The 144,179-nt window shown below is 37.6% G+C and overlaps 1 protein-coding gene across 1 annotated transcript; it reads left to right on the top strand.

The window, feature by feature from the left end:
* Positions 1-50,215: 50,215 nt before the first annotated feature.
* LOC139736712 (core-binding factor subunit beta-like) lies at positions 50,216-124,472 on the top strand. The gene is made up of 6 exons (XM_071647457.1): positions 50,216-50,498; positions 54,952-55,038; positions 58,206-58,322; positions 72,327-72,443; positions 73,388-73,501; positions 123,481-124,472. The coding sequence occupies exons 1-6, from the start codon at positions 50,412-50,414 to the stop codon at positions 123,550-123,552; spliced, it is 594 nt and encodes a 197-aa protein (XP_071503558.1). The 5' UTR covers positions 50,216-50,411; the 3' UTR covers positions 123,553-124,472.
* The last annotated feature ends 19,707 nt before the right edge of the window (positions 124,473-144,179 follow it).

The following is a 144,179-nucleotide window of genomic DNA, read 5'->3' as shown; positions in this document are numbered from 1 at the left end:
AGGGAAAGGTGGTGGGAGGGGGTAGCTTAAGAGTTTCTATGACAGAGTGAGCTGTGGTATTGAATTGGTCTCAATCACACCCTCTTCCTCAATAATCGGGACCTGATACTCATTCACCAAAAAAAAAGTGAGTTGTTTGGTGGGCGTGTATTTGATGTGTATCTTAATTGAGAATATAACCCCTTTTTGTGCAACTGAAGGAAATTGATCAAATCCGCAGGCCCTGCGCTGGATTGGCTTGCCAACAAGCGGCGGAAACGAAAAGAGGGCGGGGGTAAGGGACGAGAGGGAGGGGGAGGGGTGGTTGGAGGGGTGGAGGATAACACCGCCAGTAAACGATATCCTGAGGGTTTTATGACAATGTTGTCAAACATGTGTTGTCAATGAACTGAATGAAATGTTCGTTGATTTGCTTTCCTCACACAGACTGTATCAATTAAACCAACCCATTCCTCATCATTTTAGAAAAAAGATATTACCCTCTCCGTCTTTCCTTCTTTCCCTCTTCATCTACTCTCTCTCTCTCTCTCTCTCTCTCTCCCCCCTAATTTTCAAATTCTCTTTCTCCTACATTCCCTTTTCACCTTGGAATAGATTTGGGATACGGGACATAATCATGATGATATTAATCTGCACAAATAGGATAAATCCGATGACTTTAATAGAGGTAATGATAAGTATACACGAATAATCTGTTTGGATTCAAAAATGTCAAAATATATACCTTAAAGGGATATAGTTTCAGATGGTATGATACTTACAGCTTTCAAACGTTGTTTTGAAGATCATTTTTTTAGATACTGAGAAACCTATTATGAATTATGGAAGAGCATATAATTGTGAGAGGAATTCAAAGTTTATTTGATAGAAATTGGATTTGAAATGGCTGAGCTATCCCAAACAAACTGATCCTATAAAAAAAAAGTGGGACCCACCTGTTATTAGGATCGCTTTGGTTTACTTTGTTTGTTTGTTTTTGATATCTCAGTCATTTCAAAACCGATTTTCATCAAATGAAATTTGAATTCCTCACAGAAATGTATGCCCTTTAACAGTTTATAAAGTTGTTTCTAAGTATCTATCACAAAATTAAAAGCTGAATCCTCATCTCAACCAATACCATACCATCCCTTTAACGCATGTGAGGACATTTCTTGCTAATTTCTTTTAAATTCTTTATATCGGAAAGGTGGATTCGTTTATCTATGAATATATCTATCATCAGTGTTATTGTTGTAATTATAATCATTGCTATTGGTAATAAGTGCTTGGAGAAATATAAAGATGCGTAATACTTTCAAAAAATGATTAAAACCTGCAAATTTTCTAACAATGCCCTCGACCACATGTTACAATTATTTTGGTTATGTTTTTCTATCTAAATACGAATCCAAAACATTAATTTTCTTTCATTGTACATAATTGATTTCCATTCTAACAACTGTCAAATGAAATCGACCTCTTGATTTCTCTTGTTCATGCGCTATTTAAGATCATGAAGTTTAGAAAAGATGCTCCTCAAAAAATAACTATGATTTTTTTTAAATGATTATGAAACCGTGTTTTATTCTATTTTCATCGAGATTTACCATTGATATCCCATTCTGTGTCAAGGCTCATAATCAAATCGGATCCAAAGTTCATGAACTTTCACTGCAGCCACTTCATTTAAGTAGAAGTGTTGTCCGTACAAATGGAGAAATGAATTGCATTAAGAATAATGGCAACATTTTAATTATCATATTCATTATATAAATTTCATGTGCACTAAAAATATCATTTTCAATGAAAATTGAGATGTACTTATCTCGCCCTAACAAATCAACCAATGAATATTATCCTTTGCTTTGCTTTCTATTCTGGGTTGTATCTTTTCCTTTCCGTTTTGTCTTGTTTGTTGGTGTTGTTTCAGCTGACGTTTTTATGTAATCATCTATAGTCTACGTTCAGTAAGTACTCATCATGGTTGCTAAGGCAAGAAAGGTTCAGTGTCACTGGTGAACAATCATTTTTAGTGGACCTCTCAATTATTTTTTTTTTCTCGAAACATAAATTTGTATTATGCCGGTATGCAAGTAGGCCCTATATCTTTATTTGTCAACTATCCTTTGCACTGCTGAATATGTTGAAAGTAAGTGCCTGCTATATAATTCCAGATTTATTCTGTACTATGTTTTGTTTGAAAAAAAAAGGAATGAAAATAAATGAATTGAAATTGAAATTGAACAAAGAACTCAGTAGCGAGAGCACAGCATCCCGCAGCAAGCAAGACATTGCAGGAGGAGTAATACGGGGGGAAGACTATCATGACAGGCCGGGGTGCAATGCCGGGGACATGATGGGCGGATATCAACAATCTAAGAAGTTGATGGTACTGGCGACAATAGGGGTCCGCTTGGCATGAGAAATGGGCACGGTTTAGGCATCCAGTTGGTAAGAAAATGTGACTTTGATTTAGTGATCTCTATCACCATCCATTCTTTCCCTTTGTCTTTTCGGAGATTATCTGTACAAGTTGAAGCCGGATTGTCATATCCTGCTCACATATACAGTCGCCACATCGTCAATTTTCTCAAATATCTTCCAATTAGGGGATGTTCTCCCACGAGTCCTGGAGGTTTCGTTGCAATTTGAAGTGGCTTGTTAGAAACCGTGCTATTCTGCATCGAGTGACGACCAAGGGTCTTGGTCGACGTGGTACTACAAACAGAAAAGTTGAAACTAGGAGACAGAGAAAAACGATCGAACGGTGAAATTAAAAGGTGACGGACAGAAATGAATGAATAAATAAATAAATGAATAAACAAATATATATATATATATATATATATATATATATATATATATGTATATATATATATATATATATATATATATATATATATATATATATATATATATATATATATATATATATATATATATATGCCTACAGAGCTCAACATTAGAGGTGACGCGGTGCCCCGGGGAGACTAAAAATTGATGTCGGGCCACAAACTTTTTTTTTTTTTCATTCTGGACCACTACATTTTCTTGTTAAATTTCAAATTCAAAGAGTTAAGTGGCCCAAACGGGTCACTAGAGAAAAAAGTTAGTGTTGAGCCCTGCATATATTGTAGTTCAATATTCTTCTTCATATATCGACAAACAATATAACATGGGAAGCCTAGGTTGCCTCCTGGATTAAGCAGGAGGCACAAGGCACAGACCAAAAAATAGATAAGCATAACGGACTCATGAAATAATATATTGAAAAGATAATACATAAAAACATCAAAATATACCTTTACGTAGAATAAAATGTATAGGAGCTACTCAATAATTACAGATTCATAACCACAATATATAACATATGTAAAAAAAGATACGTCCACACACACACAAAAATAAAATCTCTTATATTTGAATCTAACCATACATTTCCATCTTAATGATATGATTTTGTCTCATTCTTCTATTTTTGTTATATATGTAGGGCCCTATATATATATATACATATTACATATAAATATATATAACATGAACCTGTATTTGATAGAAATATTTTGGTCGTTTTCATTTTACATATTGGGATATAATATATATATATATATATATATATATATATATATATATATATACATACATACATATTACATATATATATATATATATATATATATATATATATAACATGAACCTATATTTGACAAAATGTTTTGGTCGTTTTCATTTTACATATTGGGATATAATATATATATATAAAGCTATAATTGACAAAGTTTTTAGTGTTTTCATTTTGCAGTAAGTTGCTGTTATCTGATTACATTATCAATCATGACGTTGTTTACCGGCAATCAGTCTTTTGTATTTAGTATTTTGTAGACTCTCATTCAGCATTCCTTTCTCGATCCTTTCCCCTCTTTTCCTCTCTTTCCCTAATACTCCCTCCCTATCTTGTCATTTCAGCTTTGCTCAAGTTGTTGAATTTATCAGCCTAATTGTCGATTATCACGCGACGGACATTGAGGCGGGAAAAGCGAAGCGACAACGATCACTTCTCGGGTTATTCCCGACTTCCTCATGGGGCCTAAAGACATTGGCATGTATTTGACATAACACGGCCGCCGCATCGCACAGCGAAACAAAATGATTAACAAAACTTTGTGCCTAATGAAATTTCCGATGTTTTTTACGTCAGACGCAGAAGATAGCAATAGGCCACGCCCCATTTTTCTTAGAACTCGACGACACAATGCGATCGTTGACGGCGTCAAAACAAAGAACTCCGAGTATTCATGTATAAGTTATAGGACGATGATTTTTGTTCCTTTTTTTAATCGTACTATATACTTGTTGGCTTCAGTCTCATCTGTTCTCCTTAGTTTGTTGAACTCTCAAATTTATCTTCTTTCTATTACTCTCTCTCTCTCTCTCTCTCTTATTTATTTTCTATTTTTTTCCTTCTCCCTCCTGAATATATCTTTTTAGATAAGATTTAGTATGATTATGTTCATGGAGGCCAGTATATCTTATTGTGGATGATAGGGTTCTTGATTATCGGGTATTCCTAAGCTAAGCAGATTTTATGATAATAAACATGTTTAATCTTTTTCTAGTATGTAATGTAATTATTGACGAGTAAATTATTGTGTGTGTGTGTTTAAAATGACAAGTATAGTTTTAAGGGTACTGCATGATTAGCAGTTGTGCTAATATTAGTTTCCCTATGACTTGCCGATTGTCAATTAAACATGTTTGTATATCATTTTATGTATTTGATGTAATAAATGTTTCTCTACAGTTATACATGACTCGTAATTTCGAGTTGGTAAGTATTAAGTTCATCTAATTCGTGAAGTAATCAATTGATAATTCATTCATTCATTCATTCATTCATTCATTCATTCACTCACTCATTCGTTCTTTCGTTCATTCTCTTGCTGAACGCGATGCATGTCATTCTTGGTTACAAATAAAATCACAACGCAAGTGAGAGTGAAAATAATATCATGATGTGGTTTAGTTATTACTCTAAGTTGCTAACAGTCGATTGTTAACCACTGAAGAAACCAACAGCACTTGCAGCAATTTGATCTTCGAGTATTCAGCACTGGAGTATCGCGGCATGAGAACAAAATCCCTGCTTGATCAAAAATCATCCTGTGTTGTCTATAGCCTGGCTCGTACAGTCTTTATTGTGATTGCTCATTGTTTGATTCTTCGATTAAAGTTCAAAAGAATTCACTAAAGAATATTATTCTGTTTCTTTTTTTTAATCTTTCCAACATTTTGTTCTATGCCTGGGCAGTTTGAAGTTACGAAATGACTTCCCTCGACTTTGTGTACCGTTGGATTTTTTTTTTTTTTTTTTTTTTTGGATTTGAGAAGAATTGGGTTACAGTTGATGAATATGATATTTGCTGTGCTAGATTTTCCTAGAATTTTATGTCAGAAAATGTCATACATAAATACATATGTCTCTCCCTCTCTCTCTCTCTCTCTCTCTCTCTCTCATTATGTATATGTATAGTATATACATAAATTTACATATAATATACATAGAAAGAGAGAGAGAGAGAGAGAGAGAGAGATAAATACAGTGTAGATGTGTGTATGTCTGTTTTTTATCAAAGTCCTTTTTGTATCAATTTCTCAGTACACATCGATTGGAAATAATAACACGGCAAACATGTGATAGGCCTATGTGTTGTCTCACGTACAATAGCACAAAAGCAACATAAAATACATTAGACTTTAGATCATGATATAATCGGAGACGATAACATTAACCAATTAAATCATTATAAGGGTTATTATTATGGACACATATTGCTGTTTATAGTACGTTATCCATCTCCAACAAAGAGAGATCAGAAAAGGAGGGAGAGATAGAGTGACGGGTTGTGACTTCAGTTCCCCCATTGGGCGGCTTTCAATCGTCCATCTACAAAAAAAAAACAAAAATAAAAGCAAAAACGTGTATTTACCTCGAAATGACCCAATGATGTGGTATTTCAATAGTATGTGCTGCCTAAAATAGGACGTGATTGATAGCATTTTGCAGAAACAGAAATATGTAAAGGTTACATGACGGCCGAGCGCATTTTCATTAAGCTCTTTGTCAACGTTGTAATGCTGATCGCTGCTGTCACAGCGCCAGCCGCTGACAGCTCGATTGTAATGTGTATAGTTTAGACGTTCCACATCAGCGAAATAGTGCCAATTTTATGAATTCTTGAAATATCATACACTCACACCCCATTATTATATTAAAGGTGACGTACGGAAAGCGGAAACACAACAGTATTTGATTCATTAACTCAAATTGCAACCTATAATACACCCAGTGAAACGAAGGGTTTAACAAAGACGACTCGAGAAATCATTCTGGCAACTATTATATGATTTACTATTGCCTCGTCAATTTATTCACATGACGTCAGAGATGACGAAACTTTTAAAGTAATTGCAACAAGTACGATTCAAGCAATAAGTTTAAAAAAAAAAGATTAAAAATCATAAATGCACAAAAAGTGTTATCGCTTGATTGGCTGAATGCATGAAGACTAGGGTGAGAGAACAAAGAACTCTTTGCGATATTGGTTTTTTTTTTTTTTAGAAGTATATTTGAGTATGATATTGCTGAGAAAGAAGCAGGTCGGTGTGTGTATGATTCAGTGTGACAGATCCGGAAGGGGGGCGCGTAGTTCGATGGTATCACGAGCCGCGCGGATGGGCCGCTCGCTCCCCGACGGTATCATACCCCGCCAGACCGATCACGTAACGTGTATACCTGTGACGTCCGCTGCAGCTTCTGTATAGTGTGGGAGATGCCCCCTTCAAACTTAGCTTTGTTCTCTGAAAAAGTGCAACTTTCTGCAGCTTCTTTCTTACAACAAGCCCTGATTGAAAAGTTGTGGAGGGAGCTAAAGTGAGACACCCTCGCGGATTTTGATAAGCATCGCCCCAAATACCGTAATTTTAATTGTACATGACTTATATCAAGATGCGTTTAAAGAGGTCGAACGGAACCCACCTACGGACAATTTGACGGAGCTAGCCCCTTGTCACCTAGATGATGCGATTCCCTAAAGTGACGACAGATTATACAACCCTGCGGGTGAATACAAAAGAAAAGAATAAAGAGACAAAAGGGGAAACATCTAAAGCCCGGGGGGGGGGGGGATCACTGATCTCCGGTAGAGACAACAAAGAAAGATCAGGCATTCAGGTTTCTGAATTGATTTTGAGATATTTTATCCTGATGAAGTATTTTGATCAATTTCTATTCACAGACTATTTTCAGTAGCATATTGATAATTTAGCGCCACGAAAACCCATATCACAGTGCATTTAAAAAATATATGTATTTTTCATCCCTTTTACTTCATTTTACCTCATTACAGTCAATCTTTTTCCCCAAGTAGGACCTATTTAATGTCGTTGTATCTTTGTTTCTGCTTGGTTGCTTGACCATCTATATCATGTAGTTATCATCAAAGTTATCACAATTACATATAGGCCTATATAAACATATTGTATCACAATAACGTATTTATCCATGTCCTCTTCTTTACTTGAATTTTTATATTCAAGTAAAAGACCCACTCTTTTATTCTCATTACTAAGTCAAAAGTAATTTTCATGTGAAATTCGATGATATATTCTTTCTGTATGACGTGGGTATCACAAAGGACACCTATTATTTTGAAAGATGGGGCGAAAACGTAAACAACAACAAACCAGTTCTATCACGCCTATGCATGTGCCTGATCGTTATGAGCTCATCTAGTCACCGGAAACGGAAATGATGTTGGTTTTGGTGGGTTCGGTTTGTGGGGTGCGCTTCATAGAACGCCTAATTGATTTGGCTATAATTTGGCTATATTACGGGAGCAGCGCCCTCCAGTTTAATAGCGCATGATGGGGTATATTAGTCGATGACCCCTGTTATGCATACGAGAAAGCCAGTCTGAGGCCCGGTCCGGGGCCGGGCCCGCTAAGGTGTAAACAGTTCACTATACACCGGCCGGCCGGAAGGCCACGGCTATGTATGAATGATACCCCCGGCCTGACTCCGTCTTTCGGAACTGCAATTGACTGGTCACATGACCATCCCTAAGTCATGTGACCGTGTCATATGCATAATTTGATCATGTGCATTATTTGTTTCCCGCTTGCTATCATTTTCCATTCCGAGTTCATGCATTCATTGAGTGTTTTTACCACAGTACTTCACGCCCTGCTTATTATGTTTGAACTATCATGCCGAGAAGAAATAACAACAAAAAGAGATGAAAAAATAAAGGAAACGAGATTAAAGTCGTGTATGCTGAACGAAAGGCCTGTCATCTGATCTATTATGCCCCTATCGTATGGTCCCATACCTCTTATGTTTTGTTTGCTTAGTTATTTTCTGGTAGAAGACTATTTTTCTGTAAACATCTATGTCCATATTAATTGTAAAGGGTGGATTCGTAAGAATGTGAAACATGCATGTTCAGACAGACTGGCAATCGGTATAAAAAAAGGAACTCTAAATTAAATCAAACCAAACCAAACCAAACCAAACTAAACCAGACCAGACCAAGTTAGACCAATTTAATCTAGCAATATAAAAGAGTCAAAACTGTTTTGAGGACACTCCAACTGCAGAGGATAGATTACTAAACAAAACACTGAACGCATTGCTCGTGTTTTCTATCATCTTTATCTATTTATTCCTTTTTATTTTCACAGGGTAGCCACTTTATTTAAAAAAAAAACCCTGATTTACAAAGTGACCCTGAATGAAAACAACACAAAATACATACAAAATTACATGCAAGTGTTGCTCGAGCCGGCCTGAAACTCATTTTTGTAAACTAATTGCCGACTTTAACGTATGTGTAACGCGGGATTTAAAGGCATTACTTTACCAATTGCAGATGAAACACAAATCCAGCTTTAGGGCTTCAAAATAGTTCTTAAATGTGAGTTGGGAATAGAAACCACCAATGCAAAATTTGTGATCAGTATAATCTACGTCAAGTATTGTTAACATACATGTGAACAATAGTTATAATTAAATTGTTTCTATACTTAATCGTCTACAGTTATGATTTAGTGAGAAGAAAAGTGATATCTCATTAAATTTTAGGCTTTATTGCAAAATTCTTATATGGTAGGATGTTTTGTGATACAACTGGCCTACACATATGCATCAACAATGTGATAATTCGATTTTTTTTTTTTAAATCACGGCTCTCAATGGTAAATAACACCTTTAACGTGAAGTGTCACACTTTGTTCAAGTTTGCTAAGACGGGTAAGGTGTAACAATCCGAGGTTCACTTTCAACTTCGTAAGCTGTTTTGATGTTTCATGTGTTAGAGACTAATGTGCGTAATTGTATAAAGACTGCCATTATTTGCAACCAATATCATTGCCTTGTAAAACCATACGAGAATTTAGTTTTCCATTGCTTTCAAATTCCAACTTGTATTGCAATCTCTACAAGTCTGTTTGATTGATTCTTTTTTAAAAATCTGTATATCAAAGTCGTATATGATGACATAGTACTTTATTTAAACACGTATTGTTGCACCAGCATCACTCTGACGTGGAAACATGAGAAACTTAAAAACCCGTAACCTTTTGTTTTTATAACAAATGTAAATCTGACTTTATTGAAACTTAATTCCCCTATCATGTTTCTGTGTATATGTAAACATGCGTGGATTGGTATTTCATTTTCAAATACATCTCGGGTGACAGGAAGCCGTGTTCTTTTATTCGGTCCCTGTGCTTGGCTAATAAAGTGGTATTAAAGGCGATATTATTAACAGTGATATCTGAAACCATACATGGTGGCACCTTGGAAAATCAGGTTCTAAACATGAAAGTTGGCGTTGAATTTCATTTCATCTTTTGTCAGTATACTTGCAGCCCTCGATTGCTGAACAGTGTTTGGCCTTGGGCCAGGACGTGTGTTAGTGAGTGTGTATCTATGCATGTGTGTTTGTGGGTGTATGTGTGACACATCGTACTGCAAAGGTTTCATTACAACCAACTCATTATGACGAATTAGATAATAAGGTAGACATTTTATCGTACGATAAGCCGATGACGTCTAACCAGCAACACATAGAGATTACATTGTGATTAAAGGCATATTTAAATTTTCACGCTTGTCTTTTTCTTTCCATGTTTCTCATATCACAACCATTATTATCATAATATGATCGCCATTTTTATTGACAATAATGATAATGAAATTACTAGATTATCACTACCCTAATCATCGCAACCTGTTTTATTTTTGTGATGAACAATATAAATGTTCTTCTTCGTTGTCATATAGCACAATCTGGTTTGGTAAACAAACGGCAATCATAATTCTAAGCTTGAAATCGGTGAATATGGATATTTCCCAGATCTTATAAGCTTTTGTTGTCTACGGGGCCTTTAAAGATTTTGTTTGTTTGTTTGTTTGTTTGTTTTTACGGGGAGAATTAGCATAACTCGTAACACCATATTAATCCTCATCATTTGCCGCATGAGAAGACCTTTCCTTTAAGAGCGGAAGGTTAATCAGATAAATCGAGTACGATCAGAGAAGCACGTGGAGGTAAGAAGGCAATGCACAAAAGACCAAAGCAGACGACAGGAAGAAGGTCGAGTCACGTCATTTTTTAGGCGGGCAAGATTGCCGCCTAAAATGGAGGAACTAATTAAAGAGCGAGGGGGCTAAACCTGACATGCCGAGAATGATGCGTGGGTCGCTACAACTAGAACACCTGTGGACAGCCTTGAATATACAACCACATCCCCCACCCTCAAATATCAAGATACGGCAGTATTACCTCCTTATTTCAGTCTAATGTATAGTATTTGGTGGCCTATGAGTATCGTATTAACATTTTCAACTTTGAACTGCCGCTCTCCTGTGCGCAAGTTAAAGAGTACCGTTTTGTCTTCCTTTATTTTCTTTGTTTATAGTATCATCTCAACCGGAATAAAAATTTCAGAAACCATAAAACATGAAATATGTAAAATATCCAGTTAAGAGCCGAGTCACTGCCATTCAGAAATCATGAAGAATTATTTATATATATTAGTTACAATCAACCCTGCATGCTATTTTACCCAAGCGGCAAGACTTATTTTTTGTACACAAAAGAGTGCTAGCCCGCAAACTTTTACTATCATTCGTTAAAGAATAGACAAACAAACCGACTGAAACAAACAGATAAACAACAACATCAACAAAATGTTAATAGATTGTTCTGAAATGAAGGATACCGTGGTGATGATTACGTAATTCGGTTTGTGAAGGGAACTAAACAGAATAATTTTTGCTTTCTGCTTTCTATTATCAACTCCAATATAGATAAGTAGACCCATAACTATGTTAACAATTTGCCACAGTGAGTATTTATATGGCTTGGTAATATGTAAAGTGGCTTATCTCTTTAAGAAGACGGGGGTAACAGAGACTTTCCCTTTAAGTCGACAGGGAGAACAAAGACATTGTCAATGTCGTTGTCGGTTTAGGCTCCGTTGATTGGATCAATGTTCGATGCCTGCGCAGGTGGCGGAGTTTCCATTGCGCTGTGCTTCCGGGTTTCTGCCGGAGACGCACGGGAGTGCCCGAAGTGCGCACCTACGCTCTCCGCCCACGCATGGCGGACTTTCAAACTTTTCACTGGGCTCCGAGCAAGGCCAAGATCAAGGTCGAGTATCCGTTCTCAACCTCGAGTAGTAAATTAAAGTGCGTTGTCTCCGGCTCTTCCGATTACAGACACTTGAAGTGCAGTTAAAAGAAAAAAAAACACCTCCTACGTAGTAGACGTTCATTCGCTTATTGCTGCAGCTGCTATTCGGGGCTTGTTTGTTGTTTTTATTCATCAGCATTGTAGTTTAGCACCTTGATTGTTTTGATTGGGTGTACTGGAGCCCGAATTGCGCCTTGGTGAAGATGTTAGACTGGCTATGCAATAATTTATTTTGTCAGCTTTCAAAACTATTGTTTCCGATGAGAGAAAGCGTCTTCCTTCCTCCAAACAATCTTATCCACACCTGATGTGATACCTGGAAATCGCCCACCGCTATTTTAATGGGGGTGGACCTGATGACCCGGACCCTCTGATCATTAGCTCATGATATACCGGAATGTTCTAGAGAGTTGAAATTATATCATACACAGAGCGTTTGACTCTATTTTCATTTCACCTGTTCATAATCGAGCACCTACATGCATGGAATGGGATCTTCATTGCTGCGCAAGCACATTAGGTCGACTCATACTCATCGAACACCCCAGACGCTGCCCCAGCTAGTTTGGTGACCATGTCATAAATGTTGTCAATTCCTGTCTATAGGGTTCACACGGGTAAATGTTTCCCCTTAGAGACGTGTATTAAAATATAGAAAACCCTGTAAAATAGCTGGGAGAAATGAGATGTTTCATCTTCGGTAACCTGAAAAGTGAGACATACCCTTTCATCCATCAAAGTTCCAAGGGGGGTTGTTCCGCTCAAACTCTGGCCAAGGGTTCGCAAAGCCAGACTACGAGTTCTTTTTAACTAAAAAAAAAAAAAATCACATATTTTCTCTGCATGCACCGAAGCAAATATTATGGTCCCTTGCAATTCCATGAGAAAAGCTTTCATCTTCCAACCAAAATGCAGTATGTAGAGAAATTCATACTCAATAGCTGCAGCTATTCATTTTTTTGACAAATTGCAATTCTCATTTTTAATTGATTTTTTTTTTCATTTATTTCAGTATCTTTGGTACGATTTTGTGATGCGGTCAGGGACAATCCATCATGCTTACAGGTGTGAGCCCTATTATAAGCGCGCCTTTAGTCTAAGATATCACAGTATAGGGCCTATAACACGGTATCAAATTATCATACCTATATATTCACACAACAAAACGACCGTTTCAGAGGTTTTGAAAATGAAAGAGTACCTCCAAAGTTTGGGCTATTTTGTTTTTATGCCTCCGCCACGAAGTGGTGCCGGAGGCATTATGCTTTCGGGTTGTCCGTCCGTCCTTCCGTCCGTCCGTAATGAATTTGTGGCAAGCGTAACTAAAAAACCTTTAGAGGCATCCTGATGAAACTTAGCATGTATATGTATCAGGGGGTGAAGTTGTGCCTATCAACTTTTGGGTGCACATGCTCAAGGTCAAAGGTCAAAAGGTCAAGGTCAAATACGTAAAATTTCATTTTTTTCCATATCTATGCATTACCTGAAGATATTTTCTTGAAGCTTAGTGTATACATGTATTACCCAATTAAGATTCTCTGGTGAAAGTTTGGGGTCATGAGGTCAAAGGTCAAAGGTCAAAAGGTCAAGTAAAATGTCAAAATTGCACTTTTTTCTCTGTACCTTGGAAAGTTCAAGGTATCTTCACGGAACATATGTATACATGTACTGACTGGCAGTGATTATCTAGAGAAGGTCAGGGGTCAAAGGTCAAGGGCAACACTTCAAAATTTTATTATTTCCCTTATATTTATGCAATGCCAGCAGGATTATTTTTTTTACACTTGCGGTGTATGCATGTATAACCCAATAGAGATTCTCTGTTAAGTTTTTTTTTCTTTTTTTTTTTGTTCTCAAAGGTCAAAAGGTCAAAGATCAAGTGAAAAAGCTGAACTGGCTGTTTCCTCCATATCTAGGAAATGGTTCAAATTATCTTGAAACTTACTACATATTTATGCGTGTTCTTCCTGACAGTGATTATCTTAATATGAATATAAGGGTCAAAGGCCAGATGAAAATGGCAACAATTTACTATTCAATACAGAAATTGCACTTTTTCTCCATACCTTGACAACTACTCAGTGCATAAACTTATGAATGGATCAAAGTCAAGTCAAAGTTCTTAAATCTCCAAATACATGCTCTCCTATTCATCCAATTAAACCTAGGTCAAGGAAAGTGAACATTCAACACATTTGTGACAAACTTAATATGTTAATATTTTGCTAATTTTGTGAAAATGTAATCACACATTGTCCACGTGTACTATAGACCTGTTAGGAAAACCATGCATTATGGCGGAGGTATACCAGTCGCCATAGCGACATTTCTAGTTTATGTTTGTTTTTATGTGTTTTTCCGATGATGACCTCACCCCCCCCCCCCTTGCACAAACACACACACATATATACACACACGCCCAAATACTTTGCGGAATCATTCTTTATGGATTTTAGAGAATAGCTGTAAGGACAGAAGTCTGAATTTTCAAATACAGTGTATTAACGTTGCACGTTTTTAAACTTAAGCGCGTAGCTTACTCAACGTGTTTGCCTTTTGACCATTTAAACTAAATGTACACAGACTAATTTATTCAATTAAGTAATGCAGCGATTTTAAGTGACAAAGGTGTCGATAATGAGTGAGAGAGAGAAAAAAATTGTCAAAAGATAGTAAAAGGATGGAGAAGGCTTTCAATTTTATCAACGAAGAAGATGACAAACGTGGCAAATTATGGCTATATTTAGTTCTATTTAAAAATCAAGGTGTTTTCCCATCCGACATTGCTACACGCCTTGCTACGCTGAAAGTTCGTGCTAGCTTCATTTCAATGTGCATTATGGAAACATGTCTTTTTGTTTATTTGTTTGTTTGTTTTAGGCATTACCAAGTTTACCCTTCGTCAACGACAGTACAACAATGATAAATTGAGGAACATGTATTTTGTGTTCAACACGATTCATGAACGATGCCACTAAACATGCTATCTAGAGATCCTCGATGGGCGTATATAGGAATCGCGAGCAAGTCTTTAAGATATCAGCTATTAACATAAAAAAACAGTGTAGATGCTGATATAAAGAAAAGAGGACACTTTCATGAGAATTACTAACTCAAATACTCTGGGGAAGTTTGTATAAAATCTTTCACTGACTTTTGTTGGGAAGAGATAAATAGGAAGAGAAGTAAAACATCATGAATTAATCAATGAGCACCTCTAATGGACATAGAAGGTTATCCAGGGATGATCGAGTCATGGAGTTAATCAGTCATGCTGCTCAGGAATACTTATTTTCTGTTGGATTGAAAGAAATATGCAGTTGAATTGAATTGAATTAAATTAAATTGAATTAAATTAAATTAAATTGCATTGAATTGAATTGAACTGAATTGAACTGAATTGAACTGAATTGAACTGAATGGAATTGAATTGAACTGAATTGAACTGAACTGAACTGAATTGAATTGAACTGAACTGAACAGTGAACTGAATGGAATTGAATTGAACTGAATTGAACTGAACTGAACTGAATTGAATTGAACTGAAATGAAATGAACTGAATGAAATTGAATTGAACTGAATTGAACTGAACTGAACTGAATTGAATTGAACTGAATGGAATTGAATTGATTTGAACTGAACTGAACTGAACTGAACTGAATTGAATTGAACTGAACTGAACTGAATTGAATTAAACTGAACTGAATTAAACTGAATTGAATTGAACTGAATTGAACTGAATTGAATTGAATTGAAACAAAATCATATTAGATACTTTCGACAGTGTTGATAAATCAGTAATATCTTCTTCTTCCCTTTTTCCGTGGAGATAATAAAAGCAAGCAAATTGAACATTAGAATCTACTAGATGGTTTAAAAGTTAATGAGTATCAAGTTTAAGCGCTACACATTGTACATGTAATAGTCAACTCGTGTATATAGACCTATTTTCTTTTGACATGGCTGTGTATAGCATAACTGTGGTTACTTGTTAGTTTGTTTACATCAGTGTAAAAGAAAAGCATGCTCACAGAGATGAACACACACACACACACACACACACATACCATCATCATCAGCACAGTCACACGCATGCACTGTGGTACTTAATGAAACACAGACATACACACACACACACACACACACACTCGTAAACCCTCGCACTTCCGTAAATGGTCGAACACACACAAAAACTGTGCACGAAAGATCTATAATATTCGTGAATTCGTGAACTTGCAGCATTTCGCAGGACATCCGCCAGCCAGGGTAGGTCATGCGCGAGAAGGTCATGAATTTTCTCCGTCATTCTGTTCGTCGGTCTGTCATAAAAGCCGAATTGGTCGAGGAACTTTTGTGACACCTTCGAGGCATTGGCCGTGAAGCGTTTAATTTGTAGCTAAATTGCCGGAGACAGTTCGCTAAAATATTTGCTCAGCACTATAAGGACAACAATTGTGTTTATACATTTATGCGTTATCATTGGCCGTGACTGATTGTGAGAAGCAATTTCCCTCTTAGACTCATAAAGCATCGAATATAGAAAGTGAAAGAGCCCACATAACAACAACGAATCCAGACCTATTATACAAAATAAAGGTTGGTGGAGTTGGCAAAATGATTCGTTGATTACCCATAATTTTCATTGTTTAATCAATCATTGTGTTTTCAAGACCATTTGTAATTTTTCGTATATAATATTCTGTGGAAGAAAATAAATTGATTTAAATCGAACTGAATCTACTTGATCAGTCTTAGAAATTGTATTCAAACCATTAATAAAATGTATGCATATGTTAGTAGGTATGTAATATATATATATATATATATATATATATATATATATATATATGCCAACGTCTTACACTGATACAGTTCTGTCATAATGCTGATTTAAAGTCAAACCACAAATTCCCATCTGTTTGGAATTACTCTATTAAACAATTTCCTATCGCTAAGGAGCGATTACCTTGGGCAGGGCATTGTGCAGATAGAAGTCAGCTGCATTTTTCTTTCCTTTTCCGGGGCATAAAATTAGTCTGGTTAATTACATTCTGCTTAGGACGTCTTATGCAAGAAACGACAACTGGAAATCTCAGGCAGCTCTCTTTGTAAACGAAATCTCCCCCTCCCCCCAAAAAAGGATAACAAATAAGTATTTTTCATGCCCTTTGAGCACTCAGACTCAATGGTAAAGGGCATTAAAATACCCCCTATCATTATCATTATTATTATTATTATTATTAGTATTATTATCATTATTGTTATTATTATTATTATTATTGTTATCATTACTATTATTATTATTATTATAATTATAATTATTATCATCATCATTATTATCATTATTATTATTATTATCATTATTATTATTGTCATTGTTATTATTATTATTATTATTATTATTATTATTATTATTACTAAAAAACAAACACACAAACACACAAACCAAACAAACAAGAAAGGAAAAGGAGAATGACACCGGGAAAATTCGAGTGAGCAGTCTCATTTGCAAGGTTTAATCTTATTCTAATAAGTGGAAAATCCATTGAGCAAAGAAAATGGGATTCCATCGGGATTTTGTTACTTATTCTAATTATATACAAAGGCGATTTGTTTGGTTTTACCACTTTGGTAGTATTCACGATAAACCAAACAAACATGATAACGACGATGTAAATGAGAAGAAGAAAAAAAAAACACACCAGGAAATAAAGAAAGACATATATAGAAATAGATGGAATGATAAACAAGAATGAGACCAGGAAGAAGGAAGAGGAACTGATTGAGGAGAAGAGGAAGGAGAAAAAAAAACCCAACAATCTAAAATCAAACAGGTACATTGTGTTCGATGATAACACTTTCCAAAGAGCGAGAAATGATTCCATTTTGAGGAGAGTTTTGACTAATCATCACGAATGATACGTTTGCCTGACTCTCGTCATACTACCTCCTCTGTGAATAACTTCCTCTCCTTATCTATGATTATATGTAATTATAGTTGTGTAGATATATTTCATATATATACAATTATGTATATATAAATTGTATACACTAGAATGTATAACTTGCTGCTATTTTTTCGTTCAAAATCTATATTTCAAGGTTTTCTTTTTCCTGATTTGATTTGATATAAGTTTGTGACTTAAAGGACAAGTACACCTTCATTGACATGTGGACTGAGTGAATGCAGCAATATTAGCAGAATACATCAGTGAGAGATTGAGGAAAATCGGAAAATCCGTTCAAAAGTTCTGAATTTTTTAAGTTTCTGCTCAGTTACTGCTGGATGAGAAGACTTCTGCAGCTTGCGATGTCACATGTGTACAACAATATAAAGATAATATAAAGAAATTTAAACATAATTTCACTTTTCTCGCATAATAAAAAAAAATTATTTGACTTCCCTTTTTCAGGAGGCAGAGGAAATGATATTACCTTTAAAACATGCATCAGTGACAAGTCGAGAAAATTTGAACTTTTATCAAAAAGTGAAATTTTGTGAAGTTCTCTTTATATTTTCCTTATATCGTTCTACGCATGTGACATATACACTATTGCAGTCTTCCCATCCAGCAATGACTGTGCAGATATTTTTAAAATTCATATCTTCTGAACGGATCGTCCGATTTTCCCCAAACTTTCACTGATATGTTCTACTAATATTGCTGTATTCACTCAATCTGCATGTATAAGAAGGTGGACTTGTCCTCTAAAGACGCGAACAATACTCTAAGTCGCATAAGTATACACGTATACATTATAATTATTTTCATGACATCTTGTATTAGAATTGCTGCATGAGAGCAGCTTACCTTTTCAATTTTCTAAACAGCATTATATCTCAAGACAAGAAGAAAGACATATAAGTAAAATGCTATCATAACAATTCTTTTTGAAAGCTTTAGGCAATGTTTCAGTCAAAATAAATTTGAGATAAATCATTACACTTGCTCACTATAACGTGAATATAATTCACAATATATTTTGATTCCGTATTGTAATATTCAAGACATCATCCGTTTAGGGATGTATACCTTTTTGTAAGTCTATATTTGCTTTTGGTAAGTGTAAATTAATATCTCAAAAAAGAGAAAAAGATGAGTAAGTTAAACACTCGTGACAATTAAAAAAATGATTCACTAAAAGCATTTGAGAGTATTCACTACACTTCTTGCTCACAATAACGTGAATATAATTTACAGTTTATATTGATTCCGTATTATACTAGCTTATTGATTATCGATGATAAACTGTTCAGGGATGTATCGATATTTAAAGCTTTTATATTTTGGTTTATAAACAATGAATTCATATCTAAAGACGAGAAGAAATGCATATTAGTAAAAGAATCTTACAAATGACAATTCTTTTTGAAAGCCATAAGCAATTTTTCATAAAGGCACTGGAGAGAATTCATTACACTTCCTGTTCACTATTACGTGAATACAATTTTGAGTATGATAATTATTTTGATTCCTTACCATAATATCCGTTCAGGGATGTGGCTTTTTGTAAGCCTATATTTGGCCTTTTGTAAGCCTTTATTTGAGTTTATAAACAATAAAGATTGAACGGATATCGCCTAGCCTACCCTGCTCTATATGCTGTCAATGACTGTGTCTATTCAAGTTATTCATTATCTGCATTCTGCTATTGATGCTCCGAAGTTTCAACGTCCGATCTCACCTTATTAACCAATAACAAAATCACATCAATATATTCAGTTTTACTCTTTTCGTCTGTTCATCTGTTTGTCTGTCCAACCTGCGTCTGTCTGTCTTTTTCTCTCTCTCACTCTTTCTCTCTTTCTGTTGGGAAACAATATTTTGCTCATTAAAGTCTTTACGTCATGTAATGTCTGAATTAATCGCTGTAATGGCGATGTGTTCGATACTGCATATACAGAGATCGTTTACATCAATTAATTTGTTACAGATATTATGCACCGGTTGGCGTGTTGAATCACCTCGACATACAGTATACTTAGTTTCTTCTCTTGTTTTTTGACCACTTATACCTCGGAGAGGCACCAGAGCTTTCCTTATACATCTCAAGTCGCACGACCTACCTGCTTTCTGTCTTTCGGGGAAAGTATTCCCGCTGTTCCTATTAGAGCTAACCACATGGTGTAACCTAATTCTTCCACTCTACTACCACATACGTCAGCATGTGAACTCGTGTCTCGGCGACTCGCCCGTTTGTAGTTCTAAATAAAGAACAGATTTTTGATAAATCAATGATACACACACAGGGGGGCTCGAAGTGTGTATTCGGCCTCAAAAACCGCCCCCCCTTCCCCCTCCGTCATGTCTGTGATTAGTTTAATGAGTCGATTTGAAGAAATTAGGAACAGAGAAAAAAATGAGTGCAGATCTTGATGACAGGATATCGGCAAATCAGTCCCTAGCGGTACTAACGTGTACTACAGTGCATGGTATTGAGGCAGGGAGGAAAACTAGCACTTTTCGTTGTACCGCTGTTTGAATTTATGTTGTATACAGCAACGTGTAAAAGCATCATGAATAAATAACAATAACGGTAATTCACCTTTCTTAGAATTGCATGTGAAATATTATTTCATTGCCTTTGAGAAAGCTTCCCTTTATACTTAAACCAAATTTGTCTTCAGTGATAAAAGTGACACTTGACATTCATCGAGAAGTGTTGTTTACACTAAGCTTGTCTTCTCATCAAAAGATCTCCTTACTCATTTCTGGAATTCTCGAGTAAAGTAATTACTGTGTTAATGTTATGATGACTCCGCGTTCAGAAGAAAGTACAGTGTATTTACATTAGACAGGCAAGAAGCACGGTCATGGACCCCTTTATTCTCCCGATGTGGAACTAACAGGCGGGTAATTATGATATGTATGGGGGGGGGGGGGATGATGCGCTGACATGCGAGCACGCAGGCGGCTCATCCGAGCTATATTCGACACCCAGTAACGTCTGCGAACCGGAAGCGATTAATTATCGATTGACATTGAGCGAAGAGCGCGTGGCGCGAACCGGATCCCAGTTCTCGTGTTGTGTTGGGACGGGTAGTCTGCGGGAGCTTCCCCTTGGGCCGACAGGGCACGATTCCATGAATATCGTCTCCAACTGAGCGGGAAAGTAAGTCTTCTTGACTCGAAGAATGCATTCCGTGTACAAAGTACATGCTGAGCAAGTGGACCATGCAGCCAGGTTGCCAATTATGACTTGCCAAAATTGTATACAAGGGAAGGGGAAAAACAATATTATCGCGTCACTCGATTATCAAACGACCCTTTCCAGGTTAACGTGCAATGTCAAAAACATTCAATGGTGTTTACCAACATCGTAAAAAATCATGTTAACGTTAAATTCAATTGTTGGAGTAAACAAACATCAACCAGAGTGGTAGGCGTTTCGTTGAATCTGACAAAATATATATAAAAACTTTGGAATATCAAGATTTACATGCTTACCCGGAACAATGATAAGGATAACAGATACGTATTGAGATCACACGGTCTAAAGATGTCATGTCATTGCATATATATCATTTACTTCTACACAAATCTTTACTAAATGTCATTATTTGACATGAATCATAAAGCAAAAGAAACTACATCCGTCACACTATTCATATTCAAGAGTCGATGATTATTTTAGTCAGGAAAATTTCGCAAAACGAAGAGGGTTGAATTTGCTCGATTATGGATGAAAAAATAAATATCATGTACTTGATATCACATTGACTACTCTGCATATGGACCGATTAAATTTACCCTTTCAACGTTTGCTTGACTTTATTCTCCACTTGGACCTAGCATGGAATTACCCTTTAAATGACATTCGAATGATGCAAAAGGGTGGAGATGATTCGCCTTCCTAAACTGGCACTCGTTTGGATATATCTTTAAAGGTGCATTCCAGGCGATTTTCCTAATTTCACATCATGTAGAACATAAATCAACAGCTCCATGTTGAGATTTCTGGAATTAATTGCTATCCTTGAGCAGAGAAAGTAATACTCTGAAAACCCCAAACAACTTACACTGAACAAGGATGATGACATAGGAGACTCACATAATTTATTATGTCACAAACGTAACAATGTAATTCCATATCAATATTTAGCTTGCTTAAAAAGTTCACCTGTATAGAATTTATGCATGCTTTTTTCTTTTGTTCCGCTTCCTTGAGCCCCCACGCATGCATTCTTATGGTGAAGCTGCTATGTCACCATCCTTGTTCATTGTGACTTGCTATAATTTTTGAAAAAAAAAGTCTTATTCCTCATCCCAATCACTACGAATTCTGAAACTCAGTACCCATAATTATAACCATTTCATAATTGTTCAAATGTAAAAGTCTGAAAATCATAAGGAGTTCTCCTTTAATTCTACAGCCGGACATGAGAGCACATTTTAAGTGAATGCTCCTGTGGGTTCGCTATCATATATCACAACAGGTGGAAAAGGATGTACTTGCAACCTTGATATGAAACAAATAAAATGTCAAGGTGCTCATTCTGGCAATTCTAATTCACTGTCGTGCCAAACGTCTATCTAGGATATCCATACGTGCGATACCACCCAACCCCCCCCCCCCCCCTGAAATAGATAAACGTCGTAGATATATTGTCTTTGTATGGAGGAAAGTTTCTAGTGGAGCATTGTAATGATGGTACGCTTCATTTTTTAGAATTGTTCATACGCATGTATCAGCGTTTTGCTGTAATTCTCCATATTCTTTCACTCATTGAAATGTATAGTTGCAATAATACGGTCTTTGTCTTTTCTGTTTCCTTTTTTTAAAGTCTAGGGCAGCCTCTAAGCTTCACTATTACCACTGCTGTCCCTCTCTAAGTACCCTGTCATGATTATTATCCCAGCATTTTACTATGGTATATACCCATTCATATTACTACTTGATCAAGAGAGACATTGTGCTGGGCAATACAGATTGTCCAAAGGACGGACACATCGGGCAGGATTCGAATCTGAAACTGTCTGTTTACAGTGCTTTAGCGCTATCCACTTTATCAAGGAGTCATTGACAGCCACGTATACAAGGCAAATCAAATGAGGTGAAGATGACGCGGTCTCATAAGTGTCTCATTTGCTTGCGCAGCGATCGTCTTCAAATTTCACCTTTTTCACACGGAAATTTTCCTTGTACACATGGCTGTTTATAGCGTATGTGCTGTAACATTGATATCTGAATATTTTAAGTTTATACTTCCTCTGTACTTTAAACAAAAGAACTGTCTACAATATCTACAAATCTGTACTGTCTACAATCTACAATTTGCTTTACTCTTAATCTAAATAGATAGAGTTTGGATGTTCATGTTATTGGCATATTGTTTGGGGTTTGAGTATCTATGTCTTACAAGCTCCGCTTTTCAGTATTTCACTTCTGTTTTTCCAACGGGTTTACTTTTGTAATCATTGCATAATATGTATTGTTTCTCCCATACTTTATTACATTCATTCATGCATATCATATTCTATAAAATTCCTAATGACTTCTTGTGATTAAAATATTAATTGTCAAGTGTACGTTTTACCTTTTGTTTAATGAAAATAAAGCATAGTTGAATTGAATTAAGATAAGAAAGAAGAAATTCCAACTGTCATGTCAAACCTGTCACGATTCTGTAATAATAGTGACTCCAAAAAGCGAAGATGGCTAGGCTTTAATTACCAATTTTTTGACAAAAAGAATGATTTTATGACATTTTTCTAAAAACTATTTAAATAGTTGTGAGGAGATGGCATCGTCGCATCGTCTGCTATCCATACCGTAGTATGTGATTGTGCTGAATATTGTATTTTTTATTTTCAGAAAATATTTTTAACTTTAAACATTCCATTTCTAAGTTACTAAATTGTCATCCGATTTGATGAAATATATAATGCATAGAATAGACGTTCTGCTGATATGATTTTATTCTTCAAAGTGTTGCTAACTTGAGGTTTCCCTTTGGCAACCCTTGTGGCACCTTGGCTACAAATTTACGGAACTTACAAACTGATTGGCATGATATTTTTTTTTTTTGGGGGGGGGGAGGGAGGTGAGGGGTGTGTGAGTATTATTCTACAAGCTCTGCCTTTTTAGTGGGTCCCTCCATTTTTCGCACTTTGCGTATTGGTATACTTTATTTCGACCACTCCAGTTTTCAAGACATTGTATAACTACCACAGGGTTCCTCAATTATTGTATATTCTGTTCAGTCTACAATGTTCTGTTTAGCTTCTCCTCTGTCACCAAAGGAAGTGATATGTATATTTTTTTTTGTCGAAAATTGAAATAAGCTTTGAATTAAATTGAATATACACATAGAATAATATATTTTCATTAAAATTTTGTTGCTGTAACCAACAAAATGACGCTGAAAGTAGGGTCGTACACTGTCACGGTCATAAGAGCAGTTCTTTGTTGTTGGAACGTCGGACAAGTTTCCACTTTGTTGCCTGGGCGATGACGTCATAGACCCTGAATGAGATTTGAGTCGGCGTATATAGAGAGCGACAGAGAGAGAGAGAGAGAGAGAGAGAGAGAATGAAAGATAGAGAAACAAAGAATCTGGGAGGTGATGAAGAAGAGTCTCGTGTTTACGATGACATCATTTTGTTGCTTTCAGGTCCAATGTTAGGGGGTACTTAAGCGTCATTCTTGGGGGAAGTCCATCTTTCAAGATGACGCCCATACAAATACGTGGCCGTTTTACGAACACGTAATGCCGTAGAAGACTGGTGTATGCAGTTACCTGGATTCAATGACGATACGCTTTTGTTTTAAGTTCAAATGGAATAAAAAAAAACGAAATAGTGATGTAGAGGGTTGATATCTATGTAAAGTCGCACACATTAATACTCACAAAACAGATTCAAAAGCATTGAGAACAAAGTGGAGATAAGAAGTAATTTGAGGAAATTTTGAGGAAAAATGCAGATTACTTTGTACAGTTTAGCTGTACGCACTTTCACCATGGTATGGTAGTATCACTCAGAATATTTCTCTCCCGAATCAACATTGCCTAACACTAATTTGTCCTTGGTCATCAGTGGTCAACATTAAAATAAATTCTAAAAAGCAGTGGCTCATCATTAAACCCCTCTCCCTCCTTTAAAAAAAACAACAACACAGAACCCACGCAGATATCAGATACTACTCGACTGAATTTGCAGATACAGGGTAACTTCCCCGTACATGTTGGAAATGTCGAAATAGGTATATATCATTAATGGTTGGAATCAGAAATGAATATGAATGTGTTCTGAAAGTTGTGTTGCTCATTGGGAAGGTGCCATATAGCCTCCACTTATAATGGTGAACTTTAAATGGGCGGATGAACATGCAGTATAAATATAGATATAAATATAAACATGAATATTGATATAAATGTTGAAAATGAATGGAAATATTAACTTATATATAATATATATATATATATATTATATATATGTATATATTATATATATGTATATATGAAGAGTTTGTTTGCAAAAACCGATAAGTCCATATTTGTCAAATGGAGATATTTGCGATTAAAGGTCAAGAAAAATAAAGAGAATAATAAGAAAATTTTTACTTCTTTTGCCCATAACTTCAAAAATATACCTTTATATATAGTGACCAATATATCATTTAAAAGGTATTATTTTGTACTTTATGACAGAGACCGTACTTCAAAATCTTCAAAAATGGACTTATCGGTTTTTGCAAACAAACTCTTCATATTATCTATCTATATATACATATATATAATTATGTGATTATATACATATATATATATTTCATATACACAATGTACAATATCATTCACGCTTCCTTTGAATGATGAACATGAATCATATTTTACCAGGTCACATTATAGTAAACATTGTTGCTTATACCTCTCGCGCTCTCTCCAACATGGCACATTTCTTATTATTATTATCATGATCACCCTCTGCCTTCTACCCGCGTTTGTTGCAGCCGTCTCCTCCCCGCTTTTTCCTGGAAAACAGACCTCCAAGGGCATTACAGACGACAGGGTGTATTGCTTTGTGTGTGTGTGTGTGTGTGTTGTTTCTTTCGTTGCTTGGATCTCACGAGTTGCATGCAGAGTGTGATAATGTGCGTGTCATCTTCATTTTTATATATTGTTTTTCATAAGACTCTATTTTTTTGAGTGTGTGACTAAACACACCAAAGTAGTGATATATGTAGCAGATGTATTCATATAAAATAAATCATGTGTAAGCGTTGGAGAGAGGCTACTGAGTCACGCTCCCGAGCGATTCAAACTGCTCTGTCGGAATGGGCCATGACTGGGACACGTCTACTGTTCGGCCTCTCGCCAAACCCGCCCGCCACTCCGTCACTTGACACGAAGTCGTGTCAAGCTGAAGTCTCCACGGGACTGCCCGAAAGAGCAAAGAAAATGAAAGCGGGAAAAGAAACAAAAAACAAAACAAGGAGGACACACATACAGGAAAAAAAAGAGACTCGAACACAATAGAAGACGAAAACTCGGCCTGAGATTTACCTCTTAAAACCAATCAATCTCTTACTCCATCATCACAATGTACCACTTGTACACACTTTCATTGCCTTTCGCCCCCGAACACCCTATACTTGTGCTCCTTCTCCATGCCTACGCCGCCCGTCTCCAGTTCGTTGATGCACGAGGGTGGAAAGAAACATCCCTGGCTGAAGTGATCCTGTTGAGGGAATTGCAAAGAGCGATATCCATTCAGCGCCGTGAAAAATCTACTAGGATGATACGCCTTTGGAGGGGAATTCCCTCCTAAACAAACAATCAATCAAGCAAACAAACAGAACTAAACGTGAAAATAAAACAAATCTATACGTACATAGGTAAAGAAGGAGGAGGGAATAACTGTTTACTACAAAATAGTAACAGATAATCATTAGGGTAGAAGGCTGTAGCGTTGACAGCTGAAAATTTCGAAGGTATATGTCTTGTACTGAGATCAAAAATGTTGGCACCGTTTTCAATAGACAATCACATCGACGGCGCCGCACGTGAAGTTCCATGCGATGTAATACAGTGCGATCTGCACAATACACACACCCCCTCCCCCCCCCCCCCACACACACACACATTTATCTGGTATTGTACGCACAAATAAGAACTACCTGCCCTCATTTTGTAGAGTTATCGATTCACCTCTATCTACGAAATGCTCTCTTATTCCTTAGGGCGGACTCACACTGTGCGATTTTTACTGCGATTTACCCTTTGCGATGTCGCACGACGAGAAATCGCACAGTGTGAGTCCGCCCTTAGAGAAAACGTTGCGATCGTGTGTTCTCCCCGTTTTTACTAAGATGCCCATACAATCTGATTTTCCCGCATGATTATTATGTGATGAAAGAAGCGCCAAAAAGTTTAAACTTAAAAAGCTTTCATAGAAATGACACCGATGTTTCAATTCTCCAAGACAGATGTTTTATGACGCAAACATCGAATATTGTTTGTTTTGCTAAGCGTTTGTGTATTTGTATTTCATATTTTCAAATAGATGGCTTGGATTTCCCTCTCAGGCAGGTGATTTGTACGGGTCTACCTTAATTTCAGTGTTTCCTTTAGTGTGAATGCATGAGCTGAAAGGGATGGTATAGTTTTGGTTAAGATGGGGATTCAGGTTTTAACATTTTCACCTAGGCATCCTATATGAAACGTTAAAAACTATACAATTCTAAAGGGAATTAAGAGTTTATTTGAAAATAATCGCTTTTGAAATGGCTGAGATATTCAAACACAAAGCAAAACTAAGTGGTCCTAATAAAAGATGGGTCCCACCTTTAATTAGAACCTCTGTTTTGGATATCTCAGCCATTTTAAAACCGATTTTCACCAAATAAACTGTAAATTCCTCTTAGAATTGTAGCTCTTTAATATTTCTTTTAAGTTGTTTCTAATTATCGCGCAAAAAGTTAAAATCTTAATCCCCTATCTCGACCAATCTATATCATCCCTTTAAGCGCTCGTCATGAGGTCCAATCTGCGACACTGCACTCTCCCACACATTATACGCCAACCTGTTGTGAACAACATAATTATACACTATGCACAAACAGATCAAGCTCCACGATCATACTTACCTACTTTGGGACAAACAGTTTAAAGACAATTTACCTCACATATAAAAGTACATTTACTGAATGTAGAAATGTCAGTGGAATACCTTGTTAAAGTTTGTGGAAAATCAAACGATACGTTCAAAACTTACGAATTTTAAGTTTGGTTAAGTCCCTCGTTTCACAGGAAGCCTACAGCAATACGTGATGACTACCTTTGAAGGCCAAGACGAGATTTTCACGTATTCATTTTCAGCATGATAAAAAAAGTACTTGACCTACTACATCAGAAAAGCATGAATATTGCCCTTTCCCTTATATTTCAGTGACAAGGAAAATATGTTTGTTTGTTTTTTACTAAAACATTTGTGGAATTCTCTCCGTATTTTCTTTATATATTTCCGCTACTGTGATGTCACGAATTTAAGTGGTGTATAGTCGTTTACCATGACAACACATTTGACGAAAATCACTGCGTGTTGAACGGATTGCCCGATTTCTCCTCAACTTCGCCGATGTGTTTTATACTGCTATTTCTATTATTCAATGAATCTACATAAACAAGTGGGGTTAAATTCAACTTTAGGCATGTAACATCTGTTTCGGACAACAAACAAACACAGTATCGGTGTCACTATTACTCAGTAGTTCCGTTGATTGGTAAACAATGGTAAACGAAACTCTGTTTTAGTTTTCAATCAGTTTGGTAACTAAGCCCCAAAGTATCTGGACACACTCTCAGTAACGATAAAAGATAGCTGATTTTTAGTTATGAACAAAAATAAACGCATGTGTTCATGGTGAAAGATACTGTCTGTGTGTGTGTGTACGTGTGTGTATGTATGTATGTTTGTTTGTTTATGATTACTCTATTTTAGTCATGTATCCTGCGAGTTTTGTGAAGATGAAGATATGGATACAATTAATCATGATATACGCTAATGGTTTATTAGATCTGCCAGTGTGTCAAACTAAAATTTTTACTCATGCCATAGATATCATTATCATTCCAGATAATCTTAAAGATAAGTGCATAGTATTGTTCTCCAACTTTCTTTTTTTTTTCACGTCTTTGTAGCCATGTTCAAGAACTTCATGTCATTAAAAAATGAAATCACTGACCTCATTTACTGATCTGGAATAACGACCCATAATCAAGAGGGCATTGCATCGTCAGAGTGGGGAGGTAGAAGGCCGTGTCATCTCTTGGGTCGTTTGTCGTTTATGTCGTAGAGACAGTCATAAGTATCCAAATTTGGCATCTCTTCAAACTTCCGATGTATGTTCAAAAAGACGTCATGAATCCGACATGTTCGGAAGGATCTGTAAAAAATAAACAAATAAATAAATAAATTTTCGTTTTCAGAGTCCGATGAAGCAAGTAATCATCTTAACGAGTTCAATACCAGATTCTGAGATCCCCTAGTGTTAACGCAGGTTCCATTGGTCAACTGTTCAAACGACATCTAAACAGTTACTGATCCCTTGAATATACAATCTCCGATGTGGAGGTTGATTAAAAAATCAACACGAAAACAGCATAGTGTTTATCTCTCCGCTTAAAATAAGTTTGTCAGCACAACTTAATAGAAACAGTTAATAGAGTATGCTACTACTGTACCTCGTCAGTGCTATTACCCAATACACACTTTGAGGAGTGACGACCGTTATTCCGAAGGTTCGTTAATTCGAACATGAAATGATGCTCGTTTAATCCGAAAATGGGAAGAAGGTGCGTAAAAACGAACCTTTGAAGTTGCGAACCTTATTTCATTTTCTGATTAACGAACCTTCCGAATAACGAAATGTAACTCAGTTTTGAGCGTAAGGAGATGACGGCATGTCAGAGTTACAGGAAAGACTCAGGGGCTATTTTAAGAACATCGCGTAGTTTCTCAACTCCATATACAAAATTCCAGCAGTAGAACTTGGGTTGAAAATTAGCTAACTATAAACGAGGAGAAACCACCTGTTATAAGATATAGTTCCAAGTTAATTTTGTAAATGTGATAGGTTGATGCTGGCTGATTCCACATAGATGTTTGTGGGTTTTGTTTGTTTGTTTATACCTTGCTTTTTTTATTTTTTACTTATGCTCATGAATCCTCCCCTTTAAAACCCAAATGGTAAACATCCTTTATCTTTTAAAATAAAAAGAAACCACCCGAGAGAAAGAAAAAAAAAAAGGACAGAATGAAAATCCATACTTCCTGTTGACAATACGTGTACCTGTGAATCGTGTTTGTAATTATGCCGGCATCAGGGGTGTATTCCTTTCGCGGATGTGCCTGCGATCGATTTCGTAATTCTCTCCAGACAGTTTAAAAAAGTAGATATTAAAAACAGAACAAAACAAGAAAGATTTTTAAGGATTGTGGAAATTTCGGCGTCGCAGTTTTTCGGTCAAATTCCATCAGAGATTGGAAATGGAGAGTGAGTGAAAGGCATTTTAATTATTATCTTCTCTTGCTAGCATTCCTACTGAAAATACTGCAGAGTGAGCGTCACTAAAATTCCAGGTGCATGCGAAGTTGCTCTATATCAAACCCAAGAAACTCTTCGGTAACCTATCTAATAGTAAAGGTTTAAACCAGTGAGCTCAAAATGGGTCTTGATTTAATAACATGTTCAGTGCATATAAATGCATGTCGCAAAGAACATAGTACATTGTATTCTTCATACTCCTCTCAGAGCTGTCGGGTTCACGGGCAAAGCGTTATACATTCCGCAGCATACAACTACCCTCACCACAAAAACAAAAATGTGACTATGTTATCGCATGCTCTTATATGTTTACGTATGTATGCGTGTATGTATGCATATGTAGGACCTATATCCTTTTATACATGTGTATTATATACTAGTATGTATATTAGGGCTCGACATTAGCGTGGCCCAATGTATGGCCCGCGCGGCGCCACTAAAAATTGGTGTTGGGCCACCAAATCATTTGGTGGCGTGATTGGGCAACTAAAGCCCGCCGCACACTACACGATTTTGCCCCGATTCACCGGTCTTAACACCTTAAGACCAGAAGTGTGACGTCACAGTCTTGCCATTTTCTAGTCGTACGACTGGGTCTTAGCGCCAGTCGTAGAGATTTGACATGTTGAAATTCTACGACTGGTCGTAGGCTTTCAGCCATTCACAATGCAGTAAAATGCAAGCACACGCAGTGTGCACTGCGCGCGCTTTACAGTCGGGTCGTATAGGGCTCACACGGGTAAATAATTCCCCATAGAGACGTGTGTTAAAATTCAAATTTCAAAAAATTCTGTAAAATAGCTGGGAGAAATGAGGTGTTTCATCTTCACTAGCCTGGATAAGTGAGATATACCCTTTCATCCATCAAATTTCCAGGGTGGGTTCTTCTGCTCTAATTCTGTCCAAGGGTCTGCAAAGCCAGACTACGAGTTCTTGTCACTCAAAAAATCACCTATTTTCCGTACATGTACCCAATGAAATATAGTCCCCTCAAATTCCATCAGAGCAGCTTTCATCTTCCAACCCAAATGCAGTTTGTAGAGGAATTCATACTCAATGTCTACAGCTATTCAGTTTTTTGCCAGACTACTTCATTGACTTTTGATTAATTTTTTTCTTCATTTATTTTGGTATCTTTGGTACGAATTTGTGAAGGGGTCTGGGACAGTCCATTTTATTTACAGGTGTGAGCCCTACAGTGGAGGTCATATTTCTTATTTGACTTTTTAACATCATCAATGTGTTTTTGATGATATTTGCCCCTACATCATATGAGAAATTACACATTCAAGGGTTATAAAGCTTCTCAAAGGAACACTTTTGAAAATCATGCCTTTTGGTGTTTTTTTAAAACAAATCTTGCAGTTTTGATCAGTTCTTCATAAGATGAATATATAGATCCAGGCAGTTATCCTTGATTATGGGGGTGTCATCATCACCTTATAGCCTGCAAAGTACTTGATAAGACTTTGTTTTGTCAAACAGACTAACTTTATGTATTTTGAGCTGTTTCAGTGGTAGCCAAAACAAAAAATACATTAAAATAACACAGTCATTCAAAGTTGTGTGATACTGATGACTGTTATGTACTAAGATCTAGTACCACAAGAGCATAATAAGAAAACAAATTGTAGCAAGGAAGAGTTGGGGGGGGGGGAGTACAGGAGAGAGGTAGAGGGGGGGGGGGTAGGGAGGAGAAGAGGGAGGGAGGAAGAGATCTGACACAATACAAGATACACAATACAAGAATAACACAGTCATTTAAAGTTGTGTGATACTGATGACTGCTATGTACCAAGATCTAGTACCACAAGAACATGATAAGAAAACAAATTGTAGCAAGGCAGAGTTGGGGGTGGGGGGGGGGGGGAGAGAAGAGGAGAGAGGTAGAAGGGGGGGGGGGGTAGGGAGGAGAAGGGGGAGGGAGGGAGGAAGAGATCTGACACGATACAAGACCAACATACACCAGCAGAGCTTGTATGGGATGAATACTTCCCATAGACTTGTATGCATTGCGTGCATTCTCTATAGGGCTCACACGGGTAAATAATTCCCCATAGAGACGTGTGTTAAAATTCAAATTTCAAAAAACTCTGTAAAATAGCTGGGAGAAATGAGGTGTTTCATCTTCTCTAACCTGGATAAGTGAGATATACCCTTTCATCCATCAAATTTCCAGGGTGGGTTCTTCTGCTCTAATTCTGTCCAAGGGTCCGCAAAGCCAGACTACGAGTTCTTGTCACTCAAAAAATCACCTATTTTCCGTACATGTACCCAATGAAATATAGTCCCCTCAAATTCCATCAGAGAAGCTTTCATCTTCCAACCCAAATGCAGTTTGTAGAGGAATTCATACTCAATGTCTACAGCTATTCAGTTTTTTGCCAAACTACATCATTGATTTTTAATTAATTTTTTTCTTCATTTATTTTGGTATCTTTGGTACGAATTTGTGAAGGGGTCTTGGACAGTCCATTTTATTTACAGGTGTGAGCCCTATAGTGTGCGGTGTCCGGTCGTATGACTGGTCTAGCACCCAGCTTGGCTTACGACTTTAAGACCAGTCTGATCGTGTAGTGTACGGTGGCCTTAAGATTCAAAATTGATTGTTATTTCTGCTTTTGTTTCGGACCACTAACCTGCAGAACATCAAAATAACAACAAAAACTATGGTGAGATCAGCTAGTGACTACTAGACAAAAAAGTGAGTGACGAGCCCAGTTATAACATGTCTATGTCTATGTGTATATTGTGTACATGAATTATGTACATGTTTGTTATGTATATATGTATATGTGTATGTATATGTATATGTATATGTATAAATATATGTATACGTATATGTATATGTATATGTACAATGTATATGTATATGTATATGTAGCATGTATATGTATAATGTATATGTAGCATTTATGTACTTATATGTAAATATTATGTACATGGACATGTACATGTATATGTATATATTATATATGTACATTAATGTGTGTATATGTATAATATGTATGTATTTACTCGTGTATAAGGACGTTTGCACGAATGTACACCTTTCTCTCTGTTAGCAAATAGACAGTAACAAGAACGGGTGAAATATTACCTCATTGTTATACATAGAAGCCCCTGGATTTCTTTTTTTGTTTTGTTTGTTTTCGGTCTACTGCCCTTCTTCGTATTCCATTATGCTCACTTTCACTCATAGACCCATCAGATAACCCCCATCTGAAGTGATGTTGATTAACAGATCTATGAGTGTCTATCCTTCCATAATCATTGACGCAATAAAAAATATTTTAAAAATGACACAATTCGATGATTCCACAACACGCTATCCCAACTTGACCTACGCATGAGGTTTATACAATGAAAGCATCTGATTACTGCAAATTACTTATATCTTTCTCTCTCTCTCTCTCTCTCTCTCTCTCTCTCTCTTTTGGGGGAGGTCAAAATTTAGTCACTGAAAGTCACTTGAAAAGAATACTGCCTTCTAAATATTTCGTCTTCCCATTTCGTTGTTTTGGGTGGTTTTTTTTATTCACATCTCGCAACAAGGTCATAGATTTATTATCCAAAGCAGCAGTAAACATCCCCGAACGTCCTACACGTACGTGTGTACATAATCACCCATCACGTATTCTCTCCGAATGACTGCAATGAACTTTGTATCAGGTAGTGTACGTAGCTCACCATATCACGTGACCTAACGAAAGTAGCAAAACAATAGGAGCATAGCCATGGACAAGTTTCATACGTGGAAGACGGCGCTACACACTACATATTATAATAGCTTAGATTATTCTTTTTTTGTTCAACAAAAGAGCTTGTTTACGGCGTGATAGGACCGTGAAGTTTCCATGACCCTTCGACAAACTTTCGCCATTACGAAGAGAAGAAGCAATCCAGGGAGTATAAACAGACAATCGACTTGTTATTAAGTCGTGTCCGGCCTGCAAGTCATGAAAGAGAAGCGCTTTCAAACCAGAAACACTTGAACAAGCTCAAGAGAAAAGTTCAGTTTTCATTCCTCGGGATTGCAGCAGTACTGTTGACACAAGTAATAATTGCACACTGCATAGCATACATGCAATCCAAATGCATCCTTTAAATTATGCTGATAAAGGGTCATGCCATATAAAAATATCTCGCCAATACATCAAAAGGATGGTATAGTTTTGTTCGAGGGTCGGGAATTCAGGGGGCATTTCATGAAGCATTTTGTCAGATATTTCGTCTGACAAACTGTTATAAGCTACTGAAATCCTTGCATCTGATTGGCTGAGAGCAACTTGAATTTGGCCGACAGAGTTGTCGGACAAAATGCCTCATGAAATGACCCCCCACGATCTTTACTTTTTGCGAGATAATCAGAAACCTCCTATGAAAGATGAAAGAATTCTAAGAGGAATTCGAAGTTTATTTGATGAGATTCGGTTTTGAAATTACTGAGACATCCAAAAAAAAAAAGTGAAACAAAGTGGTCCCAATATATCATAGGGTGGGTTCCACCTTATAGAGACCCCATCGTTTTGGATAACTCAGCCATTTCAAAATCGATTTTCATCAAATAAACTTTACATTCCTCTTAGAATTGCATGCTCTTTTATAATTTCATATGAGGTTTCTCATAAACTCATATAAAAAAGTTGGGAACTTGAAGCCCCATCTCAACTAAATTTATACCATCCCTGTAATATGCAAATATTGAGGAATTGCCCGAGTTTTGATATACTAGTACCTCAGTCATATATGGGCTGTGTTCACCACTGACTCTGAGCATTGTGGTATTCAACAAAAGCAGTGCGCTATTGCCATTACACCTTTACAATTCACTTGTTTGAATGTATTCATCGTAGTTATCTTGACAGGAGACAGCAACTTACAGTGATATTAATCTGCATTTTCCATCTTAATTTCTACTTTCTGAGTGAGATCCTTCATCAAAGGAGAATCATGAGACTCGCAACCGGTTTTTCACGTCCAGCTTATGTCTGCAATCTTGTGATCAATTTGTTTGTTTGCCTCACTCTAATTCCTTAGATAAAGATGAGGGACAGATCCAAATTAAATTGAAAATCTCAATCTAATAGATCACGAAGTCAATCTATCTTTTTTTTTCCAGTCTAATTGTCCCTTACCACAATCTTACAGATTGATTTCCAATCTAAGGAATTTAGAGAGTTGCTTTGTATTTCGTCATCAGCCTGCTTCTGTGATTTGTCAATGTTATAACTGTGATCATGATTCTGAGTGAACAGAATTTCTGAAAGAAAACAGGACAAAGGGCGGACAGCTGTCTTTTAAAATATTGATTGCTCGTCCATGTTGTCAGCGTTATGTTGAGGTATAATAGGGAGCTTTAGATTTTAGACGCGCGGACGTTCAAAGGGAAAAAAATATGATCTGAGCGTGCGCAGAAGCGCGGGTCAAGTTGATGCACGATACTACGCACGCTCAGATCATGTTTTTTTTTTCCCTCTGAACGTCCGCGCGTCTAAAATCTAAAGCTTCCTATAGACCAAAGAGATTTTCCGCAGTGACTGGGGAGGAGAAAAATCTCTTTGCTATAGACCAATTCTGTGACGCGCTATGTGTATTTTTATGGGCAGCGCCATTAACGCGGTGTCTTAGCCGACACCCCCCCCCCCCCCCTCCCCCACCCCCTTCCGCGCGCGGAATGAAAAACTTCGTTTTAGCCAATTCAGGCGTCTCGTAATGAGTGCGCGAATGCTTGCTTAGTGCGCGAACCTTTGTTACAAGTGCGTGATAAATATGTTGCCCGGGGGTGGGGGAGAGGAGGGGGGTCGGCTAAGACACCTCATAATGTGCTTATGGCTGCGCCTAGTGCCACAAATTGTCTGATGCCCTCAACGAACCCGAATCGGTCTATAAACTCAACTGTGCGCGTGGTATAGTGACACAGCTTTACAGGGAGATCTGCAGTTTGAATAGGCCATTGATAATCGTAATCAAACTAATCATTACCGGTACCAAAATTCTACATTGCGTATGCAGTCAAAACATGACTCAGCACTGTATGCTGACATTGATATTTCATAAATCATTAAAGTATATCTTAGAACGCCATGACACGATATAAGAAGATTTAGGGAATTGTTTACCATTGGGAGCAGTGATTTAAAAAAAAAAATGTTCGAGTTATCACATTTGATGCATAATGTGTAGGTCAGTTGTATCTCAAAACGTCCTACCATATAAACATTTCGCAATAAAGCCTGACAAAAGAAGATATCGCGATTTCTTCTCAATAAACCACGACAGTATTCTAGAAACAATTCTGTTGTAACCATTGTTCACATTTTGTATCTTTAACAATACTTTACATGGATTATACTTTTTCACTTTTTTAGATTGGTTGTTTCTGTCCCTAACTAACATTTTAGAACTATTTTAAAGCACTTAAGCTGGGTTTTCATTTCATCTGCAAATTGTTAACAATGCCTTTAAAGGAGCCCAAGATTGTTGTCAGGAAAGCTGGAAGACATTATGTCGATGGTGTCTTTATAAACCTTGGCATACAAATAAACATAATTGTTGTTATGCGACACTATCAGCTGTGAAACATGAAGTGCCACAGATCATTAATTCTGTAAATTTTAATAAACACTCCCCTCAACTTCCGGTTTTGCAATAATCATACGAGCATCCCTCCGCATGCAGAGGGATAGTGTAAATAAAATCTGATGTGCAGAATTTAAGGTGTGTCTTTACATAACACAAAAGATAATTTAATGACCCTCATTTACTGATAGATATAAGAGTGTCGTATTTCCTTTAACACAGAAGACTATTCGAAACTGTACGAATGTCAATTACGAATTACGAAACTAGCACTGTTAGGCTGACTGTCAACAAGGGCTTAGAATAATATATTATGGTGAATGCAATGAATTATAAAGAATCATTCTGAGAGTAGATCGAAACCCCCTTAATGGCCCATCCCTACTCATCGCGCAGCAAAATATTATCGTATACTGTATGACTATGATGTAAAGCTGCCATTTTCACCAGGGCAACAGTCTTTGTTTTGAGACACGACGGTTCACTCACGTACGGGAGGGGAAAAATGAAAAGATAGTCAACAGACAGTCTTAAAGGCGTAATCCGTTTCAGCTAAGCTACATTTTCCATTATGCAATGTCTGAAAATTCACGTATCCAGGTAACACTCGTGCTACTGACTCGGGTTGGCAACATGTTTTGCAGTAATACTGTTTCTTATCATAGTGTAGAAACTTTACTCTAGATTGACATCTTTTAGTTAGTCTCAAAGCAAAATGACTTTTTTACGGCGTGTTGTGAAGCTTCATTGACTGACTGTTATAGCGAGCCCACGACATGAGTGTGATTTTATGCGTCTAAAATGGACCCGTTTCTTTTCTTTTCTTTTTTTTTGTACTTCAATGAATGCTTCCCGACTGAATGCTACTTCCTTTAAGCTGATCTCATCCTCATACACTTTTTAACAGGCCTTGGCAACGCCTGATTCGTAAGAGGACAAGAGATTCAAGTTAAATAACCGCGCGGTCTTGACAGCGTTCTTTAGCTCAAGACAGAAAAAGTGAGTGTAACGTACACATTTTTGTCACATGATCACAGTTGTCCTGGTAACCCGTTTGAAATCTTTCTTCAGTAACCAAAATGTGCACAAATACACACACACTCAAGAAAAAAGTAAGAGAAGGCACGAGAATCTGACGAGACGTGTTTTAAAAACATAACAGCTAGATTCGAATTAATTGAGTTTGAGGCAGACCATCTATTTATATTCCACAGTCTCGTCTGGTTCCATGTTCTCGGAAAGCGCGGTCCGTTTTTAGACCAGGCCGTAACCCCCATAAAAATGTCACATCTTCCTGTCTTCGCCCTTTAAAGGTATTTGCCCTTATTTTGCCCACGTACGCGCTGTTTTCATTCAGACAGCATTGGCCGACAGTATTGAAACGGGTCCATAGATCTATTGAATAAGTCGATGTTAGGGTTGCAGAAGGTCTATTCCCGGTCAATTGAAAAGCGAAAGTTGCTTTCAAAAAAGATACATTCAGAGCTTCTGTACGTTAAATGGAGGGTGGTAGCCCTCATTTCGGTGCAGAAACGTATGCACTTTGGTAACTGACACATACCTTGCACTTACCGCGGTGATCATTCATTCATCGTCACTTCTTCTTGGGCATGATATCGCAGCAAAATCAAAATAATTATATTGGTCTGTAATAATCCCTAATAATACCAAGAAAAATGATGAATGAAACGTGAAAATAATAACCTTAAACTGTAATCTATCACTTGATGGATTGGATCAAGATTTGACACATGCTTCTCCAGGTACAAAAAAAAAAAACCCACAAAAACAAAAACAAAATAAACTCATGATTACATTGTTCGATGATCAGATGTTATGTCCATGTTGAATACACATCGCAATCCTTTAGTTGCGAAATGGACGAGCCTGTAAATCATTAACCATTTTTTTTTTAAATGATGAATTCGAATGTTGCGCGTCTGTATAACAATGTATAACGTATAAGCTGCTGCAACACATCCCTCCCTTCAATCATGTTGGGGGGGGGGGGAGCAATTCTGTATAGGTCGCGAGCTGGACATGTTTAAAGAACACCTTATAAAAATTGTTTGGCGGACTTCAGGCATATGATGTAAATCCTGAGTGAACTGGTCCATATAGTTTAAGGGGGATAGCGAAAGGATTGCCAGTTACTGGCTCATGATACCTTTAAGTTTAGCTCACAAAGGGCCACATGCGGAGGCGTGAAGAGAGAGTGCAAAGAAGAAGAAGAAGATATGAACAGACGTGATATAATGTCACAGGTGGATAGTCTGCGCGTAGTATCTGACACTTAATCATCAACATTATTAAGCCTCCCAAGCGTTTAGCAAGCGCAGATATAAATGCTGTATAGTACACCATTCTGGAGTCCGGAGAAGGCTGATTTGATTTACTGAGACCACAGAGTGAATATTTTCTCTCATTAGTAATTCAAGTACTCATATCCATTTCATCTCATTCAATTAATGCATAATATATGACTGTCTGTCTGTCTGTCTGTCTGTCTGTCTGTTTGTCTGTCTCCTTATCTCTTTTGACTATCTTTGAATTTATTCATGTATTTGATGTGCGTGGTGTGTGTGTTTTTTTCGTATTTGTAACAGTGGCAACTCTTCAAATGAAATCAAAAAAGAAGAAATATCTCCCCATTTCCCTTTATAAATAAGATATGGATAAAATTAACCCATGTCGCCATGGTGATATGTATTTGATTTGTCACTTTTTTATATATTGTTTTTTTTTTGATAGGGTTACATTCAAACTCTTAAACAAATACAGATAAGGTGGACAAGTGATACATCTTTAGTCCCCAATTTTTGCCACCTGAAGTGTACATTGAAATCCTGACGAGTTGCCGTAAAATGAGTCTCATTATACCCACGGAATAGATTTGAATGTCTTAAAAAGGGGGAAATCCAGTCCAAATATAAGTTGATCTGACAAGAAAGAGTAGAATATTACGAGTTTAACCAAAAATATGATTGAAATCGGGTTGAAAATATGGAAGTTATGACATTCTAAAGTTTCGCTGATTTTTCAGGAAACAGTTCTTGAACGGTCAATATGAATATGCAAATGGCAAAGTGAGCATGTGATGTCCCTCACAACTTGCCATATAATATAGTCTGTACATAAAATTTTGAAATTTCCAATTTTTTCATTCAAATACAATTATGCCTGAGGCTCAAATCCTGGTCTTACTAATCACTATTCTAAAGTTATTCAACCAGGAATAACATCATGTTTCAGACTTCAATGACAGAAACATTGAATTATCGTTATTATTTTTTTAACACGATCAATGGAAATTTGTGAGGGTATTACATGGTTGCCTCACTCATTTGCATATTCATATCCACTTTACAAGAACTGTTTTGTAGAAATTAGCAAAACTTCAAAATGTCGTAACTTCATTATTTTTCATCCGATTTCAGTCAAATTTTACCTTTGAACTCGTAAGATTTTACTCTCTTTTTTTTAATCAGAGCAACTTATATTTGGACTGGCTTTCTCTTTTAATTCTTACATGTCCTGTAAACAATCTGTTTTCATGTGATTATGTATCCCATGTTCATTACAAGATAGAATACAGTCACGAGGAACACTATAGTATAGTTTCGGTGAGTTATCCTTCTGTTCTATATAGTTCCTCATCCTTTACTTGCAAAGGGGGGGGGGGGGGGGGTTGGGTCGGGGAGTCGGGTCGGACTCACGTGTATCCGGTTGAGTATATACCAGCACCGATAAACGTATTTCCTTAAAGGCACACATATCTTCTTTGCGTCCATTGTATAATCTCCAAGGTGACAGCTTGGATTTCATCTAAAACTACAAACAACTAATTCAACAGGGAGGTGTTTTTACTATCCTCACTTTCTCTTAAATGCTCTAAATTAATACCTGCTTCATTACTCAATGTCATGTATATCAGAATAGGTCAATCGCTGTACAATAAAGAAAAACCCTGACCAACATGTGTGTGTGAGTGTGTAACTATTTCTTGCTATTCATTCAGGAAGTTCCTTTTCGAGATCTCTTCTTCTATCAAATGTGTTGATCAATTTAACCAGAGGGAAAATAATTAGCAGCCCATATTGTTATAATTTCAACATTGGGATACTGACTTAACACTTAACAGTGGAATCAGAAAACACAGTCTTATGAGAAACATTGTACGTACAGTGATTGATTTATTTGACTTATTTTTTCAATCAAACACACAGTGCGGTTAATCTACATTTTTTTCGGAAGCTATTGATTCGTGCACCAACAACGTTAAAATCCAACTTTTGATGAACTTTAGGGGATGAAAACACATTTTGAAGTTCATGGATTTCTCCCAAGTTCTTTGATGCTTTTAAACTTTAGTCTGTCTAATTGTGAGGTATGAGGCATTATGATAAAAAATAACTGAAATTGAGAGGTCCTTCTTAATGGAAGAAGCAAAGTAGTTTTGCGAAGAATTTCTTGGAACGCTTTGCTTCGTTCATAATGGCTTACCCTTTGGTTTTCTAAATTGCTGTCTATTGAAGATGAAAATGAAGAGTTTGTTCGCAAAAACCGGTAAGTCCATATTTGCAAAATGGAGATATTTGCGATTAAAGGTCAAGAAAAATAAAGAGAATGATAAGAAAAATTTTGCTTCTTTTTACCATGACTTCAAAAATGTACCTAAATATGTAGTGACCAATATAATACTAAAAGGTATTATTTTGTACTTTATGACAGAGACCTTGCCAGGCGGCTTCAAAATCTTCAAAAATGGACTTATCGGTTTTTGCGAACAAACTCTTCAAATGTCTACCTTCAATAAGTCGTGGGATATGTCACCTTGTCGAACGGATTCTCCAAGATTTTCAATTATTGCAGTTAGTTGTGAGTGAATCAGCTTTTGAGTACTCTTATCGCGTTAAATGCTTTAAAAAAATTAAAACGACAACAAAAGGAATTCCCACCAGGATGTTCTTTGCAACATCCGATATTTCTTTCCGCCTGGAAGCGGTTTTCATTTTAAAGAAAAAAATCCACTATAATTAGCTTCAGTTCCAGGCTTTTTGATTTCTCCACTTGTACAATGTAATCATCATGACAATTCAACAACGACGTTCGCATGAAAATATACAGATAGGAGTACTACAAGAATACTCAAAGGAATTAATATAGTCATGTGTATACAAGAACATATACATGTTCGAGATGACCTTGATAGGACAAAGTCAAACAAAGTCAATGAAGACGAAAGAGTTATGAAAGTGAACACATGTTCAAGTGTAGTCTTATATGCGCAAAATTTATACCCATATTCAAATAAATGAGTAAACAAATAAGCAATTAATGATTGTACATATAACACAAGAAAATTATATTGCTTACTTTCATAATTCTTCGCAAGACCGTGGTATATCGGCCATTAAAGGCGATGCTAGTTTCCCTGGTATATTAACTGTACTTGGTCAAAATGTTCAAAATCACATTAATAAATCAGATGAGACGTTGATGTTATCACCTTCCGGCTCTCTGAAAACAAAATCAAAACAAAAGTACCCCAGAAGACTAATTTCTCCAAAGACAAATAGAATACATAACTAAACACTGAAATAAAATAGATAAATAAAAAAAAAGAGATGCAGGAACAAACTCCACTGAACATATCATAGTCATTCTATTTGATGGTATTTATTCTTGAATTCATCTGAAAATAGAAGAATTCAGTGAAAATACCGTGCGAGCGAATTTAAACCCAAATTTGGCGGAACATTACTACCTCTTCCAATTTGCAGGAGACACCTGAAACTTTATAAATTTCATAACCCTCTCCTTCGGGGTTAGATTGTAATGAAACTTTCACTATTTTGTTGAGTTGATATTGCCCCGTTTTTTTCCAGTCAAGTCGTAAACAAGCTGTTTGTGGTGTTTCCTTTTCTTCTTCTTCTTCTTCTTCTTCTTCTTCTTCTTCTTCTTCTTCTTCTTCAGCTGTTCAAGATTCATTTTGATTACAGGAGATGTGGCGCTGTGACGTTCCCTGACAACATGGTGTTTCCTCTGTTATAAAGGCAGAGTTTCAATCAAACAGCCCCCGCCGTTTGAGACTGACTATTCCCCTGCAGTTTCCCTAAAAATTTTCCCTGGATACTTAATAGGTTGTCTAACAGTCGACCTTCCGTGAATTACTTTGACTGAGTAGTTGTATACAGAGTAAACATTGGATCATGTCCAAGAAGTTCGTGGAACGTTCACAGAAACTGGACGACTTGGAGCTATCCAGCCAACGATTTTCTTGTCAAGACTCTATCGCAACTAGAAGATGAATGCTACCTTTTCAAAGAGAATAACTGATATCCCGCAACCTCAAGTAGCAACGAAGAGGAAGTCCACCCAAAAACACATTAACTCCTAAAGAAAGAGAAAAACAAATCCATACAGAACGTTGCAAAAATGACAAAAAACGGATAAGAAGTAAAGAAGAAAAGACATTTTGAATTGAAAATTTCAAATTTCTTCGGAAAACATTTCTTGACCAGTCCTTATGAATATTCAAATGAGCTAGTTAATGACGTCATGCCCTCACAATTTTTCATGTATGTCATGTATGAAATTCGGAAAAATTGATATCTTTAGCTGATACAGGTGAAAGCGTATTGCCATACCAAAATATACCACAGTTAACATTTGTTCTTTTTTATTTTGGGTGGTTTCAAAGCAATTTTTATATTTAAACAGCTGAAATATGAGATTTTTGTCATTCCTGTATATGAAATGAATAGAAAATTGTGAGAACGCAACACCGTCAAACTTGTCGATTTGAATATTCATAAGGATCGGTCAAGAAACCTTTTCCGAAAAAAATGTGAAATTTCAACATGTCATTAACTTCCTTATTTCTTATCCGATTTTGATTATTTAAGCATTGCTCTGGAAGGATTGTTGTCTCTTTTTTTTAATAAAATTGATGCAATCTTTGGGAGTGGATTTCTCCTTTAGGGATCCTAATTCTTGCTGCGGAGTTTGTTCGTCTTCTCTAAGGAAGAGATCATGATTGATAATTACTGCTTGGATATCTGAGAGGAATGATATCTCTGTATAATCTCATCTGGGGAATGATAATATACAGACATAAGCTTTTCTATGTTAACTATGACCACTGGACAAGCGATATCCTCCATCAATTGGAGGTCATTTGCGTATGACGCGTGCTGTTATCCTTTTGTGTTGCATGCGTATTTTCGGGCTAAATGTACATAGACCTACGATCTAGAATACACTTGAGAAATTGCAATTCAGAACACGAAGATGGCTGTTGACAGTGCGTATATAGGATTAACGAAACATGACATAGCACAAGACTTATGATGAAGTTAGCTTGAAACTTGGTTGATTTCGATCACATTTTAGCTCCCAAGTAAATGAATATCTTCAACTGACTTTATTTCTGCAAGTCAACATTCACAAAAGAACATCATAGGTGGAAAATTGTCAGAGTTTCAGTCGTCCGAGAAAAACATACCATGATATCTGAAAGTCACTACCATTTTCCTGCATAGATTTTCATTCGCCCCTCTGTAATTGATACCATAGTTCTAAAGAAGTTTAGTCCTGCGTCCTTTAATGAAAATTAAAGTGTTTACACCTGCTATGTTTTTTTTAAACCTCTGACATTATTTTTTTTTACGATAAAAGAGATCTGATCAAGTATTTCAGACATCGGCCCCAGAGTCCGGGATTCATGATTTGTTTCAGTTCATATTAGTGCAGGGTTGAAAAGAGCGTAGCCTTTTCAATGACTGATGTGTCTTTGTTGTTGTTGTGTATTTATTTAGTAAGGGTTCGTTATTCCGAAGGTTCGTTAAACCGATGGGCCCGAATTAACGAAGATGGTACAAATGAAACCATGGTTTAAATCATGGACAAAAACTATGGAGCGCCAAGTGTCGCATGGAATATTTCGTTACGAAATCAGTCATTTCGTCGATGAAATGATTATTTTGTAACGAAATGACAACATTTTGTAACTAAATGAACATTTCATCCACGAAACGATAATTTCGTGAACGAAACGGTCATTTTGTGGACAAAATGACCAATTACGTAACGAAATATTCCGTGCGACACTTGGCGCTCCATGGTTTTTGTCCATGGTTTAAACCATGGTTTCATTTGTACCACCTTCGTGAATTCGGGCCATGTAGTCGGTTCAGTACCAGCTCGACACAGATTTTACTCTCAAGAGAAGGTTACAGAGAACACTTTAGTGTACCTGCGCGACCTTAGCCGAGTGATTTTCGCTGATGTGTAACGGACAGGCGTGACTGAAGGGACTTAGGGATGTAGACATGGTGCAAATGATGTCTAAACCGTCTTGTTTGTGTAAGACTTCGAAGAATTTTTCGAGATCAATGGATTTTATACCAGAGAAAAGACATGCCCGAAACCGGAGTGATTTTGGGGTTGGGCACTTTGGCATTTATATGTATACATGGATGTACCAGTTTGTAACTCCGTAGATAAACGTATACTACGTACGCTGTCAGCGGGCGTCAAGGTAGTGAAAAATTATAGTCCGCCGCGCCTCTCTGGGTGAAAAACTTAATTGGAGAAGATTGTAGTCCTACTTGAACGTTGATAGCACAAAAATGACCACAGTTCTACATTCTTTAGATATATGGTCTGGATATTTTACACAGAATATAACATTATTCAAAGAATTGTACGTATCAATATCTTTAATCATGACGTTAAAAACAAAGATGAGTTTCGAATTGATTTTGCCATGTTCATAGTGTCAACTGTATCTGATTGTGGCGACTGAATTATCGACCGATTAATCTATGATTGCTATGATATTAAGGTAACATAGATAAGCAACTATAGGCAATTAATAAATCAATCAACATTTGAATAAATTAGTGTATATGAAAACGATAACTGTTGACGTTTGATTCATTGATGGAAACAAAATGTGAATGAACAGCAAAAAATGACTAGCTATGCAGAAAACATGAAAAGTAAGTCTGACCATGAATCTCGATCATAATATCAAAGCGACTCACAACCATTTATAATCACATGTAAACATTTTGTCATACTGTGTTGATTATCCTGCGACTAACGCATTGCATAGCATTCGATGAAGTTGCGGCCATTAAAGTAAAATTAAAAGTGTTCGAATGGTAATCTAGAGATAGTCATAACGAATAAACAACGACAAAAATAATGCGAATGGTAATCTAGAGATAGTCGTAACGAATAAACAACGACAAAAATAATGAAAGAAAAGTTCTTAAACCTGTAGAGAAAGCAACAACAACAACTACAAGAAGAAGAAGAAGATCAACAACAACAACAGCAGCAGCAACAACAACATTGGCTAATTACCAACATAAGAAGTGAATGTTTATCACAGTTGGAGGGCGATCGCAAGGTATCAAATGGCTGGCCATAAAACCAATTGGATAAGTAATGTTGCAGGTATGTGATATAGCTTACGAGATTCTATTATTGGGTATACACATTTTATGTGGTGATAATGGCCCGATCAGCGGACGTCAGTCGGCGACGTTCGCGAAGACATCAACATGTTAACAGTTTCGCAATTAAAGAAGTTCTTCTTCTTTTCAATGTCGGCGGTCTGGAATTATTTGGACCTATTCAAAGGGGGATTCCGGATCATTTGAAATGTTATCTTAAAAGAAAGAGTACAAAAAAAATTATAAACACAACAGTAAAACTTCGATCAAAATCGGATAAAATCGGACAAATCGGGGAAGATATGAAATTGTAAAGTTTCTCTAATTTTTCATAAAACAGTTCTTGAGCAGTATGAATATGCCAATGAGTGAGTTGATGATTTTATCGCCTCACAGCGTGCCATATACATTGTAGTTCGTAAACAAGATCTTGACATTTCCATTTTGTTTTCAAGCGCAGTCTCAAATTCGTACATCTGACTGATAATTATCATGAGATTATTCAGCATCACGTTTAGCAGGAAAACTTAATTTTCGTACTAAAGGTACAAAATCAAGTCATTAATGGAATTGCTGTTTGAATTTCGAGAACGGTTTCACGTCCGATCCTGGAAGCTTCATCAGCTCGTCTGATATGGTGGCGGGAAACATCGTTGTCGATCGGCACAGACGCACAGCTTGTATCACTTATAGGGCCCCCGAAAATTAAACACAAAGAATATACCAAAATGGCTTTGAAAAATACTAAAGCTGAAGCTCCACTTTATGAGAAAGAGATAGGTAGAGAGCATATATTACGAAATAGAAGGAAATAGATAAGACAAGTTGAGATGAGAAGGGAAAGAGGAGATGAGAGTCATTAGGAGGATTATATTTTAAACAATATTTTTGCATATTTATTCCTAAATTGTCTCCAGTTACTCGAACTATAGATATAGCTGTACTAGATGATTATTTCTTTTAAACGGGGTCCAAGTTTTGAGAGCATCTGTTACACTAATTTGATATCAGATTGATGGTCTGCATGTATTCTAGAAGTACCATCTCTTCCATGACTTTTTTTTTACGGTATGGAGCATTTTTCATGAAACAGGTCTACGATCCTGCTTATGTATGCACAGGTCACACTCCCCATTAATATCTCAAATCATGTACGCCACTGGTTTCCACGAAAAGTCATGATAATGTATACACATACTGACATTCGGTTCCGTTTTACTCGTGTTTAATTATGTGGGTATGTCAGTTTATGTAAGTGGGTTCGTGTCTGTTTGTGAAGGGAGGTGGGATCTCTGTGTCTGTATGCATGCCCCGCCCGCCTGTCTGTCTGCGCGTCTGTCTGTCTTTCTGTCCGTCTGTCTCTTGACAAAAGACGAAATGAGCTCACACTGCGTTACTACCCAGCCAAGTCCGTTCGGCTGGACTTGGCGATAAACGGCTTTTTAGTGACTTGTTGGCAACAATGAGACATAGCTAGCTTTTGTGTCAGATTGCAAACAAGACACCTTATCCACAAGTAGATGCCTGATCAAAGCGCGAACCGACCAATGTGATGATGACTTTGGACTTTGTTTGACTACCTAAATAGCTATTAATCGACTGGAAGGTTTTAAAGTTACAAATAGATATGGCGGCGGATGATCGCGTCTAAATTCCGGAAGTGTTTATCATTTGTTTTGTAGGTCACGAACTCTGCATTGCTCGATTAGCCTTGGGTGATCAGAGGGACCCAATTAATTGCCTCCTGCCAATGTATCTAGAGTTTGTTTTGGTGTTGTGTGTGTATGTTTGTGGGTGTTTTTTTTTTTCATTTGTGGCTTGACGTCACAAACTATACATGTGAGAGGTGTATCATACGATCAATGAATTTATATGAAACATATAAGCAATGATTATTAGTGAAACAATAATATAACATCACTAATTCGATATCAGTTTTGTAATCCTTTTGTCACCCATGAAGAGATTATCTCTGGTAGAAGATTGATTAATCGTGGTGGCTTAATCCAGCCGCATCGGCGATGGAACAGTGTCTATAGAATCAGTCGAGAGTCAATTTGTAAAGGAGAAACCCGCTATCGGGCCATCAGGTTGTAAAGACAGAGTGACAAAAAAAAAATGATTAAAGGGAGTGTCGTGTGTATGTTTCCTTTGTGATTCTTCCTGTTTAAAGGGATGGTATATTTTTGGTTGAGACGGGGATTCGGGTTTTAACTTTTTACAAGATGATTAGAAACCACTTGTATGAAATAGGAGCATACAATTTAACAGGACTTTAAAATTTATCTAATGAAAATTGGTTTTGAAATGACTGAGATATACAAAAACAAAGTTAAACAAAGTGGTCCTAATAAAAGGTGGGACCCAACTTTTATTGGAACTTCTCTGTGTCTACATATCCCAGCCATTTCAAAACCGATTTTTGTCAAATAAACTTTTAATTCCTCTTAGAGCTGATATGCTCGTTTATATTTCATATGAGAAGTTTCTGATTACATTGTATCTCGTAAAAAGTTAATCTGGATTCCCATCTCAACCAAAATATTCCTTTAAGCTCGTTCTTTTATATAGTCAGTATAATACATGTACATACTGAATGCATTTTTCCTCTTTCCTTTCTTTGTATAAACAAAGTTCGTGAGATCGAAGAGGTTCATACCATGTAATAAATGCTTGTCCCTTGTCATGTGTGTTTCCAAGGAGCTTCTTTAATATGAACAATTAAATTAAAAAAATCACCTCCACGCAGTATTTCTTCTTCTCCCGACATTCCGTCTCGTCTAGTCATTTCTGTCATTATCGAAATTGAGCAAATATTGCACAGTCACCCACAATGTTATATAGAACATTATACCAGACGCATGCTTCTATTTCGCAGAATACATGTACTATCACATTTCAAGGGCCAAGAAACGCTGGTGCTAGAGAATGAAAGCTACGGAAGACGGCGATCGCTGAGCGCCAGTCACATTGCGTTCCGTTCTCCCATTACTGGCGTACGAACTGTTTTCTGCGCGTGGTAATTCTGGAGAACACATATCCAGTCTACCCACGCACGGCAATGACGTAGCGGTGCTATACGATGAGTAATAGGCAGCATGCCGTTCGGTGTATCAGCCCTTTCTGCCTGACTAATAGTTAGTCAAACGCGTTGGAATGTTGCGATGGGTAATTCGAAGATCGATTACTATAACTCGTTTGTCGAGATAGAGACTCTCGACGTATATTTGTGTCGGCAAAGAGATCTACGTTGTAGTATATCCTTCTCAAAGAGTTTACAGCTTGTGAGAGAACAGCGGTTGATACACCAAGTATACTACTCAATATGTGCTCTTTGCGAGGGAAGTTTCAGATGCCACAAAACAGAAACATAATGTCCCGTCAACCTGTTCGTTGATCCATCATACAATGATCATTTACCTAGAATCTATTAACATTGTCGCACTTTGATCGGTATGTTCCATTCACTTTAGGGAAGTTGAATAGTTAATTGAACACCCTACTTAAATTGAACGGGAATATGCATGGCTATAAAATGGTACCAAAGTAATATATTTATTTCATTAGTGTCTATCAGTGTATCAATGACGAATTCAGGGATACAATGTCCTGGCTTAGAGCAGGATATTCACATAAAATCAGTACAAATAACTTTACCCCTGCATTAGAATACACTCGACCATCTAACCTAGCAGTGGTGCATCGGCCTTGATCCAATCACTGTGGGCAATTGCCTGCTACGTCACGAATGTGGGGGTGGCTTATGCTAATACGGTAGTCGGCTATGAATGAGCTCGTCATCGCTCTGTGAGCACGCGCGAGTGGGGCTTCAATAAATTCCTGTAAACGGGTAGCGACTAGACCAGCTGTGACACGCGTGCATGTATTGGAAGCACGGTTTGCTGGATCGTCTGCCTTCAGTATTGGGAAATACATTGATCGGTGTGCGCCTTGACAAAACCGAGTGATACCCGTGCGAAGTACGCAAAGGATTGGCCCACGAGAGAGCGAGGGAAAGCCTATCTTTTCTTGATTTTTACTTCTACCGTGCCGTGTAACACAGAAGCAGTACTGATGTCAACTATGCCAAGAGTGGTGTCGGATCAGAGGAACAAATTTGAGAATGATGAATTATTTAGGAAATTGGGTCGAGAATCGGAGGTACGTATTCCAACAACGCAACGTTACACGAAAAAAAAGTCTCGCGCGGACTTTAAAGTAACAGAGAACTTTATATAATAGAGTGTGATAATTTTGATAATTGACTTTGTCAATATTATGTTATCGGACACTTATTCACAGCTCAGATTTCTCGTTGATATCATTATTATTATGATGATGATGATGAATGTAGTACCGCCTCAACACGTATTTTCTGTCCAGTGTGAAGCAGTATTATTAACCGTGCTCAGGCGTACTCGTTCTGTTCAGCACGTTTTATCACGAATGCGACTTTTCGTGCGAGAGCCGCACGTTGCCAATGTGTGTGTATATACTGGTGTATCCGTTCCGCGTTCCGCTTGGCGGAGTTCCATGTTTGGCATTGCGTAATTTCGCAAACCTTGCCCTTAGATTCTTCATCCCCAACCGAACGGATTCAGCACAACAAAACAAACATCGTTTCCTCTTCCGCGAATTATAGTTACTGCATAAGAAGTTCAGTAACACGTACCACGTACCGTACGAGGCAGTAGTAAACAGTCTTGTTGTTTCGTGTCCCCATTGCCAGGCAAACGCACTGGCATTGTTCAGGCCTGAAACAGGACATGAGGCATTGGTTTATAGGCAAACTTGAGATCATTTTACCCAGTGGTATGAAATTGCACTCTATGGAACCGTAACATTTGTGCTGTAATTAAATAAAGCATCGATGCTGAATACAATGTAGGTGCCATTGTTTCAGTTCAGATATGCGATAGTATGTCCAGTGGGTAATCGGTAATAGGAAAACGTGTATAGTACTTTCGATTTGACATTTGAATCCGGTGATAGCAGTGATAAAGAGGAACCGATTGTGATAATGCACCAGGTAAATGTCATGCTATCATGTTGTATGCGTACATTCTTACACATGCTGTGATCTAGTACTTCGACTTGATGAATGCGAAATACAAAGGAAAATATCACTTCCGCTCAAGTGGCTGATTATTTTGTAATCAATGTAGAAGCGTCAAAAGTGCCCTTAAACAAGTGCATAGCGTATCAAAGTCAAAAGTTGCTATATGCTGACGGTTTTCTGCCTCTACCAAGTCTACAAAACAATGATATGTGTTTTGTGACGTGATGTATTCATGACCTGTGATTTTGTATAGCTGAATTCTTTAACATAAGCTACAAATCAAACGAGTGATTTCGACCGAGTAAATGTAATATTTGGATAAAGGAATAGGGAAAGGTTTGGGGGTCTATAACGTCTGTAAAGATTGCTCTCTACATCTATCTCCCCTCATCTGTCATGGGATCTAATTTTAATGCCTTTATTTTAGCTAGCCATATCTCTTCATTAAGCGACATTCATGGTATAGACTCCGATGCCGTCTTTTCAGTCTTATTCTCCAGCATGTGAATTTAACTGATTTCGATTGTCTGGTAAGTGTTCAAATGTGTGTCTGCTTTATGATGTATAGTGATATCCGAAGGGGCTTGAACTTTAAGTCGTCACAAGTAGAGATGAGAATTACTGCTCTACCGTTTAACAAATAGGAGGAATAGGGTGTATATCTGAACTTGTTACCGTGGAATGATCATCATGCATAACTTTAATCGGGTAGCTCGGGGGTTAGGGGAGATTGAAATAGTCACCAGTAGTGCTCACTTGCACTGCATCATTTAGTATGATCATTGGTGACAGCACGCGTGGTATAGACATTTTTTGCTAACGTAGGTAGAGGTATATCGTCTGTTCAAGGAGGTATCACAATATTTATACCTCCTTGGTTTGTTCGAATGATATGCATTGTATTTGTAAGCTACCGACTGAGGAATGACCCATATCAATTCATTTCTGTCCATTTGTCGGCCACAGTGGCATCTATCTGGTGGGAATAGAAACTATTTTCTCCGTAATCTAGTGCGTCAGCTTGGGAATCACAGAACACGTGAGGAAAGGTCTCCACTCCACGAGCTACCGTACCATCTCGGGCTCGGAGTGCGACCGGGTGCTGGATGGGCGTCGCGTCGGCTTTTGACGTTTTACCTACTCGCACTATCGCTGGTAGCAGCCAAAATAGGACGCTGCTGGGAAGGACAGTGGAAAATCTATTTCAGTTCATTATTATGGCCATGGTGTCAGTTTAATCACTTTGTAGGGTTATCAGTGGGAAAAGGACATACTTTGTCTAGGATATCGCTCATTATTTTGACATGTCATGCTGATTATACTACCGGTACGACGCCTCAGACTTTCCCCATTACACACAGTCACGCCGAGCTGACGGGGAAGTCACCGCTCCATTCTCCGACCTGAGCACCAGCAATTCATACATGAGATCGCGAGAGCAAATGATTGCTGTTGCCTACGTGAGTCTCCAACCCGATCATGAATGTGACGAGATCAATAGCAGTATCGACGAGTCAGAAACCTTTACAATAGGTTCCGGTCTGGGCTGCGACGGTCAAGTAATAATATGATGGCGTCGTGGTCTCGCAAGCCATCGCGAGGAAGAGGGCCGAGCGATCGTGGCGCCCTGTCCCAAGATGGCTGCTGCCTGCCCAGCAGAAAGAACCCGTCTTCCGTGACAGGGCTAATTCACCACGCTGATTTCCCCGCCAAGAAATCCCCATCGACTCAACCAGTGTACCGTTTCCCATGTCCCGTCTGCCCAATAAATACAATCGATTCACTTCTCGCCGCTGCCCACAAAATAATGGAGTCTCGTCTGATTAGAAGCTCGCTTGCAGACAATCATTACCCAATTCCAAAATTTGATCTTTTTATAATGTTGTTTTTCTCGCAAAGATGATTTATCCTCAAATAACCACATCGATATCTTCAAATAAATTTGCTGGTATACTGTAGTAATGCTTGATTGAGCAGAGTGTATTGCAGACATAGTGAAATTGTAAATGACATTTGTTTTTATTGCAATGTCAACGTAAAGACGAACACATTCATTACATTTCTCCCCTTGCTTTATACATGGTGATTACTACTTTCTGCCACACATTTGTGCCTTGGACATAAACCAAAAAATTTCAAAGCGAATGACTGAGGGAATGAATGAAATAGACTTGTGTGATGAAGATAAGCCATAACAATTTGAAGATTTGTATATGTGTCGTGCTTGTTACCAAATTTACGTTTAAAGCAAATAAATCAAATCGTAATGATCTCAGTGGGCTTCTCCATTGATTTGTAAATCTGAAGATGTCCTGCTTGTTACCAAATTTACATTTACAACTTCACTTGATACCTTCACTGAGATGATATCATAATGGTCTTGTTTGGGGGTTTGTTTTCCCCCTGAAATCCTTAATTGAGTGAGACTGGCGCGTATTGTCAAGCCTTCATTTGGATATGTGATGGGGTTAATTGTTATTTCATTCATTCGACAGAGATACCAACTGTTGCTATTTAGCAGCATTTTTCTATTGCCCATTTTGTATTGCTACGAATGTCCATTGCAGGAAGGTAGATATACTGTTCTCTTCTCCCCCTCCCCCAAATGTAATATATATATATATATATATGCCTTTTCAGCTCTTACATTATACTGCAATGCTGCTTTACAAGGTTACATCCTGAGTCAATGCCGTGATAACTCTCTCTCTTCAAATTCTACGGGCACATTACCTATTTCTATGTGAATAAATAGACAATTTCCAGTGTTGGAACATTTAGTGATATATTTGGTGGATACGACGGTAAAATTCACTAGTGATAGTAATTTGCTGGTGAACTATTTCATGGAAATGACATGAATGTTGATAAATCCTTGGAAACGATACTGCTCGCGTTATCGTTCATATTAAATCTTCTCAGAGTCTCTCATTAAAAAGGGAAATATGCATTAGTTGCTCTAAAATGTAGATCACAAATTTTCTGCTTTCCATGGTCGTTACATATCGCTGAAGTGCACTTTTATGATTTCGTACGATTCAATCATTCATTGAACAAAAAGCGTATATAATGAAAGGCATATTAGCATGAAATGTATTGCCATGGAAACCACGTAATGATGCATATTTGTAAAAAAGCACACGTGTGTAATCCGCAATGTCGAGTGAAATTTGATTCATCTCCTAAACATATGCTTGCGAAGATAATGGAAGTTTTAGGAGATATAGTATTTCATTCGCACTTATAATGAATAAATCAAGTATCATGACCATTCCACCAAGCACCATTTGATGATGGTGACTGCATTTGTTAACTAGAGATAGATAGATAGATAGATACGTAGTTAGATAGATAGATAGATAGATAGGTAGATAGATAAGGGGATAGATAAATCGTAAAAGAGAGGGGAGGGAGAGACAGGGGAAAGGTTAATATATATAAGGTGGATATATGTGACTCAACTATATGCATTTATTGAAGGATTAAAGTGCTGTGAGTTTAATAACCTTATGTTTTCTCTCATCCCCTCCCCCTTTTGTTGAATGTCTTCCTCAGATTCGGTATACAGGTTATCGTGACAGGCCGCAAGAGGAAAGACAGATGCGTTTTGTCAACAGCTGCAGAGAAGGACACGCGCAATTAGTAAGTCACTGTCCATCAGAGCAGACACCATTTATACAAAATGGTATATATATATATATATATATATATATATATATATGGTATATATATATATTCATATATTTATGCATTTATATGTTTATATATTTATATATTCGTATATTTATATATTTGTATATTTATATATTTTTATATTCTTATATTTATATACTTATTTATACATTATCTATTCATATACCAATCCTTATTTTGAGTAGTATTATCAATGATCGGGTCATCAGTGGTTTTGGTACTACAGTATGTATCACAACATCATAATTCTGATTACCACTATAGCATCATCATTATCACCAACCTAATCGTTATGGTCAATAATCTTACAAGTATGATCATTATCATTGTACATTGTATTGTCATCACTATATGCCTGTCATCTTCCCGGTCATGTTCAACGTATTCCTCTTGTCCCCCCAGCCTTACCTCATAAAATCTTTCATAGGTCCAGAAAGGCGTTTCACAATCATATTCGTTATCATATAGCATATAGCTTTTGGATTATATTCTTTTCTCATGTCTTCCGAGGTATATGGTATTTCATTGTGATTGAAGGTCTTCCCGCATATTGCCAGACCTTTATTTTAATGAGGCTAAGATAACGACAAAATATGTGAATTTTAACTTAAGTCATTAAACAAGACCATTACAGTGTATTCTCCCTTACTGCTGGATCCATCCTAGATTGTATGACAAGATCGAAGCTTATGAAGATAACCATAAAGGTATATATAGCGTTGACATGCCGGCATTTTAAGGAGCTGTCAAAACTATTGCCCGCTTGTGAAATGTACAAACATGTCTTGAAACTGTCAAAGAGATGTCACATACACGTATGGAGCTGTCATAATTCTTGATTCCTTTTGTGAGCAGCCAAATCTTTCATAGAAACAAAACAAAAACACAACTGGTCATTATAATGCTAGGAAGGAGTTTAATCAGATATCTTAAAATTATATGATAACACTAATCTACTTCATGCATACAAATGAAAAAGACCGAAAGAAAGAATGAGCTGATGAAATGATCTTTATATAACAATATCATACCGGTACTTTAATTCCATGCAAATCTTCTATTTGTTGGTCAGACAGTGTTTTGCAAATTACTCTTTTTTTTTTTCTTTCTTTCATGTACTGCTCGACTTTTTTTCATTATTTTCATAATTTTTAACCGCCAATGCTGTTCCATCAAGATGCTTTCTGATGATCGATGGCAGGATTATTCCTCTGTCAATCTATATGCTGTTAATACAAAGATTTCATTTCTCTTATGGTCGAGAGCTTATTCCTTGAAAGGAGACAAGATTATAACGGTGATGATGATGGCGCTCTCACAAAAGGAGTTGAAAGTTATTGTTGGTCGCATAAATCATGCACAAACGAGTACATCCATCGCTATTAGCACGAGCATTATACTAAAGGCGCATTACCTCATCTCAAACTCTCAGCTGTGTTCGCATCACGATCTCGTACCTCCTACCTATACCTGTCCGCTAACAGTCTCACTCCTGGCTACCCCAGGCGGCCAGTGACTCGCGCTAGGCTTCTATACCGATATTCCTTCTCCTCCCAGTCGCGTAGGATTCATATCCTACGCCTAATCCTAATAGCCTTGGGGGCCTTTCGGTAGAGAAGATCCTTAAATCCCCCTTTCCGTGATTAAAATACCGTGTATTAACAGGGCGAACAGAAAACAATCGTCTGCGAGATCGCGACGCGAAAAGAAAGGCGCCTGTCCCTCCGGAGTCCCATCTTTAGAGCATGTATGATCTTTTCTTTCTCGTCCTAAGCTTATACGTCGTGCTTGTATATATCATGCCTAAACCTTTCCTGGATACTACTTTACCTTAACTCAAGCGCGTGTGGGAATTACGATCCCCAGCTTTAAATTCATTAACAGTGTGCATCGAATTAACTACTATAACTTTCTGTGGACTAATAGTGTGCGAGTCAAGCACGCACGAGAAGGCGTTTTGATAGAGTTGCAGAGAGTGCAGTGTGAGTTTATACGGTCATGGTTTACACATAGCAAATTAGTAAGCTGGAGGAATTTTACAAGAAATAATATACGTTTACTTTTTAGTGTTCATTCTGTGAGATGACACTAAAGTCTGACACATAGATTCTCCAAATGACAGTTTAACCCTGGTCCTGGGTGCCATTTCACGAGACCCCTCTTCGATAGAATTTCATGACTGTCATTCTGCTCGCACCCTGATTTTGCTGCAGGCCACCGTCCTTATACCACTGCCAAATCGTGGTACTGTACCTTCTCTAAGACAGTCAATCGTCTAGTAGTATAGCCTGTAGCTACGTGCCTCACACAATTTTCCTTCAACAAACAGCGTGCACATAGAAAAAAAAAATATTTCCACAAAAAAAAAGAGAGAAAGAGTGTACACCTAGCTGAGAAATATGGACTGATTAGTTCAAGGTTGCCCTTTTTCCCCAAACCTTCGACGATCTAAGCAGCGGAGGACGGCGGACGTGTATACTGTACACATGCGCCGCTCGAAGGGCTCCCAGCCGCCGGCAATGCAGGCACGGGTGTCCTTCCCGCTCCCGTTGTGCTCTGCCTGCGACGACCTTGCTACTTCCCTTGTTTACAGTGAACTTCTGCAAAGAAATATAGCTGCCATATTGTGTGTATAATGCATTGGCGTATATCAACTCAAGATAATGACGATAATCGAAAGAAACAAAACAAAACAAAGCTGCGTGTTTGTTAGTGTGTGTTGGGGTAGGGAGAGGGTGGTATACAAACAACGCTGTAGTCCTTGCTTCCAATGTGGGTGGTAATTGTACTATTTTCATATCTCTTAGTAGGATGATTTGCAATTATAAAGAGATCATGGACAATATATTTATAAATTGACATGGTTTTGAGTATTCGCGTCTTTTTGCAATGACGTTGAATTCTAGGTCTTGTAACGTGTTCAAAAAATATTGTTAGAAAAAAAAATGTAATGCATTACTCTGCTGTTTTAACCTGTACTATTCAATGATTTCTCATTCTCTGTATAAAACCACTACAGACACTCCTGTGATTCAAAACCCACCTTTAATATACCAAGGAGGTATCACACCTTTTATTCTAACTTTTCATCTATTTCTCTTCCTTTCGTCATCCAGTCCTTCGTAGCAACCGGCACAAATCTCCACCTTCAGTTTTACCCCAACTCATGGAGCGAGACGAGCGACAGAAAACCAACCAAAGAGTACGTCGACTTCGACAAGGAAAACGGAAAGGTAAGTGAGCAGGAAAAACTGTCCGTCTATATTTCTTAACCCCCCCCCCCTTCCCCCAGCAGTTTGCTGCAATTACAAACAAAAGTGCTGATATTTGATGAACAAGAATAAAAGAGCAAAATGCTGGTCGAAATTCATTTTAGCGTAATAAAAGGGAAATACCCCGTTACAACTTGATAAGATTTAGCAATTTCATTCTGAATTTTGCTCGTTTACCCCCCCCCCCCCGAACAATGTGGAAATACCATTGGAGAACCACCGTGTGTATAGGACAGTTCTTATTATTTGTATTGCCATGCTTTTATTCTAAGTTTCTGAGCATGTAGCCGATTTATTTATCAATGTAAAAAATGTGAAGTAATATCAGTTTTATGAGTTTAGTCAACTAAAATAACTTGAGCACTATACCTTTTTTCATCCAGAAATCTTTGACATTGTTATTCCACAGGTTGTGTCATAAACATATAACTCTTTTATTGTTGCTGTAGTTGTCAAACAGAAGCAATTGTATATGTATCACAAGCAGCTCTTGCCTATGATAATGATATAACCGACTGATTTGTGAATTTGTGAATATGTCAATGTCAATAAACACTATTGTAAATGTTTGTGCGAGATATCCAGCTTGACGTTTAAGATTACGACGCTGCCGCTGTTCAGGGAAATTAGGTTTGACATGTATACAGTTTCATCACAGTCCCTTTGTGTCCATTCCAATAAAGAACACTAAACAACCTCAATGTTCAGGACATTATTGTGCCAAAGACTCTACACCTGAAATATGTGGAGGATCATGAAAAGGAACATGGCCTCCCTGAGCCGCGTATATGCCTATACATTCAGTGAGTCCGTGATACCATCAGCAATTAAAGTTGACAAAGATAATATGTATGGGTTTAATGTGTAAAATGCTAGTGATTTAGACATCAGTTTTCATACACTTCATTGCACCGACATTCTCGTTTGATTTAAATGCTAAGGAACTCACACACAGAAAGCTTGAAAATATGTATTAGAAAACTGGACAACATTTCAAACATTGAGGAAAAATTGATCGTAATCATGATGAGATCTTCACGAAAGGAGAAAATTTGTATTAAAAAAATTGGACAACATTTCGAACATTGAGGAGAAATTGATCATAATTACGGTGAGATCTTTACGAAAGGAGAACTCCGAGAGTAGTTGCTTGACAATAATGTCGACAAAAAAGCATTCATGACCACAGAGGAGTCAATCTTATCAGTCCGGAACGTGGCATTCCTTTCAACCTCCCCGCCATCAAAACAGTATGGGTACAAATATCATTAACATGTTTGTAGTGTGTGTAAAACCATGGAGGTAAATTTTGTGTAAAGTTACACATAATTTTTGCGCGGCGTACGTTTGGCGGAGGTTTTCTTGAAGGGCAGGTACATTGTCAAAGAATCTCATTTTTCTGAGTCTTTCCGAAAATAGGGGAACTGGTTACTATAGAGAACAAAACTTTGTGACTGACGCAAGGTGGACGCGACTCCCAAGAACACGGGAGCGCGACACCTTTCCGGTTATAGGCGAACACTGATTATAGGCTCAGCCAATATTTTCTCATTCTTATCATTCAGGCTTGATTAGAGAACAGGATGAAATGGTGTGAAGTAAGAAGGAGCTGTCTATATTTAGTCTGCAGTATCATAACTGTGTTGATATCAACCGGGTTTTTGGAAGGTGACGTGTTTATAAACACCTATCGTCATTCAGTGGTCTGTGGTGTCTACTACACCACGAATCTGACTCGGCCGAAAAGAAGGCCAACTGGACACCGCAGAGCATGCCCGCGATGAGTCTCATCCCCCACGACCATCGACAAATCTTCCGTCACTAAATTTGCTTTTAACCCCACTATATGAAACAGAAGTTAGAGTGCTATAATACCAAAATTCTCCTTCTCTACTGTTGCTCTGTAAGACATGAAACAGCCGACGTTTTTCTCATCCGCATTGCATAAAAGTACATTCTTTCCACATAGTATGCTCTTACACCCATCGAGGAACAATTTTTGATATCAAAGGAAGACCAACTCACCTCATTTCGGTGATAAGTAAATAGGGGTAACTGAATAACAGATATCGGGCAAAGTATTCTCGTGAGCACAGAATTGAGTCTCGGTCATTTCCGCCGGATAGTTTTTGTACCATTAACACGCATGTATTTTGAAAGTCTTGGTATATTTGAGGCCTGTTGTAGCACACGTTGTAAGCCTTTCCCTCCGTCGGTTGTCAGCAGACGGGCAGACGGTGGTCTTCCCTCGTAAATTTGTTATCTACCATAGATGAAGAAGAATGATACGCACGCGCTGAATGTAAGGAGAGGTGCGACGCCACTCGTTTCGGTGATTATTCCCGAACCATTAGGGCTATGTGGATAGAGTAACACCCTACGTTATTACAGAACCCCTACAACACATGGGACAAGCAATGAGTGTGAGAGGATTTATATACTCTTCCTAAACGCATTAAGATGCTTTTCATGCTACCACTATACGATTTGTCTGCTGAAGGCATGCAGATGTATGTGTATGTCAATCTAATACATGAACCGTGTTATATGGCGCGGCTTAATCTATGTGTGATATTATAATATTTCAATTACAGTCTCTGTCTTTTGGGAGAATGCTCAAGTATCTATTATGGTCTTTGTCTCAGATTTCTGTGGAACCCTCTCGACTCTGTACAAATGATTTTCTACGATCCGCAATTCCCCGTTTAATGACGTGTCACGGTCAATAACTCTAGGCGGGAAGTGCTCTTGACCCTACAGCACTGACCCATAAACCTATAATGGTCACTCTGCTCTGTCCAAGCAAGCTTGTAGCGGTCACTACGAATGCATTGTGCTGTTCAAAGTGTGCATAAAACGCTGTTGTCGTATAGGATTGGCTTAAATAAAACTAAAAAAAAAAAAACAAGAAGTAATAGGTATTGCTTCTGAAATTATAGAGTGGATGATTTGTGGGGAATGCGCAGCAAGTATGGAAGGCTTCCCGCGGACGATCCGGGCAGACGTTTCGCAGACTACCCGAGTAGGAGCCTACATTATAGCAAGACATTCTTCTATTCACTTTTGTAGGAGACTCGGGTCATTGGCTTAATTCACAAGATTAATTCCGCAAGCGAACATTCGATAACTGCTTTACACTGTTTTCTGCAATGTTTACGACCTGGCACGGATATAATGTGATACTTGTCAAGGCAAACAATATCTGTACCATTATCATCATCTTTGAGCGTGAGCCAGAGACCTAGAGACAGGGCAGAGCGGAGGAGAGCCGAGATAATGATCGTTCGATGTGCTCCGTGATGTCACAATCTAATCGTTGATGCATTGATATTTCGCAGCATGGCGGGGGGAATAATAGACTTAAGCGACTGCTCCTCGGTCTCGCGTTTAACAATGACAAAAAACGGGTAAACATCTCACCTGCAGATAATACCGTGTGACCTTCATGATCATAGGCCAGAGCTCTGGCGTAGCCTTTTGTTGGGGACTGGGATCGTTGTTACTCGTTGTTACGAGAAATAAGTCAGTATAACCGAAGTGGATCCGCCATTTTCTGTCCCTATCGCGTAATTCTTCGTGTTTTCTCTCTTTCTTTCTTGCTAGTCTCTTTTTTATTGCGTTTTGTGTATAGTGTATAGTTTCTTTTGCCTCAACCCCACCCTCTCCCCTTCCATTTTCCTCTATTTGTAAACGCGCTGGCCCTGACAATAGTTCATAACAAGCTTGCATACAGTCAAATATCGGGGAAAACATGATGGAGGCAGACACCAGCTTTGCGAAGTGATCTGTGAATGTTCGCGGTCGTTGCACCCATTTTGTTTTGGGCAGCGTAATCTCCCTCTCGTTTCTTCTGTCTCTCCTCTTTCTTTCTTTCTCTCTCTCTCCCTTTCTATATCTCTTCTTTCGTATAAAGGTAGGACTTTTCAGTGCTTTAATAGCACAAGCCTTGTTGGTGTACGGCTTGATCAAACAAAAGCATAATTGCTTTAAACATAGAAGAAGTAAGATAGTCGAGAAGGAGAGATCGAGGGAGAGATAGGCCGGGGAAAATCTCCTATCCCGATTTGTAATCATTTGATACACCAGAGTGATTGTAATATCCGAGACCCTAACTCTGAGAATACCTAGGTCTAAAAAAGGCTGTTAAAAGCAGCGATAAAGACCATTTTATTATCCTTCGCACAGGAAACCCAATTCTAAAACTGTACAATTCTGAAAAAAAAAAACCTTCCTGTGGTAAGATTGAGTTGCCGATTATGCAAGTTTCTAAGATGCGGCATGGTTATGATTATATTCATTAATATACCACGTATAAGATATGATTACGTATATGTATATTTCTTTTGCAATTGTTTTGTCATAATCATGTCTTTTTTTCACTATCGACCGTGAAAATCGACGAGCACAAATTGAGGCGGAAGATCAAAAAGTGCAAGATTCATAACGCAAATTGATTCTTTACTTTTGAAAATGCATTGGTATAAATAAATAATGATATGCTGGAAAAAATATATATGACTGTGTATAATACTTGAAAATTGGTCTTTGATGTGGGAATTTGATGATGGTATCCGACGAGGAGAGGTCCATTGTATCCATGTTTGCCTCCAGCCAGATCCTAAGACAAAATTCATTATGAGAGATATATCATTGGCGGCTTTGTCAGCGTACAATGGCGCACGATAATGAACTTGTTTGCGAAGAGGGGCTCGGTGGCCCTATACAAGAATACGACGTGTATATTATAAAGATGAGCTGATGTCTCTAATAATTCTGAAGAAGCGGCTTCGACCCCTGGCTTCCCTTTTTTTTTCTTTTGTCGTCGGTAGTCGGGATTAGGGCGACGATCTTGTCTGCGAGCCCCCAATGTCAACGCACGCAATAGAGTATTAACAGGAAGTGATGGTTTTGATGGGATAGACGTATAATTAGTGATTCTCAATAACGCACAGAAGGGGCTGTATAATTTGCCCACACTCCCCGAGGCATTTTGCGGGCCCTTACCCATATTATATTGGGCGAGCGGTACTTCGGGTTGGACTGTAGGCATTCAGAGCCCCGGCAACAATGGACGCAAAACTCCGGGGCGGAAATGCATTTTGTGCTGTTTTCATGGCGGGTAGGTTTTCTGAAAGTCGTCATGTTTAATAGCGGCTGTCATTTCGCGAGCCATTTATCATCATAAGTCTGTATTACAGTGTATATCTCTCACTCTCCTCTCTCTCTCTCTCTTTCTCATTTTCCTGCCCCCACCCCCCCCCCCCCGTCCCCTCCCACCCCCTTCCCCCTTCTCCCGGCTCTGTTCCAGCTCTTCTTAACAAATTCAAGTGTGCAAGGGGAGTACGACGGCATGTTGTGTCAATGAACTCGTGGAAGAGAAAATGCGTGTTGATGTAGCGTAAATGTATCCTGTTTAGGCGCGCAACGTTTCACCAACATGGCCAGAGAGTTACGGCAGTGAGATAAGCAGTCGACCGCCCCACCATGTCTGGCGGATCTGACCGCGATTTTTCATGGAGAAGAATATACGGCTGGAGAAGGAAAAATGAAAGCAGTCCTTTTTGACCTCGGTGACAAAGCAATGTCTGTTTGTTATTTGTGTCGGTTTTTGAGGCAGAATGTTCCTACAGAATAATATTTAGACAGAAATCGTATCGAAGAAGAAGATGAATGATATTCCTTTCCGATATGGAACTGTTTATAGAGGGGTTTGCGGATTTATAGCGTAGTCAGCAGTGGCCACATTTAGGTCCGTGTAAAAGACAAACTGGTGGCTTTAAAAATGGGAAAAAAATTATATACCGGATCTGAATTCTATTTTTCTCTTCTTGATTTTGAAAATGTCATTATAACTATCATAAATTGCAGCAGTCATGAGAACTCCCTCCTAAAAATCGTAATCATGGTGATGTATTAGCACTGCTGTCACTGCAATGAGCAACCTTCTTGCATACAATGAAATTGGAGGTTTGGCATGATGAGGCCGAGAGAGTTAATATTCATCGGCTGTCTAGTTGAGAATCCAAATACATGGTATATTTCCTACCAACTTCATTTATTGTGGCCCCAAGATTTATAACATTTTGACTATCAAATATTAGTATAAATCTCACCACGAAGAAATTTGCGACTGCACTGTCTTCACGAATACCTGCAAAGCTACACTATGTCCTCCAAGTTCCAAGTTAACCCTTTGTGCTCTTCACGTGGTGCTCGACACTGAAAATCCCACTGAGTTGTACAAACTGTCCAAAGTCCCTGGCACAGAAAGGGTTAACACATAATTGCTTTTGTGTGCTTTGAGTGCTGATTGGCACTGAAAATCCCCAAGCGCGGTGTATATACACCCTGTCCATCAAGATTCGTACACTGCAAAAAGTCCGGTGTTAAATAGTGAACACCGAGCTGGTGTTAAATTTTCGGTGCTCATTTATGGTGTTGAATTAACACCTCCGGGTGTCATTTCCAAATATAAAACTGTTTTTTGAAGAGTTTCTTAGTAACTGCACTTCTTGTTGATTTTTGATTTAAACAAGGCGATCAAGAATTTTACATTAAAATACTAGATTTTTGAAAAAATGTGAAAATAAATTTACATCACAGTAACACCAGCTGGTGTGGTCTCTTATTGAAGCCGGACGGGTGTTAAACCATTGATATTAACACCAACAAATATCAAATCAACACCATGTGGTGTCATTTTTGAATTAACACCAGTACAGTGTCAAAATAACACCAGGTACAGTGTCAAATTAACACCACAAAGTGTCAGGTGAACACTTTTTAACACCATCACAGTGCATTTTCAACACCTGTGGGTGTGGTCCTTAATTGAAGTTTGATCGGTGTTAGATTTAACACCCGTTGTGTTAAATCTAACACCGCTGTTTTTACAGTGTAATGGTTGAACACACTGCTGTCCAAGGTCCCCGCACAGAAGGGGTTAAAACACGTAATTTTACTTTCGCAGACATTGTACCCTTGAGATGAAAACGATTACAACATTATTGCCATGTGACTGTATTATGTTAATCATTATTGACATGTGATTGCAGTCTACGCGTTGTGGCATGTATATTCTTCCCATCATATAGTAAGGTGTAAGATCCCCGATGAAAGCCACAATCTGTCGAATACAACAAAATCAGACAAAGATGGCGGGTTTGTAAAAATGGTGTGAATTCCCCGCGCTCACGGTTGGTTTTTGTTTGAAATGAAAACTTGATATCGAGTAATGTCAGAAATAATTGTTGTGAGACATTTAACGTTCAAGCTATAGTGGACATAGTATGGCGAAACACGATGAAACTTCCGTGGTTTCATGAAATAGGATGGATGATCATTTTGAGTGTGACATCCATTTCATTTCAATCTTTTTCATTTCTTTTCTCACAAGTAAAGGCTGTTTCTAGTCATAAATTTCGATATGAAAAGTCCACGGGTGAAAACCAAGAGCAAGAGCGAGATCGCAGTCAGAAGAAAATTATGTAGACAGCGTGGGCTACTCCTTCCCGTAATTACTCAAAGTAGCCGAAATTATTGAGCCTGTCAGTTGAGGGCTAGTTTGCAATGATTTCATGAAATTCTTATCAAATTGCGTCGATTCAAATAAAAACACAAATGAATAGGCCTAACGCGATATGACGGCTTCTTTCCCATTTCGCTCGGTAGTTGAAAAAAAAAATGCAGAATGCCTTTTCTGCTGCAAGAAGATTCTTGCGTTCGCCATCATCTAGTGGCGCTAACAAGGGCGAAGCAATTTGCTAGCTAATGCCGAAGTGGAGGAGTCATCGGAGAAGCATCCCACGTCGTTCTTCGCGCCAAGAAGTGAGTGCGCTACGGAAAATGCCTTCCGTGCTTGACTACAGATCGAAGCCAATAGATCACATCCTGCCGTTTAGACTAGATAGATTTTCCTCTTTGACACGTCTGTATTGTGACTACTCCTATTTCCATTCCAACGCCATTAATAATACAAGCACGCTCCATACAGCGAGAGCGATTGTAAATTAACCATTGTCCCCCCCTTCGCCATGAAATCGTATTATTTTTTTCCCCTCTCCTTCGTGCATGCTCCCTCTATTCTATTCAATTGGCGGATCGGAAGTGCGGAAGGAAATCAATAGGTATAAAAACGAGACTTCACAAATGATTGGTTTCTGAATTACGGGTCGCAGGACGCACGCACAACGTCATGTACTCCGGGAGTGAGTATACCAGTCAGGGGCAGTGCGGCACGGCACATTGGTCTGTGAACCAACGGGAGCCACGGGGGGAGGGGAGATGGAAAGAGTAGGTAGCGGGCATTGACATCGCTGGCCGGCCGGAAGTATAGCAGCGAGGTTTCGGAGAATTCGTCGCGCGGAATCGCCCGCATGATCCTCTTTATTTCCCTTTCTCTCCTCCTCTCTCACCGTCTCTCTTATATTCTATGTTTCTTTTTTTCCCTCCTCTCTCTCTTTTCGCTCGCCCACGGAAGCACCGACGGACCGTATATTCACCGGTGCACAAGGTTTCTTCCAAGTGCGACCCGCTTCCAAAACGGCCACGCGGGACGCGGGGTAATTACCCGAAGCCAGCAGGGCACATATCGTCTGCAATTAGCCCTTTGAATGTTTGACACTACACTTTCACTTTCTGCTCATGCTGATTTCCTCACCGGCAGTCACAGGGTGTGCGTACAATGAAAGTGTTTCCCTCATAGCCGAAGCTTTTCGTATCTCTCCCCCCCCCCCCTTCCCTCCTTGCCCCATGTTCACGGACAACGTTTTCCTCTTCTTCTTCTCCAACATGTTTTGGGAGTGGAGTTATACTTTAGCTGATATAGCCTGCTCTGCTGTTGATAAACAAATCTATCATGTTTTTCATCCATAAAGCCGCATAGACGTACTCAAATCTATTGAAGTGGCATTAGTATGTTTCTGTCGGTCACTCGTAGGCCACAGTCTTGACCGAAGCAATTCCATAAATTGACCATCGAATGACCACAGAATGGTACTTGTTCTCGAGAAAACAAACATCACAGGGTAATGCGTAATGCGTCGGAGCAGCATTAACATAAACGGTAGAACGATTGCTCTAAATGACACGACTGTTGCTTGTCTCATTTAGGAAGATGCTCATTTAGCATCTATTTGGCAGAGGTAGGCAGGTTAATCGTGGGTGTACCAGCTAAATTTTGGGGGAAGCAATCATAAATTTGATTACAGTGATATGCAACTGAAGATTACCATTTGTCAAAGTGAGGGTGAAAACTTTATACTTTTCCCCAAAAAAATATATCTGACTACAAAAAAAAAAAACGAAAAAAAAAAAAACATGTTAAGGTATTCAATTCTGAGTCATGTCTTAATTCTAACGTTAAAGATATTTCTTTTTCGTATCTAGAAAAATTTAAAACTTCAGGATAGCAAATTTTCGAATTGTTTTCTTCAATTGTTTGTGGTTGTTAGTTTTGTTTGTGTTTTTTTTTTGAAGGGGGCGGTAGTTGTTTGTCCTTCAAAAGCGTAAGTGCGATTTGCCTAATTCATATTTTATATATCGTAAGTACCAGCGTGAGGCTGTCCTGACAGTCTTCAGTGTACACTGTAGGGTATAGTATACAGAGTATGGGGTTAGGTGATTCAAAAGGTCGCTAAAGGTCGCAAATTCTAAATAGCGTTCTCACCCCCCTGGTCAGATTGAATGGAATACAAGATTCCCAGTCAGCGCTGTTTAAAACGCCAATCTTGTATAGCGAAGAGACATAATTCGTGCCATAATTTAATGCGCCTATTAATAGTCGGCATGGTGAGGTTGACACGTATCTTCTGCTCCGTCTACCCGATTGATAATGATATCGACATACATATGATAGGTGTACCACTGGATTGCACCGACCCTTAATACTGCCCACGACCCATTGTAGCTGACGACGTTTGTATGCGTCATAATTCTGGGAATCACAAACACTTTATTGTTTGAGCTCTTGAGAGGGCGTCGTTCGTGTTTGTGCAAACCGCGCATCGACCTTCGCCGGCGAAACGAATGGCCGACAACGTTCTCTACGGTCGTCTTGCTGCTGCCGGGGCATATCGCGCGTTATAAGTCTCACAACATGTCTCAGTAAATACTCATTTAGTGGGGCAAAACAAAATCAGGTGTGGTTACTATCCCTGTACCATGAATGATGTAATTTAAAACATTCCGGAGATTTTGGTGAGGATATTATGACATAATACGTATCATTTGCTTGCAAAACAATGACCCGATCTTCCGTCGTTGCTGTGAGGCGCTCTTATTATCGGATTTTTTCATCATTCTCCTTCAGTACTTCGTGGCGAGATACGGACGCGGTTTTGTCAGCATCATCAGATCCCTTTGGAAAAAAAGTTCTCACGCTTTGTGTTACAAAATCATGCTCAGTGAACTCCAACTTTGGCTACTTCATTTCCTGTTTTTTCCCTCTGCTGTGTATTCACAGGACCAGACGACAGTCGAGTATGATTATGGACATTTCTATCTCTGTTTAGTTACTGAACCATTGCATCAGTCAGACCGTATCACTGCCAGGCAGTTAGATCGACTTTCAAACCACCTAAAAGCAAATTATATATACAATCATAATATAATTACGTATATACAAACGTCCAGACAAACATATTTCAGTTGTCTATTATACTGTCGTTAAACTGAGGAGTATCGAAATGAAATAAGATACAGATGACGGTTCCGGCAACGAACATGCATCTTTTTCAACTCGAACTCGGAAACTGGAGGAAAAATTAATACCAACAAACCAAAAACATTATATCCTCGAATGAATGATAACGCAAGCATGAATGCCAACGATATGACTGTAGTGTTAAACTTGATGAACCAATTTCAAACACTTTGTTGACTGTCTTGCTGTGATGTAGTAGTGGTCTAGCTGTAGAGTGTGTGTGTTTGGCAATGTATTTTTTTTATAGTCAGAATAGTTTTGTCAACAAAATGGCGCAACGCCTTTCTCGCTGCAGAAAGTTCGGCCTCTCAATAGCCATTGTCCTTTCACGTGATTGCGTGGTTGTCATCCTGTGTTTATCAGGAGATGAGCTTATTTTTTAGGGTTGTCAGAATATTTTCCCAAATTGTTTACAACGTTTAAATACAAAAATACTCGTCTTGCATCCGGCCATTATCTTACCTTCCCTCCCCCTCTCCCCCGGACAAACCAAGATGGAGGTGAGACCTTCCTTTACAAGCTTGTGAGGGTATGATCTGTTTTTGATTTGGTTTGCTGTTTATAATATGTTTGTTTTTTTGCACAACCTTCACTGTGTATATTCGCATTAGTCATACAAAGGCATTTTCAGGCTATGGATCGCTTTACATATCCTATACATCAAACAACAACTCTAGTGAAAAAAGAAAAAGACTGAATGAATGAATGAAACGTTAGCAAGAAGTAATAAAAACATACCAGAACAATGGCAATCGAAGGCTGCTATCTTTTAAGTGCTGCCATGTCATATTCAGTGTGATTTTGCTCTTCATACAACTCTAACAGATCTTTCTGTTTGGCTACCAGTGAAAAATGAAATCAGCTGTTCTTTCTTTCTTTTTTAAAGATATCAATATATACCAAATAATTACCATAACCATAACGGTGAATGTCGAACGTTGAGGCAAACCTATATTTTGTCAGTGCTGTCTCCTCCTAATAACAAACCGCAAGATTGTTATAAGTCCCTTCTGCCGGAGGAACATGTACGTCGTGAATTCATTACAACATCCATCACGACAGAAAACGTAAAAAAATATCCAGCAACAACAAAAACCCCAAAACATGATAATAATGTGAAGTTAGCCACAATGAATTGAATCGGGAATTTACAATCAAACAACAAAATGAATAAATAGAAAAAAATGAGAATACGGCGCACGGGTCTCTTTGACACGTCGTTATAGTAGCTGGAACGTCGAAACACGCTTTCTTGATTGCCAATCAGTGTCAGCAGAACCATTTCCGTCAAAATTCCTCTCTTAGTCGTTAGATCATAGGAAAAATTTATGAATAATATCAATTTCACACTCGACTACCCGCACGCCGCTCTCCCTGTCGGTGTACAGAAGCCCACGTCACTTCGCCGAGCGCCGCGCTTTGTCCGCCCTTTCTTCCGTCAGCAGCTACGGTGTTGTGGTGTCACCGACAGAAAAAGAAAACAACAAAGACAAAAACAAAAAGAGTGCAATGAGGTGCGCGCCAATTATGGACTTCAGTATAGCGGTGTGAAATTTCACCCTTTGCATATGCTTATCATTTGTTTCATATTTCATATCAAGTTATTGACATCTTGAGAAATATAAATATATTGTGTTCAAAAAAAGTGCGTCACACTGGGTAAGATTGCATGGACTCGCGGAGCAGAGAATTATCTCAATTTTCCGATATGAATATGATATACTCTACACTTATTTAAATCCATTCTGTATCATGATTTTTTTTTTTAAAGTTCAGTCTATATACACTGAATTTTCAAATACTTGTTACTATTTATTGACCCGCATTGTAAATGTATTTTGCGAGTGTAATTTCAGCGGATAACTTAATAAAATGAAAATGAAATGGGGAAAAATTAAGTGATACTCGGGATAGCTATCAGGATTCTCAATTTGTCTGACATTTTCGAGGAAATTTCAAAATCTTTTGATTTGAATTTTGTCATCCCATGAAAAGAGCAAAGCATCTGAGGAATTTGTTTATGGGACACATATCATTCCTTGATATGAGAGCAAGGCGATGGGCATTTTCTGGCAATATGTTTGTTTATTTCTAAGTGACTTTGCCATGTAAAAAGTTCGCAATAAATATTTAGTTATTACTCGCAGTTTAAATGAGTGATTAAAAAAACCCACTTTGTTCAAAACGGCTAATACGAACTTTAAATCTTTACTTGCATACTTTTTAATTCTTTATTCCTATATCGAAGCACATGTACACATAAACACGCGCGCGCGCACACACACACACACACACACACACACACAAAGAGATGAATGGGTCATTGACCGGGGAGTATCGCATAATATTTTGTCGTGCAACTTGCATGACTGTACGGAAAATCATTACGCTTTTAGAATGAATGCCACTTGAGGATATACAGCGCTCGTATACACACAATGATTGAGAGCCTTTTTAGCACAGATACCCCCAGAGACAAACAGGCAGACAAGCATATACAAACACAGAAATACAGACAGACACATAACACATAGGGTTGCATACAGAGACAGTAATAATGGGCAGGAGGGACTGCCATGTCACCCCCTCCCTATTACTTGAGGGGAAATTGCCATGGTTATTGGTACGATACGCTCACCAAAGAGCTGCAGCCATCGGCCGTGTCCCACGCGGAGAGCTAGTGGGTGAGGCAAACCGAAGTCACGCCGACTGTTTGGCGGTGGTGCTCCGTTCGTGTTCTGTCTCAGAGTTTCAGGCAGCTGAGATGAATTTGCCTTAGATGGCTCTCACGTGGTCATCTACACTTGAGTCATAATGCACTTTTGGCTAATTTGAAGTTCTATACTGAAGAAAAGAAACCCAGAAACAAACAAAACACCCCAAATATTTTGTTCCGGATAACATTTCATTGTTATTATTATTATTTTTTTATTACTTTTATTCTATGTTTACCTAGTTTTATACGGTGCCGATTTTTTTTTCCTGTGAAACATCTTGTTATTATTTGCTTCTCCATTTCAAATATGGTTACAATGAAATAAGCAAGAACTGTCGATAACATGTTATGGACTGACAACACAAACAAAGAGCTTTACCACAACAACATATAACCGCAGCCGTTCCCTTCCCTTGTATAGTTATCAATCAACCCTCAGTCCAGTGAAGTGATGCTCCGTCTGTAGCTCAGAAAGAAAACCAAACTCATCGCAATTATTTAACGTGTAGTCAATTTCTCTCTCTTTTTTTTCACTTGTTCCCAAAAGGTAAACCTGAAGTCACAATTCATCCTCAACGGTGTGTGCGTGATATGGAAAGGCTGCATAGACATCAGCCGGTTAGACGGGGTTGGTTATGTGGAGTTTGATGCCCAAAGAGCCAAGGTAAGGCAGAGCCATTCAATCCGACCTCCACATTACACAAATAGTCCAAGAATAAAAACAGCAAGTAATATAATTTATTGTCACCTTGGGTGTTTCCTAAAAAAAGGCAAAAAGAAAATCTAAAGAAGCATATCTGTGTTATGCAAGGCATGAATCATAGTTGCTTGAGTATACAAGCACTTTTCCCTCTTTTTTTTCTCGTGTCAAATAACATTCCTTGGCAATGTTCTTGTTAATTTAAATGATGATAGCAGGTTTATGGTAATGATTATAACGAAATATAACACGAGTTGTCGTAAATATTAAGAAATAACATAATAATTCACTATTGCCGAGGATGGAAGTATCTTATTAACAAATGCGGTTTGGTCATAAACTTTTTACGGATCGTGATTCTGTAATTATTCTCACTGACTTTGCTCGTAAAAAAAAAAGACGAAGAGACTCTTTGACATAAACCGTATTAACACGCAGCTTTTAAAAAGAAATGACATCATGATTATTTGCAAACGTTGTTTTGAAGGCTCTCCTCTTTGTTCCAAACTACCCCATATTATCACAGCTGAAGAGGGGATATTTTATATTAGGAATTGCGTCTTTCGCCGCCATGCGAGTGTTTGTTCCGTGGCATGCAGATAACTTTATTTACAAGAAGGAAGATGAAATTATAGGTCCACGTGCTATGCACACAGAACAGAGCGCCTAGCGGGAAAAAAATGAATATGACGGTCATTAAAAGGTCAGATCAGGCAGTCCGATGACACTTTGACCTTTAAAAACCCACCAGCATAACAAGTCTACGTATACGATAGCATAACCTCATTGCGTCATCTTTGTTTTTGTTTTTGCTCACTGTCATCTGTCGTATAATTTTATTCGTTATGTGTTTATTATTATTATATATTTTTCACCCTCTCCATCTATCCCCTGTTCCTGAATAACAGGAAGAAGACATGATATACCGCGCCACGATGGAGCAGCAAAATAGGAGGCTTCGAGAGTTTGAAGAGAGGCAGAGGTTACACAGGGAAGAGATCGAGCGAGCGGTGGGGACAGAGGTGAGCACTTGAGCCACACCCTCTCTCTCTCTCTAGAAAAAGAAAAAGAAAAAAAGAACGAAAGTCAAACGAAATAGAAAACAAATGGAAATTATGACTCGTGTTGCTATGGCAACGCCTTTGAACCGTGATCTGTGCCATATACGATGTAGCCTTTCGTCGTCTGGAGGAGGAGGAGGAGGAGGAGGAGGAGGAGGAGGAGGAAGAAGAGGATGGGGAGGAGAAGGATGAGGAGGAGGAGGAGGAGCAGTTGGTGTCCTGGTTGTTGTTTGGAGAGTTGGGGCCGCCCTGCGCTGGAATTTAGTTGTTTCTGAAATGTGTAGTTGTTCATGATTTTTTTTTTCCCGTTGTTCGTTGTGTTTCTTCTTCCGTCTGTTATCTATTGTGTATGTTTGTATGTCTGTCTGTATGTATGTATGTATGTATGTATGATTGTGCTTCACACTGGAGAACTTTCTCGTTTCTCCTTGAGTGTGTAAGCAGATGTGACGAAATGATTCCTGATGCCGGAGATTTCAACTGAACGGATAGCCTATTTTTATCATGTATTTATGTATATTTATAAACTTTGCCATCGTTCATAATATGTTGTATGTATAAAGTCATAATTTATTTTTTGAGCCACACTGTATGCAACGCAAATTATGCGAGCGTACAGTTTCGTCATCGGCCCATGGACTAGAGGAGGCACGGTGTTTACGATGGGAAAAAAAAGCTTAAGACAACGACGAAAATGACCAAGATTCCATGGAAAAGTGCAACTTTACACAGCTAGTCTGTGGTCTATGTTAGTTTGATGCTGAAAGTGATGTTGTGTGGACGACACGCCGTGTGAATATTGCTTTTGTATATCCGTTCGCACTATTTCTTCTGGAAGAAATACGTAGTCTGTATGTTCGGTTTCAACCTGCTGATGTACTGTAAAAAAAGCATTGTTTTTGTACATAGAGTAGTGCTTGTTCTGTATGGAGATATGATATAAACCACGTTGTTCCCGTGGTTTGTTTTGTTTTGTTTAATTTTGTTTTCTTTAAGGCTTTGAAATGATATGGACAATGGCTCAAAGTCACCGAGACATCTATGTTTGAAGTAGTTCGCAGACAATGCATCAAACTGATACGCTGTTTTAGACGACATTTTGCTTTACGTTCTCTCCGAAGTTCAGCAAAAAACTTTCGACAGGTGTGTAGCAAGCTGGCATCATAGTTATCTCTTTTATTCTTGTTCGACACTATTTTGCACTCTTTCGTAGCCGATGTGCTCGACGCGGAAATGTCTCATGGTTTCTTACCTTTCTACATCTCGATGGGATTTTTTTTTTTGTTGCCATACGTAGCCAGACATCTTGTTCTTTCTGATAAAAACCAATGGACAGGAAGTGACGTGTGCATTGTTCATTCACACAGGAAGCGATACTTTAGGAAAAGTACACCACAGGAATGGGAGAGCCTTTTATTTATATTTTCAATTGATTCCAACAGCTCAATTAGTCACTCGACAAAAGTGGTGGTTTCTCTATTGGTATAATGTGATGTATTCGTAATTTCGTCCCATGTTCGAAGCTGTTGGACAATCGAGAAACTATTGTCGCTAATATCTTCTCTTTTTTTTATTCCCACAACCACATAGAAAGTGTAATGCACTTACGGAAGGTCTATCAATATATAATTAAGCACAGATTATTCACAGTTGTAACCCAATATTACGTCGCAATTCAGTAATTGTATTGTATTTCACGAAGACGCATTGTGTGAAGTTGAGGTTTTTGATCGAAAGACTCGCTAGTATGAAACGAAGGTGCTGAATCGCGTTTTGTTTTGTTCTTTTTTGTACTGATTTTTTTAAAACACTAGATTAATCTTATATATCAGTCTTCCTGGTACGTGATTTAGTGATGAAATGTACCGACATTTTTTTAACAAGATCTCGAAATGTAAGTAATAAAGGTCATAAATTATGCCTCCATAAAACATACCTCTCCTGATTGTGATCTTGCTGTATTTGGTCTGTATCTCTATTACTTTTTATCCCAAGATTAAGAGTTCCAATCACTCAAGAATGTATATTTCTATTTGAGTATTAATATCTATAACGTTTAAATTATTTCCAAACATTATAAAAAAATACCTGTAATCTGCTTCCGAGAAAACAAAGGAAAAAAAAACAACTTATTCGATTTATAATGAGATGATAATTCATAATTATCTCTTTAGCCGTTTGGCTGTCTGAGATTTCTGCTCATTTTAGGATTGTATGGAACTGAGTGGATGATGTCACTAAATTTTAGGATTTTTGTTTGCATGCTTTAAGGAGTAGGAGAAAGGGAGAAATAGAAAATGAGGGAGAGGGAAGAAAGAAAGAGAGAGAGAGAGACCGTTTGAGTGAGAGGAAGAAATTGAGAGAGAAAGAAATGGAGGGGAATGAGACATAAAGAGTGATGAACATGCAAATATTCAGAAACGGAGATAATTATAAAGGTATCTCGGGGTACAGGCAAACACCAAGGCAGTTGAACTTTACAATAATAGCTTATCATTCGCAAAAAAAAAATACCCACAAACAAACAAAAACAATTTCATCGAAAGGAAAATGACTCTGCATTGAAACAAAGACCAAATTGATGCCGTCAATAATCATATACATATATGAATATTTCATATATTCACAAATATGAATATTTATGTATTTATAAATAGGGATCTATCATGATTTATACATATATGTATGTATATGTACATGTTAATACATATATATATGTATATGTATATGTATATATTATATATACATATTACTATACATGCATAAAATGATATACATATACACATATTCATATATACGTATTTAGTATTACAGTCACACGAAGAGAAATAGATAGAGGTAAAGAGAGAGAGAGAGAGAGGGAAAAAAGACATGAGCAGCTTTTTTTTTGTCCTGTAACTAATAGTACTTGACAGTATATTTTTATGTACTTTTAAAATACTCGGTCTTTAAGTCTCAATCAAATTGCATAAGTAAATTAATTCATCTTATATTTTGCAAAATGAAAGTTTAGAACGTATTAGGTTATTAGCATCTCAGCAAATTATATTCCCGACATGTGACCTGAACTCCAAAAGAACACTTACGTCACAATTCTCCTATGATTAAAAGAAACACGGGGCAATATGTAATATCAAAATTATACTTTCCATTTTGCCTCCATATCACAATTCTCCCATAATTAAAAGAAACACAGGCAATATTTGATCTTACAATATACCCTCGATTTTGCCTTCATCACAAGCCTTTTCTATTTCCAAACATTTGAACTCATTGTAGAAGTTTTCTTAATAAACCACCCATTGGAAAAGACTTAAACGATCTTACCTGAAATCGATACCCCCGCTGGCAGAGGCAAATTAAGGAAAAACAGTTTCATTGTACAAGAGTATCAATCAATTTCAGAAATATTATCACTTATTTTTCCAATATTATGTGTTTTTTTCATGAACTTCAATTTAGGGGAAAAGGAAATATTGAGGTGTTTTTTTCACAGTGGTATTTATTTTATTGAGGTGATTCAACGTTCAAACAAATAAAATACCGTAATCATACTGATATCATAATTGCGTAGTAAATAGATTTAGTTTCACAATTCACAAAATTTGTATTTCTTTATATTGTTCTTTAGTTACCTTTAATTTTGTTACCCTTTACAAGAAATTTCAAATTAATGATCAATTTTCTTTTGAATTCTGATAATAAGAACAATTTGAAAACATAATTTTTTTGAGTAAGCAACATTTACACTCTACATATTGATATATCGTGAATTGTACGAAAAACAAAATTACGTTCGAGAGAATCACATCTTCATTTTCAACATCATAACCACTTGATAACATTCCCTCATCAATTTTGATATTCACATTGAATTGATTACTGATGAAACGATTGATTTTTTTTTTTTTTTTTGCCAGGGTCAATTTACATGTGGGTAATGCAACAAAGCACGAACAACTGTTTCAACAACTTTACAATGGTTACAAATCACATCTGATGTGATCCTCAATCGAACTAGATTTTCCTTGAAAGGTAAAATCCAATGGAAAATTGAAATTCTATAGCTTTACTCCATTATGAAATAATTTTCCAAATTTGAATTTAAACAATCTACTACACGATTATATTCTTCTGGAAAGGTTCAATGTTTCTTGCCAAAACATAACACTGTTGGATAAAAGATTCTTGTTAAATCAACCAAATAAGTATAAAACTGCTTCGTTTTGATGTTGTGATGCCAAAAAAAAAATCACTGTCTATTTGAATCTTTATATCTACCATCTTATATCATTTGATTATCACATTTTTTCAAACTGATTACTATTTCAACTTATCAAATCAAAACCTTGGGACAGCTGCCTTAATATTTACATGCTGAAATAGAGGAAAGAACACGATATCAGATAATTTTCCATGATCCATTTCAATCGAATGATTTATCTTTACTACACTTTTTCATGTTATTTAGAAAGATATATAATAATCTGTTTACATTTTATATTTTAATCATTCCAAACAATTTCATTTTCAAATTCAGCAACTTGAAATATATCATGAAGTAATTCAGCCCGTAAGTGAGCAATTCTGAATGATTTAGTCATTATCATTAATATCATTGATGATGTCATTCATTATCGTATACTATCATTGTCTTCGGCATTTAAACCAAAGGAAGCAACAACATTTTGAGTAGATAAAATGAACGAAAACAAACCTTGACAATTCTGCTGGTTTTTTTTTTAAATGTTTGGGGTTAATATCATACGTAGAGTTCCTGCTAGGGTAGTCGTGTAAAATTGAAGGGAAGCTATAAAAAGAAAAACCATAACAACAACAAAACTTGACTGTCTTGAGACCGATATGTGCGACATAGCACCGGGATGAATCATAAAATACCAGCGGTCGGCTTCAGAAGCCCGCCGCGGTGGGCGGGCGTTTACTGTAGCTGTAGACAGCGATGAAGACGTGTCACTTATACAGTGCACGACCATGTGCATTTTCAGCATTAATCTATATGCAGCATTAATCTATTGAATGGTGGCGCAATGTTAGATACACAGATAACAGCAACGGCTTTTCCGGGAAACCATACGTAGATTAAACCGTGACTAACAGAGTAGGCCTACATCATGAATGTACATACCAAAGATTTGTACCCGGCATTGTTGACATAGGTTACGCGAACAAGTTTACGGTAAAATACAGTAGGATAAACACTAACACAGCACCCAGCATTTTTGTCAAAACCGTGTGCTAATCATTCCATTAAAAGCAAGAATAACATATTATGCAATGTCAATATGATTTGAATAAACGTTCAGCGTGTTTGCCATACTAGCTTTAAGAAATACTTTAATTCTTTTCTGAAAAATGTGCTGACTGGAGCACCAGATTAACAGCTTGAACTAATGTGTAAACAACAATATCAACACGAAACCCATTCACAAACACACACACACATGCACACTCCAAAACCCAGCATATTTGTATACGCCGAATATTTTGCGAGGTTTTTATTTTCGCGAATTTCGCGAGTCAGCTGCTATTCGTTAAATTACAAACACGCGAAAATATTGACTCTAATGCCGATATGAATGTGACGTACGCATATATATATTTCTCCGTTCAGTACAGGACTCCACGATCGCGAATTAACCACTCGCGAAATTGTCGGGAAGTCCCGATTCGCGAAAATTTAGACTCGCGAAATATATGGCGTATACAGTATATCTCGTAGCTTTTATCTCAAAACCGCGCAACACAATGATAGTCATCTCTGCGTATCCCACCACGCTCTCCGCTGGTAAACTATGGTCAAATCTGGTATGCTTTATATTCATGGCAAGTCACGGATGATTTACAAGATATTTGAAAGAATCGACTGTAGTAACTTTAGTCGATGAATAGGGATGGTATCCCTGATGGTTCACTGAAGCTTATCCTTCACTCTTGTATATATTATCGAGACATTACGTGCAGCTACAGGGCGTAACCCACATAATAAACATGTAGCCTACACATACGCACACCCACATACTTTTTTCTTTGTTTTTCAATACCCTTTATTTGATTTGTATAAATTTCACATGACAACACATTCATATTTAATGTATGCACACAATACACACGCGCACCCCACCCACACACACAGTATGAATTGATAACACAACTTCAACATCTATAATCCTATATTAACGAATATCTCTCGTATCCGAAGTATAATTTTATATATATATATATATATATATATATACATACATATATACAATAGATAATTCGAGGTGGGAACTACCTCCAGGAAACCATATCACTATCTGTGCAATATTTAGCCTTCATTGTCCACTGTCATTAAGTGTATGAAACTTCTCTGCCTTTAATGCCAGTCCTTTGGTTTAGACATAAATTATGTTTCATTATGATCCATTCAAATAAAATGGTGGGGGGTTTTTTCTCGACAGACTGTCCAACCGAAAGTATCGTGTCAGCGTATGTCATAACGTGGGGAGAGAAATCTGTGGACTACACGTCGTCAGGAATGATAGGGCTTGGCGGAAATTCTTTGTGTTGTTGATATTTGTAAGAATGAAAGGTTGTCAATCAAAGATTAGCACAAACAGAATACTATTATTCTGGACATTTCCTTGGATGAAACTGTTAAAAAGCAATATCATCTACCCAAAGTTTCCCGTGTATCAATTCAAACACGACAAAAATTGAAATTGCTGCGAGGTTCATGTGACTTGGAATGGCTTCTGTTATTGTTTTCTTTCTGAGGTAAAAGCTTCATCAATAAAGTAATATATAGATGTTGTACATAATTGAAAGTTTAGAATAAAATATTATATATATATATATATATATATATATATATATATATATATATATATAATATCTTATTCTAAACTTTCAATTATGTACAACATCTATATATTACTTTATTGATATATTACTTTATAAAACTAAAAATGCACATTTGGTCTACTTTTCTTTGAGGAGGAATATGTTGCAGCCGTTACTGAAACGTATATGTTATATACCGTCTGATCATGTATTTGGTTATAAACATTATTTTTTGGGAGCCTTGAGCACCTTTGCATGGATATGTTGCGCGTTATAAATATCTGTATAATTGTTATTATACATACATACATACATGCATAGATACTGAGGTTATTGTAGTGGACCCGGTTTTACAAAAAGGTATTATAAGACTTATAACGCGTAATATCGAAATTACAGCATTTCTTGGCGTACCTCTGATAGAAAGGACGAGTAAAAAATAATGTGCTATTAATGTAATGATAGTATATTGGTGAAATAGGAGAGTAAAGACGAATATGAAGTGAGAGTGAAGTGAGCATACCGCATCACATGTTCCGAGAAACAGAAAGAACTGTTCTAGGGGAATTCCGAACCAGTTAAAGGGGGATGGCTAGTAACTGATCAGTGGGAATCATCTGGAATGCTGGGGGATGATTGTTCCAATCCTTGTGAGATTCATTTAAGAGTACGTTATACATTGTATATCTATTGTTGTGTGAAAATTATTTGCTTCAGAATGGTCTCATATTCAAGTAGTGTGCAGTTTAATGTTTCCAGGTAAGCATGCCTGTACAGTGACGGGGCATTAAACTGCACATTACTTGAATTTGCTTCAGAATGGTCTCATATTCAAGTAATGTGCAGTTTAATGTTTCCAGGTTAGCATGCCTGTACAGTGACGGGGCATTAAACTGCACATTACTTGAATATGAAACCGTTCTGAAGCAAATACTTTTTACACAACAATATGTATATAATGTACTCTTAAATGAATCCCACAAGGACTGGAAAAATCATCCCCCAACGTTCCCACTGATTCCCACTGATCAGTTACTAGCCATCCCCTTTAAATGTTATAGTCTGAAAAGAAAGAGTAAAATATAACACATAGCGCAACTGTGACAGTTTCGTCTAAATTGGAAAAACTGAAAATTGAAAATGAGGAAGTTATGAAATTTCAAAGATTCGCTATATCTTTGCAAGACGGTTCTTGAACGGTTGATATGAATATGTAAATGAGTGAGCTGATGATGTCACCTCACAATTTCCAATTGATCGTGTACCAAAAAATGACTGAACTTAAACTTTTCTGCTATAAAAGTGTAAAACATAATATTATTCCTCGTTGAATATCTTTCTGAGTAGTGGTCAGTAAGATATGTGAGGATTTGAGACTGGGGCTTACTTGAGTTTGAAATTTAAAAATATTTAGAATTTTTAAATTTTATATATAAGCTGTATGGCAAGTTGTGAGGCGGTGGCATCATCAATTTGCCATTTGTATATTCATATTGACTGTTCAAGAACTGTTTCGTGAGAATTAGCGAAACTTGACAATTTCACAGCTTTCTTAATTTTTCATCAGATTTTAATCAAATTTTCATTGTTGTGCCAATCTACACGATCACCTTTGATCACGCTCTTATGGAACCGTCTGTCCATTATAAATTATGTTTTGTCAGATTTGGTATGACTTGGATACCCTTATAAAAAGCATATACACCCGTCCTATGATCACGAATGTATTTTTTTTCTGGTGAATGCAAATGTTAGATGAGTAATGAAATAGGCCAAGGTTGGCTTGTTCGGCCTCCACTTCATTCACGAGTCACTTCAGTATAATGTACAGACAACCATGACAACAGTTCTGCTTTTCCGTCGTGTTGAACGATCTAAAATACACGAAGTGTCACACAATTACGCTTCACTGTTTATAATTAGTTGTCACCATTCTATTTTCACCAATAGCACAGTAGTAGAAAAAGATGGCATCCGTACACTGGGTACACGGAAACATACTGTATGAAGATGTACAATGTATTTAGGATGGGTCGGTTGTAAAACTTATCGCTATAGTTACACAGTTAACCATATACCATAGAAGGATAAGCTAAACTGTGCTTATGTGACCTCGTGAATTCCCATTTCCAGACATATGCAGGGGATACTGGGGGGGGGGGGGGGGGAGGGGGGCTCAATCAATAGTTGCCTGTTTCTCTTTCGTAGATCAAACGAGTTTACTCTCTAAATGGAGAAGCATATAATGATATAGGGCCTATATTCTCCACCTGCATTTATCATTGATCAAAGATGCGCTATCTAGCTCTTGTTTTTTATACCAAACAGCGGCTCCCCACACACAATCTAGGATGACAATCGATGTGGTAGTATTATTCTAGCCACATTTAATCTATTAGGACAATGGGATCGTGTGTATTTTTCTTGAGACTTGTCGTTTTATCCTCCTAGATACTTCTTCATCCTCCTTTTGTGTTCAAGGAATCATTTTTATACAAAGCACGTGAAATAATTGAGTTGATATCTGACGATGCGATATGGCAAAGCCATTCTTGAGCGAAATTTTGAGACGCTGTGTTGGGATCGTAAAGCAAATAGAGTTACTACCTGTGACAGTTTTCGTTTTGTCTATAGATCGAAGGTATATATAGCACCATTTTAGTGTCATCAGTGTTATAGGAGGTAGACGTATTTCTCATGTTCTTCAAAGTGGTGATAATGGCGCCAAAAGGCACGTCTTACTTGTTATTGACCTTTCAATAACCCGCCCTTCGGTAAACTTATTTATAGATCATCTCATTCGTCTGTCAAATATAATCTGCATAGCATTCTGTTGACCTAGGTAATCGAACCAAGTTCTCGTCTGTTATCTTTGATGGATTCACCGTCTCGACGCACTGAAAAAATGTCGTCTGCTATCTGATCGACGGTCTAAATGGAGGACTACATTGAAGTCGCTCGTCGTTGAATTCCTCGGAAACCGCGCGCTCCAGTTTTTTGTCTCCTTGTGGTTTCTTGCTTCTCTTCAGATGTGGTCTCTTTTCGGTATTTCTCTTTCTCTTTCCCACCCTACTCACACCCCCCCCCTCCTTCTCGTTGAACAATGCTTTACTTTGAGATTTCCAGGTAGGAAAACAGTGGTGTCTTTGTACCCTGTGTCTTGTGAGTCACGCTGGTGGTATTTCTTTGTGCACATAGGACACGATATTTTTTCGACGTCTTGTTTTCGGCGTTAAATGACGTTTTGAAGATAACAGTGATAATAGGTGGAACTATGTAGTAGCGAACAAAACATGTTGATAAATCGACTCACCACTTTAAATGCCACAACGCTCTTACTATATACTTTTGCGATTCTACCTATATGCCAGGCTCCATATTTCAAAGACAAAAACGGCATATCATTATACATATTTCACATTCCTTGCATAACAGACGCATGATTCCTAATTCGTCCAATCCACAAACATAGTATAGCTTTATTTCAGATCGGTAATGAAGAGAAAGTTAGCACTAGCTTATGACAAGATCATGATTGAGGTGTCGGCATGCGTGATGTTATAATTATGCAAATGGATATCAACTGAAAGCAACTGAAGCAACGAGCAGGTTTGCTTCCCCTATAATATACGCATCGTCATTTTCTATTTACCCTCTGTGTGTGTATATCCGGAGTGGCAATCGGCGCAGAAAACATAACGTTGTACACACTCTCCAAGGTCCCTGGCACAGAAAGGGCTACCCCCCCCCCCCCCCCCCGACAGGGGTGAGGCAAGTATGTGCTACTTAGCACATGGGTAGCAAGCGAAACTATAAGTGGCGGTTGTCGGTTTCATCTTCTTGATGACAAGAAAATCGTGACATTATCGCAAATCCGGAAATCATGGTATAAACATGGAGTCCTCTCACTATATCATTTAAAGCAGCTATACTGAATAATCATAAACAAAATGTATCGAGATTGTATTCCTTTCCACAATGCCAAAGAAGGATATAATGTTCAAGTGAGGAGGATATTATTTTCACAAGCAAAAGTTTGACAGTCAAATTATTAGAACAGTATGCTTTCTATGTACGGAAAATAAAACTGTTTCAAGTCTAAAGTCGGCTACGGTCTTTGGCAAGTTATCCAGATTTCTGCTTAGTGCCATTTGTACGACATAATTTTCTTGACCTCGTCGGGGATTATTCAAGCATTCAGGATTATAGAAGGATATGAAGGATCAAAACATTTTCAGATAATTTATGCGTGAGGGTGATGTGCAGTGGAGGTGTTGTCGTAACTTTGAGATCAGTGTCAATATTGAAATTGAGGGGTAATTATGGTAAATGATGTGAATGATATAATGGTGTCAAACTATGATTATCATAATGTTTTGATTCTAATCGTAATAACCAACAAAGCTCGTTACTGTCAACCACCTAGCTACCCCGTCATATCAGGCGAATATTACGAGTGAAAACCTTGTATATTCATTGGCTTAATTGACGGCGCCGTCTAGGCCATACTGGTCTAACTAATGTATAAAGAAACACTAAAGCGTTTTAAAGTTTTTCAAAATTACCCATACTGACAAATACTGACTGACTGTCGAAATATGCATAGATAAATGTCACAGAGGCATTTTTTTGAAACAATTTACTGTTATTCTCTGTCGTATTTGCGCCTTCGCCCTTAAAGGTAATTTTAGATATAGTGATAGCATGCATGTGATAAATACCACGCAAATGGAGTCAAAAGGGTTCTGAGCTTTCGATCCTAGCAGAATCTTCGTAACTCAACTCAGAATGTTCAATGATGTAACGTTGTTTAACAGTGGTCTTAATTCTGACTACTCATCGCGAAACGTGCAATGTCGCTTAATCCTAAACAGGAAATCATGCGCGACGGTATAAGATGACGACCGGCAAACAAAGGAATGAGGGAATAATATCTCCGTTTTTGTTTGTTTTGTTTGTTTTTTACTAGCAAATTGATGTCAGTTGCATATCAACATACTACTGAGTAGTGGCGATGCAGTGTCATGGTAAAGAAGAGAATTTTGCAGTGTTTTTTTTTTTAAACATAATTATCATATACTAACTTTCACAGTTGTCACTGACTGGTTCGTGAAGAAAAATTATGAATCAGAGGACACGTAAATTGTTTATTTGTTCGGTTTTTTTAAGAACAGACGAAGCAAATAGCTATCGAAATGAATGAAAGAAAAAGAAAAAAAGTAATCATTTTTCACTTTCTTTTGTCCCAAGGGACATATCAGTTTCTCCATTTTTCGTTATTGCCCTTTAACTTTGCTGCTCTTGTAGGCCTAATGTTCTGTATATTGAAACCGTAATCACCCTAACAACCTAACCCTTTAAAGTGAGACTGCGATCTAGTGATAAACGAAAAACAAACGAACAAACAAAGAAACATCAAACGAAAATATGAACAAACTGTCAAAGGAACCACTCTGCTGGTCAATAGCAGATTTAACATAACCTGTAATAAAGTAGCAGAACACTACAGCGGTTCTTTTTTTGTTCAGTTTTATTTTTTTTTTACAATTCGTTGTAGGTAATGGTCCGGCATAACATATCGATTTTTTTTTTTTTTTTTTTTTTTTTTTTTGGGGGGGGGAGGGGGATGATAAGAAACGAAAATAAAAACAGATTGTAGAAGAGACTCATATCATCAAGAATTAGTGCGCTTAAAAACCAACATAGGCCATTTGGTATGATGTATTGGCTTATATCATTCCTTTTGATTGCATTTTGTGTTTCCCCTGATGATCAAACCGTAATGGGAATCATAAAGTCATGGACAAAGAGTTTTCTGGCCAAACGTTTTAATATCTCTTCTGCCGATTTGTCAGTCAGTCCCCCCCCCCCCCCCAGTCTATTTCCTTAGCTATATTTATCTGTTTGTCTATATACTTATTTCCCGGCTCCACACCGCCGCCCCCCCCCCCCATCTCTACACCTTTCAATTTTTTTATTTTTTAACAGTATTTGTCATTAGCACACACTTTCCTGGTTGGTTGATGAGTGGCCAGCTAACCACTAGTCACGTGCTTTAGGCACGAACCATTACCAAAAGTGAAAATGCATCTTTTTGTGTGCGTGTGTGTGTGTGTGTGTGTGTGTGTGTGTGTGTGTGTGTGTGTGTGTGTGTGTGTGTGTGTCAAATCGCCAAACTTCCTTTGTAAAATCACGCCATTTCTCGCTCGCCGCAAACTTGTTCCAACTCGTCTGAAGAAGATGAAGAAAAAACCCAAAGCCAAAGCGAAGCGTGCAAGCTACATTTCCGGTATTTCGTTATCAAATTGTGTCTACGTATTCTGGTTTTGTCTCGTCTGCGAATTCTATGACTCAGGGCTATAGCCGTATATCAACGTCGCCCCGTCTCCTTTGTAGGATGCGATAGCAGCAAGATCCACCAGGCGATCGAGGCCCAATATGTTATGTGCTGATTAGCGCTGCCCGTTGACAGCACTTGCATGAAGCATAATATGAGTCAACTTGAGGTCGGCAAATATCAAAATCGGAAGGGGTCGTACAGTCTGTCTAGGTTGGTCTCCAGAAAGAAAATGATTCAACTCTTAACGGTTAATCCTACACACTTTTTTTTTGTGTGTGTGTGAGTGCGTTCTTTGAGTATTCGCCACCACAAAAGAGGAAATTATTAATAAGGCCCACAAAATGTTATTCTGGTTTGTGTATATGATTTTGAAAACGTTACCATGGCGTGTAATATCCTCCCGCATAACAAGGGAAACGGGATAGACAAGAGTACTACGTGTAGATTATTATATACTCATCATTATCTGCGGTGTGAACAACGATTTCGGTTTTGGCGCGGTCAATTAGTGTTTACGGTCTATTTTCATGACTTGTTCTTCGCACAGGTATCAATATGAAATGCGGTGTATAAGAACTGCTCGTATAGACGTGAAACACAAAATAAACATTTCATATTGTAGCAAGGTTTTTAAAGTAAATTAAAATATTTAATGTCTTGTTTTGCAACGCAGCTGAATTCTCAAGAAAATTATGTTGTCATTATATCGTCTTATTACGTATGAACAAAAGGTTCTTCCATGTACCAAACAGGCGTGATTTTGTAAAGCAAATGAGTTAGACTTATTGTTACAACTCTTTGACGGCACATGTGAGCATTGTAATTATACAGCTCTCATGCCGCACACACGCATACACTTACACATACGCACACACACACAGACACAGACACACACATAGACACACACATACAAGCATACTCACACACTTTTCCCCGTAATAATCTTATTAAGATTTCATTCAAATCGTATAATGTAATCATCTTACAACGAAATTCACACAGACATGTGTTCGACTTTATGAAAACGAAAGTAAAAAAAACCACACACACACAAGTACACGCACACACACGCACACACACACACACACACACACATAGACACATAGAAAAAGCTATACTAGTATCTTCTCAGATTGTAGTCAGTTCCGCTATCTAATGTCAAAAAATGGAAATAATTTGAATTGAGAAAAAGGTCAACTTGCCGTCCAGGTTTGCGAAACGCTGCCCGTTTTTGTTTTTGTTTTTGTTTTAATGTAGGGGCGAATATGAAAGTTGGAACCTCGGCGTCTACTCCAAGTTTCAGAGTAGTGATTTTACTTTCAGTTAATTCGCACAAAATAGAGAATACGGGAAGGGATGGGCAACATGGATTCCGGTCGGGCAATAGTTGATAAATAAAGAGTGCAATTTGGCAGGAATGCAGTTTCGTATAATGCTCCCTAAATATTATCTCACATACATTATCGTCCTTCACACAGGTATAACTCCCGAGTCCAGGGATTACAGTTTATTTTAAGGCTATATATATATATATATATATATATATATATATATATATATATACATTTCTCCCCCTCAAGAGAAAAGACACTTCGTATATTATGATTTTTGACAGCTGCAAATGAGAAATAATTTGTCTATTTGATATATATATATATATATATATATGTATAAGGTAGTCCACGTGTTGGCAACATGGATATTCTACATGCGAATTGCCTATATATATGTATATATGTATATATATATATATATATATATATATATATATACTCATATCCGCAAATTTGTAAAGACATTTTTTTTTTTTAACTTAATGTATTTGGGCCCAATATTATGTATTACTTTGTTTGCGTCGTATATTCGCATGGCTTATTTTATATATTCTACATTCTACGGGTAGCATAATTGCGATACTGGATTATCCGCTGCTACAATATTAAGCGACGTACTCAAGAAAGTTGCGCGGCTTACAATAATATTATGTCCAACTCCTGTGAATGAGTGGAATGGGGAATCAATATGCGATGCGTCATGATGTACGCAGTGGAAATGTTCTTACCTTTTACATTTTTGAATCGCGAAAATGCCTCCTTTGTTTAATGTATAGCCACATTTATAGGGTAAGAAGGTGTGTGCCTGTGTGAGAGTAAGGAGGGGGGGGGGGGGGGGGGGGAGGGGGTGTATGGAGACTGCACCGGTAAAGTGGACGTCAATAACTCTAGTGCGCAATTTGACACCGCTTTCATCTAAGCATACGCCTTGCGCATGCTTTGTCTGCACCACGCCGTTCAAAATGAAAGCCAGTTTTCTGCATGTGGGACCACTACACGCTAACACGTCTCGGAACAATGCCAGTCAAAAGTGCCTTCGAAATTACAGAAGAAAGAAGAATGGACTCGCGACAAAGGAACGTGCGGATTTGTGTATTTTGTTTGTCTGTTATCCGCTGAAAGAACTTTCTTTCACGCAGTCACGCAGAACTCAACCCAAGCTAGAAATGTGTGAACCGAGAGCTGTACTTTTGGGGCGCCCACCACGTGGTGTTAAGTGCAGCATTTTCTCTAAGCGCTTGATTTAGCTGCGCGGTCATTCAACTTGCCTCGATAACCTTCGTGCGATTCAGCGATGCGACGTGGCGGGGCCTGCGGGCGGAGCAGGCGGGCATGAGACAGCTGAAGCCTGTTGGTCAGGACGTGGTTTGAGGCTGCAGTGTATATCGCTGCGCTGTTGCTATTCGAAGTTGCAAGAGCCTCCGGGTCTCTTTTCTTTTCCTCTCTTTTTTTTTCTCTGCCTCCAAAAAAGCTTGAAGATAGGAGAAATCAAAGAAGAAGAGTTTAAGAGAGGTAGAACAGAAAGATTGAAAGATGTATAGTACCCGAACATTCAGAGACTGATCGACAGATGGAGCTACACAGATTTGCACAACTTTGTGCATCAGTTCGAGTGATAAAAATAAGTTCGAGTTATGTCTAAAAAGTACCAGTTATGGGGATTTTTCATTTTTAAGAAATACACCACAGCAATGGAAGCAATATTCGTTGCCCATGCTTTATTAGTAGTAGGAACCTTGTTTTGCGATTCTTATGAAATGAGAGCTTAAGTCTTGGAGTGCCCAGTGATTTCGGTACATCCACTGCCTTCATTTCACTCTTTTTTGTCCCAAGCCTGTTTCAAATCTGCTGTTAAAACAGTCTTTTCAGTTTGCCGTGCTTTTGGTGTTTAGTCGTTCCTCTTTTTTTTTTTTTTTTGTCATTCTCGAGGTCAAGCTTTTACGGCCTTTTTTTTTAATGTACGAAATTCCCAGATTCACTGTTATCTGTTATGTGTGGGCAAGTTGGTACCATATACAACATTCAACAATTACTCTGCTCCACACACTTAAAAGTGATGATTTAATCAAAAGCAGTCAGTAAAGGGACAAAAATGATGTAGTCGTCGACAAGTCTCGGGAGCTACAACACGTGAATTATTAATTTCTATTAAGTTAAATGAAATGATAATGAAAACTGTCAGAGTTCATCGTGTATATAAAGGCGACAATGGACAACTCGCATCACTTAAGCACAATGTTGTGTCGCTACCAGAAAGGCATATTATCATTGTAGGATCCTAAGTTTATTGGAAGGTGATTCAGGTAGTGAATCAAGCATGCGGAAGTAACATTGTAGGTAAAAATAAATTGTGATCTCTCTGATCGGATATCATGGACTATCAACTAATAACGCCCTCTCATTGGTTAGTGACGCAGTCACGTGACGATCCCCACCTTATAACTCCAACCGTATATGGTATATGGTATATGTGAATATTTCCAGTCTATTTTAATACTGTCCTCGCTAAGTCGCCATGACGCTTGTAATATCATTTGAGGTTTATCTCAATGATTCGGGAGATGAAGGCACGAAAAAAGAAAAAGATTTATACAGTCTTCCATTTTTGGATGTAACCATGGTAACTGGAGGACTCAACGCGCATTACCAAGATGCGCTGGTAATACCTCTCTGTCTCCCAGGTGTCTCCCTGGTTAACCACATTATGCCCGTCCAACTTCATTACGGAATCGGAAAGCCAAGAAAGACCTGGGGGTGTCAAAGCCCAGCATTTCTTCTTCTTGAAGTTTCTGTTTCCCCTCGGTAAAAAGAAGAAGAAGAGAAAACCGGATCGAGCGGGGAGCATCAACCAAAATAAGTAGATTAATTGACATTTTTGGTTTCCAAGCCGGACGTGTGATCAATGGTGTGGTTTGGTGCTGACATCGCGAATGGTCCCACCGCGCGAGACACCCGGTTTGACACTCTCAGTTAACTGTCAGGTGACGCGCTGAAATCGCCATCTTGTTAGAACTGAAGAGAGTCAGCGCTGGACGGCACTTTCAAGGATTCTTTTGTAAATTCTCTTTCCCCCCCCCCCCCCCCTCCCTCCTCTTCTTCTTCTTTGAATGCTGCTGATGTCCCTAATATACAAGTCAAATCAAAACATATTGAGATTTGTATTAGAGGATGGAAATTCTCAGTTTCATTCTGGCAAAAGATATCTAAACACTGATAGTCTCCACAGAGCTTATTCCACTTAAATGTTGTAGGCATCTTTAATTTATGCTTCTAAATGATTTCTACTCTCATAAACCTAGCGTGTAGACACTATGTCCTGTAACGATTTAACTGACGTGGCTATGCTCTCTGCGATTGTTTTCTTCTTGTAGATTTTAATTTCTTTTAGCTCCCTGACAGTGCACTTAAAATCACCCACTAAGTGAAATACATTCAGGTAAAAAACAAACAAACATCCACATGGAATCATGACATACAGTAAAGAATGCGAAAGCTACTTGTTGCTCGAATCATGATGCGATATACTGATACTCTTTAATTGCAAGATTTACTTGCAGATTTTGGTTTGGAGATCGGACGACACTCTTCCAAACTGGACGATGTCAACGATAATGTCTGACACGTACTATTCCTACGACACGTTCCTACGACCAAGGGATTGGTATCACAACACATTTTACTTTAGTGAGGCGTGCCATGTGCACACACTTACCATATTGTATTTATAATAAAACACAATTTCTTGATGTCAACTCTCATTTTCTCATGAAATTGCGTTGAAACAGAAAGACCTTGCAAGAGTTTCTTGCTGAAAAACAGGGATCGAATTTCGGTTAGTTTCGGCAACATCCGGCTGATGTCTGAGGTGGTTAATCTTCACTGCTTAGTGCCGGCAAATTTGAATCGTTAAGTTGAACATTACTTCTTCTTCCTTTTTTTTTTTGGTCAAGCCATTATGGGCCTGTCTGTTCTTTGAGATCTTTTCAAAAACCAGCCCCAAATAAGATTTTCCCTGCCTCTTTCTCCCAAAACCAAACTCCTTACATTGGTGACTTCACGCCTGGATGGGCCCTTTACACCATCTCATTCTGTCGGGTTGCTTTCTCGGTGGGTTTCTTTTGACGTTCGATTGTATTGTGACGGCTTTCCACGGCGAAAACAACGTCGTTTCCACCGCTTGCAAGTAGCTTTTCCTGCCAATTTTTTTTTCATGTACATTAGACATCATTTAAAGCCAAATAATGTATCTTCTATTGCCCACATGTGTGTGTCTGTGTGTTTCTTTTTGATGTGAAACATTCAGGAGCGTATGCGACACACAATAAGAGTTTGCTTACGCCGAACCCTGACCTGGCATTAAAAAGGACTGCCTGCCTACATCTATTATTACCCTCCCTGCCCGTCTAGTGCCATCGATTATTGTACGATCGCATGGCTTGAATTCAGTTAAGTCGTTCTGAAAGCTGTGAAAACAACTTTCAGGTTCGTCTCGTAGACAGCGTTATTGTTCGGTCACGGGTAATTGGATTGCGTGCGCGTCTGCGTCCGATGGCACTTGTTTAACCAGTATAATGCGCCCGAGAAGGTAGTGGCGTGCATGTTTCTCTCCGATCGCTCGTCCACTAGTTTTCCGTCTGCCCAATGCACAGTGACGTGTCCAATCGCAAATCCCTAGACCAGTTTTAACTCCTTGTTTTTCCTTTCTCCCCTTTTCCCCTCCATCTCGCCCTGACGATAGTTGCTGCTTCGTAGGGCCCGTGTTTACTTTGCCGTCACTCTTGTCTTCATAATTGTATTTATTTTCTCCCGCATTTGAATAATCGAATCGAAATCAGATATACGAGTGTAATGGCCCAATTATCATGGGCTATGTACATAGACACGACGATGGCAAGCAGTGGCACCGCACCTACAATAGTGCAGTGACACATTAAGCGTGGCCCTTTTCCTTTTCCCCTATCTCTCTCTCCCGCTCCGTCTCCCTGTTTCTCTCTCTCCAACGTGGCATTGGCCGTGTGCTCTCAAGTGATGGGCATATGTGATTATACACTTGTTGAGTTGGAACAGCGCGCACGGGAGGACGATACCGGTGTGGCGACAGTTTCAAGTAGTTCAATTTTCCGCTCCGTCGTGTGTGTTGTTCGAGATGCCACGCGGGCTGCCAATCGCCGCCATAAATCTCCATGTTTGACGACGACTCTCGCCCGGAGACGAGTTAAGGGCAGCCCGGAGGAAAAGATGGGAGGAGGGGGAAAAACGCGCGATGGCGTGGAGGATGAAAGTAAACGGAGAGCCCATCTGCGAATCTATCCATCTCGTTTCGTTCCTCCAGCAACCGATCTCCTCCTCTCTCTCTCTAGATGAGTGGGAAGGTGCTAGAGGAGGTATGCGAAATGAGCAGATCATGACATACATGATATGACGTGTATGAGAGATAGAGAGAAAGCGATGAAAGGCAATAAACAGAGTGTAGAGCGGACATTTTAACACTCCGATTAAGTGTGCGACAGATTACCACACTGAAGAGGGAGTGAGCTGTCTGTTTGCTCAAAATGCCGTCTTCAGAAAAAAAAAAAATGCTGTAGGATTTTAGGAAGAGGAAAAAAAAGGGTGATAGCCACTAGTTCAATGCAAAGGCCCTTATGAAGAAGAGTGATCATTTACATAGGAAGAGAGCTGCTCAGAGGATGGTAGGAAAGTAAGAAGGGTTGAAGGTACGACCTTGCAGTGAACCGTGCTTTTCTTCTTCTTCTTCTTCTTCTTCTTCTTCTTCTTCTTCTTCTTCTTCTTCTTCTTCTTCCTTCTCCTCCTCCTCCTCTTCTTCTTTTTTTTAAGGAGCAATAGGCTCCGGAATCACAGAACTAAAGATAAGAGCAAAAGCTCCGGAATTCACAGAACTAAAAATAATCATCCATCATAAAGTTTTCCCATATGTGCAATTCCAATATTCCAATTTTCCAGTTGCTAGGCATATTTTTGCATCTTTGTTACATTGTCGTACAGAAATATCAATTTACGCCCATTTTTCATATAATTATCATGTGAAAAAAAGATGATTCGTAATCGAGATGTCGAGTTCAGTGCCACGTGTATAGGAAAAAAAAATTGGACCCATGGATGCCAGAAACATTTTTCCATGTTTGCAATTTCAATATATAAAGTAGCTGTCAAGGAATATATTTCCATTTGAGTTACGTAATCGTACAGAAATTTACGCCCATTTTTAGTGTAACTTTCAGTCGACAAAAGATAATTCTTACAATCGTGAAGCCGAATGCCAGTGGGACATGTGGTAAGAAAAATGGACATATAGCTGGTGATATGGACACATTTGTTTGAAAGAGATTGCTATGTTAATAGCGAATTTATCTTCTATATAAAGTATATCAGAGCTGTAACTTTGTATCATAGGAGCAACCGAGATCTCCATCTTTAACAGAGACGGCTGTAATATAACATCACTTTTATACCTTGCTAAGTCATTATCCAAAAAGTAAAAAAAAAAAACCTGTCATGACTGTATTAAGTCGAAAAAAAGAATCAAAGTTTATTTTGTTATCATATTTGCGAATTCTCTTTTGTCATGTTTGTGAGGGGGGGGGGGTTCCTCCTTACTCTGTGCAAGTTGCACTTTCCCCTGTAAACAGTCGGCCTATTCTTGTAACTCTGCATTACGTCAATCCCTTATAGGAAATGATGATCTCATTAACCACATTGAAGGTTTTCACGGAAAAGAATATTGGGGAACTACGTGTATTGTTGGCTGTGATGTATAGATTTCCCCCTTGTAGGCCTACATGCCTGAACGTGTGAACCAACGGAGGCACGAAAGAACGATATTTACGAATCCTCAGTGAAGAAAAACGTAAGATTAGTCGGTTGGTTTTCTACACTGCAAAAAGTCCGGTGTTAAATAGTGAACACCGAGCTGGTGTTAAATTTTCGGTGCTCATTTATGGTGTTAAATTAACACCTCCGGGTGTCATTTCCAAATTTTAAGCTGTTTTTTGAAGAGTTTCTTAGTAACTGCACTTCTTGTTGATTTTTAATTTAAACAAGACGATCAAGAATTTTACATTAAAATACTAGATTTTTGAAAAAAGGTGAAAATAAATTTACACCAAAGTAACACCAGCTGGTGTGGTCTCTTATTGAAGCTGGACGGGTGTTAAACCATTGATATTAACACCAACAAATATCAAATCAACACCATGTGGTGTCATTTTTGAATTAACACCAGTACAGTGTCAAAATAACACCAGGTACAGTGTCAAATTAACACCACGAAGTGTCAGGTGAACACTTTTCAACACCATCACAGTGCATTTTTAACACCTGTGGGTGTGGTCCTTTATTGAAGTTTGATCGGTATTAGATTTAACACCCGTGGTGTTAAATCTAACACCGATGTTTTTACAGTGTACTGCTAAGTCCCTAAGTTATTCATTTGCAGGGCCTCGAAAGTATACTGTAGTTGGCCATTTTTCATTGCGGTGATCGCTTATTCTCGACAACGCTTCCCATATTACGGACACGTGTTACGGAAAGAACGTTGGGAATCATCCGTAATGTCAAACTTTTTTTTTTCGCCCACCCACCAGCGTTTAGGAATTATGATTTTTTTTTTCTATCCACTAAAATCTTTTCAGTTATATCATATTCCCGATATCTTACGTTATGTTAAAGGCAAATACTCTTCCGTCGGGGTTAGATGTGAAGTTATAGGCAAATGTGAAAGTTGAAGGTGGAACAGTGGGAATGTAAGAGGCTTTTTGTTATGTAAATTGTTGTCGATTTATCAATTAAAGAATCACTTTTGAACCATTTTAGTTAATCTTAGCATCAATTCACAATAAATATGTGGCCAGTTACGGGACATGATGCTCACGACTAAGAAATCTAAGTTGAAATGTAATGGTGTATATAAATGACGTGTACACTGCGTCGAACTATTAGACAATAATACTGTTCATGTCTTCAATGTCTAAGTAGTTAATTAAGCAAATAATTAAGGTAAGGTTGAATTTGATGTAAGTGCAAGAAAATATAAAGTGGCAAGATGGCCTGGGCTCTTCGTGCTGTTGAAGTCATGATGACTGCGGAGAAGGTTGTTGTTTTTAGGAGCTTAATATAGGCTTTTTGATATTGTTCTTAAAAAAAAATCTAAGAAACTGAGGATGAAATGGTCATAGATAGTAAAAGCAAGACATTTCAATATGCACAAATTCTCTGTCTGAAATTTCACTCCGGCAGTCTGACAGCGATTATCTCACCTGTCAAAATAAGAAATGTCCGTGCAAGTGACAACATTACTAGTGTGCGTGATTCGCCAATGTGCACCTCCTCTCCAATCAATGCGTGCGGTTCTGTGCTTCTATTTGTGACGTGGTAATTACTTCACTTGCTTTTGCCAATAAATTAAAGAGCATTCAAATTGATGTTTAGCTATCACGCGGGGGGGGGGGGGGGGGTTTACAGACTTATGGTGAAAATATTTCTTTATGGAGAGTATGATCGATACAACGCGTACAACCGCGCGACATGTTTTTAGACAGTTCGTCGAAACCAGCGCCATCTTGACATAGTTTTATATACAGCTCACTCATTCCACATTCCAATCTGCCTATGCCGTAAACGGTGTGAAGACTCAAATGCAGTTATATAGACACCGGAAGCAATCCGTCTTCGTGAATGCTATACGATTACCCTGTTATTGTCACATGCAGAAAGGCTTGTATTCAAGTCGGACAAGCCTCCCGATAAATTTTGGCATGGGGAGAAACCTTCTAGGTACTGATTTAAAAAAAAAATGAATAGACCAGCTGTTATATTATTTTGTAAATGCACGTTCCCTTCGAAAATGTGTCCAGCATGTTGCCTGCGAAGTGATCATAACAATAGCTTCCCGAATTTGTTATAATCTTCTCAGGTCAGTGGCAGGTGTGTTTATGAACACGTGATTATGACGCCAGTGCAACAGCAGCAAAGTCTGTATTCATTTCTCAATATGAATTCACACAGAAAAACTTATGATGGCAGTGACAAACATGCTTTTTGTTTCAGGCTATAGACATTATAACTTATTTCCACTTTATGAGTACCAGAACAATATTTCAAGAGATTTTTCATGTCCACATTTTGTGTGCTGAGAAAAGTCATCAAAGTTGAGGTTGCTTTTTTTTTTCTCTTCACCCAAAAGACTCCTCATCTGAGGAAGCGATACATATTTTTTTTGACTCACTACCTTTTTGACCACCGTACGCTGAAAGCTTGATTTTTGATAGGGAGAAAAGAGCCATATTTGAACTGTGTAATGAATGTATTGCCTTGTTTAGGAAGGGGATTAATGATACCAAGTATATTTCAGCACGCACCGAACAAGAGAGGAAAAATGAGAGAAAGGGAGAGAGAGGGAGAAAAGTAGCTATGAAATCTGAGAGAACTTTAAGCTGCTGTATCTTCAGCCATCTTTTGGAGGGCGCAGGGGGAAGGCAGGCAGCCCCGAGTCGGTCGATCGATGGGGGTGCTGCCGCTGCATCGCGCTCGCCAACGCGACGTAATTTGATTGGGAGGGCTGGGAAACGTTGGCGTAGCGCGTTTCTACAACAGACAGCCTGTGGCGCCATACTCACAACATGCACGCCGGTCCCGCAGACGACCTAATACCATCAAACCTGTTTTAATTAGGCGGGTTCAATGACCGCGCGCACAATCTCAAATCAGACATAAAAACTCCTCTCTCTCTCGTGTGTTTTTAAACCTCCTTATTTCCTCCCTATCTCCGTCATGTTCCACGGTGGGTCTAGACGGGAGCTGTTGGCTGGCAGTGAATATTATCAACGTCTAAAATCATGCACCAGATCCCTTTAGTTCAGCGCAAGAGCAGCGGAATATATTTGCATCCTCATGGAACTCTTGCCTGTGTTTTGGAGTCGTCTGTGAATGTTGCATCGAGTCTAGAAAAATCATTTCTTAATCAATATTATTAAATTTACACCTTTTGCTTGGATCAGATATCTTTGCTTCTCTTGTTGAACAGACGTCTCAGGTAAGACATGCGCTTCAGCTGTTCATATATTATGTAGTTGTGAGTTGGTATGAGAAAATGGTGCTGTTTGGAGCAATTAGTAGTGTGTCATAGGTTGGGATGGAAAGAGGGAAAGATAGAAAGATAGAAAAAAAATGTGTGTGTGTGGGGGGGGGGGGGAGGCAACTGTCTGTAATGAGACAAAAGGAAACGTTTTATGTGCGTAATGTGTGTACGTGTGAATGTGTTTGTGTGTCTGTGTTGGGGGTAGGCCTATATACACATCATGTGCGTGTATTTAGCCGTTCATGACAACGAAGAATGACTGTCAATGGTGTTTAAGAAGAATAAATTTCCCCATGTTTTATGACTAATGGCTTTATAAGCCACTGATTTTTGTGGTCAAATTCGTTGTATAGCATCTGTCAACGGCATTTATAAAACAACACAATACAGTACGAATCTATTGACAGTGCAAAAAATTAAGAAAAAATCGGCAGGCAAGTCAATAAAAACATTTTTTTTTAAAAAGGATACCTTGCTTCAGGTAATAAGAATTAAATTAAAACGGTTAGCTGGTGACTCTACTATTATTCATCCAGTGATTGGTATAGTTTATGCCATACCAAACGAATTCAGGGAGACAGTGGATCATGGATTATACTTTTATTATTTTTCATACAAATAACCCTAAAATGTTGTTCAGTCAATTCCAAACTGTGAATAATGCTACAAAAACAAGATCGAAAATAAGTCTCAATTCACTTATTTATGCATTTTAGATATAATATAATCAATCGTTCGCATATAACATATATATATATATATTATCTATGCATAATTATGGATATGAAAACGTTTCATATATATGTATATATATATGCACATGTATATAATGTCTAGTACAACGTATGAAAACATGCTTTAAGTAGACAAGCATTGATATAATCAGGAAGTTTAATTTTTAGTTCGATTTTGTTTCCAATGTGAAATTTGCAAAAATAAAATCACTACAAACCACCCAGGTAGACTACACGTTGCCTGACTTTAACTGAGAAAGCCGGTGCATAATCTTGGGTATATTCAACCCGCGATTCTATGCAGTCTATTGCTGGAATTGCATTAACCGTTTTGGTTACGCTTAAACTTGGAGTTCATGTCATTTCCGTCAGTGAAAATATCGAAATACAGATTCCTTTAATAATAACGATAATAAATGACATTTATTTAGCGCATTAATCAATTAAAAAACTGCTCTATACGCTTTACATATACAGCTCTCCAATATCGTTATATAGCAATAAAGATAAGTATGTCTTTAAGTTTCTGTGTCGTGTGTCTGTATCGTGGCCTGTGTGGTGGGAACAGTAAAACTGTACTAATATTCGGGTGCCAATTTATGTATACACTTTTATACAATCAATTCCTTTTCAAATAAATCAATAGATATGTTGTTATACCCTTATAATTACGACCTTATGCAGCTAGAACTTCGAGCTAATAAAAATACTCACATAACCATGATTTGTTTTTTATATGGTTTTGTGTATGTTTATGACATATTGATTTTTGTAGATTTCTTTTGATAGGCGAAATAATGTTGGCCAAAAGTCATTATTTTGACGAAGTGTGTTGTTGACTTCTTGCATGCAGTCGATACAACCGTCCCACGACAGTTTTTTTCTGTTTTGATGAATTACTATCTACGTAAGATGTGGATTTGCTTGCAATATTTGAGAGTTGCTATGGCTCAGAGGACGGAACCATGGACTATCAATGTCCTTCAATGGTTCGAGTCCAATTGATGCAGCGATTGTGCCCCTAGGCAAGGCGCTTCAAGTTCAATGTCTAGTCCTTTTGGAGTCGACTTACGATCGTCGGTCCTGAGCTTTCTTGTGTATAAGCTTGAGTTTGAGTTTATTTGTTTACCAGCAATAACAATAACTATGCATTACATCAGAGAACAACTTACCGTTTCTACTATAAAATTTACAGATTTAACTATTAACATTACTATATAGGTAACATGAGAACACATACGGTTAATATGAATACGTTGAATGTGACCCATGTACCTAATATAAGTTACTTCAAAAAAATATTTAAAAAGTCACAGTAATTGCAATTGCAACAATAATAATAAAGTCTATATTGTTGTTAAGAAGGAACCAGCTGGTCGCACTAAGTACTAGTCGAGTCTGATTCCTTCAATCTTTCGTAATGTATGAAATAAAATATTCCATTTTTGATAAAAAACCATAAATACACATTGCTAGAAAAATGTTTGAAAATTACGATACATTGTAATATAGATAACTACCTGAGTTCTCCTTAAAACATTATGAATCATACAAGTAGGGATATATTTAGATTAGTCTTATATTCTATACAATACATTGTTCTGTTTTGTTTTGAATTCGTCTGCCAAAATCAAATATTTTTGTAGCTGTATTTGAGTACAGGATATTAATTCCTTTTATGAGAAATTGTTTATATATTCCCTTCCCCTTATCATACATAATATGTTTAATATGTTATGTATAAGCATCCATTGCTCCCTTAACGTGAAATGATTTAAATTCTGAAGGTGCCTTTTCTAAACTCTTGGCTAGATAACTGTGATCGTCGAAACATGCTAGCATACTAGTACCTGACGATGGTTTACGTTAAATGTCACCAACGCCAGATCATTGTTTGAATAAGGAACATACCAATTAAATGCGCATTGTTTTAAATAAAAATGTGTGTTTCAAAGGTCTATCCGATAGGTCTATCCGATACAGGCCGTTCCTAATCGTGCGCAGTTTAGCTGAAAAAATGATCCTTTATGTAAACAATTATAGTCGACATCGTCGCGCTTCTTTTCTTTTCATGAATCATCTGCCCTATACTGTCTCTGAATGATTTGCAAGATAGTTGAGTGCTGAAATGTGTATCTCTTGAGTGTATCTCTTAATTGCAAGTGTGAGCAATAATGTAGTATGTCTCCCCTCAAAAAAAATGCAATCGGATTTTCGCGCTGAAAACTATCAATATGATTAAACTGTCTAAATGCTACTTCGTGGTCATAAACTATAACATCTTAGCTGCATTTTGCAGAAACCCTCATTCAAATTGGTTAAGTGGTCACAGAGAAATGCGGATCGTTGTAAATTATGTCGTGGGTCTGATTCTTCCAAGTTTAGCACTTGGATGCTCTTGGAACTGAATAATGTGTGAACACAATGGACAGAACTTGGAGGGATGGGATTCATGACATGCTCCACAAAACTCCTCATTTCTCTTTCACCACTGAAGAAAATCGGATGGGGTTTTTGTAAGATGTCAGTAATAAGCTATAGTTTCATACCCTGAAACTGTATTTGGATTGATTCACTATTTTTACAGTTATCATTGCGGAAGTTTCCGGTGTATTTATTTATTTATTTATTTTTTTTTTGGGGGGGGGATTTCTCAAGTCGACCATTTAAACTAGTCGTCACAGTAATCATGTTTGCCTCAAATCTCTGGAGTTATTGCACACGGGCAACGGGCTTTGTATGTTTGGTGAATGATTACATCTTTAAACTCAGTGGATGTCCAACTGTGGACGTATAATGAGGCAAAATCAAAGAAATGAATATCTTTAAAAAGTAAATTGATCGTGTAGTAGATAATATTATGAGGATGAAATAGCCGCACAGTACAGAGTGGTTGTTGCTGAATACTACAAGAACAAGAGGGAGAAGAAGAAGAAAGAGAATAAGTAGAAGAGGAATTAGAAGAAGAAGAAGAGGAGGAGGAGATGAAGAAGAAAGACGGAGGGGAGGAAGAGGAATAGAAGAGTATATCGGCTAGTGGAGAGAACATTACGAAAAGCAGCAGGGTACATTTTATACCTTAACGACGAAAATACACACTGAAAGGTCGTTACAGGAGTAGCACAGACTGTATTAAGTAACTGTTGCATTTGAATGTGAATTACACTAAAGAAAACAAAAAACAAAACAAATCGCAGCAAACCGTGAGGCAATTAATCACGCAGAATTAGCTAGAAGATGACGAAGCTAGGGAAGCGCCGAACCAAAACAGGTTTATCAAGTTCGGGAACTCGAGAATCAGCGTATATCGGTTTCTGAGGCATGCAATCTCTATTAGGTTGCCACGGTTTCTTAAAAAAAAGGGACATTGGTTGTTGTTGGCGGGTTTTATTTTTACATGTATTTCACATTGAATTGCACACCCTTCCAAAAAAGAAGATGAGCAAGCTAAACGGGAAACTCGGCATACAACATTGTCATGAATTAACTGCTAATGTGATTACAGAGTCTGGCTCAACGAGGAGGTATAAGGAAGGGAAAAGTGGGGTTAATAGTAGCTAGAATAAAAAAAGGAGCTCAGACAAAACAAGTGGAATGGAGATTTTACTATCACCCCTTTTTTCAAGCACGTCTACGTATAATTCGTCTGTAAGGATATAGAAGTATGAATGAGATCGCGAAATGTGGACAATTTCGGCTGAGGGACAGTATGAGGAGGGGAGATGAGAAAGAGCGGGGATACATTCTGCAATGATTGTTAGCAAGTGGAACGGCGTAAAGGGGAGAGAGAGGGAGAGAGAGCCAAAGACAGGGAGAGTGAGAGAAAGAGGGAGAGTTGATTGCCCTTGAGTGCGTCTATATGGTTATTGTGTTCGCCGTTTATGCTAATGGCAGGTGAACGTCCTCCCTCGTATATGGCCCAGTTTAGCTTTGCCCACAGTAAATCGAGTCTGGATGGGCGCACTGCGCGTGCCTGTCTTCTACACTTCCTCCTCTTCTACAGACGCACACAAAAGCTAACCTTTTTTGTGTGTGTGTTACAACCGTGGTCCTTAATGACATATAGCTCCGGGCAATGTTGAATTTTGCATGGAAATACAGATTGAACTGTGACACGGCTTTTCACGTAACAATCACCGGAAAACGCAGTAAAGTCAAACCCATGAAGCGGTGAACCCACCAAAGAAAAACAAATGATGGCAACTGGGGAAAGGGGGGATGTTTGGAGAGAGAAAGAGAGAGACTGGAGAGTTAGACAGCGGGGGGGGGGGGGGGGGGAGGGGTGGTTTGAAAGGGTTCTTTCATTGCTCCTAGGTATTTTGAAATCACAGCTATTAAGCAATTTTGTATTTAGGTATAGTTGAAGGTGATTTTCCTCTAATTTTGTCCCTGCATGAACTAAAGTTGCTTACAAAATGAAAACAAAAAGTGGAATGAAAATTATGTGGTATATCCAAAAATCATACAAACAAACATAAAGAGCATAAAACAAACGAGATATAGAGTTCCATTAATCTAATTTCAAGTAAAACGTCAATAATGCATTTGAATATAATTATACCGATGCTTTTTACCTGCCATTGTCATTCACAAGTACAAAGGCGGGGGGGGGGGGTGGGTAGGGCTGATTACACAAAGCCCCTAGAACAGAATCAGACGTCATGTTTGTGGTCCTTATAATAATACCTTCTCCTTCATTTTCTTTCTCTTCGTCGTCTTCTCTTTCTCCTTTCTCCCCTTTCCATCCCGCCAAAAAAAAAAAAAAAAAATCGTCCATCGGACTGCACTTGCATTTCAGTCGGGCGGACAATGAACCCGGTTACTGATCAAGACGTCTTGGTTACGGGGGAACTCATGAATATTCATGCCATCCGCGTCACCTTGTTCAGCACCTGGACGATACACGCTGGCAACGTAAAAAAAAAAAAAAAAAAAAAAAAAAAAAACACAATTTGGCGGGAATCAAATTTTGTCGGTCACGGGACTGGCTAATCATAGGCAGTTCGATCTCACACCAGACGACATCGACAACTTTCAGTCAGAAGAGGAGAATAAAATCGACAATCGTGTGCTGATTAGCTAAATTTAAAACCTTACTTTGCAGCTAATATTGCTCGGCCGATAATTGTTTTTTCTAGTTTTTCTTTCACGAAGAGACATTGATACCGTCTACATTTCTTTTTTTCCCCTCAGTGAATGTTAACCATTCTACCGTCACGCCTTTTGCTTGTTATAAAAAATCAATGCTTTCTATTGTTTTTGGCAATCTGGTTTCCCCATGTATTTGCTGCTATCTTGTTTCATAGTTTTTCTGCTTTTCCCAGTCCTTTTTTTTTTATTATTATTGCCGTCTGCGCATGTGCATGAATAAGCGGTGCACACTTCATCTGAGAATGAAAGAATAAACTCATGCCCCACATGCAGTCGTGCACCCAGGAATGTCCAGCACACAAGCGCATGAGAAAATCTATATACTTATACAACAGATGTCGCTGGTTTAATCGTCCTGCATAATCTAATCTTGGCATAATGTTGTTTGTATTTGTGATCAGGAATTGGTAGTATACTTCGATCATATTTTACAAATGACATATTGTAGCCTACCACAAGAAAATAAATACCTCCTTATTTATATGGTTGAAGTTATCGTGGAAATATTGGTTTAAATCTTTATAGGATAGCCCATGAGCCGTAGTGAATGGTTTGGATATCAGCGTTGCAATGAGGAAGAAACACGAAGAAAAACGTCCTTGATACTGATAGATCATTTCCCCTATTGAGCCGAGATTCGTCATGCAAGTATTTTATTCTGTTGTTGTTGTAGTTTTATGACGGAGAAATAATGATAAAGAGGACATCGAACTTTACTCATATGAGTGTATAGCACAAGGACACTCGAAAAAGACAAGGTGATTTTCGGTGATTCTTGATCGGGATTAGATGCCTAAAGTTTTACATATTGAATTGACATCAGGACTGAGGAAATCCAATGTACTAAAGCATACTAGGTATATAGCCACAGTGCATCACGGGTAATCATCGTCCTTTATATGCTAGTGTGATGAATGATTACATTTTTATGTGAATTTAAGTTGACAAGCTGAATAAGTGTGTACGTAGGTGCTTGTGTAAGTGTGCGATGCGTTGTGTGTGTGTGTGTATGTGTGTGTGTGTGTGTGTGTGTGTGTGTGTGTGTGTGTGTGTGTGCCTCCCTTCATATACATGTCTTTTTTTTTCTGTGAATGTATGCTTCTCTGATACCATTGGGGTTATGAGGGTGCGGAACAAAGTCCTTGATTTATCGGAGTGGGCGCTTTAGCATGGAATACACACCGGAAGAAACGCTTTGTCTCCCGTTGTCTTCATCGGAACGGGCTTAACGGAACAGATTCAATGCGCAGTAAATATCGCATGTAAACGAAAATCTGTCGTTGTTTTCCCTAGAAAACTCGAGAGCGAGAGGATAATACCCCGTCAGAATCAACGGATAATTAAGATTGAAAGTGATCTTCTGTAGCAATACAGAGAGAAACAAATCAAGCGGCGCAGGTAAAATATTCCGACACTTTTCGCGCTTGTCATTCGATTATATCGGCGAAAGGAAATACGTTTGGTATATCAAGAGGAATGGTGTCGTTTCGCTGCATTCCCTTTCATCAGGAAAAATCCTATTAATCCCCAGCAAGTCTTCCCTTTGTGTGACATACATGCTCGCATGAGACCAAACATTGATATGTTCTAATCTTCGTCCTTTCCTAAATCAACCATGTCTGTTTCATCCACACATGATATCGTGGTTTCCCTCTTGTTTTGTTTTTTCTATGTATGCTCTCCGTGTTTTTGTATCCTGTTAGGTCATTCCTTTATTTTTTCTCAGAGTGTACCGGCATTTATTTGCAAACCATCGCTGTTTCATGCAGAAGTTACAAGAAGACGACATCTAATAGCAATAGTGGAAGAAATGTTAAAATTCCTAGAACAGACGTGTTCTCTATGACTTTTTGATAGGGAGCTCTATAGATTTGCGACGCAGACGTTTGAGACAACGGTTGCGTTGGGCTTCCTTCCCCCCACCCACCCATCTCTCTCTCTCTCTCTCCCTGCGTCGTGTTGCAAAGCAGCTTTAGCTTACGCGAGGACGCGACCTTTAAAAAAAGTGGCGTCCCCTTATGATCCGTGCACTAAGTAGCTCTCTGCGTCGTGAATTGAGCGGACGTAAAGATAGCCCAAAACGCGTCGTGAAAACTCAGACGACGAGAGTTATAAGTAGATTGATTGTGATAAGCAATTTTGCGCGTGCTCAGAACAGGTTCTTTTCCTTTGAACGTCTAAAATCGAAAATTTAATAGCTCCATAATGTAACGAACCTGACAATCACCAGAGTCTTGTTGCATCAGACCATCGATCGTTACACGGACGTCTTTTATATTGGGATGTGGTGTATATATCAACCATAACGAGCTGTCTTTTCTTTTTTCATACAATGAAATGTCAATCCATGTTGAAATTGCATTTGATAATGTTTAAGAGTCAAGGTAAACAAACAGAGATTTAAAAAAAAAAGTTTCATGGAAAACCGGACGCAGAATAAGACAATGATAAAATTTTGAAGTTTCACTTTCTTTTTGGGTAAACGTTAATGTGATAATGATTTTCGTTGACTTGCAACCATGTGAACCCAATAAGTTGATGCTATCACCTCACAAGTTTTCCACTGTAAAGCACACACATTTTCATTAACTTCTCTTTTTTCTTTCAATGAAAATAATTTGCAATTGTTGCAGAATTCTCGTCTCGTGGAATGAACTGACTCTTGAAGAATTCATATCCCAGTTTTTCAACGGATTGCGCTATCATTTTTCAAACTAAACGAATGTTTTACTAATATCTATTATGCATTCGCTTAATTCACGCGTGTAAGTGGGGAAAACTTTCCCATTTAGGAGTCATAGATAATTAACCTCCACCAACTTTGACAATTTGAGTTAAACGATATGGCGTTTTAACTCCTTGTATGCTCTCATGTTCAATCTACAGTGCATACAAAATGCCATTAGTAGATTATATCGTCACTCATTTAATCAGCAATGCAATCGTGATCAATGTCGAAAATACCTGAAAACGCATGAACATTTATAATTTGACAATTTTGCTGATTGTAGGTCATAATACCATGTCTCTTCCACCGATCTCTTTGTTTTTATTTTCACCTTTTTTCATATAAGTCAACTTAGAAATGAAATTTTCCTTTGTTTGTCTGTCAAAATGATGAGTTTATTGAGAAATCATGAGTACTGCATTGATGCTATATATACATGAGCCGTTGTGCTCAGTGCTTGTACGGACCGCGTCCCCTCAATCTTATAGAGGAGACCAGATGATTTTTTTTAACTTTTGCGTTTGAGCATCACGATGGGTAAAGAATCACAGAATTCATAGTGATTGGGATGAGGAGTAAGAATGTTTTCAAATTCATAACAAATTGCAACGAGTAAGGATGATGACAAAGCAGCTTCACGTAGTGTATATTGGGTGCTCAAGGAAGTAGAACAGAAGAAGAAGGCATGCATACATCCTACAAGATGAACTCGTTTCTGCAAATGGTGTTGTAATGGAAATATATTACTACATTACTGGGATGCGCATGTGAGACTCACATTTTATTATCATTGTTCAGTGTGCTATGTTTTGAGTTTGGTTTTAATTCCACCAATCTATACATGGCACTATCGAAATACTATGCTAAAACTGATTTGAAATTATATAAATTGTCTGAAATGCCCCCTTTAATGACCTTATAAACTCGAGCCCACTGGTAGCAGCCGTTTCGCCTTTTAGGCAGGACACTTTATCCTCGTTGCGTGGGTACTGAAGCCGTCTTAATCATATAGTAATTTGCTCAGAAGTATCTAAAATGCTTCCCTAATGGCCAAGTAAAAATGATTCCAACCACTTTAAACTTTCAACGGATTATGAAAGATTTTGGACGAAAATGCAGAATTGTATACTCACAACAGGACAAACTTATTTGAAAACTTGAAACAATATGACTGAGTACTTTAATTCGGAGCCCAGAACTTAAAAATCAATCCCCAATAAATCAAATCAAATCAAATCAAATCAAATCAAATCAAATCAAATCAAATCAAAATCAGTGTTCGGGATTTTCTTTGTCCTTCATCAACAATGACTCAGAAGCCTTGCACATTGCAAACATTGTTTGTTTGTTTTCGCATCGAATTTTAGACTCGCTACTTCCTTCACACCAAATAACGATGTGGACTGCATGTGCTTGATGACGAGCCGGCTCAGTGTACGTATTCTCACCGAGTATAAAGGTCTCTTGAAGATGGGCGGGAAAATCCCCGTATTATTTTTTCAGTCGAGATTGGTTGCACAACGTAAAGATAAATGTATGGTTTCTCGAGGCTTAGGATGAAGTGTTAATTCCACGCGTTAGGTCAGCAAAACGAACTCTGTAGTCTGAGCTTCAAGACGATGAATAAAACAATCAGGGTGTAGATGTGATTTCGTCGCTGGCTCTCTCCGGTAGTGTGAAAAATATCTTCCCACCTCTGCTATCTCGATGGTATTCTCGATATCTCGATTGGATCACATCGACCACTATACACTACCCATTCTCTCTGACGAGTGTGACGAAGTAATAATCTCGTCCAATTAAACAACATGTCAGAATACATGGGCTGTTCATATATTTATAGGTCGCCAACGGGACACCAAAATATATCTCGGATTTCATCCATCGTTGTACTAGAAAAGGTTACAATGTAATGTGGTCGAGACGGCATTTTCATTCATATCGCAATGTAAGAGTAGTTGTATGATTGACATGAACCATTGCACAATCGTAAACAAGAATATGGGACATCATCGCAATCAATAGCCTTCGAAGTATAGGGTATCTTATCACTCCAACCCAGTGTGATTGATTTTTTTTTTTCAGAACTGACACGGACTGTACTCTTTGAAGGTATGCTTCAAATACGTGTAGCGTAATTAGCATAAAGTCGCAAAAATAAGTAAATTGAAATAAAGAAGTTTAATCACAGAAGACCTGCTGGCATCTACATAGCTTCAAGAATGCAGGCAGGCGACCATCAGCTGCATATTCTCAGTAATGATCAAGATTTAAGTTTCGAGGCTAATCATTAGTGACAGTGTATAGTTACGTTCAGACGGTGATCCTTAACCTCGAGGATAAGTTCTATGGGTAGCCAAGTGTCGCACGGTCGATTTCGTTACGAAATCGACCGTGCTACGCTTGGCACCCCATAGTACACATCCTTGATGTTAACCCATCTTCCAGTTAAGAATCACCGTATGAACGTAACTTTTGCTATATTTCTTTTGTTATATATATTGTCAATAAATTTATTCGAGCTATCTGTATGTAACATTCAAAGTCTACTGAAGGAATAAGAACGAAAATCACCAAGTATCATACCTTCTATTTCAGACGGATAACTCTTTCATTGTTGTGAATTGGTCGATATGATTGTGCTTACAGTTATAATGCGTCACAAAGGGAGTGGATTTTATATGGAACAGAGGAGTTCCTTTTTTTCTGAAATATTTTCAATCCTATCTAATAAATTTGAACGATCGATCTTCAAATCAACAACGTGCAATGAACACATACGCCTTTCATATCAATTTGACTGCGGAATTATTGGTGATAATCGTGTCTTTCCTCGGCGTGGGGTTGGTTATTCTAGAAGATTACATGTCTGTATCTGAAGATCTCCTATACCAATAACGTAAACGTTATGAAAATGCGAAGGGCAATTATGAAATGAAAGAGAAAAAAAAATGAATTATCTTTCGCATGACAAGGTTATCAGATTTTCTGGTGATGGAAGGAGAAATGCAGCAGGCCTACCATCGAGATGAAAATAGGGTACATGACTTCATCAAGCCGATCCTTAAATTCGATCTTTTTACAACAGTCGCAGCGGTGTCAAGAGCATGGAAGGTATTTGGTAGAAATCAGCGAGCTTGTTCTAGCTTTCGCTGAAGGTTAACCGGATAAAACCGCAGAAAAATAGCGAACGAGAGTAAAAAGAGAAAGTGAGTGAGGCAGGGATTAAAGTGACGCGGGACAGAAGCTGCCGGAGAGCTATCAAAAACCTTTTAATTCGCCACGAAATACCGAGCAGAGCGATCCGACGCGCTCACCGCTGCCTATTGCACTCGAGGCGAGGTTAAGTATTCGTAAGCAATATTGGTTACATCCGTTATTCGTCCACGGTGTGAGGCGATCAGATTAGTGGAAGAGTTCGTCACCATACCAGCCATTGTCACGGGGAATTTAGTCCCTCGTAAAACGGCACCATTTTGAGAACATCTTCATAATGACGGTCCGTAGCGAAAGACGTAATTGTCAAACAATGCAAAAAAAAAAAAATGAGTTTTCAGATCACCAGTAGCCTTCTGAACTATCCAGAGATACATTAGTATTCGATTAATTTTGACAGAAATCGGCGTCATTTTCATTCTCTCTCAAAACGGAGAGACACAAAAGATTTTTAAAAAATATATATTTTCTTTTATACGAGCCACATAACACAGTGCGTCTGTTCTTTTTCATGTGAATGATAATCAACCATAAAAAAGTAGGCCTACATCTACGGTGTGATAAATGCACGTAACTAGTCATCAAATCTGAGCCGGAAGACAACTTTAAAGAAGTCAGATGAGTGCCCAACTTCTCATTTTTAGATACTTTAAAGTGTTCTATTTTGTACTTAAAACGAATAAACCAAGCGAGATGATCAGAAGGTTTCATAATATCTTGAAATTTGCTTCTCATAATAGAGCGTCTAAGATTTTCACATAGTGGTATATAACCCGATATATCACTGAAGGTATAAACAAACACATCTCGTTATATATCTTTAACTTTCATGTTGGTTGTCGGGTTACCACAATAGAAAGTAGTGTGATGTATAATAACGATGCTTACCACAATAATGTCAAATGGCCATCTTTCGACGAGAGTAAGGGACTAGAGATGCTCTATGAGTAAACTCACTCAACACGGAAAACAGTGCGTATATTTTTACCGTGAAACTTACTTTGATGAAATTGATTTCTATTTGCAATTACTTTAGCATTAAGAAGAAGAAGTTGCTGATTCTACGCTGTGTGTGTGTTTTGCTGCATATGTATTATGATCTTTTCATGATAAGTCAGTTATCGAACGAGCTAGATTTACCAAGATGGTCAGATCATTTTGTTTTTATAGATTCCATTTCCGCGATCATGTAGGAAAACGCACGACACGTGCACGAGTTTATAGACAGGCTAATGATATAGGTAAGCCCTGTACAAAGTAGAACGCGTCATAATTTCTATGTGCATTATAGAGCAAGGCCACAAGACACATACCGGATAGTACAGAGAAGCAAAATACTTTGAAGTCACAAATGCACATATATACAGTATACACACATAGACAGAGATGCAGACACAGATCCGCACACATCTCACACACAGACGGTACACACATATACAACCATACAACACTCGAAGTTTATAAACAAGCAAGCCATATGGATTTCCCCATTTTGAGAGAGAGAGAGTCAAAGCCACATCAGTTGACATAATTTCTGGAAACATTTCCTGTTCACCAGCCCTGGATCCCCGGGCACTGATCAAGATTCTGAGACCTGTCGCCTGGTTTTACCGAACATAATGTATCCTACTGTGAAGATAAATACGTATCATAGATATGCGGCGGGAAAGCTAGGAGGCGGGCTGGGAAAAATGACCGATTTCTGTACTAGCAGGTCCGACATTCATGTGTCAGCGTGTGGGAAGATGACGATGGCGGAAAGCTGATCACCACGGTCGCTCCCCCCGTATATCGTCTGACCGGATCAAAAGCGCGCCATCCGACAACTAAAGCTGACGCATCGCGCTTGATGCAAGTAGACATGGCTGAGGATCGGATGCTGTGAGGGAGGGAGGGAGGGAGGGATGGAGGAAGGAGAGATTCTCGGCTGTTCAGCGATCGAGACAGGGGTGACTAACCGGCTAGTATGTATCTCTTTCAAATCTTACATCACTTGGCGTGTCACTATAAGCCTTTAAAGGAGACCTCCGGATAATTTTCAGACTCTTACATGTTATTATGAACAACCTTAAATTGGTTTTACTGGGTACAGAGTTTCCGAATTTATAGTGATTGGGATTGAGGAATAAGAATGTTTTAAAAATGTATCACTAATCACAATGAACAAGGATGATGACATGGCAGCCTCACTATAAGAATGCATGAGTAGGGGCTTAAGGAAGCAGAACAAAAGAAGAGAGCATGCATACATTCTACACAGATGAACTTGTTAAGCACGTGGTATTGTAATGGTATTACATTTCTGCATTTCTGAAATATGTGAGGCTCCTATGTCATCATCCCTGTTCAGTGTAATTTATTTTGAGTTATTTTGATCCAGGAATTCCGTAAAGAGGGGGCGCGCTTACAAAATTAAAGGGGGCGCACGCACCCCTCCCCCATTTTTTCTTTTTATTTCTTTTGTTTCAACAAAAAAAAAAAATAAGAGGGGGGGGGGGGGCGTGCGCCGGTTGCGGTCCTCCCTGGATCCGCCACTGCATGGAGCTGTTGATTTATGTAGGCCTACTCCATGATGTGAAAATATGAAAATCGTCTGGAATGCCCCTTTAAGCAGTCAGCCCTAAAGGTATAATGGAAACTTGTTCTCTTTGAACAGTCCGGTTATTGAGCTATTTCATGTGCAAAGAGTCATCATCATGTATGTAGCATACACAAAATGATAAAAGCCGCAGTTAAGCAGAACTTTGCGGTCATTGCCGTAATTCTTTTAAACTGTTTGAGTGTGTAAATGGGTTTCAAGTCCCCTTACTTCATCGTTTCAGTTTCTGATAATTATGCCCGATAAAGTTAAGTCTACACACTTTTTATGATGTGTTGACAATGTACAATGGTTGATTGTCCATGTTCTTGTTTTGATATAGGTAGGCCAAGTGACCTTGAATTGCAGTGTGTGTGTGTGTGACGGGTAGATGGACAGTTTTGAATTAGTTCGCGTTCAATCAGATTAAGCTGTAATTTTTCATTTCTGAACAATGTGCATGGGGCCCACAGCGTTAAGCAAATGAATATAACCAGACAAACAAACCCAGAAGCATGTTTTCTCTGTCAGTGTGTATTTGTGTATGTGTGTATGTGTGCGTGTGTGTTTTTGTATGTAAGTGTATGTGGGTATTACAGATAGCCCAGACGAATTCAGATTCATATTGTGTGAGGAAATCTCCGCGAGCGCGATAATGCCATCAATTAACTTTCAATATCCACGCGCCTGCTTGCTGGTGATGTACTCTTTGCATCTTTTTCTTCACTTGTTATGCTTGTAAGCGATTGTTTGCAGGTGGCTTATATCAGAAGCCACAGGTGCGTATCAACATACATGTACCAGTACTTCACGTTATGTTAGCCTAAACCTTACGTGAGCCACGCACACACGCGTGAATTTACGTATGAATTTGGATAGATGGCGACACATATGTCGCATATCTTCCGTGAACGTCTTGAGATAAATTAAATATATTGTTTACTATTGGGAGCAGTGATTTAAAAATGTTCGAGTTGTCACATTCTGTGGGTCACTTGTATCACAAAAATCCCACCAAATAAGAATTTCAAAGTAAAGCCTAAAATATAAGGAGATATTTTTACTTTTTCTAAATAAACCATAACCGTATATAGTTTATTCTAGAAACAATTTTATTATAACATAATCCTAACCCTAACCCAAACTTTAATCCTAAAGCTAACCCAAACTTTAATCCTAAACCTAACCCTAACCCTAATCTTTACTCTAATTTTATCACTAGCAGTATTTAGCCGAGGGTAATTGCCCTGATACGGTTTGTTGCTGTCGCCATTGGTGTTGTTATTGATATCATTACGACATGCATCAGTTGAAGTTACATGTACTATCTGTATCTTGTTGAAGGGAATAATCCAGAAGTCATGGCAATGTGTGTGATTAACAAGTGCATGATCGCGCGCGCCTTATCATCTGGTTTTCTATTCTTTTCTCTCTTTTTTTTCATTTGCAAATCCTGTTTTGGTGTTTGCTGATACTGCCTGTTGTCTTGTTACCATGGTAACTGAAATACTTGTTGTTCTTCATCTCGATATTACCATGGTGTTCCATGATGATACCATGTTTCACTGAGCTGATACAATTTCTTTTTCAACCATCGGAGTTATCCAAGCAGGAAAAAAAAATCTATGTCTTATAAAAATAAACATTCGTTGAAAGCTGAGTAAATAAACAAGCTTCCATCAGCGTACTAGCTAGGCATAAATTGCAAAAACACTCACTGTATTGCTTTCCTGTCGGATTTGTGATTAGAAATTCAACCCTCTCTCACTTCAGATTAGAACTTTTCCCTTTCGTTTTTGCTTTCTTTGTCAGCAATTTCAGGTCTTTTTTACTCTTTCTGATGGCGTATTACGTCAAGTCATCCTTCCTTATAGCAGGGACGACTGTTGCCTTTCGTCCACCTCAGCGAGGCTCTTTAGTGATGTGTGTACTGTAAATCGTCGGTTTTACGTTACCGCTCGATTGTCAAGAACGTGCACCCTCTGTCGCATACAAGCGACGTCGCCTCGGCGAGTATTCGCGTCAGCTCAAGTCTGTTCCCGACACTATAGCCGACTTCGGCGTCGGGTCTATCAACTTGTAAATATTTGGACAACGATTGATTTCATGGTGCTCGATCTCCTTACTGCTGCAAGTTGTTGATAGCTTCCTCAGACGCGAATCTAGCTCAAATATATGCTAATTCTCTTCCGCACTCCACAGGTGTTCTGCAAGCGCTGCATCCATTTACATCTCAAATCATTGGCGCAGTCTAACTTCTTCTTCTTCTTTTTTTCATTATCGATGGGTTTAATGCCACGGTATATATGCTGCTTCTCTTTCTTCGAAATATCTGTTTCACTAGATTCATCAACAAATTGAATTTTGGTTTCGCAGTTTGTTTTGTTGTTGTTGTTTTTTTCTTGGAGGAGAGGTTTAAAGACGCTTTCAGAAACGTGTATATAAAACAACATTAATTCAAATAAATCATGTGAAATTGAGATATATTACATAATTGAGCAATTGCGGCAAATCGTCAGAAAACGACCCACGTCAAAACACACAAAGACATGAAATAATACTATTTGAGATAATCACACTGCGAGACTCCCTTTAGATTTGCTTTTAATGTACACATATTTATATGTGCTTATTCATTTTTATCATGTAAATATATATTAATGTACTACATATCCATACATAATATTCATGCATATATTTTCATAAACATATATATATATATATATATATATATATATATATATATATATATATTAGCTTACAGAAATACATGTCAGTATTGGATTAAAAGGTATAGCCATCACAATATATTGTAAATGTGATTATATATCGAAAAGAAGAAGGAGAAAAAAAACTCAGGCAACCAACCGATCAAGACAGAAATGAAGATAATGTGTTACTGCTCCCTAAGTGGGCTTTAGTGTGACACATTATGAACGCCATAAGCAAACACATCGGTGAGATATGAAAGACGGGAGCGCGGCGCTTAAAGACAGCCCGCGGTTCTTCCCAGGGGAGCCTAAAGTAAAATTGAGGGTGGCGCCCCAGCATTTCATTCTTCTTTCCTTAACAAAATAAGATGCATAAATGTATGTATATAAATATGAAACATATATCATATCTTAAGATACACTGCGGAAGTCAGAGTTTTCCCAATTTATACAATAGAAGTGAAGAAAAGACTGAAAGTGAAAAAAAAAATGCAATTTCTTTTTTTTAAATCCAGTATGCAATATCACAGTTTTTATGTGAATTTACATTTTCTGGTATAATCTCACCGTTTTCTTCTCTTACCCCTATACTGTTATGTAACAAATAAATGTATACATCCATACACACTCAGACGAATAATACACTAGAAGTAGAAAGGAGCTGATAGGCGTTAGTTAGATTTCACGATATTTTATTAGGTTATTTTAGGTATTTTATTGGCCGAGCTTTCGGTCCGTTGAGTAGGTCTTCATCATGCAGGACATGATTGATATACAATAGGGAATGACTCCTTATAGCATGACTCTGCTTAAAACAATAGTTTATACGGGTAGGAGGATATTAACGATGATATTATGTGATAAATTTACATGTGTGGTATCATATAGACGAGTATAGTCTACACGAATTATAAAACAATTATATGATATGCTTTGGTGTGCGTGTTTTATAAATATATATGTTATTATGTATTAATTATATATCTATTATATATTTCATAATTTTTATTATTTATGGATATGGGTGCGTACACGCGTAACTGCAGCAAGTATTACGATTGCAAAGCTGCAAGTACGTCATGTAACTGATTTTCGAACATAGTATATAGACACACTCGGACATTTTTCAAGACGTGTGTATACACATCCAAAGCCGACTCCCCAGTGTCATGTAACATAACACACCGGAAAACTTGTCGACGCAGTCACAAAACACCCCCCCCCCTCACACACACACACACACACACACACACACATATACACACTCACATACTGAACAAAATGTCTACGTGTATTGATCGGAATTGAAAACGAATAATAAGGAGGGAGATAAAAAAGGTAATTAAACCTGACCTTGTTTGATTGAGGTTATTCTCACCTACAACGCTGTTTATTGTCGACTGCGGAGGCAGCCATGCAGTCTCGTCTAAATATTAGCATTTTCAACAATGTTGACCCGGTTTTTAGTCACCGATTTTCAGCCGTTTTCTGCATGGTTTTGTAAACAACACTATTAGGAAGCACTACGACTACCCCCAGGAGCCTACTTTTTCGATTTGTATTGAGCGGGAGAGTATGAAGGGAGATGGAAATAAGCACATACAATGATGCATTGCATGGGCAGCATGAATGAGGTCTTTTGGTGAAGCAGACGAGGAATTTTTTTTATGCTGCTCTGTGAATGATTATCATTGATTATCTTATATATCATATTATCATAGCTTGAGTGAGATCGATTGCCATTTATCGTTTGGATTACCATAACGTATGTGACGTCACTATCACAATATCATTATTAGTATCATTGTTGTTATCATCTGTATAGTCGTTATGACAGAAATAATAACGATGACGATTGAATTATTACAATTGCATTATTATCATCATTTTGATCACTATCATGATTATATACTAATTTTCATGTCATGGTAATGATCAAATCTTTGAAAATGCAATGTGTGTAAAATGAAAGATCAACACAAGAATACTAATAATACTGCACAAGGCCAGGAATGTTCAAAGGTACACTTTCACGGATGGCGAAAACACGAAATTTTCTATTGAAAGGTGCATTGAGGTTCCATGAATAGATTTACCAACAGCGTAATCACCTCCTAGTTATACACAATGCAGAAATCTATAAGAACCAACACAACAGGAGGGCATTTCATCAAGCGTTTTCAGATATTTTTTTCTAACAAATTTGCTCTCAGCCAATCAGATGCAAGAATTTCAGTAGCTTAAAACAGTTTGTCAAGAAAAAAATATATCGGACAAAACGCTTGATGAAAAGCCTCCCAGGTTGAAAATAAGCTAGCTATCAAATCATCCCTTGATTTTTTTTTTTAATACAGTGTATGCATTATAACATATACGATATTGAAAAGATATAAAAAAAGAAAATAATCAATCTGGATATCATGAATAAACCTAAAATACTGACCACATTATCTTAGATAGTAATAAATACTGCAATGGACAAAATAGCAGCAAAAAAGGGTACTATAACAGGCATATTATTTTACAGGAGAATGCAAATTAATTCTGAAACTTAATTGAATGTATGAAACTTTATGAAACGTAAATGGAGAATCTCATAGACTATCAAACAATGAATATACTGAATAATCATGTGAATGTGACTGTGCAAAGTATAATATTATGAGCTTCATGTATTGCAGGATATCTTATTACGTATATTCCCTGCGTGAATAATAACGTTGAAGGGATCATTACCTAAATATCAAATCATACAATATGATATTGATTAGTTTCACGCGATACCCACCCGCCCAATATACCCTATTTTACAGGGCACAACGAGCAACAACAGCTAAAAAACAACTACAAACGAGCCAACAAAGTGAACGGAAATTTAATATAGATCTACCGGTGGAGAGGAAATTGGAAGGCGAGAATATTATATCGGCTCTTTATGTATATAATATATTCTTCTTCTTTTTTTGTTCGCCCTCGTCCCATGCATTGCTTTAATATCCATATCAATTGAACCAAATATAAGAAATTAGGACACTACTCGATAACGCCAACGATTGTTCCAGGTCTGAATGATATTATGCAATGGCGTGATCACTTGCCTTGATCAAAGGTTGCACGATCGAACGCAGATCTCACGATTATCCCACATCGCACTGCATAATCCATGCACTCGTCACAACTGCCCGTCGATTGATTGGCTAGACTGATTACTGTACATCTATACAGCTATCCGTTTATTATTACTATACGGTCTACGGGTTGATGACCTATTTGACAACAGTATTCACATCTACTGAAAACGGATTTTGAATGACACTGTGCGAATGATTGTTATAATCATTAAACCACCTCGAGACAGTTTTAAGTTGTGTTTGTTTTTTTTTTGCGTAAAAAGTCAAGCAACGATATTTTCAACTCATTCATGGGAATGCGTAAGTACAGTGTTTGTCAATGATTGACATACCGCGGTATACTCAAAATTGCAGCAGTGTATAGAAATACTGATGCGTGTCAGTAGAAGTGAACAAACCAAATATTAATGATGTCGCCAACATAAAGCTCACAGTAAAGGGCTCATCTATTGAAAAGGATTCGAGTCTTTTAGTTTAAAAAAGTCAAGTGTTACAAGACAAATAAGCGTGTTGAACGTTTACTGTGCGTGTAAGCAAATGACTTCAAATCTGTAGTCATAGAAATACTTGCACTAAAAACGTGCACATACATTTGTAAATAAATATATGAATGAATGAATGAATAAATAAATAAATAAATGAATAAATAAATAAATAAATAAATAAATAAATAAATAAATAAATAAATAAATACAATTTATGCATATATGTATACATTAAGATAAACAGCATTTCTTTTACGTTTTTAAAGTAAGGTCGTCATCAAGTAAAGCCAAATTAAATCTTTGCAATGATACTTTACTTGTCACATAACAAAAACCATCTTTGAAGATATGATTAAAATCATAACATATACTTATTTTTCATATACCAATAATTTTTCTCAACTGTTTCAGTCTCAGATATCTGAAGTTGACAAAAATAGATACATCGGTTTTGACATTTGAAGTCATCATATGGAAGATATATAACTCTGGATCCAGCTTTAGGTTAACATTCTGTATATCATAAGCAATGTCAGCAGTAAATCAAGCGATTGAATGGGATACATGATATACTTGAAATCGTTGAGGAGACACCACAACTTGTCTCCCTAAGGTCATGTGTCGTGTGTCTCCTTAATAAAGTGGGGGGGGGGGGGGAACCAGGGCAAAGAGGAACACGTAAAGGGCAAAGTGAAACACCCCCACTAAACCTATGTATCTTACAGTCTTGAATCTAAAGCTCATGCACCAATATCCCTCTAGGGATGCTCCATCTTTTGATATCAGAGCCGTGCAAGTATAAGTCATTTTATGTGTGTTTTTACGGAAAATGTCTGTTTTTCATACCTCAAAACTAATAATTGATGATAATACATTTTATGCCAAATTATCATGCTTATCTGAAATATCTCGAAAACCGTGGTAAGGAGGCATGGGTCTAAGCTTCCAAAAATCGTGATATCAGGGCTAGCAAATATTGGCCGACGTTACAGTGATGCATGTCGTGAAAAATCATACATGGTTGGGGCAAAGTGGACGGGGCAAGGTGGAACATGTTAACTGATAGGCTTGTGGGTAAAATGAAGTTTGGTACGTTTCCACGCTCGAGGCCGCGCAGCAGGGCCGCACGCCGCATGCCTTGCTGCAGCTATGTTCTCATATACCTGCTAGAATGAATCGCTAACAGAATCTGATCTCAACTCCGTGCTTTAAATACACGTCAACACTCACTATTCTGGGGTTGGTCACGTGACATAACAGTTCACGAAAATTGCATACAATTCCTCGAATTATTATTACAAATTATATTTTTCAAGTACAGTTTTAGAAAACACATTACATTCTCTAGTGGAAAATACCTCACGTAAAAAAGGTCGTTTACTCTTTAAAGAGATGGTACAGTATTGGTGGAGATGAAAATTGGGCTTTTAACTTTTGGCGAGATACCAAGAAAACACTTTTGAAATAGTACAGAGCATACCGATTTTAGAGGAATTCAAAGTTTATTTGATGAAAATCAGGCTTGGAGTGACTGAAACATCCAAAAACAAAGTAAAACGAAGCGATCGTGATAAAAGGTGGGTCCCACACTTTATTAGAATCGCTCTGTTTTGGATATCTCAGCCATTTCGAAACCAATTTTCATCAAATAAACGTTGAATTCCTCATAGAATTACATGCTCTTTCAAATTTCATAAGAGGTTTCTCATTATTTCACCAAAAAATGTTAGAAACCTGAAATCAGGTCTCAACCAAAACTATACGATCCCTTTAATTCTAAAACTGTGGTAGGTCTTTTCATGAAAGATAAGCTCCAAGAGAAGTGTTTCACTTAGCCCCATTTCGTATTCCATTTTGCCCCAATGGTCTGGAGCAAATTTGAATAGGTAGACAGACAGATAGATATACCTAGGAAGAGAGAGAGAGATAGATAGAGCATTTGTAGAGAGTGGGAAAAAGTATCTCCTTGTCTTTCTGTAGAGGGATAAACATGTATAATGAAAGCGACCAAAAGAGAAACACAAAATGTGAAGGCGCGATAGGCGAGCACGTAATATCGACTGTCTACCGTCTGCATTCTTTTTGGTCTTTTAAAGTGCAGAGACCCACAGACGTGCTATTATTGCTTTACGTGTGAATTTGCCAGTCGACCAAACATTTTTTTTTTCAGTCATCTTCCGGCCACATGAATGTGTGTCTGCGTACACATGATGTTGACGAAATACCCAAATCAAGTACTTGTGTTTCTCGAGGAGTCTCTCGTATTGTATAATATATGGCGACTCTTTGATAAACAACACATAAAGGAAAACCGCGATATAGTCATTTGATTCCATCATTGCTTTGCAGATTCGCCACCATTTTGTGGATAGTGCCAACACGGAAACTCTGGGCAAGAATGCAGCAAACACATGCACTCACACACATACGCACGAACGCACACGCGTTCATAAGTACACGTATTTCGTGTTATTAGATTCATGATTTCATGAAGTGTTTGTTCATTAGAGTTTGCGTATATCTCGCATCATATTGATATATACTATACACGAACGTGTTTTTAACAGCCAACTTGACCACAAACGAAAAGAATGTGATGTGCACTTCACAACGGTGTACCGTACCATAAATACATGCATTTGATTGTTGTGAGCTGTAAAAATAAGGGAGAAAAAAACGACAAAACGATAAACAAAAAAGCTAAAAACACGGGAACTAACTGTCGCGCCTCTCGCACTGTTCTCTCAGCCGCCGAAGGGATAATGGTGGCGCGCGGCCATTAGCAAAAACGATTATATGGAATTGATGAGTGTCACGACTCCATGGTGGAATCGTTCCCATGCGACAATCGAGGCACATTCATCCGCGCTGAATATATCACGCGCTACAATATTGATGGCCATGCCGTATCAATAAAGAAGCAAGCATCAATTCACCTCCATTTCGTTGATGTATTTCTACATTTGTCTTTTGTCAGGAAAATGCAAATTTGTATTATTCTACATTTTGTACATGTCATCACTTTTCAAACAGAGATGTGCCATGTTTTGTTGTTTGCTTTTTTTTCTCGTTGATTGCACATTGCTTACGAGAAAATCGTATCATCAAACATCAATTCTGTTCTTGTCTTGAAATGTACAAAATTATATCACTGTTCATAGTTAGTTTTTCATTGCATTGTTGTATCATTAGTATATGTATTCAAATGTTGTAATCATGTGTTGGAAATGAAATGAAACTAAACGAAACAAGAAGAAAAAAGCTCTTTAAAGACTTCCAGTGTCACGCGTATTACAAAGGCTGGCGCTGTTTTGTCAAATCTATGGGCTTTTTGAATTGTTCTTTGCGATAGTTAATGGGAAAAAGTGATGATGTTTTTTTTTTCCTGAAGAAGTTATTCTGAAGCCATATCACATGAACACTTTTTGATTCATGTTTAAATTTCTGTGATGTTTCTATTAGAATTTTTTTCGCATCATAATCATGATATAGCTATACATATGCCTTAACTGTCAATAAATTGAGGTCTGAAATGTAGGATAATGTGACGAGAAAATCGTATTCAGTATCTGTCATGTTTTATATCCACTCATGTACACAACTTTGCTTATCCTTCACGTTTATGAAACCGATCAAAATTACTACCGATGATATATTCTGTGCATATGTGTTTTGCAATAAGCCAGTTCGTGGTTCCACTTTGCCCATGAGTAGAAAAGGGTCATTTTTACCAACAGGACATGTTGGTTTTCTAAATTCATGAAGATAAGCATCTGTGATGGAATGATTATTAAAGTAATCCTTAATGATGCCTGCTAGGATATCCACCTGACACAAAAGGTGGCATTTAGCAATGTCAGTGGAAGAAGATTGTTAATACATTCAATGCAAAATGATGGTGAATGGTTGTTTCTCCACGTATTTTAACGTTTTCAAGACATAGTGATTGACCATTATGGTCACCTGATCGACGCAAGTTCATCCTTTGCCAGAACGTGACTGATGAATTCATAAATTGTTACGTCGGGCAACCTTATGCATTTTGTCGCTTTGAAAATGAATGAAGTGCCCTACCAACTGAGTTAAAAAGAAAGGTCACATGACCCCATATGCATCTACTAACTCCGAACTTGCTTATTATAACAAGTCCCTGCTTATCAATTCTGCCAAAATGTAACCAATAAAGAAAGTATAGGCGCTTCCTTCATTCGTCATAAGCAAGCAGTTTTACATCACTCTAATTAATGCATTTGCCATGTCATATTCAGATGCATTCACACACACACACGTCTATTCACAAATACAAATGTTAATTATACTCATACCTCTGTCTGTGTTTGTGTGTATGTATGTATATGTGTGTGTACATTTTTGTGAATCCCCTGTCGTCATTGCAATATCAGTTATCTTTGCAGTCAATCGTATACAATTACATCTAATATGACAATAATGCTGCAAATGCCAAAGCATTTTGTACGTTATGTGCAAGATATGTACATGTATGTTAGTCTAAATCTGAGTTCATATTATGGAATGACAAAACCCCCATTGATTACCACTAGCTAATCTGCCCTTGTCTTTCTCCATTCCTTGCAGGCCAGGCGTCGGGGAGGCCACACGGGAGCGATGGCCCATTGTAACGCCGCGGCCAGCAACGCGCACTGTTGACAATTACTGCAAGTGCGAGTCACGGTGCGCCGCTGACGATACCGTTATTCGAAGTCCTACAGGGAGCATCATCGAACTATAATAATAATACACACACACACGAAAATGGCGCTAATAATGCTTTCGAGTGGTGCCCAAGTCAGTCTAGTGATGAGATTCTGCACAGAAGTTTCAACATCCAGACACACTTTTTCTACAGAGCCGAAGAAACGTATCTGCAGGGATTTAAATGGCCACCTATAAAAACTCTACTGGCTTTCGCAACAGCCCCAAGCTAGGGCACTCCAAACGCGGAATACTCGCTGATGTAAAGGGTCGCCAGCCGATGTAATTACGCCGACAGAGCGGCGTGACTGAGACCATTTCACCGACTGTTTATCTCCAGCGAGGGATAGTCGACGTCTCATACTTATAACAAGGCATGAACTTTATTCATTTTGCGTCCATTCATTTCTTAATTTCATTTTAAATGAACGTGAATTTTTTTTTACTTACAAGGAAGAGGTGGGACAGTTAACACCAAAGGAGAAATCGTGGAAAGTGTTCGAGGAAATAAGGCAGGAGAATGAAAATAGGGAATGAGATTTGAAGAAAAAAATGCAAACCATTCCATCTGTTTTCATTGTGATGAGTGTTAACAGAAAATGTTAATCGCCACCTTCTTGACGGATTCAATGAAATCATTCAATCGCGGATTTTCTCAGAACGGCGAAGCTAATAAAATATTCCGCTTTGGACATGATGTTGGAGTCGTGAGCATGGATATTTCGCAGAACACTTTTATACTGTCACAAATTGCTTGTTTTTATGTGATATTGCATCAAGACATGGAAGGGGGGAGACGACTTAGAGTTGATTAATTGTGAGTGTAACACCTGTAGAATTTCTGGGTACAAATTAATGAATATTTTTATTAAAGTAATGAAGTTTATGCTTGACAAAAATAATGAATGATACCAGACCTGTTTTAGTCGAGTTTATGATATTGACGTAACATATACAAATCATCACTTTTTAGCTTTCTATACCTCCTCCCATCTTTGTAAGTTTTTATGTGCTTTGAGTGCTTATTGACACAGAAAACCCAATAGCATTGTACACACTGTCCATAGTCCCTGGCACAAGAAGAGTTGAAAGGGAAAATGTAAATAGACAATTTTTACTTAGCATGAATACCCACTGGGTAGTAAGAGACTCCCCTGGCCCATGAGACCAAATGCGAATTTGGGTTCATGAAATGACGTCATAATACGTAGTGGTCATAGCGTCTTGAGGTGGAAAAGTCATGCATTGGTAAGGTGTTGGATCTAATGGATTCAGTTTGCTTTGTGTGCGCTTATTTCTAATTTCATTATGTTTCATTTCATTGTTATGCTTTCGTGTATCTTTTTCTTTCGTGGTGTTTCATTAATTTTGTTCTCATTTACTTTAATACTGGGGGATCCGTTCAGCAGTGCTCACAAGGTTGCCTCCACACTGTAAGAGAATTCCAATCTCCTTGGCCGGTCCTTTTTTTTCGAAATGGGATATTTGTGTATTTCTTCTTCTTCTTCTTTGGCTAGCACTTAGAGACATTTAAGTGATAATGCGCTATATAAATTTTGTGAATAATTATTAATGTTAATCGGAATGGGCCATGATTTCACAACGAAGAGAGTCTCTTATATATCCTAACAATAAAGGAAAGTGCAAATTTTTTTCTTGAGTTCTCGCGATGTGGGCAGTAATTTCAGTCCATTCTTTTTTTTTTTGTGGGGGGGGGGGGGAACGCAAGTGAGAGAGATGAGTATCGTTATGTATGTAGTGATTACGAAATATCGCCCCAGTACTTGATCTATAGCGACTGGTGCGCTGAAACTATAATATGACGATGAATTTTCTGTTCCTTGATAGAGCGCGCTTGCACACAATCACCTAATATCTTTTTTTTTTGGCATTCTTTTTTTCAAAATTCGTTCAATATTATAATGATCATATAAAAAAGAGAGACGAACACACAGGCGCACACATTTGTATATTCATATGATATTCGCTGTGTTTCCAATATAGATATAAGGCTCTTAAAAACATGTGGAAAATTTAAACCTTACCTGCCGGTTTTTTTTTTTTTCACTTGTTGAACAATTTTGCATTTTTAAACAATAAAGTAGCCTACATGTCAAATTAATTACGCCTCCTTTATCCATGTTGGTAAGAGGGTATATAGTTTAAACGCCTGCAGTAAATGAGAATGACAACAACAACAACAACAACAACAAGCACCTCTATGTATAAAATAAAATAGAATTTGTGAAATTTATTTTTTGTGCATAATTATCATCGCCCTCTTTGCCGCAAAGTAAGGATGAATATCATGTTTGGATTTACCTCGTCTAAAGTTTTATATGTGTAATTTTTTTTGTATCTATAGATACATGAATAAATGACTTCTGAATGTACAGTTTGAGATTTATACAAAGTTATGAAAGACAGATCCCATCAGTTGCGAGATTTAAAACGCGAAAGTGTCCGTGGCATGCTCAATTTCCTTTGTCGCTATTTTTAGTTACCGCTATGAATGATACGACGACCGCAAGACATACGGATAATAAAGTGCATGTATCAAATTTTAAAAAGTAATAATGGCTGCGGGAACGAAGTGGATAGCACCTCGTTTTCGTAGAAGCGACCAGGATGTCGATGTATCTGTAACAAGGACGGTTCATCGTTTCATTCATTGCTGGAGAGTGTTCGGTAACGTATTGTGTAAAAATAGTTTACAGATGTATGCAGGCAATGTGCACTCATGTGATGTTATTTGGCTTTTGAAACTGATGATTTTTTTTAGTTGCCATGGTACCTTCTAGAGGAGAGTTTTGTTTTAAAAAATACAAAAAAGCAATATAGCTGTGAGTGTCAGGAGAAAATTCTACATGTCATCGATTGGAAATGGTCAGTACATCACGTGTAATGATTTATTTGCTCGGCCTTCTTTGTGATGAGCATAATATAAACATAATATACTCAAGAAGGTAATAATGAAAGTTTTATACGCAACAGAGAAGTTGCTGAATTACCGGACATTACAGGGACATTTTATCTGCATCCATCAACCCATGTAGTGATCATCACGAGAAAGGTTCTGTAGACTGTTACGTAAGGTACTGCGATACTTCCCTGTGACGTAATAACCCCTACTAATACTTCATGTGGTGCGTGCCAAACTTCAAAACTTCCGATCGGATTCACATTATTAAAACCTGTGTTCCGTTTACGCAACAATCTCTCACTTTATCTCTCACTCTTACACTGACCATTTACATATATATGTTTTTTTTTTCAAATTTCTTTTTGCTATCACATTTTGATTCACTTCTCGTTTACGAATGTCTTATGATCTCACATTTATTTCTTCCCTCTTATTATCTCCATTTTATTTTCATAAACGATACTAAAAAGAAATCTCCCGTTCTTGCCTGTTTTTAAAATCTTGTTAGCTTGATGATGTAGTGTATGTGTGACTGTTTTATTTAAAAAAAAACTCTTGAGAACATCACCATGTCTTACGCAAAATGCGGAGGTAATCGGAGAGTACGTGTATATTTTCTCAATTTTAAAGTACTTGATTGTTTCTACGCAGATTGATGGTGCTACTTTATGCTCATTTGCTAGGGGGAAATCAGTTTCAGTGCTCTTTTCTCGTTTTCTTTTGTTGTCCGGCCGAGTGCAGAGCGTAGGTCCTCCTGACAATGCCTGAGGAATTGTGAAGCCAGTAGTATATGAGAGAACGTGGATATGTTAATGATCGCCAAATAACGTATAATGTGGTTGTCATTGACGTTCCATGCTTTTTTGAATGAACATGCTGTCCAGTTTCGACAAACGTATTCTATGAAAAGCTCATCGACATTTTTTCTATCGTCTGTTGAATACTGATGACTTGCTAAAGATAAAACAACCGTATATTATTTTTGGTACAGACCCATATATTCCTTTCTGTGTCCCCTCTTTCTCTCGCTCCCTCTGTGCACATGTATATGTAAAACTATCAAACTCCTATCTGTCAAAGCAGATGAAAATGTGCTGTAACTCATCGTCGTGTTAAATAATAAATCAGTAGATATTTCATGAAACAAATATTGATGTGTATATAAACTAGTAGCGATTTTGTCTCATGTCGCCCAAAACGATGTATACTTGTAAATAAATGCTGCCTTGTACAGTGACTGGCTCAATAATTCACATTGCCTACTCTGATTGTCATCATTCTGCCAACTGTGCTGCTTAGCCTTAATCCCCATCAATCACGTAGATGTTCAGTTTTCTTTAGGTTATTTTTTTAAATTCTTTTTAACGTTTCCGTCACTATAGTCGGAAAGTTATTTCAAACAAACTTCCTGAGAGTATACTATGATCAGAGTTTTTCCACGGACAGTGATAGATTACTATTCATTACTACAACATTTTTTTTGTCAGATTTATAAAGTTCGACTTCATCATAATTCGTAATTTCACTTGAAATTGATATCAGTAGTCACTGTCTGAAAAGTTCGGCTTGAAAGAAGGGTCCTGTGATTATATTTGCTTCATCTTCTTTGACAATTGTTACAAAATCTACCCCACCACTATGTTAGTAGTATTAATCTAATGTTTATTATCCGTTTTTAATGTTTCTTTCCTTTCAAACTCTCAAGACCTATACACCTATTCACAGCTGTCCATGTAATATATATAGCGTCTGCGCTTATTCAGTGCATTATAATGGCTTCACACTACATGACACCAAGATCTCGTTAAAAAATTCCCTGTGAAATAAATATGAGGAAATTTGTGATAAAGTAACAGGTTTTTGTTGCCTGGAACACGCACTTTTGATGATAAAAATATCACTGACACCAATCGTTACCAAACTGTCACGGCATTGCACAATCACAATTCATATCAAGATCTAAGATAATCTTCCGGGTTTTTTTTTTTTTTTTTTTTTTTTTTACATTGAATCAAAGGATGCTTGGTTTTCAAGGTGCTGATATTTGCATTGCTGTGGAAAAACATCCTAGCCTCTGGTTGGAGTACTATATTCTGTAAATTGAAAAACCTCTTCAGAAATGTCAATCAACACCAATACATCGCGTGATGCCTCTTCGAGAACATAGCGATTTGCTATTACATTTTGAAAGTCAGTTTGTGAGCATTTTGTCTGATTAAAGTCAAATGGCTATTTGTTTCGAAAGCAAAACGAAGCAACAAATGATCGCAACCAAATACGGAAGTCCAAGAGTCAGATTGGCTTTTCAGAAAGTGAGAGGGAGTTTTGAGATGAGCGAGAGAATTACTGAAACACTTCCTCAAAATAGTACTTGACTTGACCAACTCTCACTGCTGGCAAAAGCTTGCTCTTAAAGTAGCCCATCCTCCTCCATTTCTCAGCTTTTTTGTTCACGACGAAAATGCGAGATTTCCTTCTAATAATTCACGCAGTAGTCCCCTGGCCATATTTTGTATTTGTTTTGAAACGAACTTCCATTCTTGTTTTGTTTCTTATTGTATTTAAGGGTTATTATAAATATATATGTGTACATCTTTTGAAAGAACTTCTTATATTTCATTTTAGTTTTCGGGCGGGGAAAATTGTGCTCAATTATAATTATCGTGATACGATGCATTATTATTCAATCAAAGAATACATCACAGGACATTAAAAAAAACCCGAGGGACAAAATACTTGTAATCCAGTGTCATTCTACGATTGCTGTTCGTATGTAATTTTGGAGACGACAATGCTGAGCTTTCTACCAATTATTTCTTAATGTCAGTTTAAAAGGGTGTCTTATGACATAAATATTAAAAATCAATTGGATAAAATGTGCCAATTATGGAACCAATATGACAAGACAAAACAAAACAACAACAACAAAATGTTCATAATCTACGCACTGACAATTAGCATTTCAACTAGCCCGTCTTAAAAAAAAAAGAAAAATCATATCCATACGTTTGTGGCTTTGCGAGTCTTCTATATAATTTGTTGATCCGCCTGGTCCATTTTGTATGTGTGTATGTGTGCGTATGTGTGTGTGCGTGTGTGTGGGCGTGTGCGTGTGTGCGTGTGTGAGTGTGTGTATGTGTGAATACGAGTAATGTGGCAACAAGAACATGTACCACATGATTTTTTTTTTTCAATTCGAATTACACATGTGTACCGCATATACGAAGGTAGAGTTGGTCTTTATTATTGTTATTATTATTTTCTTTGTAGTTCACTATACGGATCTCCCAGCCATCAATTCTTCGCCATTAAGTAAACAAAACTTTACAGTGTTGTTTATATAACATGCACCGCAAACCATGGGCAAGGATATAGTGCATGACGCAACAATTATGTGTGGCTGCGGTTGTTTTCAGTTTGGTATTTGATTCCATTTCTTTTGATAATCTAAATTAATCTAATTAGACATTGTTTTGCTTTTTGTTTTTTATTCTTAAACTCTAAATGAACATGAATGCATGTGATACAGCTTCTGTAAGGTGAACGCGGAATACTCTCAACATTCTATGTTGTCCCTTTGTTTAAAGGGACTTTCCAAAGTCTTTCCATGTTCTCCAAGTTGTTTCCATATTATGATTTTTAACACACGCACACACACGCACACACACACACACAAACACACACACATACAAAGTCACATACAGAGAGTTATCACTACTCGTTCCAAAAACACTTCAAATCTCCGTGAAATTTTCCCTGCCGTTTTGGCGTCAGGATGGTGTTTCACAACGAATTAAAGTCGATCTTTTAAAAAAAAGTGAAGATCAGCTTAAAGTTATGGTATACCACTGGTTTCCCTGTTTAGTTTTATCTGCCTTGTAGAATCCACTTCAAATTGTTATAAACATTCACCGAAAATTCCTTTGTCACTTATTTTATTTGTACATTAATGGCAGCATGAAAAAGTCTCCAAACTTGTAATTTTCATCAGGAAGTGAGAATGCCATCGAAGATACATACAGTAAACCATAATCTAAAGTTGATCTTAAACTTTTAAGATCGACTTAAATTCTTTGTGACCCCCCCCCCCCCCCCACGAGCTTGCGCCAAATTCCCACTGTAAGAACTCAGCGAACAAGGACAGTCCCATTCCTAATCTCACAGTCCTGAACAAAACAAACAACGCAGACAAAACAGGCATTAAAGTTAAATTTTGGTTTATTGCTTTAAACTCAAATCCCCGTGTTATACAAACGTGATATCTTGTGCAAATTTACCATGTATTCATTGGTATGTACCATATGAGTACAATTTGAGATAGTGTTGGTTACATGTATTTTTTTTTCTCGAAATGCTCCAACATGCTATCTGCATGTGACGGACGGAACGATGAAATCTAAGTAATTTTGAAGGAAGCAAGTCATAACACATAATCATCCAAATAAAAATATTCTTCTGCTCTATATACCATCCACTTGAGTGCGTGTATATGATTTTCACTACATACGTACATACATACATACATACACAGGCCTACTGAATATACTTACGTTTGGTAACCCCCAAAGTGTATGCCATGTTGTGTGTATAATTCAATCCAAACATGAATTGCATTTCCACAGATACAGTAGACCTAAAATTACACACAATGCCAAAGGTAAAGCTCCAACAATGATCAAGCTAAGGTCCATGTGCATAATGTGATATCAATAACGAAGCAGTAAATATTGATCCTTTCCCAATTCCCTTCATCAAAGCAAAACAGGGGGATGGTTACATGGTTCAGGGCAAAATAGTCTCTTTTCGTGATATTGCTTGACTAACACCTTCTGAAGGCTCGTTATTCCGAAGGTTCATTAATGCGACAACGAAGAAAGATCAGTCATTCTGAAGGGTCGTGAGTAAGCATCTTCCTTTTTTTTTTTTGATTTTCGGGTTAACAAACCCTATTTCGATTCCGGTTTAAGGATTTAACACCTTCGGAATAACGAATCTTTGTTTTTTCCATTTACGAATTAACGAACTTTTTCGATAACAAACATCAACCCCTCCTCCCTAACCCCCACTCTACCTGCAAGACAGAATATATATATATATATATATATATATATATATATATATATATATATACAAACTGTATATACGTATATATATATATATGATATATATGATATATATGATATATATATTATGTATACCATCTCCGTCTACATAATCATTTGCAACGCCCTCATGCTGACATCATGCATCATTTCAATCGAGAAAATGGATCCTTACCTAAAAAGAAATCAATCTAATGCGAAAGGCTTATGAGCGAAATTGGTCATTCAAACAGTCATTTTGTAAAAAGATTTAGAATTGCTTCAGGTGATAGCAAACATATCGACATGACATGTAGAAAGTAATAACAAATGTTTTCTGAGTGTTTATTTACACGAAGCGGTTGTTTTATGTTAAATACTACACACACACACACACACACACACACACACACATGGAAGAGTTCTTTTTACATCCATAACAAAAGTCCTAAAAGGATATTGGTAATCGATTGTTTAAATCTTCATAAATCATGTTGGGAATTCATGTTCAGAATAAGATTACTGCAAAGCATAAGGGACGTGTGATTCTTAAGTAAGGTAAGCCAAACTATTCCTGTTTATTGAGCAAATTAATGTCAAAAATCGGTGTTATATAGCCTATCATACCAACGTTAAACAAGGCTCGTATCTATTACATCGGTTGGATACGCCAGCGAAAAACATGCATTAGCTATCGGACAGACTTATGTAAACCTCTAGAATGGTTCCTACATCACATCATTTATTTTCTGGACAGATGCTGCTCCAGGCACGTCTGTACAATGTGCATGAAAATTGACAAATCGACACTCATTGTTTTATATAATACTCTTATTGTTCTTACACAGCTTTATGAGGCACAGTAACTTAGCCGATGACTTCTTGAGATCTATTCCAAGAAATTCGAGTATTCAGTCTTAGTGTTTTCATCTACATGATAGGCATTGCACAACCTGAGCATCACTTAATAGTAGGTTACCGATGTCTTTAATCTGCATACAACATGGTACGCATTGAAGATACCATACCTTGATTCAGCTTGTAGCCACAGAAACTTGGCCGCAGGGCTTCGATTTTTGATAGTCTGTGACGCATTCTAAAGGTATATCACGCATGAACGGAATAATGGTGTAAATGATAGTGTTCGTGCTTTGTGTTCCTAACCGCTCATACAACGACATTCAAAATGATAACTTTTTAAATCTTTATCAACGGATTGCGTGTACCATGACTCACCACGGGTCCCCACAAGAGTAGCATTTCAGATATATCTTTTCCATTCGCCGAAACATATGTGAAGGTCATTCGGCTACGTTTTGGAAAACATATCATTTCTATAAATAACATGTCACCGCGGAAATCTACACCAGCTGATTTTGAGTGACTGGAGCGTTACAGTCAGTCCCTTTCTCTCTGAGAACCCCCGTGTCGATGTAAGGAGAACTTTGTCCAAAGTCACGGGCGCACGTCGCTCGGGGTGGTGGTGGTGCTTGTGGGACAGGCGACGAGCGAGTAGTCGACGGTGAAATCTACAGCATAACAAAATGTTGCGACGTCGTCGTTACGGCCTACTTCCACATTCATAGTCTGTCACGTCACAACACCCCCTCTTCTTCAAAACTAATTCCAAACTAATTCGACTATCTAAAGAACGTACAATTACGTGATTCTGAGTTCGATGAAAATGACGATAAACAATAAAAGTTTGAATATGAGTATATTAAAAACGTTAATGGTTTTGTCTGTCATCAGCGTTTTGTTGCACTCAGTGCAAGCAAATATCTTTCCGGCGATTTATGCGTATAATAGTGCATCGTAACTGTAAGCCTAAAAATTTTCCAATCTGTGATCCGTGAGGGATGAATATTTCTTTCATTATTGGAAGCAAATCTTGCTGTCATCAATCACACTGCGCTGCGATGGTAGATATATATTTCATAAAATGTTCCCATTTCAGCACTACGTGCATGATGTTTAAATGGCAACAAAACTGTATCACTTGTACGAAAAAGGGAGGGGCACTGAAGGGATTTAAATCTAATGTAATGTTTTGCCAAGTATAAAATCTGAACTAATTCAAGTTGTTTAAGTTATTCTTTCTCTCTTCTTCCGTAATCTTCCTATCCCTACCATCGTACCACGCTCTTTAGTGACTTCTCACAAGACGCAGATGATGCCCTTAATGACAACATGCCTACTGCATTGACAGTACATTGATAGTACATTATTAAAGCCCATGGAAGTTCCCGTTATGGACGGCACTGCATTTTCTGCGTTTTGATATTGCTCAGTTGAGTAAATAAACGGTGGGATTTGCTATGGCGTCGCAAATCTGGTCATAATTTCGAAGTATTTTGTTGTGTTGAACCTGAAGTTTACGTGTGGATGCTGCTGCACTTTAAAAGTGGGGGCTTGTCCGGGAGTCGAACCCGGGAAATACAACAACAACGATAACAACAACAACAATAACAACGAATCATTAAGCACTACAAATACATGGTAAGACCAAGTGCAGTGTTATGTTGCTGAGGCCGAAGCCTCGAGATGATGCAGCAATACATGATGACTATTATTTCCTTTCGAGTGTTTTATTCCTAAAACGGGGCACGGCAGAGCATTGACTATCAATAATTACTGTGTACATTTAATAAAGTGAAAGGGTATTTAGGATTTCGATCTCTCTTGCACCAATTCCTATTCACATTACGCCTTGCACTGCTACTGAAAGCAATAAGATGTCACGTGATGCTAAAACTCAGTCAATCACAAATCGTGTTATGCTATGTATTTTGTTTTACAGATTAATTTCCCCATAATGACTAGAATATTCTAGTTATAGGTATAGGCACAATTAGGAGGATGACGATTATATTTCAAATTTAGATAACATGAATAAAGACATTGACATATAACCAGAGAGTGTATTCGTTACCTGTGCCATGAGAATCGCTCTTATTCCTACTTTTGTGTCAACAATTTTCTGTTGTTCTCACACCAAAGTGTCTATGGCATCAACATCATCATCACACTTGTGGTATAAGACTAGTAGTAGATACTACAATTCTTCTTCAAGAAAGCTATCAACGTTTCATTGGTTGGGGTTACAATCATACATTTGTCATCATCAGCACCATTGTAGGATGGTTATAGGTACTCAGAACTGGATGTCCTTCGAAGTCAAAGGGGAACTTCAGACGATTATCATAATTTCACATCATGTAGTAGGCCTATACAGGTAGTACATACAATCAATAGTGCCATGTTTAGATTTGTGGGATGTATTATGGTCTTTGAGCAGATAAACCAATACTCTGAAAAACCAAAAACGAATTACACCGAACAAATTACACTGAACATAAGAGGCTCACATATTCCTGTATTGTAGCAATGTTATACCACTACCATACCAGGCCTCCCTGAACATACCACTTGCTTAACAACTTCATCTGTGTAGAATTTATGCATTCTTTCTTCTTTTGTTATTTTTCCTTGAGCACCAAATTATACATTCTCATGTGAAACTCCATCATCCTTGTACACTGTGATTTTTTTTTAAATAAATTTTGAAAAAAATAATCTTATCTCTCATCGCAATCACTTTAAATTCCGAAACTCTGTACCCAGTACAGTATAACCAATTTATAGATGTCCAAATGCTGAAGTCTGCATGAAAATCATTCGGAAGTCTCCTTTAAAAGAGAATCATTTAGAATGCCGTACAATTGTACTGGTTGAATTCGCTGATGCGTAGGACGGGGGACGATTCTTCAAGCCATCCTTACCGCCCACCCCTTCCTGCTCTAGTTTTTGTAAGGCAATCGCTTTGCCATAGATGCCTGAACGCAGGGTCAGAGATGACGAAGGTTACACGAAACAGGGCATTAATGTCATCAAAGGTTTCTGCAAATATCATCGGTGAAGGGGTCCTTTCTCAGGTCAGATTCACCCCCCCCCCCCCCCTCCACAAAGCTCGGAACGATAAACGCATGCAGCAAAGATGTTGATGTGCATGAGTCAAGCCGTCAAATTTTCTTTCAAACCGCCTCTAACGAAGTAGCCATGATTTCACCCGAAGCTGACCAATAAAGAAATGTAGAAACAAGCTTTAAACACACACACACACACACACACACACAGATACACATCCATTTTCACAAGCCGGCTGGATGAGTTGGAGACCTGTAGAAAATCTCTTATCACCAATACCACTATTTTTGATACGTTGCGGCGCGATGAAAAAACGTTGTGCATGTGCAAGTACATGTGGTGGCGTTTAGCGAATTCTTTTCTTATTCTTTTCCTTGCTTTCTTTAATCAATTTAATGTTTACGCTATTTGGCCTACTCCTGCTTCTATCTTTGTCAATACCGTCTTATCATCACCATGTCTATATCATCATCATCATTGGTAGTATTATCATTGTATTCTTAAGTTAGGAAGAAAGAGGATGTTCATAATGTTATATGAAAGCCTCGACAAAATCATTGTAACATCTCGGATGAAAGGGGAATTCAAACAAAAATGAAATCGTAGAATTTACGTGGGTTTGCCTCCAAGAGTGTTAAAATGTCTTATGTGACGATACGATGTAAGTGAAAATTTACAGTGGCGAGAATGTTAGACGTAATTGACAGAGGTGACCATTTCAGGGGTTACAAAAAAAAGGAAATTAATTAAGCCAAAAATCTAATCTCTAATTAAGTTTATTATTATTTACTCCTGACATATTTTTACCTCTGACATGAACAACGCTAATGTTCATACCGCAGATGAGCACAACTGTGACATTTTGTACTCAAACGTTTTTACAGCTGAGACTTTTGCTATTGACATTATCATCTCTGACATTTTTACCTCTTGACATCTGACATAAATGTCACACAACCAACCGACGACACTATTATCATCTTATCATTCCTCTTGGGGTGGAGGGGGGATCTTCGACAGTGATCGCATAAGATGAGATGAATAATTATATGGGTGTGATACAGGTTTACATTAAACATAGTCATGATAGTATGTTAATATCACATCAATTGTATCCTGACTTTGTAATAAGTTGAAGTTACTGCCCGCACAAATTTATCAAGCATCTCATTTTGCTCCTGATCGATGCATGACTTTTTTTTCTTATTTATAAAGTGAAGCGATGACTGCTAAAATAATTCCAAAGAGTCCGTATTCATGTGCAGTTAAAATAACAACGGGAAACATATCTATCAGACGGATTGTAATGTCAAAGTCTTTCAATTTACGTGAACAGTGTCTTTTTGTGCGTAGTACCATATCAGAAACAACCACTCTTGCTTCATATTGACCAAAGCTTTGTGTAAACCATGTGAATAATCAAATTATGTACTGATGTTTGAAATACTTAAAATCAGATTCATCATGACAAATCCTGATCCGATTCATACAAAATTTCTTTCTTAATGAAGACATTTTGCTAAAAGAATTTGTTTGCGCCTAAAAAGAGAATGCGCCATCTTTACACGCAGTATCAGCAGCTTGTTATTCTCATTGTCGTTTGTTGTTGTGTTGTTGTCGTTGTTGTTGTTGTATTTGTTGCTTTTTTGGCACGACGGCTATGATTTAAGTACATTAACTTCTTCATTAGATCACAGTGCATTCTGACTTTTAAGTCTTTTGGCTTCTTGTACAACAAAATGGTAATAGCAGTAAGATTGTAATCACCTGTGAACTTGTATCAAAGCACCAAGCCCTTCCAGACGTTGACAAATTTACTGATAAAATATTTTTCCTGACCTCCCGAAGACTCTTTCATGCAGGAAGTCAATGCAGAGGTCTACCAATGGTTGTTTTTTTTTTTTGTCCCTTCTAATTCAAGTCTATTGAGAAATTTCTTGGAATGGGATGAATGGAGAGCTGTTAGGGAAGCCGACTTATCGCGGCCTTGCCGAGTGAGAAACTGCTTGACTTTATTGTCTGCCTCTTGGAGGGGTATCGCAAAGGGTCACGACACTAGTCAACGAGTATCGTGATCGTGACCACAGGTATGTCTTCGTAAGAAGAGGGAGATAAAAAGCAACCAATTCAAGATGTCGCGAACTTTGCCTCGTCTTCCTGTTTTCCTTGTTTTGGTTTCGTTTTCATTTTTCCCTTCTTTCTCTCTCTATCTCTCCATCTCTGTTATCTTTTCCCTCTGTCCGCGACATATTTTCACATACCCTCCGCGGAGTCGGGGGTTTGACCACATCGCAGAGACAATAATAAATTTCCGGGAAAGTATGCGAGATATTTGGACACAAGTGAGCCAGATCTTCCCCTGACAGTAACGTTTACGACGAGAAAGGAAAGGTAGGGAGCTCCGAAGACCGAGAATAAAAGAATGTGGTTGGACAATGACGCCTCGAAACGGCGTCATCTTTTATTAACGGATAAGAATAGAAAGACAGAATATTTTGCTCCTACGTGTGCGCGTATTCCTTTGATTATGACTGCTGTAACAGACATGATTCATTAGAATTGTCGCCGTATTATTATGTTTTAAGCTGACAAAATTACAAACATGTATGAATTCATATATCCTGAAGAAGGCGGTGTCATTGGTCAGATGTAAACCTCACGCAAAGGAGGAAAAATCTGACAGACAAATAATCTCCGAGCTGGAGTATCTTTTTTTTCTTCTTCTTCTTCTTAACCACAGAAACCAAGTTGCCTTTTACGTGGTTTATATATATATATATATATATATATATATATATATATATATATACATACATACATATACATGTATATATGTTTTGTTTTGTACTAAAAACTTTGGCCCGAATTCACGAAGGTGGTACAAATGAAACCATGGTTTAAACCATGGACAAAAACCATGGAGCGCCAAGTGTCGCACTGAATATTTCGTTAAGAAATTGGTCATTTCGTCGACAAAATGACCGTTTCGTTAACGAAATTATCATTTCGTGGACGAAATGTTCATTTAGTTACAAAATGTTGTCATTTCGTTACAAAATAATTATTTCATCGACGAAATGACTGATTTCGTAACGAAATATTCCATGCGACACTTGGCGCTCCACGGTTATTGTCTATGGTTTAAACCATGGTTTCATTAATTTTGTACCACCTTCGTGAATTCGGGCCTATGTGTCGATATACTGTTTGTCATAAATGACTTGTACACACTCATATCTGATGTAACGGAATTAAGCAAAAATAAATCAAATCAAAACATATACATATATGTGTATATATATATATATATATATATATGTATGTATATAAATATACATACATGTAAATACTGAGCTGTTATTACGGCGACGTCTGTTCCAGGCACCAACAGTGGAGGGCGGTCTGTGAAGCTGAGCAGCTACATACACGTATAGCTTGAAAAAATCTCATTAATACGGACACGACTGTCAACAAATACAATTTGTTTAATTTTTGGTGTATTATCTACAACATCTTTTTTAAATAAACCTGCATCATCTCATTCGTGAAATAAATATGATATAATATATATATATATATATATATATATATATATATATATATATGTATCGGCATATTGTTTTTTGAGTGCTCACGTTATAAAAGCTTCGGTTTTTTTAATAGTAGATAACTCTTTCATTTCTACTATTATGCAATTTACTTTTTGTCACCATTGCAAAGTATAATACATGCATTGTTTCAATTATTATAATCTATTCGTTTTTATATTCTGTATCAAACTTTATGATTTGTTTTTGTGTTTTGTGATTTGTATTTACGGTATTTATCGTTTATCAAACGTATACTTTGTACTTGTATCACCTTTTGTTGGCTTGAAATCAAGTACAATTGAATTGATTGAATCGAATTGAAACTATATACTGTATCTATAAATAAACTACATATCCGTATATTCCCGACGGACACTATTGTAAGCCAATTCTCTGGGTAGCCATTATTTCCATAGCATAATCTTCTCATACTAGCACACAGATTGGAGACAACATGAATCAAACCCGCACTCAAATATTCACACACACACACACACACACACAATCAAAATCAAGCTTCCTCTGAAGATGGTGGTTTCCTCCATCTGTTCGTAATAATTTTGATTGAATAATCAATGATTTTCCCGTTGCTGGTGTATTACTACAGTTTACGCATACTGCATGATTTGTCCAGAGTGTGATTATTTTTGGAATTTTTTGTAATTTCATATTTACTTTGTGAAAAATGCAGAAATAAAAATCAAATCAAACCAAAATAACAAGGTACAATCATTTGTAAATATGTAGGTGTCTTCTATTTTTGAAGCAAAAATAAGCAAAAGATAAGCAAAATCATCATAATCATGCTTATAATGTCATTTTTTGTCCATCGCTGTTTATATTGTGCTTTGTTTCTTTCCTCTCCTTTTTTTTTTTGTGTAATTTCGTGTAGTCCAAAAAGAATTTTTCCTCTTCACGGCAGAGCATTGGACACTGAAGTAAACACGTTGTGACTGAAGCAACATTCTTTAAACATATAAATGAAAAGGTCATCAGTAAGATTTTTTTTCTTTTTACGTAACCAACAACTTTTTTTTTTCAGAGAGTCTTAAATAATTTTTTTTTAAAATCAAAGAAAAACAGACTGGTAGGAGTTTCATTACAGTCCGACATAATTCGATCAGCCGAATTTGTAAGTTCTAGTTCCATAACACTCAACGGAATAGTTACTAAAGCCATCTATAAAACGCGGTATGTTTATGTTATGGCCTAATACATGTCATAAGTCTCGCGTTGACTATAGCGCACAAATCTTTGACTATTTCTTCGATGAAATCAAAATAGTAGATTGTATCCTTCGTTTGATATCATTGTACGACATTATAGCTTAGTAGAATACGAGGAACAAGCTGAGTACTCGAGCGCATGAGGTGGCAACCAATCATTGTTTCATGGAAAATAGAGAGAAAGAGACAAGTTTAGATCCGTAGCTTTTCTATTAAAAAAAAAATCTCAAGTTCGATTTCAATGAACTATTCAGTCCCGTTTGATTTGACTCTGTTCATCACCTTCAAGTATATCACGAAGCGGTACATCAAAATAAGCATAGCTTCATTAGCAATGAGACGTATTTAACCTAAATCTACATGACAGTACCAAACTCAGAGATATAGGATAATGATGAGCAGATTTTGCGGGGTAAAACTGAAAAACTAAACGAGCAAAAATCTCACTTGACAAAATTATCATTTTCTGAACAAAATTATTGAGTACAACATCTCACTTAACAAAATTATCATTTTCTAAACAAAATTACAGAGTATATACAACATCTTCCAGGGTATTAGCTTCCTTACTTTTTGATTTCTTTTTGTAAAAGAGGATTAAGATTGAGTCATGGTTAAAGAAATTCAGTAAATTATCATTACAGAATTTGCCCATGTTTATTACAGTTCAATTCAATCTATTTTCATATTTCCATTTTTCTGAAAGGAATTCAAAAAAAAATTATTAGCATTGATACAACAAATGAGGATACATAATGTGTACAACCATGTCTTTTAATTGCATCAAATAAAGAACGTTCTGAACACAAATGTCACTGGTCATGTCATGGCATGGTATAAGGGTGTGTCAAAGAAGTACTAGTAATAGGAATATCAAAGGGGCCTACTTAAAAGCTAACTTGTAGAACTGTAGGTCCCAAAATTCATAGGTGTGATAATTACGGAGAGCGGATATGAATGTATGGACCAATTGAAATTATTCCAATATTAAAACCAATGTTGGAAGATAAACTTGTACATACCACATGTTGCTTCGACGTAACTGTTGACTAAATTCATACATTTCGTGGTATTTAATCTAAAGAAATACATTGTGAGACCTTACACTGTCATATATAACAGTACTCAGCGAGTATGTGTTTATAAAACGAAGATAATAGGATTAAATGTGATTGAATCATGATCTAAATTTGGGCATGAACAGCCAGTTTCCGCAATACCCTACAGAACTATAGGAAGTTTGAGATTGATGCAGGTTCGCCATTGCTTATACGAAGTTTTAGAATCGTTCTAACAAATAATGTGAAACCTTAATTAAAAAAAAAATAACTCAATGTTTCTGCAATGTTATCTACTACACTGAACGGAATGTTTCAACTCTTAACAAAACTGACTGACGCTTTTTGACTGGAAGAGATTGATGTCTATATTCTTCCCTTGTACACTTAAAATACATAAATTTCACTTCAAAACCTTAAAAAAAACACGCAATGTGCATTATTGATGTCATGTGGACTTGCCTTTGACAGTTGAGATATCATCTTTTTCATTAAAATTCAGGAATCATCACATCCACTTTGCATTGGCTTATTTGAACTTTTCTACTGACATGCACTAATTTTTTCAGGCAATCATTTACGATTATCATAAGCCAAATGCAAGGAAAATGATTAATGTAACACAGAGCCTGTGCTTTTGTCAGGGATATTCCTAATTTCATTCCCTTCTTTGAGATTCACGAATCATCAAACTCATTTCGAATTAGCTTACTCGACAGTGGGCATCGAATTCAGGAGGATTTTATCAAGATATACGACTTGAAGATTTGCTTTTTAAATAGCTTTGTCTGATGGAGTGAGAAGCATAAGACGAAAGTATTATGTGAATCGATAATCTTTAGCAAGCAATATACTTGAAATGTATGTGAAGTTGCCTGTACTGATGGGAGTGAACGATCTATGTCGTCCATTAGAGGTGCAAACTACGCAAAGATCGAAGTACCGCAATTAGCGACTCACACGGAAACTCGCCGCTGATGTGGTTGCCAGTGATGATATAACTTCCCGCCAAAACTGTGGCTGCCGTGAGAGCCGGGCCTCGCGGTGAGACGTCAGTGCGGTACTCCAGCATGCTTTTAGCAGTGAAGTCTGAAAAATGTAGGGCTTGGTATATCTCTCGCCCTAGCGTCCACCGCAAAGCTGGGAAGAAGCTCCCGCTGAAATCGAAGCGATTTATCGCACAGATTGCTTGCAAAATTGCTGTCTGTCGACTTGCCCCCATTCCTCTCAGTTGTGCATCTCGAACATCCCTGTCGAATATTTGTTCTGTTCGATCGGCATCTGTGAAAGTTGATATTGTATAATTATGTAATGTCATACATTATCTTGTGCGAGAGATGTCTTGTTTCTTGCATATTACGGGAGAAAGTGCACGCAGAAATACACACACACACACACACACACACACACACACACATATATATATATATATATATATATATATAGGGCAAATGATCCAGTTCGTAATTTGCTCAAGTGAACATTTCGGAAAATGACCTCTTTTTTTCCAATTCAATTCAAATCTATCTTCATTTTTGCGACAAAAGACATTATATTTGCTTCACTCTCTTTTGTAATAGAGAATAATGTGAACAATAATAAATACATTGTGAAATGTACAGAATATAAAAGCTGAAACATTATATTGATGAAACATTGTAATGACTAATAAGAGTGAAGTGAATAATATGTGGTTGTTGGTTAAGCGTTTCTTGCGTTTTCAAAGTGACGTAATGCATAAGCTTGCCCTAACGTACAGGTTCAAAAGAAATAAAGAATGAACTTGCGTAGACCAGGTGACCAGAATAGTCAATAAATACTTTTGGGAAACATTGATTTCATGTTTTGTTTTACATTGAATTCATTGAAAACAAGCTTTTGTCCCTACATTATTATTGCCCAGGATTACGCTTCAATGAACATTTTCTGTTTGTCAGGTGGATGAGCTGCCAAGCACCATCTATAAGGATTATATGGAAAATTATTTATCATCATAGATGCAATGAAATTTAAAACCAACATGGCTGCTGTGTCACTTTCAACATTACTTAGTAATTATCATGCATCTTAGCTTCAAAAAATTATCATAAGTTTATATTTTGTTTTGATTCATTCAGAATACCGGTATGTTAATGTTCAGTACATTTATATTCTTTGTTGAAAATGAAAACAAATGAAATGAAATGAAATGAAATGAAATGAAATGGCAAATGACCTTTTCTGCTCATGCGCAAAGTGGACCACGGAGTTGGTTGATAACGCCTCCATGATTTTTTTTTTTCTGCTCCGAGCACATCCTGTCTTCAGGGAGCCGGCAGAGGGACCCATCCAATTATCAGGTGTCTCGTAGAAGACATTACTCCTGGGTCAAGACAACCAGACAAGGAAAAAACACCCCGTGGCAGATTGTCGAGAAGCCATCAGAAACACCATATGTTGCCTCGGAAATTTTCATTATCGGTTGGCAAGCTTATCCCTACACCTTTTTCTTTGGTAATCAATTATCATTTGGATTGTTTTGATGATAGGAAATGTTTGTGTTAAAACTGCAAATGAGAGAGAAGGCCCAGCTATACTGTTATAGGCGAAACATTCAAACAAGATTACTTACAAGGGATTTTTCCATTTGATATGATTTGAATATCATAAATCAGGTACTGTTTGGTGAAATATTCAAACAAGAATACCAGTGATTACTTACAAGGGATAATTCCATGTGATATGATTTGAATATCATATATCAGCTACTGTTTGGTGAAATATTCAAACAAGAATAC

This window comes from Diadema antillarum, unplaced genomic scaffold, assembly GCF_040938485.1.
Source record: "Diadema antillarum isolate AM-2024a unplaced genomic scaffold, OU_Dant_1.0 scf00000028, whole genome shotgun sequence".
NCBI lineage: Eukaryota > Metazoa > Echinodermata > Echinoidea > Diadematoida > Diadematidae > Diadema > Diadema antillarum.
This window is presented reverse-complemented; position numbering and strand designations above follow the sequence as displayed.

Bases quoted from the DNA above. Each gene is read 5' to 3' on its own strand.
- LOC139736712 (XM_071647457.1), top strand. From the start codon at position 50,412: ATGTCAACTATGCCAAGAGTGGTGTCGGATCAGAGGAACAAATTTGAG. The intron at 50,499-54,951 runs GTACGTATTCCA...TGTCTTCCTCAG, and splicing joins AATTGGGTCGAGAATCGGAG to ATTCGGTATACAGGTTATCG. The intron at 55,039-58,205 runs GTAAGTCACTGT...TTCGTCATCCAG, and splicing joins GAGAAGGACACGCGCAATTA to TCCTTCGTAGCAACCGGCAC.